This window comes from Python bivittatus, unplaced genomic scaffold, assembly GCF_059951505.1.
Source record: "Python bivittatus isolate LINGU-HERP-01145 unplaced genomic scaffold, Pbiv_v1 ctg000480_np1212, whole genome shotgun sequence".
Taxonomy (NCBI): Eukaryota; Metazoa; Chordata; class Lepidosauria; order Squamata; family Pythonidae; genus Python; species Python bivittatus.
This window is the reverse complement of record NW_028277075.1, coordinates 52,005,504-52,149,682: the sequence shown is the minus strand read 5'-3', so window position 1 is coordinate 52,149,682 and position 144,179 is coordinate 52,005,504. Positions and strand designations below refer to the sequence as shown.

Below are 144,179 nucleotides of genomic sequence, written 5' to 3'. Positions count from 1 at the left end.
TTTAGATGCTATTAGACTGCAGCTCCTGTTATCCCTGACAGTGGGCCATGCTGGAGACCCACACCTCTGCTCAGCCATTTGGTGATCATATCTGCCTTGTACGTTTGATGGTTTGTAGGGTTTTTTATACACATGTTCTAATGTTACCTCAAAGCAATGCACTCCCCTTCATTTTTATTTCAAAACTGAATGTGGGAAAGATGTAACTTAAAAGTAATGGATGGAAGTTCACTTTTGAAGTTAGTAGCAAAACAGTCTGTAGAATTTTGGGGAAAAAGAGGTTGAACACAGGAGCAGGGCAGTCCTACCTCCTATACCTCTGCAGTCCTATGCATACCTCTTGCAGGGGGAAGTGCTACTGAACTCAGAAAGATTTATTATGCGTAAACAAACCTAGGATTGGGCTTCACTAGCCTTTGTTAGAGTAGGCATTGGTAAGAAGCCATGATAACTTCAAAACGATGACATGTGCATTATGGTCATCATGCAAATGACACAATTATGTATTCACATGATAATATCTGATGCAATATCTGATGATGATTATGTGCCATCATGTTGTCTTCAACTCCTAGCAACTACATAGATTTTCTCCATGATGATCTATCCCTAACCTGGTCTTTTAGGTCTTCCAACAGTGCACTCATCACCATTGTAACTGAGTGCATCCACCTTGCTGCTGATTGTCCTCTTCTTCTTTTTCCTTCCACCTTTCCCAGCATTACAGCCTTCTCCAGAAAGCTAGGTCTTCACATTATGTGTCCGAAGTAGGATAATTTGAGCCTAGTCATTTGTGCCTCAAGTGAGAACTCTGGGTTGATTTTTTGATGATCCATTTGTTTGTTTTCTTGACTGTTCACAGTATTCTCAGGAGTCTTCTCCAACACCAAAGTTCAAAAGCATCAATACTCTTCCTATCCTGCTTCTTCTAAGTCCAACTTTCACTTCCACAATGTGTCATAGGGAATACATGGCTTGCACAATTCTGATCTTTGCAGGTATAGGCACATCATGGCATTTGAATATCTCAGAAGGCCTTCATGACTGGTCTACCAAGTGCTAGTCTGCGGCATATTTCTTTACTGCTTGCAGGACTGAGGGTGGGGGGTGGGGGAGGATTCAATATGTATTTGCATGAGGATGTCATGATGCAAGTGTCATCACTTGCCCCTCCCTTTTTAATGGACTTCTAATTAGTAGAAAATATGGTTTTTCAGTAGATGAGTGAGAGAAGAACTTTTCATTTTATTGCAGTTGGAAGAATCCAATAATAGCTGGTGGTTTGACTGATTCATAATATAATCTTGCTTGATTCCATGTAGAGATTTTGCTATTATCAGACCATTAGACCTGTAGCCAAGCACAAAACAGAAAGAAGCTATTAGAATTTAGTTTTTGCAGTTTTTAACAGGGGAAAGAGCACAGAGCTAATGCCAGAAGTTTCAGAAAGCACATATCATCATGACCTGTGAAATACTAGTAATTTTGTAAACACTCATATATTGTTCCCTTGAAATGTTCTGCTTCCATAATCATTATGTTATGTTATCCTAGATACATGTCCTAGAGGAGTAAGCTCCACTGAACACAGTAGGATTTACTTCCAATATGTATCAGATAGCACCATTTTAATGAAACAATCATTGCTAATAATAAGATAAAGTAAGATTTGTTGTTCCAGCAGATGAACACAGTGTTCTTATATAACGTTGTGTGTTCATTTTTATATATAATGTTGTTGGCTCTTTTAGCCTGGTGAAGCTGCTCGGAGTCATTTTGACAAATAAATAAATAGAAGTACAGAATATACACTGAAATATTCCCTTTTCTTTCTTCTGAATGCCATCAAACAGTTCTGATCCTTGCTTCCTTTTCTTTCATTCTTATAGGTCTTTTATTGGGACCATTAATCAAGTTATGTTATTGTTCTTGATATACTTTCCATTCAGAATTGATAACACCTTGGGAATTTTGCCCTGATGAGTGGTCTACAAATAGTAACAATAATTATGTTCTTAGATAATGCCCTGTCCTACATATAGTAGGGGGAAAAATCAAGGGAGAGAACTGCTGAATTATTCATGGTGGCAAATCTAGATGTCAAATATAGATCTAGATTTTACACTCCTCCCTTCCTCCAGGGACTGAAGGCACCTTGCATACAGTTCCCTCTTCTAATTTCCCTATTACAACCCTATAAGAATTACTGTCCCGTCATCAATCAATGAGTTTTTATGGCTGAAGGTTGATTTGTCTAAGACTTGCCTAAGAGTTGCCTATATCTCCCCCTCTCCTAATCCAACCATTAACCACAATTCCATACTGGTTCACTTGTTGACAGATAATGTGAGAAACATTCAAGTTACATGTCCAGCATGTAAAGAAAATGTATACTTCACTCTAACAGTTACAAATTACATTTTTGGGGTCATTTTTAGTGACACAAATGCATAATAATATTGTATAAAATAAACAATAAATGATTAAGAAACTGATATCTTGTGCCCAGTGGGATATTTAGTTTTGAGCAGACACATGAAAAGCAACATAAGAATGAGTGATCTGGGAGATATTCAACTCACTGCAGTAATACTGTGAGCACAACTTTGTGTTAATTTCACTGCAGATCTTCCTTCTCCTAAACACAAGATTCATTATGGAACACAATCCAAAGCTCCCAGTCTTATTTATAATATACTTAGTTGCCATCAGTGTTTGCAGTATGTCCCTCAAATTAGTAGGGCCTCTCCAATAGCATGGTTTTCTACGGGTTAAGGTTAATGTAGATTTTAAAAACCATCATATTAGAAATGCCATATTGAGAATATGGAACAGATATAAACCCACACTATGCCCCAAAATGCCTTCATGGGTCTCAGCACAAGAAGCATTTTACAGGAAAGAAACAGTAGGTGAAGAAAAATGGTTAACTTATCAGGAGTTGTTAGAACAGGAACATGGAGAATATAAGATGAAGTCAAAACAGCAATTGGCTGCAGAGGGATTTAGTTTTCAATGGTTTTCGTATGCAGAGTTAAGAGAAAAATTTAAGGTAGACAATAGGACATTTGGAATTGAGCAGCAGAAGACTGAATTTGAAGTTGAACTATGTACAAATGATGAACATGTAATTGCTAAAATGTATAAACTTTTATTGAAATTTGAAATGGAAGAAGAACAAGTGAAAGACTGTATGATGAAATGGGTTAAGAACTTTGGACATAATATACTGATGGAACTGTGGGAAAATATGAGGTTAAAAAGGATTGAAAATTACATTATGTTATAATCTAAAAGAGATTTTTTTTAAATAAAATGATGTACCATTGGTATATAACTCCAGAAAAATTGTCTAGAATGTATAAAGTACGTCAAATTTATATTAGAAATGTGGACAACATAAAGGGTCATTTTACCATGCCTGGTGGACTTGTAAAAAAGCCAGAAATTTCTGTGTTCAAATACATATAATAATACAAAGAATTTTAAAGATCAACATTCAGCTAAAATCAGAACTTTTCTTGCTGGGATTAATGGACAGTCAATTAGAAAATAGCCATAGAAGATTATTTCTATATATGATTACTACTGCAAGACTATTATATGCGCAAAAATGGAAAGACTGAAATATCCACAATGGAGGAAAGGTTGGTGAAGGTGACAGAACTAGCAAGGAGGGCAAAATTCACTTGTTTGATTAGAGAAAAATCAATAACTACATTTACCAGTGACTGGAAACTCCTTATGGACTTCTTGCTGAAAAAAGAGAAAAATGAATTTGTGATTTATGGATTTGAAGATTAGATGGGGTAGCTTACAGAAAGAAAGAAATTATGATGTAACCTTAGAGAGAGAGGGAAAATTAAAAATACATTTATAACCGCTGTCAAAAATATCGGAAGCTACTTCTTTATAATTTCTTTTCCTTTTCCTTTTCCTTTTCCTTTTCCTTTTCCTTTTCCTTTTCCTTTTCCTTTTCCTTTTCCTTTTCCTTTTCCTTTCTTACTTACTTATCCACTATTTGTTTCTTTTCTAGTATTTGTATTGTTTTTATCTTGTTAAAAATTTCTTCAATAAAATTATATTAAAAAAATTAGCAGAACGTCAAGGTGGATCATTGAAATACATCAATAAATGTTAAAAGCAAACAGCTGTATAAGTCTGATTATTAGTGCCACAAAGTGAATTTATAAAATGAGCTCCTTAGAGTAATTTGCAGCACGTATAATACCTCTGTTGCATGAGCTGCATTGGTTGCCAGTTTGTTTCCGGGTCCAATTCAAGGTGTTGGTCATCACCTTTAAAGCCCTTCATGGCATGGGACCAGGTTATCTGAGGAACCACCTCGCCCCGGTCATCTCAGCCCGCCCCACTCGGTCCAGCAGAAGGGGCAGGTTGCAGACCCCACCCGTCAAGGAATTTCGATTGGTGGGATCTAGGCAGAGAGCCTTTTCTGCTGTAGCGCCCACCCTATGGAACATCTTATCGTCTGAGGTGCGGTGTGCCCCCTCCCTCATGGCCTTCAGGAAAGAGATCAAATCCTGGCTCTGCCAGAAGGCTTGGGGGCCAGAGGGGGGCCCGCACCTATGGAGATGGCTGGTGGAGTGAGGGGTTGTCCGCCCCCCAGCATCTTACAGGTTTTTTAGGGCCAAATTATAGGAGGTTTTAGGCCATTTTTATATATGTTTTTAACTATTTATAGATTATGTCTATGTTTGGAGAGTTCTGTGTTTTTTCTTTTTTATTATTGTGAGCCACCCAGAGTCACCCATTGGGGGAGATAGGCGGCATACAAATTTGAAAATAAATAAATAAGTAAATAAATAAATAAATAAATAAATAAATGTTGTTGTGTCTTGTTTTGTGTTTGCTCATTATATAATTAAACAATATGCAGAAAGTCACACAGATGCAGTTAGGTACAGAATCTCTGAGTCTGGAAAACAGTGATAGTACACACCACATACTGTATCTCGCTAGATAACTGCCAATTTCTAAATATGTAGGGAACAGATCCGCAATCTTGCATGCTTCTCATTTAACTGAAGGGTTGTGTAGTTATTGTGCAAGAGAGTATGTCAGAATGCAAGCTATGAAAACAATGTCCTGTGAAACGATATAACTTTTGTTAATGGGACTGTGCTTTTAAGTAGAATTGTTCTGTCTTTTAATAAGGTCAGAGGCTCTGTGAAATTTAATTGTTGTGTCCATTTCCCAACATGGACAGGAGCGAATAGGAAAAGCATTGCCTGTTGATTTTCTGCCATGCACAATCCTGTTAAAGTCACAGAGTCCATAAAACAATCCATCACTTTCCTAATAAAGGCCAAAGATTATATATGAGAATTAGGAAATCACATAGTTAAATTTTGGAATTTACTTTATTTGACCTCTAGTTGTAGAATAGCACAAGGATTATTTAAGAAGTGATAGAGTTGGCAGGTCTGTTCTCTCCAAAAGATACCCCTGGTAGTTGTTCAGATACGCAGGAAAAAAGATAGCTAGGCAAAAGGGGCTGAAACATTTTTTAAGTCCAAAGCAATGAGATAACATTTGGAAGCAGCTCAGACAGTCAGCTCCCTAATTCACTGGAGTATAAGAAGGGGACGTATGGCCCAATCAGACTTGCAAGATTTGGTTATTAAAACCAATCTCAATAAAACTAGTCTTAGCCTCCCTGTGGAGTTGATTGCCTGATCTGGTCTGGGGTATCTTATTTCTGAATGACATAAATCTGCAGGTTTGTGAATAGCAGACTCAGATACAGGGTGAGATAACAAGACTAGGTCCACAGTAGAAGAACAACAATTCAATAGGTCAGATGTAAAACAGAGCTATATGACAGCTTTAACATGAGTTGCATGTTCATATTAAAAAGGGACAGTGTTTTAATCACATAGTAATGTCTGCCAACTTGACTTTTTTAACCCCCCCCCAACAGATACCCCTGAATTATACTTTGATAAATTAATTTAGATCTAATCTCAGAGAACTACCCTGTCTGCCAGGGTAGTGGTGGTGATAAAAGATTTATCTTGTCCAGGGGTATCTGCAGGTTCAAAAAAGCCAGCCTAGGAGCCACAACCATCTACGCACATAAAAAAATTGGGCAGGGCTTCAATTGCATGATTATGGCTGCCATCTTGACATTTTGACCCCCTCCCTGAGGACACCCCTGATCAGTCTATTGTTAAACATACTAAACCAAAACACATTTCTGTTGATTATGTTGCAGAAGTCTACAATTGTGCTCATATATTCCTAGATTCTATCTTTCTATTTGGGGAACTGGAAAAGTCTTGCCACTTACTTTTTTTATAGCCTGGATTTCTGAATTTTTAACAGCAGTATGAAATAAGCTGAAACTTTTCCTGGAATCTTGATAATACCTGCCTTATTTCTGTATGCAATTTCTGATCTTAAATATAGCCAGTAAACAAGCAAAACTACACCGTTGCTTCTCTAAATGCAAGTACAAGTGTAAGCCTTCCCAGTTTATTGATATTGATTTAAACTGAACTTATAGTTTTATGAACCTAATCAGCAATTGTTACCTCCACATATTCCTCAATGGTCATTTATTCTGCTATAGTCACACAAATTTACCTTTTATAGGAATCTCTAATTGAGCTACAGGGATCTGCTTAATCATCAAAAGTAATGCCGATGTAGCAGGTGCCAAAGCATTAACCAAATAACAATGTCTGTTCTTATAAGGTACTTGGCAGCAGAAAGCAAGAAAGATCCATTTATGCTCTTTTAAAAACACACACACGTGTGTGCATTCACATTATTTTTATTTAATTCAGGTCATATGTTTTTTAAAAATATCAATTTTTCTTTGAATTGTAACAACAGATCTATCAGCTTGGATAAAGAAACAGAATGAAAATTATTTTTGCTCATTTGGGAATTGTCACTAGGGATATTTAAGTTTTTCTGGCATAAAAAAGACTGTTACACCTCTGAATATCTCATAGCAGGGAGGAAAAATCTAGCTCAGAAATTTATTTCTGATTTCTTGTTGAGGAACACCATAATGAAAGTCAGTGTTCTCTGAGATTAGATCTAAATTAATTTATCAAAGTATAATTCAGGGGTATCTGTTGGGGGGGGTTAAAAAAAGTCAAGTTGGCAGACATTACTATGTGATTAAAACACTGTCCCTTTTTAATATGAACATGCAACTCATGTTAAAGCTGTCACATGTTTTACATCTGACCTATTGAATTGTTGTTCTTCTACTGTGGACCTAGTCTTGTTATCTCACCCTGTATGGACAATATTAGCTCTGTATGTAATGGAGTGAATCAGTGCATACAGAGTATGGGGGAACAATGCTAAAACAAAGAGCTGATAACCAACACTTGGAACATTTAATTATTTCTTATGGTCCCCTTTGCAATAAAGGCAGAATAGATGCTCAGATCACCCCTGTCTTATTCATGAGTGCTATTCTAATCTCATAGGCAGGCTCACAGTGCTTAAAGCTACACCACATGACTTTTGCTGATATAGATAGATTGGACAGGGTAAAATTCCATTGATCTGCCACCTGTGAATTATGATCCACCAGTATTAAACACTTAGAATTGAAGTGACAGATTTTTGGCAGATTTTATGAATGATGATGATGATGCCCTGGTGCCCTCGAGATTAATTTGATTTCAATTCTCACCTGACCCAGTCAACATGGCCAATTGTAAAGGACTGTAGGAATTGCATTAAAAAATCTGGGAACTACCAGGTTGTATACTCTACTCTGGAGGAAAATCTAGACCAATCTCACCTCTGGGACATACAATTTCAGATTGTTGTAGCACAGCAGGTTTACATGGTGCTATGATTATATGTTAGCCCTTCAAGATAGTCCAGACAAGAAGCTTCAACCATGAGTACTAACACTACCTTTATTGTAAAGTTACAGTAATAGAATCTTGCAAGTCTGAAAGCACTTCTCTTCTATTTTTACTTTCCAGAAAACAAGGGAGGTACTTCCCACGCCCCTTTTCCTTCTGCAGGCTGAGATACCTTTTGCATGACAGTTGTCTAGTCTGCAGCTTTTCCTCCTGCCTCTCAAAGTCATTCCCACATACCATTACATACAGCCTAGGAATCAGTGCAAACTGGAGAAAGAGTGGGGTATGGGAGTAATCAGCAGGATACATTATAGAGGTGCCAGAAAACATTAGAGGGGGCAGAGTTTAGGAAAAAGGATATTTCTTTAGACCAGAGCTTTCCTCAGAAAGAACAGAGGTCCCCCACCCTTACTGTTAATTATGCCCAACCCAAAATCCATGTGAAACTACAATCGTCAGTCCCTTAGATTTTGTAGAAGGCAGCAGATTTATAAATCCATTTGGGAAAAGAATTGGGTATGCCTTTTGAGAAGCAAGTGTTTATAGCTTCTAAATATTCCATGGTGAGATTCATGATATAAAGGAGTGATGCCATGCACAGGGACCAACACCCTAGTCAAGAGATTTTAAATTTCTCTGAGACTTTGATAACTGTTTGCTCCAATCCATACAATACAGTGACAGAGCAATAAACATAGGGCAACTTTTAGAGAGGGTGAAATAAAATGACCGTATAATTTGTTATTTGCACAGAATGACAATTTCAGTAAACTGAAAGAAGCTTGGTCCCTCATCTGGTTTGGATGTATCTTTTGGTTTCAGCTTAAGGAAAGTTTGTCCCAATGGCAAACCCTTTCAGTCCCAATTATTAATGACTTATTTTATGTGTCCTTTAGGGAATGAGACATAGAATGTATACTGGGGAGGGGGTGGAGAGAAGCATAATTAAATTAGACGTTGTGCACTGCGCATGGCATAACACTCCCTATTTCTCATTCTGACATTTTGCAGGTATACCATGATAATTTATGGTAGACAGTGCTTTAGAATTTCCATGTGAGCCTTTAAATGAGATGGTAGAATATTCTTTTTATTACAGATATTCTCTATGAATGTTTGACTTGGAAGTGTTAGTCTGCAGATATATTTATTACTTCCAAGTAAAGCTATAAGTCATTCAACTGTAATGTTACATTGTGACCACTAATAAGAGAAACCCTAACTCAGCTTAAGTGGCTTGTTTTGTCAGCTATTGTGGCTCCTATAGTAAAGATTATAGCAGACAATTTTGATTTAATGAGGAAATCTCTTCATGCTTTTGCAAATAACTTCTTTGAACAGAAGCCCAAGAAACAGACCCCAAGAAGGAAACTTGAAATTGTTCTTCAGGAAGGAATGCCACTCATATGTTGCAAATCCATATAAACAGGTCCAAAAAGGAAATCTCTGGACCCACTGGATTCAGAGATGCACTGGCATAGATAAAGGTATGGATGACCAGATCTGGATAGGACCAGGTGTGCATGGGAAGAGCTTGTACACTGAACAAAACATTCCACTGTAAAGGAATACAAAAACAAAGAAATCTGATCCCTTGGTTATGTAAACATATTGGCAACATTTCTACATTGGCCAATGAAGATGTGTGATTTACAAACTGTTAGCATTACACCCTGTAAGGTTGATGATGTGGTAAAGTGAATGGACTGTGTCCAATGTTACCAGAGCAAATTTCTGCTTGTGCAACAGACATTTCCCTGGGTCATCTCTCTCCCTGCAGTCTCTGTTGTCCTTCATGTTTCCTGTTGTATGTGCAGAAGAGAAACAAATACAGTCCACCAGTGATAGAAATGTTGTTTTGAAAGGTAGAATACATATATTTTTAAAGTACATTGAAAACATTAAAAGCGTCTATTTTTCCAGTGATTGGATGTTACCAGATACAATCCAGTATGTTGGAATATATGGAATAACATATTGAGAAGAAACTATTGCTATTTCTATGCTCCCCTTGTGGCAAGTTTTTCACTTGTAAGTTGATGGGACAACAAACTAATATGCAAAATGTTAGGGCAAAGTTTGAAACATGTTTCATCATCATCATCATCATCATCATCATTATTATTATTATTATTATTATTATTATTATTATTATTTTATCCCACTTTTTTATTTATAACTCAAGGTGGTGAACATAACTAATACTCCTTCCTCCTCCTATTTTCCCCAACAACCACCCTGTGAAGTGGGTTGGGCTGAAAGAGTGACTGGCCCAAAGTCACCCAGCGGGCTTTCATGCCTAAGGCATGACTAGAACTCACAGTCTCCTGGTTTCTAGGCCAGCACTTGAACCCCAACTCCAAATTGGCTTTAGGTATGGATTATTGTACAGCATGAAGATAGAACACAGAAGGAAAGGATCTGAAATACATTAAGGAGCAAAAACCAAAACAAAGAAAGAAATGGGTCACATTTCTGAAAATTCCTATTTATACCCTTTGAGCATTTTGAGATATCATACTAAAGTTCTCTTTCATGTGAAGCATCAAAGCTTAAACCAATTTCCTTCATGCATTAATTCATAGAATCTCAGACATTTTCCATTTCTGATACTGGCTTTAGAGAATATCATATAAAAGGTACAGAATCTGCATGTAGGAAAAGAGCTAAATTAATGATTTCAGCAAAACATTTCACCAATTTTACATCATCGTCATCATCATCATCTGCCTGCAAAAATACTGATTTGGTCATGAAAAGCATTTGAAAGCTATCCTGCAAATTAATTGTCATTCTTGAAATTCGAGAATATTGCTAATGTCTCCATAACAACCAACTAATCTTCCTGCCTGCCTGTCTGCCATTGCATCTCATTTTGGCTATTATTTTGGCACAAGTAAAACCTGGCATTATGATTTTAGGTTTAATAATCCTACTGACTTTTATCATTTCATGTAGTTTTAAGATTTGGGAATCCATGATTTTATGGATAACACATGGCCACAGGTTGAGTATTGGGCCATGAAGAAAAGGACATGTTTTCATATGGTTTAGGCACAAACTCAGTTTAAGGTGACAGCTAAGCTGATGTCACTCTCCTTAGTATTTCTTCACTCCATTCCCACATATGTGGTTAGTGATGAATATTGAGTCATAGGGATGGCACGACATGCATCTTCATTTCTTTGTTGTAGTAGTTGGCTTTAGGCACATTCTGCACTTCAGATAATAACAGGTGCCTTCTTACTAAATGGAATATATAACGTGACTATGAAAGCCTGAAACTTTAAGTCATGGATCAAAAATGGGATGCGCAAAACACTGTGTTCTGGTAAAGGAATGTTCTGATGTTCCATAAAACAATCTGTGTTTCCCCAGGTAAAGTATATGCTGATCTACCTCTTCCAAATGGTATGCCATTTACGGAAGAAAAACTTATGAAACCCCATGAGATGCTCCAGTTCCAGAAGATTAACTTAGGGGAAGTGATAAACACTCCCCAAACAGTAGGATCAGTGCATTGCAAAAAAGAAAAAAGAAAAAAGAAAAGAAAAGAAAGGGAGGGAGGGAGGGAGTGATGAAGGAAGGAAGGACAGGTGAAAAGACAAGGAACATCTTGGGGAACCCTTGAAAACTCCATGACCAAAAGACCATGTTTTTCACACAACTAGTCAACAGCTTTTTAAGATCATAGTCCTCCCGCCATCTCAGCTTCCTCAAATTGCCACAAGTTCTTATATAGGGGGTATCAATATGAACATTTTCATGTAAGATTTCAATGATTTATTATTTGGGGTGGTATGTTTGAAAGGCCAGGTACCCCATTTACACCCTGCTCTAAATAGTTTTGCTGTTCTTATAAAAGAAGTGATGAGTCCTTTATCATAAGGCACATATTTTCTCCTTACGTAGTCAAATGGGTCCCTCATCAGATAAAGTGACTGTGAAATTACAACTACCAGTTTGACTTTGCTTTTTAAAGACTTTTATTTTATTTTGCGGAGTTTTAGGAAGAAGATAAGAACTCTTGAATTGAGAAGAAAAAAGCCAGTTTGAATGTCTGTATCCTTGTAGTTACAAGATTATAATGTTTCTGCCTTAGCTGCTAAAAGTTAAGCAAGAAACAATAGTCCTAAAACCAAATAGTGATACAATTACTATTCCCCACCCCACCCCGGATTTAAAAGCTCCTGGGGAGAAAAGGATTTTTTAAAACAGTGTAAGTGCTCAAAATAGCAGAATGTCATTAGAAAAGATTATGTGCTCATGCTGGCTTAATGCATTGTGCTGAATAAGAAATGCAACATGGTTACAAAATTGCTTTATGGTAGTGACGTACATCAGCATTTATGGGGATATTGAAAACACTTAAAGTATAGAATTATTATGTAATCCAGTACAGTATTTTATTTACTGGAACACAGGTATAGAGATGCTGATGCAGACAATTCAGGGTCAAATTGCCCTTTCTGAGAAATCTGTCCAAAATATCTGTCTATCCAGGAATAATTTACAAAATATGCTTTTGTGGGCTTCTGGTATTAAATTGTCATGTACTCTTTCCCGGCTTTGGTCATCCTTCTACAATAGATGCATTTTAATTAGTTGCAATATGGCTTCAGGGATTCTTTATTGCTGGGGTACCCAGAGGAGGGGTTAAAAAAATCACAATGGCTGTGATTGTGTGGTCAAAGCCTCACCTCCTTTATATATGCCATGCATGCAACACATGTAAAAAGGGACAGAGGTACGATGCCACCTTCTTGACCCCCTCTTGATAATTTGCTATTCCCCCCCCCCAAATGTATGGCATTAGGTCAAATGCCCTTGGCTTCCAGTCACTTTGTATTTTACAAAGTGCAATTACGGAAACTGTAACAGAATCCATATCTTTTGCTTATAGGATAAAAAACTGCTGCCTATAATTGTTCAGAAACTTTCTCCTCTTACCTGACTGCCTTGCCCTTCCATCCATATTCTTTCCACTTTCCATTCTGTAAGCAGAATAAATAGTTAAGTAGGATGAGAGGCTAAATCCAGACTAAGGGCTGAATTGTTACCCCTCCTTGTGAGGCTAGATGAGGTCAGGGGACCAGGCTAAGGGAAAGAAAAGCCCCCTTCTGTGAAGGAGGATGGGCCTGATTACTCTTTTGCCCTTATGACCTTCTCCATGTTGAGGAAGATTGGAGCAGTCTTTTCCCTCCTCCATCAGGACCATTTTCTTCCACGATCATTTCCTGAAAAGGGGGGGAGGGGAAATCTCCTTTTGCAGAGCATCCCAATGAGGTATCCTCCACATATATAAATCCTAGTAGCATCTATTGGCTGTGGGATTATGAGAGTGGAACACATTTCCAGAGCAGCAGGCTGGAGAAGTCTGTGGTAGATGGGGACCATACCTTTCCTCCAGGTTATAGAGTAAACTTTATTTCTCTCTCTCTTCCCCCCTCCCCCTCACTGAAACTTGTATTTGGAGTTTACACAGTCTCTCATCTAATCAGTCAAGGTGCAGCATACCTCTCCTAATCGCAAGCAAACTGTAGTCAGGTTCATATTCAGAAGACTTTTTTTCCCTCTCTCCAAGAATTTCCTCTCCCTTCTCTCAGGCACAGCCTCCTTCTGTTCTACTTCCTCAACTCGATCCTGGGTTCCCTGTTGGTCTGCAGACTTAACATTATACTATCTTGTGAGTCACCCAGGGCTGGTTGAGAGTCGGGCGGTGCCTACATTGAATTGGATAAATACTATTTGCTTCAGGACAGACCCGATTCAATGTTTTATAAAGTAACCTGAATGAACTTGAACCAAGCAGAAGGTGTCCAAGTTGATTCAGTATCCAAGCCCCAAATGAGACTTCTAAACAGCTGCAGCTTAAAAAAAAAAAAAAAGGAAACTTTTTGCTAGAGTGGGGTGACATACGCAGAAGCTTCTGAAAGAATGAGGCCTATCTACTTACAAAGAAATTGGGCAAGTATTTTCACACTCGTGTGTGTGTGTGTTCCTAGGAAAGGGCCTGTAACCCATTGTTTGTTTTTGGAGAGAATGAGATGACATTTGCAAGAAAGCTGGTCCTCCTATGGAGATAAATCCTGCCCAGTTTTTTTTAAAAGAAACTCACATTTCACTGTTGTAAACAACAGACCACTTCTGTTCATCACTGCTGTAAAGAACTCTTAGGGATTATATTTTCTGTTTATAAGACTAATAATCATTAACGTGTATTTTTCTTCCTAATGTACTGTGACTCATAAAGCTAATTTAAAAGCTTTCCTTTCCTTTCTCTTCCATTCATCTGTTTTTACAAGTATCTCTGCTTCCTTTCCTTTCCTTTCCTTTCCTTTCCTTTCCTTTCCTTTCCTTTCCTTTCCTTTCCTTTCCTTTCCTTTCCTTTCCTTTCCTTTCCTCCTGACTTTTCATGCTTTCTGCTGCTTTATGTGACTCATTGCTTGATGTAAAGTAGCTTCCTTTTTTTTTTTTTTTTTGCTTCCTCACATGAGACTTTTTAGAATTTTATCCTAGTGCCAAAGAAGAACTAGGATAAAAGCCTTAGTTCCTTCAGACTAAGCTGTACTTTGAGCCCCTGACTGAGGCTTTTTAAGATTACTGGTAGGGCAAGTAGTAAGATCATTGATGAGTACTCCGATGTTCTTTTCAGAAAAAATGCAGTCAGTACCATGTAGATAATAGAAACAGATGGAAGGACAGGAAACAAGAAAGTATAATGCAAGCAAGGACTGTACTGATAGCATAGGAGTAGGGATGAGGACACAAAATTCAAGAACGTTGATTTAAATGTAAATTGGAACAGAACACGTCTCACTATTTGGGGAAGGCTACACCCAGGTGGTCCACGCTCATACCCATCTGCTATTCAGATTCTAAATCTTTCATGGACAATTTGAAAACTCCTTCTTACAGCTGTTTATCTTTAATCCAGACTTGAACTGAACCAATTTCTGAAAAAGGCACAATCAGATAGAGGTATGCCCTATGTAAAATTGAACTGGTAGGTCAGCAGTTGCTGTTGTCTGAATAAAGGGCTTCTCTAGAAATATATAATAAATTACCCTGTAACAGGGGGTTGAAAACATTATTAAAAACAAAACAGACTTTCACCTGGTTCCTCTATGGGCATATCATTAAAAACTACTAACAATCAGAATGAAAACTGAGCTTAACTAAACAGACAGCTTTGACTACTGGGCTATATAAAAATGTAGTTAAATGAAAAAATTAAATATATAATGAAAACATTAAAAAGGCTGCTTAATATTAAGGGAATAAAACACATATTTCCTAATATCTCATGGGAATGCTAGGAAGAGAGATTCATTCTAATAGTTATTTATTTAAAAAAAATGTATGGCCACATCTCTTAAATACAACTCTGGGTGGCTCACAACAACAATAAAACCCAGTAACTATAAACTCATAAACCATAAAACCATAAAACAAAAAGAAAAGCCTGGCACCTCAATCATCCCCTTGGGATGCCCCACAACCAGCTCCAGATATCCTCATTCTATCCCAGCACCAGGGTAAAAGTCCAGGTCTTGATGGCCGTCTGAAAGGCTAAAAGGTTGGGGGCCTGCCGAATCACCAGGGGGAAGGGTGTTCCATAAGGCAGGGGCAGCCACAGACAAGGCACACTTCCGAGGTCCCATTAGATGGCAATGTTTCAGGGAAGGGACCTGAAGCGTGCCCACACTATCTGATCTGGCAGGACAGGCGGATAGTCTCTAGGAGGGTGGTCCTGCAAATAATCCATACCAGACATACCCATTGCTTGATAGCAGTCGCTGAGTATTATGTGACTCTGCATTAACTACACACATGATTTTATGATTTCTGCTTGCTCTATGGTAGAATGGCTTTCCACAATTTGTGCCCTTCAGATGTGAAAGATTCCATTCTTATAATCCCATGCAGTTACTGCTAGCATTCATGCTGATTGGGAGTTGTAGGAAACAAACACACAATGGTGGGTCATCACATCAAGAAAGTTCAGCTGGGGATATTGTCAAACCTGCAGAGATTGTGAGAGACTGAAGAACATCTTTCTATTCTTTTCCCTATAACCTACAATTGAACTGTTCCAAAGCTGGACATTTTAGAAGGAAGGGATAAAAGAGACATACATACCTTAAGAGGAAAAAGCTGAACATTTAAAATTGGCTTTCAAATGCCCATCATTCCCTTTTACATACCATTGGGTTTTTTGCTTGATCTCATCAAAACATAGTAATGCCCATTGCTTGCTAGCCTCAGATCCTATTTCAAATTGATGGGAAAAGTTCCTTATTATTTCTTGTCTGAAGACTAAATTAGATCTTATTAAATCCCCAGGGACTGTTTCCCATAAGTCTCCCAATATGTAAAAAACCACTAATGCAATCCTGACTTCCATATTTCAGCCTGAATATGCCAATAATTCACTTCCATTCTGAAGAAATGAGATTTGTAATTGCAGGACGATAGTTCAGTAATTGCAATCCAGGTATCTTAAGTTTCCAAATTAAGCTTGCTAGAGCATGAACATGCCCTTGGGATTGTAGTCAATTAGGGTTTTTTTGTTCACTGCTGTCATATCCTACCTTGATAGGCAGAAGCAATAATGGAGTAATGTAAATGTTGAGCAATTACAAATGTGAAGCTGTAGGAAGTTCTCTTGGATTGTTCACCAGATATGTGACAGAAACAATTACTGGTTTTCCTTACCATTGCACAACCACTTTACTTATGTCCATGCGTTTCATCTGAGTTGAAGTGATATTGATGCAGAGAGAAAGAAGGTATAGAAATCAGTGAGAACAGATTTGCAATATTTATGACATATGGGGGGGGGGTTGGTTTTGTTTGTTTATTTGATAAAGAATCAGCAGAATTCAAGGATCTTTCTTCCTGAAAATTTTTGAAAATAGTTCAGCTGCTATACCACAGGCTCATAAAACTGGATGATTTGAGAAAATATCTCTGTATCACCACTGGTTCATGCTGGTTTAATAGCCATGACTTCCAAACCCTGAAGTTAAATGACCATAAGGAATGTTGACATTTCTTGGGATTACCAACACATTTCTTAAATCTATCTTCTTTCTGTTTATGTCTTGTACTTAATTACCCATTTTAACCAGTCATTAGCAGAGTAGCCGAATAAGACTGTTGCAGGAAAACAAAAAAAAAAATCTTGTTACATCTTAAGGGCTAACAAACTGATTATGGCAGAATCATATAGCAGACACTAGTTCATGGAAGCTTATGCTATAATCAATATGTCAATCTTCAAACTGCCACAAGATTCATAATGATTTCAATTAATACTTTTTCCCCTACCTGTTGATTCCCCATAATACTCAGTTTTATGGATAATATTCTACCACTGAAAATCTTTTAAAGGAAAAGCATTCACATGGTTTCAGTATTCTGAGCATTATTCTGATTTTGTTGCTTCCTTCTGCCAAGTATATACAGTATATGCAACATTTCATAGAAACAAATTCTATAAGGATTTATGAGACATTTGTTTAATGAGTATATTTTAAAAGTAAGCTAGAGATAAGTGAAGTGCAAACACATTTGCATGAGATGTGAACCCTTCCTGAATTCTAAAACAGTTTAATGAGTCACTGTGGGACTATAATGCTTTTATCTTTCATGCCATATGAAAAAAACAAGGGTTGCATCCTTCAAATTCCCTGATGTATATGACTATAGCACATATCTGACTATTTCTATATTGCATGCTGGAAGGAAAACAACAATTTGAGAAACAGTAGGGCATTCTTAGATTTCCCCCCTTCAGAAATCTAAGTGGGAGTTATATAAAAATGATGGAACCCTAGCAGGTTATTAGAAGTGCTAACTGGTGCACAACAAGGAGAGGCCTTAGCCAGCATGGCCAATGGCAAGAGATTGCAAAAGCACAGCCCAAAGTACCTGGAGCAAATTTTGTATAGTACAATGTGTTCAGAACTAGTATTTGAATTAGTATTTGGGTAACTGGAATGGCCTTCTGCTGTCTGAGACATTCAACTCATATGTGCACCCAAGAGCTGTAAAATGTTCACAAGTTCTTGAAACCAGGAAACTCTCTGATGACACATTTTGCAGGTGAAATGAAACATTACTAGGAATCTTGGGTAACCAGTGTTTAAACTTGGAACATTAGATTGAAAGAATGGAAGGGAAATGTGTAAAGTTCACTACCTCTGCAATTTGGTGATGCCCAAACCAATCTAAGTGTACTTCCAGAAGACTTTTATTATTGTGCCGTTCATAAAATTTACAAAAAGACCACTTGCAACCTGCCAGGCCTTTTCTGTTATTTTTCCTTCCAGAGAAAAATCCATCAAGAAGGAAAAGATGGATTAGCTATACAATTATCTTCTAATAAGGAAGCATTAAAAGCTTTCAACTGGAGGCACCCCCATCTAAATTCAGGATAACCCTTCTCAGGCCAAAATAGTCCTTATTTTTAGAATGTTGTGACTGGTAGAGTGACAAAATCTTCTGTTTCTGTGCTTCACTTTTAAGCAGCTGAGCCCTATTGTATTTAATCTGTATGCCACCAGGCAGAAGCCAGCTTCTTGTTGTTCCCAAAGTCCTGTCCAAAATTATGTGGTCCCATTTCTCAAAACTGGCAGTGTGCTTTCTTAACGTTTTGAGGTGGGAAAACACGTGCTTGTAATGAAAGTCCTCAAACTGGCTTGACATCATTAACCACAGAAAAATAGAGCAAGGAAAATCCTAAAATATGTATTTGTGTCATCATGATGCCCAATGCAGCCTTTCTCTTCCAAAGTATTAATTACGGCCCTAGCATTTAGACACTGGTGCTATGGAGACATAGGATAATGAAATACTGTACAATCTAGAGCAGTGTTTCTCAACCTTGGTGACTTTAAGATGTGTGGACTTCAACTCCCAGAATTCTGGGAGCATGCTGGCTGGGGAATTCTGGGAGTTGAAGTCCACACATCTTAAAGTTGCCAGGGTTGAGAAACACTGGTTTAGAGTATATTTATTAAGAATTAAATCCCATTCAGTTCAATCAGATTTACTCCCTGTTAAATCTAGTGGGAGTCTAATTTGGGTGAGGTGCATCAGCACCATTGCTTTTTACTTTCTTTCCTTAAACAAATGTCTTCTCAGCATATATTAGTAGCTCAGTGCTTAATGACAAGTGATGATTTAAAAAAAAAAAAGGAAGAAAGAACTAAAAGATTAAAATGGTCATTACAATGCAGCATATCAAACCAGCCATTTGCTTCAGGAGAGAAAAAAACCCTCATCCTACTTTGCATTTTTATAAATGCATGTAATTTATTTTAATTTGTAGACCTGAAATTTATTTTAGTGAGGATCATTGATTCAGATCACAAATCCACCATTCTTACAAAAACAAGCACATCTTCAGTTTCAAATTCAATTTCATGCAGCACAAGATTGTCTTGTCTCCAATTAGCATCCAATTGTGAAGTGTCGATCATTCTGATTTATCATTTTGGGCAGTAGTTTTCATATGTCGTCAAAACTCATCATTTAGAACAACACCCTTAATAAATGTCATCATCTGCTTTTATTATGATGGTTAAACAGATGCATCAGCTTTAGTAGAAGAGCAACTAGTTCATATAGTATCTTGCAGCATGATAGTATTTAGTATGTTTTCTTGAAAATACAGTAATGATGGGGCATGGATTTCTTGCTAAGGGTAATACATAATTGAGTGCATGCTAGTAATTGTTGGTTATTTTTAAATTATTAATGTAATATTAATTAAAGTAATATTTAATTAATGTAGCAGGAACTGTTTCATTAAAGAAAGGTCATGTCTGTTTAATGGTTTGGGGTTTTTTTTGCCTGGTGTGTGAACAATGTACAACTTTTTAATTTCAGCCTCATTTTGGGAAAACAGTCGTACTTCAAATAAACTAAAATGTGTGTGAGTAGATAAATTTGGCAAATCCAGTAAATACTGACAGTATTCCACATAGAAAATTCACAATGAGAAACATGAGTGTTCCCTCAGAGCTTCACAGAAGTAGCAGCAGTCGCTGTACATCGGTCTGCTGGAGAATCCGTTTCTGTTTGGCCTCTCTGTCCCACAGCTGAATGCAAAGGGGGAGCGGGGTCGCTTGCATATTGCTCCCACTTTTTGCCTGCCAGTGAGAGGATGGCTTCCTGTTGGCTGGGTGCAATGACCTTGTTTTTCATTGAACTCAGGAAAGTGCTTTCAAACAGTTCTGGTCCCAGATGGTCCCAGAAGTGCCAGTTTTGCTCTTGGGTAAGGATAGCTGATAATTATCATAGTTGCGGTATGGTACATCTCAATAAATGCACTGGACTGGTTCCTTGTGGCTTTTCCCCTCCCTCTCTCTCTTCTTCCATATCCTTTGTTGTTTGTGAATGGATCTAAAAACAGAACTGTGTGAAGAGTCAGAGGCAATATTTTGGGGGCAATATTCCATGTTATAGGAGCAGACTTTCACTAGGCCATTAACCTTGGCCAATGTTACATGTGCTCCAGAATTGCTGTTGCTGAAACCATCTCAGCCAAAATTCTCTGGGTGCACGATATTATAAACTTTAAAGAACAAAAATGTAAAGAAACAATAAAAATAGAACACATTTAATAAATCTCTAAATGCATACAGGTTAGAAATATGAGTACTCGGTGGTCTTCAAAAGGAGTATTCTATTCATTAATTGTAAAAATTCATCCTGTTTATTCAAAGAGACTATGATGAACATCAGAGCTACAGATGACCACCTTCATCCATCAATGCCCCATCTCCATTCATTGTTGCCAGAGCCTGTCCTAGTTCTTTGTTGAATAAATACAACAGTGTTTAATAAAAATGACCTACACTAAAATGTCTCCTTGCTTAAGGTTTCAGCCAGCCATGCATTCAGTTCTAAGGGCATTCTGCTCTACTCTATCCAGCCTATTTTCTGGTTCCAACCTGTAGTCGGTTTTTGATGGCCACAAAGCATGTCTAATCCTCATTTGTTTCTGTTAGGTGGTGAACCGCAGCTTTTTAAAAATGGGGAATTTTATTGTTATAGATCTCAGATTTTCCCAAATATGCTGACATCATCTTGGTTTGACTCCATAATTCAATAGTAACATTGCTACCCAAGGCAGTAATTCAAAAACAGAAATGTGCACTCTGAAATTTAAACTGTACATATGGAAGACTCATTGCTTCTGTTTTAAATATTCCCTATTAGCAGAAACAAGTTGCCATCTCCATCAACAATTCTCAGTCTCTGAACCCAAGTTCCCATACCTACATTGCTCCTTGATAGTAATGCTCCAATGAAATTAAAGCTTATATTGTAATTGCAAGGATACTTTGTGATGGTAGCTGTTAATACTAAACAATATGTGCACTGTATGTAGGGAAAATGAAGTCACTTTGCACCTAAGTGCTGAGCCCAAGAGTCTCATTGATGTTGACAAGTTTTCTTTGCCTCCTCTCTTGTATGTTTCTCGTTGCCTATGATGGCTGCTGAAGCTTCAATTCTAGATGTCATGTTTTCTTTTCATGTTGTTCACGTGTGCAGAAATTGACAGCTGCTTTCTACTGAAAGTTCATGGGACAGATGTTGATTTCTGGGATGAAATCCAGTGAGCCTATTATCATTTGAGTAATAAGGCATTCTAGTTATTCCACCCTTGGAGATAAATTTGAAATGGGAGGTCTGACTTTCTGACTCTACATGATATTAGTATTTGCATTATTCTTCCGAATGGTTGATCGTCAAAGAAAAGCACTTTACTTCTAATGGCTAGAATCTAGAGTAGAGTTTTTATTTTTACAAAGAAATGAGGAGGAGAATTTATTCTGCTCTGTCTACCTGACAATTATTTATATATTTAAATGCCCACCAGAAGTTCCTTTCCATATCTAGGACAGAGAAAATGCTACTGGGGAAAGATTTAAATACTTCTTTCAACTACCACCTAATATGACTGGTGAGTTTCTTTTTCAAACATATTTCCGCTTAGTAGATATTGTACTTGACAAGAGTGAAAAGGACAGTTGTTTAAAATACGATTCATCCCATCTTATGCGATTGCCATCCCTCCAATATTTTATACCTCCACAATCACTTACTGTCCCCTGTGATCATCTTTATGTCTGCCAACTTCAAAACGTAGAGGACCCACAGAGTATACCATAAACCAATCAGTGCTCACACTCTTTCTCTGACTGATAGGAGAATGCAAAGAGCATCATCCAATATATGTCCCAACCCTTTGCTACCATCAGTCATGAAATAATGAAAATTCCCTCACTCCACACCAAAAGGGAATAAAATGATTAGCCCTCACTTCATGTTTTCCCGGTCTGTATGCATCTATCAGGTAGTTTGAAGAAACAAACAAACAAAAACAACAAAAGAAATCGAAGAAGCTGCTGAATGGGGAACTATGTGGGAATGTCCAGTGTCAAACATGTAAAGGAAACGTTGAATTCTTCTACAGTCTTTCCAACTACCTTGCAACCATTACGCTGTGGCATGTAAAAGCATTCTGCTGAGATGGAAAAATGCTAGCATGGCTTGAGTGCAGGAGTTCCCACCAGTAAAAACACACAACAGTACCTACAAGATCTGTTAAGTTGCATCACTTCAGAGGAAAATACTACCTTTGCTATGGTTCCAGTAAACCATAGCTGAGTCAGAAATACACTGGCTCCCCTCCCCAATATATCAGGCAGAGAACTAATTCTGAAATGTTTATAAAACACTGATGTGGAAGTGCTGTTTTTAAGGATTGGGTTTCTTTTGCAGTGATTGCTCTCAAATACCAGAACTGCTTGCATCTTTATTTAGAAAATCGCTTGGGGCAGAGACCATTTCACCCAGTTTTCCCTAATCTAATCCAAACTAAACTAAATGTGTTCCAGTTAGAATTTTCAGAATTCTCTGCTGGTAACGCACTTCTGATAGATGTTTGCATATGTACATCACAATGTCCAAAGAACAAATGTATGACCCCTAGATGTTATAGGGGACAGAATTGGCATTTGGATATTCCACAATGCTTGATTCTTCTGTTTTACTTTTCACTATTGTGATACAATCTATTGTTCTGTGCCACTAACTAGTTTGCTTCGATTGATTAAAATGGTGACTCCTTGAAAGCTGTTGTGTTACAGATATTTTCCATCTTAACCCTTGAGTTTTGTTCACACAGAGAGAATTTCATCATATAACAACATATAACATGCTGTAATCTTGGATTTCTCCCCTGCCATCTCTGTGGTTGATACAGATCATCACCTATTTATGCTGTCTGCTGCATCCAGAGTTTGGATGTGTTTTTGAATGTGTTCCACAGAGGGAGTTGCTGTACCACTTGCCTTCTAGGGAAGACATTCTTGTTGCCATGCTCAGATGGAGATGATGCCGTGCTGGAAATTGCCTGAAATCCCACATTAGAGCTGTTTACAGAATGCTCCTCTGTAATTTCATCACCTTGTAATCTTGCACTAATGTGTATGTACATGCACGCTCTTTCTGAGCACCAAGAATATGCATTAGGCTGACTGTTCAAAGAAGCCATCAGGCTCCCCTCAGCAGGCTCAGATTTGGCTGAAGCTCCCCAGAAATTTGACATGGCACAGCTAGGAATTAATCTTGGTTGTAATACTGGAACTGAGGCCATGTTTAACAGTTGATTGCCTCTGACAAAGGCTTTACAACTGAATTGGCTTTGGCACACTGTGCTTCTTTGCTCTTCTGTGCCTTAAGAAATTTGCTCCTTAAATCCCCTATTTCCTAAGCTACATTTCATTTTCATTTTTTGGCTCTGCTTCCTTCTCCTCATATTTGGGCATGACCTCCAGTTTCTCATGGAAGACCTTGCTCTTTTTAATGGTTTGATCTAACCCAACAAACATTTTTTTTTTTAATCTGCACTCAGTCGTTACCGACTCTGCAGCGACTGCTTTTGGATGAGTCCTTTGCAGTTTTCAAGGCAATTGTTTCGGAAGTGGTTTGCCATGGCCTCCTTCCTAGGGCAGAGCCCAGCTGGTGAGCGCAGGAGACGGGGTTTCCGTTGCTTCACGCCTTTTTCGGGTGAGTGCGGCTTCTGTGCTACCGGCAACTGCTCCTGACTCCTTTTGCAAGGAGCCGCCAGCATTTTTCCTCCCACCAGAGTGAGAGTCCCCATTTATCTACTCACATAAGTTTTCAAACTGTTGGGTTGACAGGAATTGGGCGAGGAAGCAGGAGCTCACTCTGCTATGTGAAGGCTGGGCTCGAACCACTGAAGTGTCGACCATTTCTGGCCGGCAACTTTCAGCGTCATTAAGCCGCTGTGCCACCGTGTCCCCGACCCATCAAACATAGAAGTAATGAAAGCAAGGTCTTTCTGACAAAAGGCTCACTCATTCCCTAATTGCAGCCAGTGCCTTGGTAACCATTTTTATATGACACGTCCTTCAAGAACAGGTCAAGAATTGCCCTCCATAGTTATTCTGGCTGTAGTCTAGACTACAGTCAAAACATCTGCAGAGGTAGCTGTCCTTGTAATACTAAACCTGCACATTTTTCTGCCCACTCAAGGACTGGAGAATAGCAATTTTAAGTGGCCATCTGACTGTACTGTGAGCTGGGAATCATTTGTATTTACTTATATCCTTTCTGAACTGTGGGCCACATTTCATCTCTGCTTCTGTTGTAGTTGTTTTAAATATTCTCTAGGTTTCCCAAGAGATTTGAAGTAATTGACTCCCCACTTTGCTTTTAACTAATATCTTCATTTCTGAAAAAGCTCTTCCTCCTTTTCATGTTCTTTGACAGACGAAACATCAAAACAAAACCCAAATTAATTACAGAGTTAAAAATAAAAATAAATTAGCAACAAAACCAAAAACAAATGAAAAAGAAATAAAAAGGTAGAAGTGTGTGTGTGTTTACAGATATATACATATATACGTAATCTGGAGGAAAAAATACAAACATTTAAAATTCATATTCCATATTTCTATCCAGAATGACATTTGTATAGATCTATCTGCTAAGAAAAGGAGTGACCAGATTTGAACAAACTTACCATTCCATGGTAGAGTTTTCTTTGTTGTATTAATTTTTCAGTTGAAGCAATTTCTCACACTTGTCAATGCTGCTGATTAAATGCAACATATTATTTTTGCTTTCTACTGTATATTTTGCAAAACCAAACCTGGTAGCTCAATTGAATCAATTTCTTAAATTATACCAGTGCATATATTTTATGGAATAACCAACCTCAGGATTCAGTATGAAAGTTAAGTTGGGCGATGTGAATGTAAAGGCTCCAAATTCTGACATGTGCTGTTGGTCAACCTCATGTCAGACAGTCTGCATCTATGAGTGAAGTGTAGCCCTTAGCCATATACTGAGTCAGATTCTTCCAGCCCCTTCCTCTGCTTGAGGCAAAAGCATTCTGTTTTTTAAGAAGAAAGCATAGATGAGCTGGGAAAAAGCAATCTGTCCAATTAGACTCTCATATTGGGAGAGTCACTTAGACTCTTCCCATGGTGAAAGATCCACATCAGAAGGAAGAGCAATCTACATAGTTACACAGCCACAACCACGTGGATTTTTTTTCTCAGCAACCACTCCATTATTACTGAACCTAGGCCGGTAAAGTAAGAACAGTGAAGTAAGAGCTATTAGTCATGAGAAAACTGTGAGCACTCCAACTCTCATTTCCATAGCTGAAATGTATTTACCTTAATTCACTCAATAAACTCAGTAATTTCAATTAAAAACCATCTCAAAACAGACTTCTGGTAGCTTTAGGAATTACTGACTCACAGAACATTTTGTAGCCCAAGAACACATTAGAGGGTAATGATTTAATTGATAGTTGAGTATGCAGGCAAAATCTACATACACATTCTTCATTTCCTTAATTATATCTTTTCAGGGGACTTGCAAGCTCTTATTAATTGAGTTTCAGACTGTAATTGTACAACTGACGGCCTTTTTAAGCTATGTGCAAAAGCAGCCCATGCTGGTTGCCCTGGAATGTATAAAATATCAAAACAAACAAAAATTGTGTTGCTAGAGAAAAGAACTCCAAGCCATTAAGCCATAGGGCAGGGGTGGAGAACACATTGCCCATAAGCAGCCCCCAGGCACCCCAGGGTTTCCATCACCTCAGAGATCAAAAGGATGCAAATTTTTTTTCTGTCTCACCCCCCCCCCCAAATAATGAAAAAAAGTTATGAGCCTTCAGATTATCTTTAACACCTAGAGACGTTCTTTAAAAATCCTCAGCTTTGAAAACCCAGCCCTGAACATTGCGTGAAAAGATGTCATGGCTGTGTTCCACAGCCCCTGGCTGCCACCTATTATTAAAAAGGCAGGGCGGTTCAGAACCAGATTAAGAAGAGTCATGGAGCTTGCTTCTTCCAAGTGGAGCATGTGGCTGGGAAGCTGCAGGCTTCTAGATTGCCTAGTGAGATCCGAGTTTGTTCAGGGCCACAGGTGGCAGTGCTCCTGGGGTTGGGGGAAGCAGATTTGGGATGAGAATCTGAACAAGAACCCCCACTATTGAAGTTCCATTAGGAGACAGATAGAAAGCAGAGTTTTTAACTTTAATTACATGGCACATATAATTCCTCTGGCACAAATAATTGCTAGAAATTTCCAGCAAGCCTGGTTCTCTAAACGTACTAAAAGATGAAAAGTGACATACTGGTAGGAGAAAAAGAATCAGGAATTGGCAAGCTTCACCCATTGTTTTGTTAACCACAATCTGTTGACTGCACCACAGTATTAAATAAGCCATAAAGCATAATTTACAAATCCCAGTGGCTGAATTCCAACACTGAATTAAACCAAGTCCTTTAATTTGGCTTTGAGTTAACATGAGAATTCAGCGATTATGCTATCCTGCCTCAAGCTCAAAAGATGGATATCTTGACTGATGGCAAAATACAAGAACTGCAGTTCAGAGTGTTGGAGATCCAAATCCAATGGCACTTGACTCTTTAGCACCTCTGGACCTACTGACCTCAAGGGAACAGTAGGGTTTAGAGAAAGAGTTAAGGATTTACTCTGTGTCGATCACTCTGCCTGCTCTTTTTCTATGAGATTGCTAATCTGAAGTCACTTCCTTTTGCTTTCTTCCCAGGCACACATAAGAGAAGTATATGCTCTTTCACTCTTCTCCTGGTAGGATGTAGTTAGAGTAACTACTACTAGGCTATGCCTATCCCTGTAATGCATTTCCTGTAAATAAATCTCCTTTCTGTTATACAGCTAGTCCTCATTTACTGACTACCTTGTTTACCAAATATTCAAAGTTATGATGGTTGAAAAAAAAAAAGTGTTGCGACCAATCCTTGTATTTGTGGTCATTGCAGCGTCCCGTGGTCACACGATCATCATTCAGGCACTTCACAACTGGTGCACATTTATGGCCATTGCAGTGTTCTGCGGTCACATGATTGCCATTTGTGAGCTTCACAACTGGCTTCCAACAAGCAGAATTAATGGAGGATGTGGAAGTGAAATTGCAAGTTGCAGTAATGTGATGTCTTGCTTAATGACCATGGCAATTCGCTTAATGATGGAAGTGGAAGTGATATCATAAGTCTATCACAGTCATGTGATTTTTTGCTTAGTGACCACAATGCTTAGCGGTGGAATTGCCAGTCCCATGGCAGTAAGCGAGGGCTATCTGTAGTTATAAAACCTGCTTCATCAATCCTTGGGTTATATTCAAAGCTACCAAATGCCCTAGATATCCAGCATTGCCCAAGAGAAAGGTCTATTGTAAAACAGTACACTACAGGCACTGTCAGCTGACAGCGCCATAGCTGACTTCAAATGCAACCAGAAAGTCCAGGATCACTTGTGGGCCTTCATTCCCCCAATCCAGTTTCCAACATAAATCTTCTACTAAGATGACCAAAGCAATTTCAATAATATATCCTGGACAAAAGCTCTATTAAAATGGATCCAGAAATTAGTGTTATTCAGACACAATTGGAAATTTCTTAATAATCTTTTCTAGAAATTGAATACAGGTAGTCCTCGTTTAGAGAGCCAGTTTGGTGCTGCGGTGGAGGCATCAGGCTAAAATCTGGGAGACCATGAGTTCTAGTCCCACTCGGCACAAAGCCAGCTGTGTGACCCTGAGCCAGTCACTTTCTCTCAGCCCTAGGAAGGAGGCAACGGCAAACCAGTTTTGAAAAACCTTGCCAAGAAAACCGCAGAGACTTGTCCAGGCAGTCTCCAAGAATCAGTCATGATTGAATGGATTAAAAGAAAAGTCCTTGTTTGGTGATCAAAATTTGGACCGGCAACTTGGTTGTTAAGCAAAGTGGTCATTAAGTGAAACTGCAACTTTGCTTATGACCTTACCTCAGCTTTTTTTTGCTTTACAGATCTGTGAAAGTTGTAAATGTGAGGATTTCATCACCGTTGTAACTGCAGTTGCTGTCCGAGGCAGTCACTAAATGAGGACTGCCTGTATTTGATCCTGTCTAATGATTGTACAGATCTTCTGAGTCATGGGAGAGTTGCTTCAATTAACATCTGATTATTGTCTCCCATCAGGAGGGAGCAGTACATCCCTCACATGAAGAGGCACGGATAATCTTCCTGTGGGCCTTTGCAGTAATGGTTACTGGCTTCACAGTGGCAGGCGCAACCAGGTGATCAAAGCCCTGTCCCTTTTTACATTCAAGCAATGAATGCAACACATCCTAAAAAGAACTGGAGGTTTGATTGCCTGGTTATGTCTGTCATTGTGAAGCTGGTGACCATTTCCTTCTACATCCCTGTACCTTCTTAAATCAGGATGCTAGTCCTGTCTTTGCCCATTTAATCAGCCAGCAGGGGAAAGCATTGACTAAGCAGAGAGTGGCCCTCCTCTCTCTAAGCAACTTGGAGATCTACAAGCTGAATGGAATGTAATAAAAACAAACAGTAGCCAAGGTTACGTTACTTGCCACAACTCTGAGGCAAGTCAAGATAGATTTGATCAACTCTGTCTTCAAAGAATAATGCAAATTTTTCACTCTACAGCACGAATTATTCTGTCATCTTGTAGATGTCACAAAGGTCAGAGGAGCAACACCAGCCTCTTAAGTGTTGATACAGCACAGGCAGCCAGTTAAGCAGTCAAGCCTGCTTCCACTTCCATGGAGTACAAATCCAGATGTACTGCCAAATGGATGTCACTCTAAATATAATGTGATCTTGAGAGTTCTTCCATTTTCACTTCAGCTGATGTCCCTTCCATTTCATCACTCTCTAGTAGACCAAGGGACAGGTTTTATCTTGATTGTATATCTTATGTCTTGTATTGCTATAAATTGGCAAAAGTCAAGTGGTGCTTAAATTGAATTGAATTGAACTGGTACCATGAGAGAAAAAAGAGTGCTTAGGAGTTAAGAATACTTAGGTAGCTCAGGTTAGTTTCATATTCCACTACTTAGCCAGGGCATCAACATTATCACCAACATACAAGGTGCATTTAGGAAGCCATCAAGTGGGGACCAATCCAGACCATTTTAATCATTTTTCATAATTGCAAAAGTTTATTTTAGCCATAAATCTAAAACTGAATAGGGAGTCATTTCTCCATGATAAATGGAGTCATACAGGGCCTTTCAACCCTCAGTTCACCAGCTCAACCAAAACAAAAAAGGAAATCCAATATGTATCCTTCTGCATAAGCAGGGCCAGATACTAACAGGTCATTTCCCAAGTGGATTACTGCAATGTGTCCATGGTCATCATGAAGGGCATGAATTACTGAGACTTTCCTGACTGGCCAACCTCAGTTAGCTCAGTAATATAGATTATCAGGCAGCAGGGTGGATGGTTTACTAAGAATCCCTATCTTGTCTTGACCAAACAAGTAATATGTATTCAGAATTGGCTGGATGGAACATCTTATCAGGTAGATGAAATTTCTATAGACCATAGTCACTCAACCTCGCCACCTTCTAATTCTAGCCATAGTGTAGCTTGGTGGACAAAATCTAGAGATGACTCCCACCCCCACTCCATGTGAAGCACTGGACTGTGGTCACCAACTTTTATTCTCAGGAAATAAAATGTGGAGAGAAATCTGTGGGATCAACATGGGTTTAGAAGCATTCTTGAAAACAAAATTAATGGTGCAGGATTCAGCTTCTCTCTCTCTCTCTTTTTAATAAAAGAAAAGAATCTATGACATGGAGCTTGAGAAATTCTAAGGGAAACATCTGTAAGCATGTTATTTCCTATCTCTATCATCTATCATGTCTGTGTGTCTGTCTGTCTGTCTGTGTGTCTGTCCGTCCATCCATCCATCCATCCATCCATCCATCCATCCATCCATCCATCCATCCAAAATGTTTTCTGCCAGAAAGAAAAATATCCTTACTTTGGGAACACCTAAAAGCACTAAAATGCACAAAATATGCATTTAAGTTGTTCTCAACAGGTGGTACATGCATGCCTACACATGCCCCAAATCACATTTTGCTCTTCAAATCTGGGTTTCTACAGACTCCTACAACACATAACTGGCAAATCCTATCAAACCTAAAGACACAGATGCCCTGTATAGCTAGGATAGCTCTCTAAGCTGTTATATGCCCACTGGCTAGAATAAAAGCTCAGAGGCTGTATATTTAACAGCTTATGTAACGCTTCCACTGAAAGTAAAATCATCTGACCTTGATTTCAATCTTTTGGAACAACTGGAAATTTCTTAGATCTATAAACGCACTGCCACTTGCAAAATATTAGAAGTTTCCAACTTTTAGCATATAAATTAAAATCTGTGACCTTCTCAGTGACTCTTTGAATGAAACTGAGGCTTGTGGTTTAATTAAATTGAAAATGGCAAACACTTGTATATATAGCCTCTAGATTATAGATCACTGTGTTAAAAGGGCAAATCAGGAGAAAGGCAGAGACAGAAGAGATTCTAAATGGTTTCTGAAATGCACTTTTTTCCCCTTCACTAAGGTATGGACAAAGTTGTTTGACATGCATTTCCTGCATAACTTGGAGGAAGCCAAACATAGTTATAATTAATAGTTTACCAGATGCTTGACCATCTCCTTATTTTTGCATTCTTAGGAAGATGGCAAGACAAACAAATAACTTAATAGGGATTTTCAGAAGATGGACTTAGTGTATTTGGCTGGATGGAGCTACAGTATTCATATAGTTGATTAGCTGCACTCAGTTTACTGGTTCACTGGCAGCCAATGTGCTAGAGTGATTAGATGTGTGACCAAGATAGGAAAGACCTAGTTTCTTATACCTACTTTGTTTCTGAGGTCACAGGACTGTTAAACCTCTAGCTCTCTAAATGCTGGACTACAGCTCCCATATCCCTCACTACTGACCATGTTACAAGGGCAGATAGAAATTGGACTTCCATTTCTGTAGGGCCACAAGTTGCTCATCCCTGACAAGGAACAATTTTCATCGATTCACTATCTCTTAACCTCTCCTACCACAGCCTAACTTGCTGTGAAGATAAATGGAAGGAGAAAGCCCAGGGCTGTTGGCTGGGTATGGTCAAAAAAAGTCAAGATGGCAGCCATGGCAGGGTGATCAAAGCTCTGTTTCTTATGTGCAATACACGTAAAGTGGGCAAAGCTTAGATCACACCATTGTGGCCATCTTGATATTTTGACACACAACCCTCCCCAATGGACACCCCTGAGAAACCTATACTGTACATGCAATCCTCAAATTAGAAAAAGCTGTATTATTGTTCCTGAATTCTTTCAAAAACCATATCCTTATGCCATGTTAACTAGAGGAAAGGGAATTTTCACTAGGAATGCTACTGAGACCTTCTTTTAAAGACTCTCCCACTTTCTTTTCCTGTCAGTCTTAACTCAAAGCCTGTTCTTTTGCTTAAACAGGACACATATTCTTTATTTGCACATTTCTCAGTATTTTTAGTATCTCTTCCTCCAATTGGGAAGTTTAAATGGAAGAAACTCAGTAGGACATCCTGCCCTCCAGTCCTTTGTCATCTCTCTGCTCCACTCCTGAGACAGAAGTTATATTTCTTATATTTCTAAGAGGAACATCCAAAATTCCACTTTGGGTATTATTACTATTACGGTTACTAATAAGTATGATGAATGGCCCTCAATGATCGTACTAAACACTTATGAACAAGAGAATAAGCACAAACCAAATAAATATTTCAGTGTGTTGTGTCAATCTAGTCACTATGCTGAACTATAAAGGGGTTTGTTTGGTTTTGGTTTAGTATATTGTGTGATTGCTGCCTACTGGTTTATAAACCATAGTAATGGCAAAGCACAAACTCTGCCAATAATAGGTTAATACTCGCGGCTGCTGGATGTGGCATTTGGGAACTGCTCACTGCACCAAAGATTAGTTGTGCTAAATTAGAATATTAAGCTTCAGTTAGGTATGTTCAGAAATATCAATTTGAAAAAAAATAGGAGGGGAGAGAGAGAGAGAGAGAGAGAGAGAGAGAGAGAGAGAGAGAGAGAGAAGAATCACTGGACATTTTATGCAGAATGCATTAAAGAAAATGTCATTACAATTTGCAATATAAATGACAATAAAATGGCATTTAACAGTAGTTCACAACCTTTAAGCTTGTTTGGCTTTGCGGATGAGTCTGCAATCTCTTGTATCTTTTTTCTTTTCCTCTTTTAATAGAAATAAATTAGGCACTGACAAATGACTTAGGCTGGAGATAGCAGGAAGTGATTTCATGTTTATAATTAGATAGAAAAAACAAGTACATCCTTATATTTACCTCAGCATCAAATGGTTTATATTTTGTTACTATCAAGCCATAAAGTCTGAGGTGAAGATGAAGCTGCATCTGGAGGCTATTAAACTGGAAATCACAGTAAATAATGTTACAATTAAAATTTACAAACCTATGGCTATGCAAAAGAGGATTTATATAGTATCAGGTAAAAATTTTACCCAGATGTGGGAATACGTCTGTTTGTGTAATGATCCTGGGTGGAAAAAAGTGAGGTGGATTCTGCACAGTGATACTGAGGCTGACGTTCTAAGATTACTTCAAATAATATTCATTCCAGGGAAAGCAGCAGAATTAAACTGCAAAGCAGTGACTGAGATTCAACAAGGCATCATGTATGGGCACAGATGAGACTGTCCAACTATGGTCCATCCACACAGGAGGCAGTTTGTGTCATGATGGAAAGTGACACTCTTTGCCTGACGAAAGGATTCTGCATGGATATTCAGTGATCTAGCCACGTGTTGCCCAGACCCACCATATTCATTTCAGTTACACAAAATCTCAGTGCACAAGTCATATGTGTTGAAACAAACGGGGGCAGCCTCTGCACTGAGAAGCTTCTTGCTCATATCCCAATTCTCAGGATGATATCAGCTGGAGTACTTGTAGGTTCTCCATTCATCATTTTATTCCTCATAAAAGTGCCGCAAGGTTTCCATCAGAGTGGATAAACCAAAGTATGTGCAGTTTTGTAAGGCTAACATTAACTGATTTTTTCCCTCTGTTTCTATAATCTGATCTGTCCCTTATGAAATCCATAGCTCTGAAGGCTATGAACAAACACTTCTTATCTGGTGTTAGTAATTCAGACAGATAGGTAGCTTGGAGTTCTACAACTTTTTGAGATTACAAGTTTCATAAGTCATACAACTGGTCATGCTTGTTGGGGATGATGAGAACTGAAGTCCCCCAAATCTAGAGAAGCTATGCTGCCTATCCTTGCACATTAATTAGAAGAGCTTTTTGGTGACACCTGAGCAATTAAGAAAACTCCCCTGGAAGACAACTGATGTGTATCTGCCATCCATCACAGGAATTTTGCATAAGCCATCCTATACTCAGAAAAGATATCTATAGCCTTATTTGATATATGTTTACTCAGAGGTTAGTCTGAAGAATTTGGTGGGGTTTGATGCAAAAGAAAACAAAACAAAACGCTAGTTTGGTGTAGCAGTTAAGGCACCAGGCTAGAAACCAGGAGGCTGTGAATTCTACGTAGTCCTGCTTTAGCCACAAAGCCAGCTGGGTGACCTTGGGCCAGTCACTGTCTCTCAGCCCTGGGAAGGAGGCAATGGCAAACCACTTCTGAAAAATCTTATCAAGAAAACTGCAGGGACTACTCCAGGCAGTTGCCAGGAGTCAACACTGACTTGAAAGTAAAACAAAATAAAACAAAACAAAACCCTAAATAAGCATATATCAGTCTGAGTTTAATGCAATGATTCCCAATAAAAGAAATCTGCATGATTTTACTCAGAATGATCCTTAGTTATTCACAATTCCTCTCTTTCTGTACAAGACTACACTTACCCGAGCACACCTAATAATTTACCTAAATGAATGCCAAACATAAACAGAAAGTCAATCTTACTCATTTAAACAAGAAAATAATATTCTGTCATTTTGAGAAATTAAAATGAAATATGGTGGGTGAATCAAATCACAATACTGCCCTTAAACTGCTCATCGATGCTTAAAAAGATATAATTTAACTCTGCAGAAACTGCTTTTCATCTTGCAGATTTTTGTTTCACTATGCAATCATCATATATTTGTGGCATTGTCCTCTCCTAGCAGAATAAAGCACTTGCGTATTTTGCTTCCCTCATTAATTTATGCTTTTGCATTAGAGAAAATTACCCCACACATGGTAATCAAGGAGCAGGTATTGAAACATTGAATATAAGCTTTTTAAATATCCACATCAACTTTAATATATAAATACAAAATAGGCATAAATTACAATGGTACAACATCATTTTATTAAGAACGAAATTGCTCATACAGACTAGATCTATATAAATAAAATCACCACACATTTTAATTGTATTTATAAGAACATTATACTTTTTATAAAATTAAGAAACGTAGTTTTCATCCCTCAAATTGTTACTGCAAATGAATCATGCATTACTTTTACTGAACAAAGAGAAAAAAGTCCACCAAGTTGACAAAGCCCTGACAAGGATGTGAATTTATGCTCCAAAATTAGACATCAAACATAGATGTACAAGGACTACTAATTGAACAGCAAAGTTCAAAGTATAATACAATGTCTGTGTGTCATAAAAGCAAAGTCATATTAAAATAACAGAACCTCTGTTTATGTACCTTTGGGGACAGATAGTAAATAAAAATGAAGGATGGCTATCCAGCATGCAACTGAATAAAACATTTCAGTTTGATTATGAGTGTATACAGAGGACTATTTATGAGAGGTGCAGATACAGGACCATGTGCTTGCAATCATCTGATAAACTGTTTGAGTTGTCCCCCATCCAAACTCTCCAGAGAATTCTGATCATGGCTTCTTGAGCAGTACAATTATTATTATTTGGTGGGATGATAAAAGATCACCAGCTTCTCAAATGGGTACAAATACAATGGGAGCACATTTCTACTTGATAAATGGTCATCTGTAGTCACTCTGCTTTGATCAAAGAAAAACAGAAAAAGAAAAACAAGAACCCAGATGTTGTGCAGTCCATCTTCTAGAAAACCTTGACTGTAACAAGTTAGTTAGCTCATTTGGCAGTTGAGGTGATCATCTATGTTGTTATCCTTCCTGAATGTGGTCTCATCATAACTTTTGATTCTATGTAATCATTTTCCTTCAGGATGACAGAGCCCCTTTGAGAGAATTGCAGGACCCTGATGTGCTTCCAGCTACTGTTTCTCGCCCAACCCACTGCATTAGAAGTCACCTTTTAATGCAGTGCTTGAACATATCCCTAATGGAGTGCGCAGTCCCATTTATATCAGTTAGCCACAGCTTATTAACTTTTCAGAGAATAACTCTGAAGCACGCTGAGCAAAATTTATGACAGCGGGAATCAAAGTGAAATAGATGTTAGTGTCCCCCTCCCTTGTGTTAATGCTCTTTAAAAGAATAGGACAAGCTATCTTATCAAAATGGATTGCATGACATAATTATTTTTCCATTACAACGTCATTCAAATGCCATTATTTATTCATAGGTTCAATAATTTTATAGCATGTTGCTGCTGACAGAATGAAATAACATTGTGATAAATCAAGAACAATTTGGTTTGTTTTAGAGAACTTCTAATTAAATTAATTTTTTTTAAAACTTTTCTCCTTTCCCTCTCTTTGCTCTAATATCAAGAATGGGGGCACATTGTGTTGCTAAGTGGTCCTGAAAAGGAGCACAAATGGGAAAAAAAATCCCTAAAATAAGTTTTCCACTAATTTCTTCAACTGAAACCATTTCCCCAGTTTAGGATGGTTTTGTTTTCCTTTTCTACAAGTGCTATTTTACTCTGAAATATCACTTAATGGACACCTCCCTAATGGTGTAATTCTAATTTTAAAGGAGTTTATATAGTGCACTTCTATGAATATTCTTGGCACACTAAACATGAAAATACCCTCACAGTTTAAAATTGAAATTAGTGTCTCATTTTCATTTCTTTCAAAATGTTCATACCACAAAACCAGCCAATGAACAGCCTATAATAGAGAAAAATCTTTTTTTAATATTTTTTGTCATTCTAATTAATTTTTTTTTATTAATTTCAGTTCTTCACTGTCATCTTTTCAGATTTATTCTTGGGTTACCAATCCCTTCCAAAAAATAATATGGAAACAGACATATAGTTGGTATAGAGTCCCCCATTGGGGGGAGATGTGTGGGGGCATAAATAAATAAATAAATAAGTAAGTAAGTAAATAAGGTGTAACAATACTCCAAATTTCTCACCGCTAGATGTGAGAAAAAACTCAAATATTATAGGGCTGTGGCATTCATTACATCAGTGTTTCTCAACCTTAGCATCTTTAAGCATGCTGGCTGGGGAATTCTGTGAGTTGAAGTTCAGGCATCATAAAGTTGTCAAAGTTGAGAAACATTGCAATTCATCAAAATAATGAAAGTGGTCTCTTCTACCCCATGGGCAATCTTGAGTGGGGAGCAATTGATAAGACATACATAATGAGTTCACAATGTCATCATACAAGTGCTGCGACTCATGTACTTGCATCACATCATGATGGCATCACTGTGTGCACGTTGTCACGTTTGGTGCTATTGCAGTTGGCTACAGATGCCACTGCTTTGGTCTATTTTGGCTATGAGGCTACTTCTCTATGCTGTTCAAGCAAGTTGAAAGTCTGTACACTTGCCCTCTCAGTTTAACACTGGAAGTAATGTATCCCTCATTTTCATTTCTTTCAAAATGTTGCTTCATAACACCCAAGACCAATCAATAGGCCAGCTTAAAGTGGAGAAGAGTCATTCCTATCTTTTCTGTTGTTTTAATTAAAGAATCAGTTTCAGTTCTTCACTGTAATTTTTTCTGTGAGACTAGCCTTGTTGCTATGATTTTATCTGATGAAGTCATGGGCAACCCAGGGCCAAAGGCTGTGTGCACCTCCATACCTTTTTCCACATCTCCTGGCACCTTCCTCAAATACACCATTAAAATTCAGTGACAAAACCATCACACAGTGGTACAATTTGTTGTGCGTCTCTGTGTTTTTTCCACTTACATAACAAGCATTTATGTGTACTGATCCTCCACATCTATCTTATTTATGAATGAAAATAAATCCATCTCTAAATGCCAGATAAAACTTCACCAAAGAAAGGGGAGGGAGGGAGCCTTGCCCAATTACACAATGCCCCCTATGACTTTTGGAGGCAGCGTGGCTTTCCCCAATGTGCTATCATCCACGTGCATTATACTTCATTTGGCATTCTGTTTGTGGATTGTAGAAGCTGAAAGACAGTGCATCGGGATGGCATTAGTCAGGGATAGCAGGTGTAAGGTACCACTGGCAAAATCTAATTTTGCCCAGCTTAAATCCAATATGTTACCTTTTATTTTAAAAACTCAGCAGCTGATTCCATTTGAATAGAAGGCTGTTATTTATCATTCCCTTTTTCTGGGGTTGTGATGTTATTTCCATTGGGGTCTTTTTCAAGTTGCATGGATAGAATGCTGTGAGCCTGATACTCCCATTAGGAGGAGGCAGAGAGGCTGTCCAAAATATCTCCCACGAGAAGTGGGGGTTCCAGGAATCGATGCAGTGGACAAAAATCGCCTCTTCTGTCCTTAGGAATCTCCAAAGGCTCCACAGGCATCCATGAGGGAGGGGAGTAACCACACGTGTGTCACATCACCACACAAATCTCTGCTCCAATGTATCTGTGTGCAATGTTATGATGCAAGAATGAAAAGGCAGAGCTTGCATCACAATATTGCAAGGCCCATTTTGTTCTCTTAGCATCATGGGGACTATGATACCTATGAGCGGCTTTAAATCTTTAGTACAAATGAACTTGTCTCTTGCAGAAGATCAAGTCTAAATCCAGCTCCTTGTGCAGTTTGTTTCTACTGACAGCTATCTGAATTTAAGGCAATAATATTTGCTGTGGGTGACAAGGATCATGGAGGGTAACTCACTAGCTTGATAAGTATCTTCTTCTTAAATGCTTTGTACAATATGCTGTATCTTTCAAGTATTCCCAATGGCAAGAAACTCCCTACATTCCTACATCTGATGAAAACATTTATGTGGGAGCCTCACATGGAGCAACAAAGTTAATGACTGAAGTCAGGAAAGATATTAAAAACTTCAAGACTGGAATGGCTGTCTAAAGAGGAATTTGAGAGATACAACAAAGTCACATGATGCACACAAATGCATATATTTAATTTGAAGGTAGTATTAAAAGGTTCATTTTGTTTGCTTTTATATTATATGGCATTTCATTATACCTCATTCATATAATCCCCCCCCCCAAATGAACAAACTACTAAAATAAGACTAATTTCATTTGTAACAGCTAGAAAACTATTTTATTCTCTGATTCAGAAAAACAGGGCTAGAAGGAAAGCTGAATGTGGTCACTGTTTATAAGCTTTCTTGTTTCATTGTTCTTAACCACTATTATGCTGGTTTAGTGATGGATGGAAGCAAGCCCAATTCCACATTTTTCCTTTTCAACTGATTTTAGTATAACAAAGAGAATGTACAGTAAAATCCTCAGTTTAATGAACCATTTTTGGATGAAGGTGAGTACATTAAATCCAAGTATATGTTACTTTCATAAAGATACATAATCTGCATAATTGCATTAATTATTGTTTATAATTAATTGCTCGACTGATTGAAGTCCAAACTCAATTTTTTTCTGTTAACTCAGAAATCTGTTAAATCAAGACCAGTTAAACTGAGGCTTTACTATACATAGTTATATATATAGTTATGCTAACCTTGTGATATTATATTGAAAGGAAAGGAAAAAAAGGAAAGAAGGCCTGACATACATATCATAAAATATATCCCCCAAATTAAGCAAACTGCTCAAAAGTCCTGTTCTTTGCTCCCTTTGTTTCATTTTCCTATATATTCATGTGTGTCCCTCTTTCTGTGTGTATACAGATTGTATTTATAGGTTTTTCTAGGTTCAGCCTATTTTTTTTGGAATGGGGATTTAAATGGAGTAATGTGGATAATAGTTGCTGCAGAACAGCCTCAGAAGAATTGTGGTACTTCCAGTTATAAGCTGCCACTTTTAATAATAAAGTAATCAGACTAGGTCCCATGTGTTCCTACAAACCTGGCATGGAAGGTTTGGGTATTCTCAGTCTTCAAAAACTGTACCATATTTACCAGATGGCAACATAGACACACAGACACAGACACACAGAGTGCTATAGGGCAAGCAGATGGCAGCATGTGTGTGTGTGTGTGTGTGTGTGTGTGTGTAGCCATATAGCCCTACATGGCAAGGGACCAGGTTATTTGAGGGATCGCCTCTCCTTGGTCTCATCAGTCAGCAGGAGAGACATGTTATGGGTCCCGTTTATTAAGGAATGCCATCCGGTGATACCCAGGAGGAGAGCCTTTTCTATTGGGGTGCTCGCCCTTTGGAACATCATTTCCCCAGAGGGAAGCCTTCCGGAAATCTCTTAAAACATGGTTTTCCCAGCAGCCTTGGGGATCCCATGGAAACAGGGAGCCTGCGAAATGGTTACTGTATTTTTCCATCTATAAGACGCCCCCATGTAGTTCAGTTCAATCTTTATTACAGTCATACACCAGGACCAGTACAAAGACATGAGTTTATAAAACAAACATAGTCATACTTAAAATATTGACAACTTGTAGTAGCAGGCATATATATTAAAATACACTTGTTACCTATTCAACTCAGCAAATGAGGTCTAGGATGTAGCCTATATTATCTATCCTAACTATGTACGGATTAAAAGTATATTAAATGTGAAGTATAAAACTTAAAAAACTTCATTGTGACTATGCTATATGTAAAAGTATATATAGGCAAAATTATAAAAAATTTACTGTAATATACAGGCCATTACAGAGGATAGCCTTTCTTAGCTTTTGGTCTCTTGATGAGGCGGATCTTCATTGCTGCTGCGCAAAATCTCACTACCTGCTCTGTTACTGTAGGGTATTCATCTATGAGCAGCAATTGCATGTGCTCGTGATCTGTGCATCCAGGATGTTTAGCAATCCATGGCGTATAAGACGACCCCCACTTTTCCAACCCAAAATTAAGAAATCAATATTTTAAAGACAAAGCAGAACACATTTTTATTTAGTAATTAGGTAACATTTACATGATACACTCAGTAGGAGGAGGTCCAAACTGTCTCCCTGCAGCTTTATTTCCATGCTCTTTTGCATAACTGATTACATTCAATCACGAGTGAAACTGCCAATAGTTTCTCTCTGCAAACAGACTTCCTCCAATTAGTTTGTTCAGCACCAGCTGACGTCAGTTACATAAGGCTCATGACTGGAGGAAGTCTGTTTGCAGAGACAAGCTATTTCACTCGTGATTAGAGGCTAGTGATAGGAGGAAGCCTGTTTGCAGAGACAAAGTATGGGCAGTTTCGCAACCACGCAGTTCTCTCCTTGGCTTACTTCCTTGCATAAGACGCTCTTCAATTTTTAGTGTAACAATTTTAGAAAAAAGTATCGTCTTATAGACGGAAAAATATGGTATATTGTGTATAGGATGTTGGCCCATTCTCCCACGGTCTTATTTATATTTATGTTTAATTGTTTTTAATAGTTTTTTACACTTGTTTTTAATTGTTTTATTGTACACTGCTCAGAGTCATGTTTGTGAGATGGGTGGCTATGTACACTTGATTCACACACACACACACACACAGAGCCATCTGGTAAATATGGTACAGTTTTCAAAGATTGAGTACACCCAAATCTTCAGGAAGTAAAATAGCATGAAATGTGTGTGCATGTGTGTGCATGAACATGCATGGACAGGTTTGGAGATTATTCATTCTACAAATCTGATTTGTTAACTGACAACTTAACATGGAATCAGAAATGGAATATTTAGCCTACAATCTTTAGGGATGAGACTGTATCCTCAGGAGCAGAACTCTTTGAAATGTCGCATTTCTTTTGATTCTTTTCTTTGTTATGCATGTGATGGTATGCATCGGTGATATCAGACTTCCTCAACACTGGCTTTACAAATTTGATTAACCAAACCACATAACTCCAGAGTATTAAAAAATCTGTAATCAAGATGTCTTGGTCTACATCAGCTTCCCTAATCCAGGGTCCTCAATTCCCATAATGGCCATGCTGGTTGAAGAATTTTCAACGTCTCTGAAAGATATCAGATTGGGGAAGACTCATTTTCCATTAGGAGCTTGTCAGTCATTCCATTTTTTGATTGACAGTAATCTTGCATACAATGTAAAAAGTGCTTAAGCGATTTGCTGCAGGGAACAATTGCTGCTAAGGAGCAACTTTCTCTCCAAAATCTACTAGTTGGATTACTGCTAATTTGACCTTTCCCAGAGGATGAGGACCTGAAGTTCAGATTTTTCAGACCCTTTAAGGCAATGTTACAAAGAAAAATTGAAGTTCAACCAACCAACCAACCAACCAACCAACCAACCAACCAACCAACCAACCAACCAACCATGCAAGCAAACAAACAAACAAACAAACGAAAGTCAGTGAAAAATCAAACTTTTTTTTTTTTGCTTTTGTTCCAACACATATCTAATGAAAGAACAAAGTTTATAAGCTTGTTTGCAGAAGGTTTTTGAAACCTGTAAGGGTAGGTTTACTGTATGGCATAGTTTCTTCCATTATGACTCTCTAAATCATATTTGTTTTCAATTGTCATGGTTTATCTAAAAATGTAGATAAATCAGATACACATTTTAAATATGTTTCATGTAATTATTCATAGTGCCTCAATAAAAGTTGAAAGGTTTCCGAAATGTATGAAATCAGAGGAAAATACATAAGATTTTATTGGGGGGTGGAGAATGGATAAATCTTTTTATTAAAGTAACTTTTACAGATGTAAAATCAAGTTGTTACTTTGAAAACAAAACGTTATGACTTGATTTGGATTATATTTAAAAGTAATTGATCTGTAAGTTAAAAGCACATTTGGTGGGTGCTTTTACCACAAAATATCAGTTTAGTAGGAATTCAACTATAATTTATAATTTCAGTTTATAATTTACAAAAATATAGTCATATAGTTAAAATAGAATTTAATATACAGAATTCAGAACTCTTATCTTTTAGTAAAGAAGTAAACATTGCTATTTAGTTCCTCTGTGCTGCTCTGTTGTTTTGTTCATCTCATAGGGCCTGGAGAAAAAGTCCCTTCCAAGTACAAAATGTTTAGACTTGCTCTGTTCTCATCCAATCCACAGCTACCCCAGCTGTTCCAAAAATCTTGGGATGAAAGAGTTGGGAGATCAGCTTATTTGAGCTAGCCTAGATCATATAACTAGAAAAAAATAGGAGGGGCAAAAGGAATTTTAGGGAGGAGGCTATAGGCCTAGCCCTCATGATTGCTGGATAATCAGCTTGTAGCTTCTAAACCTACAAAAATAAATGATTTGCTGCTCACTCCATTGTTTACCCTATCCCTCAAGACTGGCAGAAGGAAATGGGCCAGATCCACCAGCCTCTATAAAAGTGAACAAGAAAGGCAACACATAAAGAAGGTACCCAATCCTTCCTTTTCTTTGGGAGATATTCTCTGGTAGCAGAAATGCATCCCCCCACTTCAGGGTAATAACTGTAACGACAATGTAGAAAGGCTTCCCACTGTATAGATTTTGGGCATTGGTTTGGGGAAAATCAGTGACTTCAACATTTTTGGGGGGTGCTTTTAGGATGCAGTATTAAACTTATTTATGACTATAATTTTTTTCCAAGGGGAAAAAAAATCAGGAAAAACCTAGGAAAATACTCCTTTCCCTGCCTTTATGACATTTCCAGCTGTCATATTTTTATGCTGTCTCATGGCAGTCTAGTCTGCTAGTCTACTGTCTACAAATTCTTTGCTGATCCTGAAAGATTATGTGGGGTTGAACTTGGATGAGATATCCAGGAAATATCAGGGTTGTAATCTAGATTTGGAAATAATAATAATCCTAGGTCCTTTGGAAGGACTCGATAGGTGGACAAAAACGCCAAATCCAGCCTAAACATCTGGCTGACTGTGCGACCAACCATAATAATAATAATAATAATAATAATAATAATAATAATAATAATAATAATACAAAATCCCACCCTGGAAGAACACAAAGGCAAACAACTTCCACACGGTTGCCAAGAAAGCTACAAGGACATTTCCATGAAGTCACCAGGAGTCAAGCTTGACTCAAAGGAAACTTAACTTTATTAATATAGTCCTATTTTCTGAGTTTTGTGTGTGCCTATGGGCAGGTAGTTCATCCTGATGGTTGAAAGGGGTGAGAGGTCCAGTCTGCTGAAGCTTCTAGATCATTATTGCATGATAATTCATAGACTGTAAATTAGCAAGAGCTGTTTATGAATAGTATGACAACTAAATGAATGGAAAGTAGGTTATGGCAAATCCATATTTTCTATTTATGATAATAGCCACAATAAAAATAAGACATTATTTTCATGAATCTCAAAATTTATATTAAAATGGATTATCCTCTTGACTGGGACAATGTAACTAATTATGAAATTTACTAGAAAGCTCATCAATAACAGTAGGCGGGTGTTCCTGACAGACATGGGTCATTATGTTAGAGTGAAAACAGTAGAAAGCTTCAGAAGCAAAGATACCAGAAGCAAAAGTATAAAGGTTTGCATCATATGGGTTGGGATTTACAAATCCTAGGGTTGGGGAAAAGGTGAAGGTCAAATAAGGGAATTAAGGGGATGCCTTGACCCCTTTGGACTCTTTGCAGAATGGCCCCTGAGAAAATGGCTAAGAAAGGGTTCAACAGGAATGCCAAATTTCTGCTGAATAGGTTAAAAGAGTGAAGAAGCCTCTTCGGCAGCCATCAATGCGCAGAAGGCCTGCAGAACATTTCTGCTGAATAGGGCCCTAAATAAAGACAAAAGACACAAAGGAATCTGATTGTAACTTGAGGAGAGCTTTCAACTGCATGTCCTAATCTCTAAGTTACTTTTAATGTCAAAGTAGTTTGACATTGCTCTGGACGCTGAAGTGGAATTACTTTACCTGATTTCTGTATAAATATAACAGTAAGCCTTCTGAAATTGTTTTTCCATATATGCAATCCAGTGCCTTATGTAAAGCACCATCCTTAATAGAAAAACTTAAAGTTGTATATGAGAATGTTGTCTATGCAAACATAGCAAACAGTATAGACAACCTGGTTGTCTATCCAAGTTTAAGATTTTTTTAAAAAAAATCTCATGTATATTATCTGGATTTTACCTTAACTTGGAAGAATTTTATGTTATACAAAAAAAAAAAGAGAAAATCTTTGAGGAACAGATTTTACTTGCATTGCACATCAACTTTGACATAAGCCCTTGGATTCCAATATGTCTTAATAGGATTTACAATAAGCAAGTGGATTCTTTTCTCCAGTGCTAGTGAAATCTTGCCAAGAAAACTGCAGGATCCAGGCAACCTCCAGGAGTCAACACTGACTCAAAGTCACCCAAAAAGAAAAGAGAAAAAGAAAAAGAAAGAAGTGTCATTTTAAAGAAAAAACACCCTCCTGTAAAAGCTCATTTGTCTTACCTCTGCAAGCAGATGCCAGTGTGCAATGGGTTTTCGAGGATATGAGAGCATTTCATTCCAATGGTCTCGCCCAAGACTTTCTGCTTCGTTGCCTACTTGACAGACTCCAATTACTTCATTGTGACCTACACTGTGAAAATGTTCAATAATATTTATTTCTTAAAATTATGCATTCAGGAACTATGCAGTTCAAATGATCTCGTAGCTGAAACAGATGAGCTCTGAAATATATCTTTGCAGTTCATGGTAATGTGATCGTAGTAGGGAAACAGCATGAATATATATCTTTTTCCTCTCCTGCAACAGCCCCAAAGAAAATAAGTTCTCAGAAGTGAGCATCTGTTTTACAAGTAAGCCTGTCAATGACACCAGGAGAAGATTTTCTCTCTAACAGGAGAGATTTCCTTTTTTGCCTGTTTCTATTAATGTTCACTTTGAAATTAATGTTCAGTTATAAAAACCCACACTTTAGACATAAACATGCATGTGCATTTTGCAGCCCAGCAGTTTAGTACTTACAAATAAACCATGTGTTTCTAGACTTACACTGACCAATTGGTATCAGTCATCTAGCTGATTTGAAAAGCTAATCAGGAAAAGACCTGATTAATATTTGGAAAAATGTTTATGACAAACTGAGAAGTTAAGAGAAAGCAAAGAAGAAAGCAATCACAAACTATTTAAGTTTTGTTGCCAAGAAAAATGCATGGGATGTGTCCATGAATGAATTTCTCAGGAGCCAGTCTTGACTGAGGGAGTCTTCTTTTACTTTGCTTAGATTTAATTATGCCTTCAGCCAAGAATTAGTTCCATTGATTTTCTGGCAATTTATGATTTCACCTCTGTCTAGGCTCATAGTAACAATGTAGAACTCCCAAATCTGCTTGGGATAAGTTAACACAGAAAGGAAAGAGGGGTGTTCAAAAGCCCTGCGAAGTTGTTTGCCTGTACATAAGTAAAACGGGCAGGGGAATTGGCAGGTAAGTACCAGTCCAATCATCCATATGCCACAAGCCATCTTCTAGACCTTCTGTATGAAGATCGGAAAAAATTATGCTAACATAACTGCTTTTCTTGCTGAATATCCAAAGGTCTAAAAGAAAGCAGTGTGTGGATATACATGGGAATGAAGCTTAACTGTATTGCTGTGCAGATAATATCTACAGAAGATTTTAATCTCAAGCTTTCCCACATTCTAAAAAAGCGAATGGCTCCTCAGTAATATCTCACCATTGATAATCCATAAAAGTCACAGATAAATTTGTGATTAATTAATTTGTCAGTGGTTTCTGGAGAGATATCAAAGGCCATGTCTTCTTTGTAAAGTGGATTATTACCCTCAAAATTTTGGGAGACTCCTTCTACCGTTTCAAGCCTCAGGAACAATTTTATCTCCCCTTTTCTCAACTAGATGGGGAAATTAACAGCAACCAATCCTGATACTAAAGCTATTTTTTTTTCTATTTAAAAAATTAAATCTTAGGGATCTAGCTTTATTCAGATGTAAATTCAAACCTCTGATAAATGGAAATATCCAAGGTCCCAGTGATCTAGTGCTCAAATTCTTTTAAGAGTTCCAATATAGCATATTGGAGAAAACTTAGCTTCTTCTTTACTGAGGCATCAGGAACTACTTTTACTGGATCAGAGTATGTACAAGGAACTTTTAAAAAGAAATTTTTCCAGTGGACAAGGGCCACAGTGAGTATGGTAGTGACATGACAACATAGAAATGCAAAAAAAGGGTGGGAGGTAGTGGTACAAGGGAGGGGAGGTTAGAGCTCATATTTTGATTACAGTATTTGTTTTGTTTTTCAGTTTGTTGTGAGGTCCCCAAGTCCCCCCATACAAGCAAGGGCATCTGCAGAAGGGGTCAACAACATCAAAATGGCAGCCATGATCAGGCAACTGAAACCCCACCCCTTTTTAATATGCAACATATATATTGAATGTACATTAAAAGAGCAGGGTTTTGACTGTCCAAGCATGCCTGCCATTTTGATGTCTGTAAACAAGACTTAACTTACACATTAATTTTGTTTTCAACAAAAAAACAGTTTCAGCAGGAGATTGTAACACCACCTTTGTTGCTAAACATTTGTGTCATAATCCCTAGAGAATCTGAAGTTTGTACAAGAGGACCTGGGAATATGTGCAAATTGGAGAAAGCATGGCTTGACCACCCTAATTTAGAGTATTCACTCATCATTCTTCATAGCTGTCCAGATATCTCACCGGTCATAATCCATAACAGCTATAGACAAGTGAATTTGATCAATGTTTTCTGGAGGGACATCAAAGACTATGGCTTCATTGTAAACAGGATTAAGGGTGTTCCGCTTGATAGAAGTCTTCCTTTTCTTCAATCGTCTCCCTTCACACATTAGTGACACCTTCACATACGGATCTGTGTAACAGATATAACAACCACAGTATTTTATTTTGCTTTATTTTAAAGTATGATCAGTATATCCATTCAGCTTTGCTCATCTTCCCTCTCTTTATAATCTTCTCACTGTACTATAAACAAAAGTCATGATTTAATTCATGACCTTGCACATTCTTTTAGTATTTATTTCTTGGGGTAAAATTTATAGTTTAATAGCATTTTTACATTAAACTGAGGACAAACCTGCATCCTTAAATCACAATTTCTGACAATATTTCTGACAATATAATACAGGAAAAGGAATTTGCAGTGAGGTCTGCTGTGAACAAACATCCAGCAAAGATATGCCAGAATTCAAAATGCTTGGTTGTTCTGTTTTTAGCTATGTATTTTTAGTAGGTGGCCTGGGCTATCTATCTCACTTTCAGAAGTACCGTAATCCAGGAGGATAATTGACTTTTTCTGCTCTCCCTTGTCATCATGCTGCCTGGTGATAGTACTACACAGCTTGGACCATCCTTCTGTTCACGAGATCCAAATGAATAGTGACTCTGCTATAGAATTGGTTGGATCTCCAGCCTTATTGTGCTTACATATATACACAGTCCAGCCCCTCTTTAGCAGAACTATTACAAAATGTCTAAACTAAATTCCTGCTCTCTTAATAGAAGGGTTAACCCATTCCAAACACATGAACAGTCTATGCAGATAGTTCTGTATATTCAGTAGCATTATCACCAGAAATCATTTAGGGCTCCTGCTACTATTAGGGCAAGATTCATTTTTTAATATCTTTCCCCCAAAATAATTGCAATTTAGTAACAAAGGCAAATGTGATACACCTAATCAAATTTGGGGATAGGATCAGGGAGACTACCGTTTCCTGTTTGGATGTCTTTAGTCAATAACTATTTTATCAGTCTAACCTATCACAGAGGAGGACTCAAAGAATAGTAACACAAGACAGAAATGCAGCAGATCCAGGTGGTGTGATGGTCAACATGTAGGAAGTGGCATTTTTCAGACCCATTTAGTTTTCAAGGACTAAAGATAAGCTGCAGTTGTTTTGTGTCCCAATTGAAGAAAAACTGAATCTACCTCATTTTATTTATTAGACTTTATATACAACTAACTACCAAGATCTCTCAGCAATTTAAGATTGAGTGGGATACAAATTTATCCCCCCCCCCACAAATGGCAATAATTTTTTGTTATTTATTTATTTATTTAATTTATATAGCTGCCCATCTCACAAACATGACTCTAGGCAGCTTACAATAAAATAGATAAAACAGATAAAATACATAATAAGAAAAAGACAATATATTCCTGACTGATTGTGTATTTGTATTTACAGAAAGTAAATGGTAGTTGGCTATATTTGCAGAGAAATATGGAAGTCATTGCCATAAAAAGGCAAAGTTGCAAGCATCTACAAGAATGCTCCAAGCAATATTTCTCTTCAGTTTCCATCGCTGCAATACAGAAAGTATGAATAAAAAGTGGATAAAAGATATGCATATTATTTTCTGTCATAAATTGCTAGGCTTATAGTTCTCAAATATATGAAACAGATCAGTAAAAAGCCAAGATGGTCATTTAGCTCACTGAACTTTTCCTTGCGCAATATGATTTTCTCCTCTCCACCTATGCGCCTACCCTCTTCTACCCTGGTGTCTTTTTTTTAATAGTAATTTTATTAAAAATTACAATTAAAAAGATAAAAACTAATACAAACTAAAAAGAAAAGAAAAAAAAGAAAAAATAGAAAGTGCAGAAAAGAAAAAATAGAAAAAGAAAAAATAAGAACATAGTAAAAGAAAAAGAAAAGAAATATATAAAGAAATGACTTCCCCTTCATCACAAGTATAAACAATTTTAGTAACATCACCTTCTCTTAAAATACAACAAATAATCTCTTCTTCTTCATATCCCATCTCTTTTCTGTAAACAAATTCTTAAAGCCTCACCATTTCAGTCCTGATGTCAGCAAAAGTCTATAAAGGATTACGAGAGATAACAACATATCCATTTTAACCTTGATCAGATAAACCAACTTTATATTCCTTCCTTTTACTTGATCGTTACTTCCTTCAAATAATGTCTTAGAACTTGATTTCTTTTCATTTTTTCTTTGTCCCTTCTCACAAAATTCTTCAAAGCTTTAACAAGCCTCTTTTGTAAATCCAATATAGGAAAGTTATCCAGGGCACTCTCTTGGTTTGTTATTTGTATATCCCTTTTAATTATTAAGACATCAGCCAGTTTCATTTGTATGTCCAATGTAGCATCTTTTTTCATATCATTCCTGTAGCCTGTCATTTTTAAATCCACTTTCAGATCAGTCTGAGTCTTGTCTGGTAAAACTTCCATAACATCTTTTAAACACAGTCTATCTATAGAGGCAAACGCTCTTAAAATTAACTTCTGGATCCATTGTAAATACCTTTCAGTATGTCCAATGTTAAAATGTTTTGCTCCATTCTGCATTAGTAAGTCATATTTAAGTGTTCTTCTCCTTTAATTGTAATCTTTAGTTTTTTCTGGTTCCTTCTGGTGTCCAACCTTCAAAGTCTCATCCTATCTTTTTTTTTTTAAAGTTAATTCAATACAAAAGCATTTCTTACAGGAAGGATTCCTATAATTAATTCCAAAATCTCATTTCATATCCATGTGGATCCTTAGTCCACTTGTAACTTTCCAAAATCAAATTTCTTATCACCCTTTTGCTGTTTATTCCAAAAGAATTTTTTTACAACTTTTTAAAACTTCTTTCACTAAGGATTGAAGGAAACTCACCCAGTACTATAAAACACACTGATTCAAAGGTTCCTAATAGCTGAAAAGCAGTTAATAAGCAATATCCAAAAGTGATTAGAAAAGGAAGTATGCAAACCCAGTGTCTTTTTTTAAGGCACCAAACATAGTTTGAGTGAAAAGATGGTTATTCCCTCATCTCCCAGAGCTCTAAATCCACTGGAGACTGCTGTCTTGTAGTTTCCTCATGAGGAGCAACTATATGGAGCACTTGTGGGCGATCTCACGTCGTCTCCTTGTCCAGAGAGGATTACGAAGAGCTGATCTACCCACTAGCTCTTCATTCTGCCATGTCTTCAGTTCGCCATTTCTTCCCTGGAAGTCTCCCCTTCTCTCCAGCCTCTGAAGCAGAATTTGGAGAGACAGGAGAGGAGAAAGGGTCTCCCATTCTGCCAGTAGAATATGCTCCAACAGTGGAACTAACTGGATACTACCCGGTTCTCTTAAAAGCTGAGATGTATGATCACTTCATAAACAATTCTGTTATATGAACAAAGATAATATTAGATCAACATGAAAGATATTCCTACCTGATGCTCCTGTTATGTCCATTGCTTTTAAATTTCTTGCTTTTATTATAGTTATAGTTAGTCTGCCAGCTGTTGGAAGATAGCAAAGCGAAAACATCAACTCGCCAAGATCCACTTTGTCCTACAGAGTAATAAAATGCATATGGAACAATATTAAAAATGTCTTTCCACATCTGTTGAAGTATCACTAATGAGACTGATACATCACTTTTTCCTAGCAGTCTCGTTTTTCAGGCTTTCAACTTGTTTGCTGTTTCCAGAACAAAAGGGAAATTCTGAGTGAAGTTTTCTGAGTAAAATTCTGGGTAAATGCAAGGCATATGGAGAAGGTGCATCTGTGATCATGAGCTGTTTAAAACAAGAATGGAGTCCTCCCCTTCCCCAGACCTACAAAGTCACTTTTTCCTATGTTCTTCTTGTAGCTTCTTTTATCATCTAGCTTCTATCCTCTTGCCCACAGAGTAAAAAACCAAGAATAGTAACTAATGAATCCCCAAGCAGATTTTCCCTCATTGGAACTAATTATGGCTCTTAAGAAGGAAAAGCCAGAATCTTCAGTTGGACTATGGACACCCACAGCACTCTAAGTCAATTTATGTAAGAGTTTAGAGACCACCTAACTCCTAACAACTTTGGGCATCTTACACTTAAAAATGCAAGAAAATACCATTAAAAAAGAGAAACATTCATAACGGGTCCAAGGACAGATGTATACACACACACACACACACACAATATCTGTCATAGGCTCCACCATCAACCTACCCCAAGACCTGGGACAATAGGTCTCCCTAGAACATCATCAGGGTGGGAGCCATCTGGATCTCTGTCAATTTTCTAGATATTCAAATATCTGTCTTATGTCAAGAAAAGTTTTCCTCCTCAAATATGCAACCTTTCCTATTATAAAAGTTTTGCATCACAATCATCATAACATTCCTGGAAGCAATGTGTTTTGGTGTATGGATTAAGCAAATTAAGTTACTTAAACATGCAGACTGAACATAGTTTTGTCCCTGTTGATTTGAGAGCTCACTATAGAAGTTAGAAGGATGTTCCTTCTCCAAATCATGCAAGTCAGATAGTATTGATCTTGAGCTTGACAAACTCAGAAAGGGTTGATCTTAGATGTGAATCAATCCCCAGTGAACCAATAAGCACTAATGAAATTTATATTTAAAGCATTTCACATTCATTTTCTGAATAATTAGAGGGTAGACATTTCCTAAGAGCTTTATATGCAGGAGAAAAAGCTTCCTTTTAAAACTATTTGATTTTAATTTGGAAATAACTAGGAAGATGTTTATAGAATTGACTTCTACCAGATTTTTGCAGTCATCATATGATCTAAAGATATTTCTATGGTACTTCATATTAAATAAAATAATCAGTTATAGTAAATTTGAGATATTTTAAAACTGGAATCCCAAACTCAAACTGTAACAGCTGCCACATGAGGAATAACTTGAGGGCCACAACAGTGATGAAGTCCCCCGCCCAGTAAAAAAGCTTCCAGTGAGTAAAAAATGAAGAAAATTATAGAATTCCCTCAAGCAGGGAAAGAATTCCTGAACAGGAAATAGCAAGGCAGGTTTTTGCTGAATTCCCCAGAAATTCAGTTAGCCTGCCTAGTAATTGTGAACAAGTACAGGAACTGGTTTGGCAACATCCTTATGTTTAGGTTTACAATCCCTGCCTCTATTTGCATATCTTGGTACCCTTAAGAAAATATGAAGCCCAAGGAAGGCTTCATTACATATGGAGGGATTCAGAATTAAACACACACATCTACTTCTAGATAAGTGCATTAAAAGAGAGTGAAACCCAGGAGCTAAACTCAATATTTGCATCTTCAGTTAAAAACCTTTCAAGTGTATGGAATTTGGTGTAACAGTAGTCTTACAGAGGCTCAGTTCAAATTCTGATGTACAATTTAAAACTTGCCACAAGTAATATGTTGTCAGCTCAGAAAAGACGTGGTTCAGTAACAGTCAAAAGTCAGACTGACAAAACAAATCTCTTTATAAAAGAATCCTTAGCATATTCTACTGGCTGGTCAGCACTTCTGGCATCTATTACTGTGAATGGCAAACTTGACCAGAACAAAAACAAAAACAAAAACAAGATTACTTTCATGACAAATACCAGTGAATTAGATAAAGTAAATACATTTACTGAATAAATTTTATATTACTGAAAGCTACTTTATTGCACAGAATTGGCCAGAACTCATCACTGGAGTTTGAAAAAAAAATCTAAACAATAATTGAACTATGTTACAATTCATGATTGATATAATAAAATGTTATTATTTTGCCCCTCCCCCCATTATCAATTAGACTTCATTAGGATGTTTCTGATGCCCAAATTCCTACAAATAATTGAATTACGATAAACTCCTAGCTTGCATGCCCTGTGTTAAAAAAAAAGCCCTATTTTATCCCCTCTTTCTATCATCACCAAAAATTGATAGAGTAAGGAGCAGACAAAACTGGGTACTAAGGAACATAGTAAGGACACTGTCACACCTTAAGGATCATGGAGTATACTGTAGGAATAGGGAAGGAGGAAGAAAATGTAACACTTTGGCCTGAGCACAAGGAATAGAATACAAAAGCAGCAGCACGGGAGCAAAAAAAGAATTGTTGAGGATCCAAGTGCCTTGTCTATCTGACCAGAAAGTCTGAAAATGACGCCCACCATTATATCAGGGAGGATGAATGAGTTCAGAGCAACTCTTGATTTAGGCTACTTTGGTGATTGCTTGCATGATCATATGCAAGAACACAGAGCTACATTAGTTAAAATTGCCAACCAGCTGTCCTAAATGTAACTCTAAAATGTCTGGTTGCTTTAAAATCTTCCAGTAGTTCAGCCACTTTGGCAGTGCCTTTTGTTCTGAGGGGATAAATATTTAAGTTCTTATAGTGCACCAGACAGCAAATTGCTTTTGAACTCTTCATACATTAATGATCTTTCCAACCAGCATATTCCTATCAGCTGCATTTGTAAAATTTTAAGTTTGGTTAACAATGAAGATGGACACATCCCGAAGTTTTCACACTAGTTTGAAGCTGTATGTGAATACACTCTTAAACTACATACCTATAACTCCCTGCAATGCTGTAGCTGTTCATGACATTCAAAAATAGATGAGCTTAGAAATAGAATGATCCTGTAACAGTTTTTGAATTAAATTAGGAACTACAGTGCCATAGTAGATAATGGGTATATATATTCATATTCACATATAGTTTCAATCTGTCATAATAGTATCTTAATACAGTTCTCCAGTTGTAACATCTAGAAGCTCAGCAGCTGGCAGCCCCCAAGTGATTTGGTTGATCTTAGGCAGGAGACCTCTAGGAAATCCCATGGTTATATGCTAGACAGGCAAGTCAATAAAAATATGGAGAAGACTATGACAAGTGACTTCCACACTGTTGCTAAGAACATGACATGAATGTGTCCATATAGTCACCAGGAGTCGAACTCCACACAACTGAGTATTCAAAGAAGTCAAAGAATAGTCCACGTTGATGCAAAAGCAAAGGGAAAGAAAATACTATTCTGATTCAAAGGTGTTATCATACCTGGATGAAGCAGAAGCTGTAGATTTTGCTCTGTCTGCCATTAACCTTTGGTTTGAACTAAATAGCATGTTCTGTGCTATTTTAGCTGCCTATTCATTGCATCAACTGTGAGGACCAATTTCTAATCATATCAAAAGGGACAGAAGTGAAAATACTGTGATAGCATGATGATGACAAAGATGGTAGCAGCAACAGGTCTTCCCATGCAGTACCATGCAAAATTTTTAATGCAGAATGATGTATCATTAGGCTTACATAAGGAGTGCTCCAATGACTGGTATTCAAATCTCATCAAAGGGACAGCTCTAAAGAGCTCAGGAAGTAAGACATCTTTAAAAATATTGCAATGACAGGTCAATTTGGCTAAAGGACAGAATGACTGGGATTGTTTTGTTTTGAAAGGATGGCCCGATCAAATGTCACGCCATAGACTTGCAAATTTCTAGAATCCCTGATTACTGCAGTAAAATGCCGGGCTCTTTCAGGAGTTATATGGATTGACTACCATTCTAATTTAAAGCCATTTGTTGATAGGTACCACCATTAAAATAAATGGGGTTCTCATCAGTATAGGGCTTTGCAATTGTCCTCCTGCATAACCAATTGAAATTTAAATGTGGAAAAAGGCAAAGTACTACCATTAAAACCAAATGTATCCATTATCTTTTGGGATAAAGCTGTCTTGAGACATTCATGAACTTAATTTGTTTCATCCCCAGTGTTTGTCTTTTTTTAAAAAAACATACTTTTAATCACAGTCAATGGATGGTTTGGATTAATGAGGCTTAATGACGCTGAAAGTTGCTGGCCAGAAATGGTCGATGCGTCAGCGGTTCGAGTCCAGCCTTCGCGTTAAACAGGGTGAGCTCCTGTTTCCTCCCCAGTTCCTGTCAACCCAACAGGTCGAAAACTCACGTGAGTAGATAAATGGGTACTCTCACTCTGGTGGGAGGAAAAATGCTGGCGGCGCCTTGCAAAAAGGAGTTGGGAGCAGTTGCTGGTAAGTGCGAAAAACCGCGCGCGCCTGAAAAGGGCGCGAAGCAACGGAAACCCCGGCTCCTGCGCTTGCCAGCTGGGCTCTGCTTTAGGAAGAAGGCTCTGGCAAACCACTTCCGAAAAACAATTGCCTTGAAAACTGCAAGGACTCGTCCAAGCAGTCACTGCAGGGTCGGCAATGACTGAGCGCCGACAAAAAAAAAAAAAAATTGTATTTCTTGGTGAATTTATTGTGAATTGTAACACGGAAAAGTAAATAACATACCAACATAAAGAAGGAAAACTAAAATCCTAACAGAAGCACGAAATAAACCAATACTTTATTTATTAAACTGCCTATCTGAAAATATACATACTGCAGAGAAACTGAAGTGTGGTCTTACTGCCTTGCCATTACTGGAGCCTGGCATGTGAACCAGTTTGATTGCATGAGACAGGGTTTCTATTGATGTGGTTTTAGAAAGTCCACATACAACAGTCCACGGTTTAAAAACAGAGCAATCAACTGCAGCAGGCTTTATATTACTGAAAAATAAAAAGCTTCTGATTCCGATTAATCAGTTTAGTGTGTTGTTTGAATGCTTAAACCGGGATTAACCTTACCTATTGTTTACTCAAGAGGCACAGCTTTAAGACTGATGGGTTAAAATGGCTTGTTTCAAATTTGTTATGGTTAGCTACCCCTGGATTTGAATGATACAACCTACTGTTAATCAAGAGAAATGTGCACTTCTAAACTCCTATTATTGCAGCCATGTTGTAGGAGAAATAAGTTCACCATTCTACCTCATCTTTGTATTGCTAAACTGTAGTACTGCATTCCATATAAGCCAATTTAGGAAATTAATCTAGGAAATCTGTAGAAACCCCAGATTTCCTAGATTAAGAAGAAGGAAAGTCAGAGTTCATTCACAATAAGGAAGAACTATTCTTTTTCTGGTCTCAGCAGGTGGTAGAACCCGAGTGACCTCATTTGGCTTCAAAGCTAAACTGGTTAGTATTTGGTTGAGAGACTGCCACAGACTCTAAAATCTACAGACTAATCTGGACAACTGAAAAAAAAGTACCAAAAGAAGACAACAGCAAACATTTTCAGTATTGTTGTTGAAAAACTAGAATGACATGTCCAATGTAGTCCCCAGGAATCAAGCTTGACTCTAAAGAGATTTTAGTTTATTCTTTTCTAGTCTGATTTTTAAGTCTTTTACAACAGACAAAACAGGAGGATCAAAGTTTAGCTCATATGGAGTATAACTACTGTATAGCATAACTTTCACTTGTAAAGTTTCTACCTGTCTTGCAACTACTTTAAGAGAAAAATTATCATCCTAAAGAGACTCCATGGGCAAGGGTTATCACAGACAACTGAGGTTCTGAGATGAAGCCAATGGCTAATCCCAGAATGAATGGACTGCTGGAGATCCTAAGCCTTCTGGCTAGAGGTCCTTGCTGTTTCATCTAAACTCTCTTACTTAGAATATTTCACCTAAATTGAATCCCCTTGGGACTGAGATCAGTCTCCAAAGTAAAAACAAGACCTTGTAGATTTAAAAGCAACAATCTGAAAATTATGAGTATCCTATAATGTGGCATTACAAGGAGCACTTCCAGTCTACCAGTCAGGTGGTTCTACATTTCATCAATTCTTCCTTAAAAAAGGCACACATAATGTACTTTTAAAGTGATGATTATTCAAACATTTTAAAAACATCACGCTAAGCACATGTTACAAAGGGCTAATTTCCTCTGAATTAAATCCCTAAGTATAAGGCACCTCATAGACAGACCACCTACAAATATGCTTTTGCAGTTTACTAACCTGTTTGCAATTCCCAAAAGGAAAGCCATAAAGCAGCATCCTTGTCTGTGGCTTAGCTTGTTGGGTGCACTTGGTCTCTGCGCTCTTTAACTATGTTCTTAGCGTACTGCAAGTTAATTGTAGCCAATTATGGGTTATTTAGAAGTCCGGGCTTCACAACACTGTGGCTTGGGATAATGTGAGAGCCAGACAAACACCTTCTTGATTCCATTCTTCTCAATCAGCATTCCTATTTTCGGTCAAGTGTGGTAATGTTTCAAATCTAATTTGTCTAGAGCTGCAGTTAAGAATGGGCACGGACAAAGCCAGCGTCCACAGCAGACGGCTCACTGTTTTTTCCTATCTCCTTTCTTTGTCTTCCTTCCTGTTCAGTTGAGTATCAAGGCAGGAACAGTCACTCTTACAAAGATCTGCAGCAGCAACTACTTGTGGTGAGGTTTTGTAGTTAACTCAAAGGGTGCATGTTCAGAGTTCCCATCTCTACATTATCCAGTAAATAATGTTTTAGGCCTCTTTACTTGCTCCTCTCTTACGTGCAGCATTGTGAAAAAAAAAAAAGGGAGAACAAGTATTTTGGATAGAAAATGTGACATAACTGAAGCTTATCCAGCAGCATCTGCAGTAGGGTCAAAATGGCAGATAGTATATCACCATTGCAAGCTCTGCCCCTTTGTATGTGCATCAATGTTACACACGCATTAAAAAGTGGCAGGGATTGCATCTTGATGCTCTGTCTGCCATCTTGCTGATTGTGACACCCTCCTGACCCACCAGGATGCTGCTGAGTTTACTCCATTACCACCATTCTCAAAGTATCCCATTATCATTTGAACTGAAGAAAAACCACACATAAAAACTAGGGAGGAAGGCCAGACATAAACAACTAACAATTAAGAGAGGAGATTGTCAGTAGCTTATCTAATAGACAACAGCTCCTGGCTGCAAAAAGCCTGAGAGTAAGTGATTCAAAATATTCAAAGAGATTCTACCTTAATGAACTCACAAATAATGAGGGCTGGAGTTCCTACTGAAGTTCCAAGGTTCTGTACTATATCCCTAATCCATGCATTAAAGTGTCTGATTGGAATCTGTGTAATTCTGGCTTCCTTGATCCTGCCCTGCTCTATGATGCCAGACTGATTCCCATAATACCCTAGGGATAATTTCCTCAGGCAAGGTAGCTTTGATTCACCTTGAGAAATACCATCATACCGTGGAGGCAATGCGATTTGATTCAGGTCTCCCTGCACTGGCAATACCCACAGACTGGTATAATAGTCTTTTCCAGGTATTAAGGAGACTGCAGAGGAAGTAAGTGAAGCAGGTGAAGTGAAATGACATGGCCGCTTTGCTCTTAGGTCATCAATCTACTAGAGACAGCATCTTGAAAGTATCACCCAGCCAATATTGACATGATATAAATCCTGTCCTCATTACAGTTATTTTGGCACAAAGATGGTTAGATATCTGTAGAAGATACTAGTGGGGAAATCACCTTAGAAACAAGGGGAGCTCATTGTTTTATGGACCAGCTTTGAGAGGGGTTCTTGCTCAAATCTTCATTGAAGTTATGTATTGCCTCACCCTAGCATGTAATCTTTTGGCATCTATGATCAGCACTTTCTGTGTTATCTTCATGATTGTGATGGTTTTTCCCCCTAACTTTGTTATTGTTCAATGAAAAAAAGTATATTAGTCCTAGAAAATGCAGTTTTTAGAAGGTTTATATTTTATTCTGAAAGGTGTTCAATAAAATGCTGAGAATGTTTGTATAATGAGATTCTGGCAAATAGTTACAGGGCTTAATTACTCATATCCTTCACACCAAAGTTTTATATTGTCTCCTAAGTCCATTATTACTCAATAGTGTCTCATTTCTACTCAATAGATTAACCCACCAATTAGGGAATATTCACTATACCAATGTTAAACTTTATTTTTGGATGTGTGCAGTAAAATGCTGGCCAGGCAGTGTGCTAATCTATATGATACTCGTGACTAGCAATCTTTAGCTGTAGTTTATAGATTAATACTTGAACTGGGATGGGATGCAGGCTGCTTTTTTCTTGCCAAATCTGTGTTTCACAGACATAATTGAATCTGGCCTAATTTGAAATAAAATCATCAAATCTCTTGTTTCCCTCTTATTTTGAGAATGGGTACGTTATAGATTCTTATATTATACGATTGATTCCATACTTAGATGCTAGCTATCTTAAACTTTGTGGCCAAAAAGCTGTAGGCTGTTATTACAAAAATAGCATAGGCTGATAGTTCAATAAATGCTGTATGTAACTTTATAGGGTCTTAACCTAAGAATAAATCTCATAATATGGATCAATTCATTGCTACTTCTGGTAGATGCAATGTAAACTCCTTAGGAAAATCAGATCACTTAATTTTTAAAATATATTTTAAATAATTCCTATCATTCTTTAGGGAAAAAAAGTGAGCCATTATGTTAACCTAGGTCACTTTTATAGTCCTTGGTAATATTTCTTAGCATAAAGCAGAGGCAATGAAAATGTACTCTTCTTACCAATAAGAGTATTTTTCTTTCAATCCTTTTGTTTGGTTTTGTATATGACAGTCATTTATGTTTTCTCCACTCTCCTTTGTAGTTCTCAAGCAGACTATTCTCTCTGTCTTCAGATATGTCATGAGGTGACATTCTTGTCCCTCTTGTCGATTTGGAAAACCAAAGGTCGAGTAATATATATTGTGATTATAACTTCCTATAATCTCCTACGTGGCTGCTTTGCACACCAGAAAAATGTTCTTTCTCCCCATGCTATTTCCTGATTTAAATATCTCCTCCAAGAAGTTGCCATTTGTTCAGCTGGGAAAATCTATAAGTATTTGTAAATACAGAATAGTCATGGCACCATCCTACATGAAATTGCTTTTGGAGTTGAAATTCTAATTATATACAATTTCAATTTAACTGAACAATTCTCTGTTTTGCCAATGAATTTCACAATGTGCAGCGCAGCACAGCACAGCAAAAGCCATACATTAGTCTTCAAAATTATTATGCCTCTGTTTGAAAAAAACAAACCAAAAACATATATGAACTGGAGCAGAATGGGAACAATCCCATTATATCTCATTATCTATCACAATATGACAGACAACAAGCTGTTCTTTTCTAGACGGATGTCATTTTCTCTTGGATAAAAAAGATATTTGCCAATCAGATAAACCAACAAAGAATTTCTAATAAATAAGTATATGTCAAAGAATATTGAGGAATATGGCCCATTTATTTATTATTTATTAAATTTGTATGCCACCAAATAATTCCATCTCTTAGCAGCTTACAACAAATAAAATACAAACATCCACAATAATAAAATCATAAATACAATAAAACATCACTGTAATAAAAAAAAAAAGGTAAGTAAATAAATAATCTACTTCATAGCCCTTGTAATCCCAGAACAAAATCCACAGGAATAGTTGAGAATGAAAAAGAAAAAAAATATAAAACAAAAATAATGGTGAAGGATCACATTCCAAATGCAGTGTGGACAGGTCAACAGTGATTGGATTATGAAGCTGCTTTTGCCAATGATGATATTGTTGTTGTCGTTATTATTATTAATTACAAAAAAGGAAAACAAAGGACTACAGAATACAATCTCTCTCCAAAAAAAGAGAAAGAAGAAAAAGAAAAGAAACACACCAACAATTATATAAATATATTAAAGCAACTCAGTTTTAAAACATGTTAAACCTTGACCACATGGACTCACAGCAGTCAGTCTTTCTATTATGTTGCTATATAGACAGTTCAAAGGCAGAAATTGAACACTTATCTTCAACCCAGGATTTTAAGTCTGGAATAGCAGTATAAGGAAATATTGTAAGAAGGTTCTTCAAAAAATAGATACTCTTAGAAAGAAGAGATATTATAAAGCTCTCCCTTCAGGTTGAAAATTGTTCATAGAATTAATTTGTTTCATACTACTTCCCAGAAAAATAGCAAGAGACCCCCTTACTTGAAGGCAACTGGACCTGCAGTCACCAAGGGCTAGCTGAACCAGAGAGATCCCATGTTTGAAAAGAATGTAACCACTTTGCAGGCTTGCCCGGCAAGTGATCTTTTCTAGAGATCATGATGGATAATGAGTTTAATTAGCTATATGATGAATACTCAGTCTCATGAAATACATACAGTCCATTTGGACACACCGGTGCACTGAAATACAACAGCATGCTAGGTGAACTAAAGCAATAATGTGCTAAAGACTAGAAGTTCAAAGTATGACTGATGGATAAATGTACCAAGAGTCAATTGCCCAAGAAGAGCTAAACCTCTGCCTAAATTGTCTTCTCAGTTGTAACAATATTCTGACAACGTTGATGAAAATGAGCTTGACAGAGTCCAACACTTTTAGTTATAAAATAGGAGACAAAAAGTTCTGTGAGTAAGCTGGGTGAAGTTTACGTATGTAGCATGAGTGTAGTGTAAGAGCATCTCTGTTCTATAGTAAGCTGGTTTGTTGTTGTTTTTATCGTTATTGTTGGTTTTTGCCTACTACTGCTCTTACTATCTTTTCCACATTGGGAAATCTTTCTGGAATCAAGGAGCTACAAGACAACTTTTGGAAACCATCTGATTCTTAATTTAGATAATCTTGCTGATCACATTAGCTAGGACATTTGTGTTGATCAGCAATGTGTATCTCTAATTAGTTGTGGTGGAACTGACACATGTACAAAATGGACAGCTATATTCAAGCTTTGATTCAATAAACCTGTGCAATTATTGTACTGTATATTGTTACCTTCTATGGTGATTATACCCACTGAGGAGAAAGATCCTGAGAGGAAAGGAAATAAGTTCTCTGTATTTTCCCTCTCTCCAAGTCCCCCTTCCATATATCCAATAGTTGCTGGAAGGGACATAAGGAATCTGCATGGAATATTTTATTACATGTTAGTGGGCCCAAGAACGATTTATGATGACAAATTGTTTTTAGTGACATGATTGCTACAATACGTGGTACAGTTCCATAAAGGAAATTCATCTAAAAAGATAATATATTTAACTAAAAGGAAATATCATCTCCCTTAAGATGAGCTCAACTCCTGATAACTACATGGATTTGTCCATGAAACTCTACAGAATTCTCTACAGCCTACCATCCAAGTACAGCACTAAAGAGGTTGGACTTGCTCAACTTTTTTCAAAATCAATCAAGGTTATCTAGGGGTTGCCACTTGCTATAAGAAAGGAAAACAACCCATGATAAAAGAAAGATTACACACACAAAATAGAGGAACCAAGACAAAAGTCCCATATACTGCCCGGCTTCCCTACTTTGTTTACTAGGCTTGCCAACTCCCACTGTCCAAAGCATGTGTCCATTTGATTCATTTGGATATTATTTGCATGTATGTGTGCATGAGAACAAAAAATAGTAGGGTCTGGACAAAAAGTTAATATTAATTGAATGAATATTATACTGTATCATATTAGAACAGCAAAGCATACAGCCAATGAAGATTTATTTTGAGGAAACTGAATACCCAAGTTGAAATGAAAAGAAAAAAATGAAAATCAAAGATGTAATAGATTATAATCCAGTTTCCTTGTTTCTAACTTAAATATATAACTCATGCTTGAATTGGGCTTTCGAAAACTTCCAAATTAAAACAGAACATCAAATCTATCTCCCCTAACTCAAAAGGATATGATGACACATAAAAGTTCTATGATAGCACATAACATCAACCAGAGTCCTTCCTTGTGGGGCAGTTGGGCGGTGATATAAATTTGATATATAAATAAATAAAAATAAATAAAAAACATCAACACTTTGCTTCCAAATGTTATTGCTGCAATATACATTAAACTAATTTGAAAGGAGAGAATAATATCCTTCAGGTAAATTTGATGGTCAAGTATCTTTCCTTTCTCTTGACTCAGAATGATGGTTAGGGAACCAAGTTTATTTATTATTTTTTCTTCAGCACTGTCCAACTCCAGACCAACTGGGCAGTGCCAAGAGTTGTTGCTAGTATCTCTTGAACCCAGTGTATTAATATATAATCTTATATTATCTGTTTCTTAAAAAAGAACAAGATCTCAAGACCGGAAGCTACCATAAGACAGACAATAGCATTATAAACAAAAAGCAGAAACTACAAGGCTGGACTATACACAAGACTTGTTAAATCTGTAAAGCTAAAGGAGGAGGAGGAGGAGGAGGAGGAGGAGGAGATGAAAAAAAAAGAATTGGTCAATATAATAGAATAGCTGATGGCTATGATATCTTGTGAGGATTAAAGGCTAAGAACAGCTTAAGGCACTTAAAGCAGCACAGAATATGCAGTTCAGGAGGACAAATAAAATCAAATTAAGCTTCATGAATTAAACCAGCATCAACATCACCAATCTTTTTGAAATGAATTCACAGGGTTAGCAAACTTTTTTCTGTAGTTTGTCTGGAAAGAGGCAGATGGGAAAATTTGTTAAACAGTTCAAAAACAACAACAAACAAAGAGAGAGTAAAGGGAAATCCCCATACCACCACCCAAATTAAAGGTAAATCAGATCATAATCAAGTACATCAAACTGCTTGGAGTGAAATTTTGGCTCAAGAATTCATCTGAATGTTCACAGATGAACAATGAATATTTAAGTAATCTCAGTCCAGGGAGCTGCAATGAAAACTAAGAATGCCGCAGCTGTGCTTAAAGATCTGTTTCTAATCAACTATAATGTTATGAATATCACAGAAATGCACAACACCCACAAAATTGTTCCACAAAAGAGCACAGAACTAGGATCTATATAACACAGACTGAGACTGAGCAGATCTAGGAATAGATCAAACAGGAAATTAGTTAAATTAGAATTTCCTGATATCACTGAATAGGTGTCTTCCTTACTGGAAAAAAAGCTGGAACCTGCTGTTTCTCAGCCTCATTACGGAGGTTGAAAGTGCAAAGAAAGAAGGTGGTAATCACAGAAATGAGTGTCAGTGTATTAACACTGGAAAGAGAGTTTTAAAGTTCATATGGATGAGGAACTAGCTCAGAAGCATCTTGAGAAAAAGGAAAATAGGAGCCTGAATTTGAGAAAGAAAGCATTTACCAGGTATGAATTATTTCGAGGGTGAGGTGAAGACCATGTAAAAATGGAAAGTTTTAGGCAAAGGTTCACTCTTCAAAGTCAGAACCCCCTAATATAGAGCTAGGATCAGTTCTCAGCAAAGACTTTACAAAATTACAGATGAAAAAATTTGGTGCTGGGCTGGAAAAAGGAACATATGCACTGCAAATGTACTGATCACAGACATTTGTGGGAGGGGCAGGTGATGACGCATGGATTGTGGTGTCAGCACACAAATCACACGACTTACCTACCTTAGTCAGACATCACCATACTATTTCCACAATGTTGTGATGTATGGCATTTTGATGTCATCATGGCTTGTTACAGATGCCACCACCACCTCTAATTTATTTATTTATTAATCTATCCAATGAAACTCTGAGTGGCAAACAAAATAAAAACATCCAATCCATGAAACTGAGGGGGGGGGGGGAAACCCCCACGGTTAGGCCCAATAAAAATCTCACTTCCCACATACCACATACCCCATTGCCAGAGCTTCAATAACTCAACATCATGGCATTCCAAAAGGGCAGCAGAATCAGGGGCTGTTTGTATCTCTGGGGGGAGGCTGTTCCATAGAGCAGGTGCCATGACAGAGGGGTATGTCATGTCACATGAAAGCTGTAGTAGTCCTGTAGGTTATCTATATCATGTGCCGGTGTATGTAGATACATACCCACCCACACACATACAGAGCAGATACTGAATATCAAAACTGATTAAGTTGCACTCTTTCCTGATTTATTTCAAAATCCAAGAGCCCTCAAATTTTATAGCTATTTTACCGTGTTGTCAGAATAATTTAGGGACTGACTCTTCCCTAACAACGAATTGTGAGTTGTTTCTCTCCCTGCTATAGCAGAGGCATGTTTGCTGGGGACAAGAGAAAGAGCCTCCTCAATGGCTGCACCAAAACACAGAAATCACTAGCTTGGGTGACCAGATTGCCATCCTTTTTGCTGGTGTTTCCCCAACAAATCACAATCTTTCTTTTCGGAAAGGCATTCTTTCTTCAAGGAACATAAGCAGCAGTGCTGCCCCTGTCTGCTTTATAATTTTTATTAGATATTTTTATAATTTATTTTTGCTTTGTCTTTGTGAGCGAATGTATGTTTGTATATGTGATGGGTTGGAATAAGAACTCAGGTTGAATCAATTTTTATATTTACTGATATTAGGGGATGACTGCTATATGTTTAAGTCCATGTGCCCATTGTGACTAATTGCAGGAAGGTAGGACTCAAGATATATGCTGCCACATTTCCTAATCTCTTTCTCCTGTAAATTCAGCTTGTTAGATTAACAATTAGGGCCTTGGCTCAATTTATATATCAAAGCTGCTGTGTTGCATTTCTAAGAAGGGGTCTGTAATGTTTTCACACCATGAAGGAAATCCTGTTCTTGTGGTTAACTTGTTTCCTTATCAGTTGCAAAGCCTTTCTTTCTTTGTTAGGGATCTTCTGTTACTGTGTGCACATACTCAAACCGTCTTGATCAGCTTAGCGTATACGATCTATGTAACCTCGTGACTCTTGCCTCTTGGCATGTCTAAGTGCAAAAGACTATACAAAGTACAGCTTGACTCTAAAGAGTGTCCCAGAAGAATTTGTATTTGAAATAATACAATCTGGGGCTCGAGGAAGCATATTTTAATTATTTTATTTTATTTTCTTGCATTATGTAAAGGTGTACATTCTGCAGTTCACATTATCTTTCAAACTAGGAGAGAAAAAGATTGCAACGATCAGGCTACCACAGGCCTTATTCAAACCACAAGCTAGCATAGGAGTCTTCTGGAAGGGAGTGTTTAATAGCTCTTTTTAGGCAGTCACTTAAAGATTAGTAAGTGTCGGAACTGGTGATGATGATGACGATGATGCAAGTTTACCATACAGGAATAATTTCCCTCTATCAATTTTTGTCAAGTATATTTGCAAAGGTTACACAAACTATACTACAAATCCTATTGTTGGCTTTGTTCAAAGGCAGAATGTATGTGCCCCAGGCACAATGCCTATTTTATATCACCTTCAGCTTTGAAAAAGCTACACCTTTCCCTAGTCTTAAAATTATTTAATTCTAGGTTAACAGGAACTCTCATAACATATTTTTAAAAGTTGTAAATTTCTAAAAATTAAAAGGAACCAACTCTCAGTACTGAAAAGGTGGCTTAGAAATTAAAATGATCACACAATATAAAACAAGTTTTTTCAAAAAAATGTTGACAGTGAACCAACAGAGGTGTTACAAAAAGTGATTCTTCCATGTCAAGTGTGAAGAACAATTATTTTTTCCCTCTCAGTGGTGAGGTTTCTTTCTTATTTACATCACTTAGTATTCAACACTTTTAGTTGCACAATTATAACAAACCCAAGACCTTGTCTAACCTTCCAGATGCATTTGACTGAACAAGGCTAGACGAAAGCAGATTTCTCCTTCTCCCTATCCTATAGATGTTGTAGGAGGAGAGCCATGTTAATCTATGGTGGCAAAAAAATTAAATTCTCCCTACTCTTGTAAAGCATTTTTACCTATTTTTCAGGTTGTTATGCAATTTCCCCAACGCTGTATTCTCCAAATATACTAAATGTCAGTAGCCATAATCCCAAACTAGCATGTTTAAAACCGTATGAGCTGCAAACTTCAGACCAACACATCTGGATGCACCAAATTGGAGAATGCTGTCCATTATATAGAGCGGAGGGATAATATTGCTTAAACTAATAATAAAAGTAAAGCCTTTTTCCAGTTGACTCCTGTTGATAGAAATACTGGACTGAGTACTAATGAAGCCCAATTCTGCTTAATGTCTGACCCTAGACAAGCTCAATTAGGTGCTGCCATTTGCTGAGGCTAACCTTTGCACATTTTACTGACATATATAACTTGCTTATTGATAATGGGCAAACAATGATTCTGGAATGAACAGCTATTGAAAGACAGAATGTCTATCTCATCCCCTGCTTCTGACATATTCTCTTCAATTGCTGCCCTCAACACTACATGCCTGGCAGGACTCTTCATATAATTGTGCAGCCTCAGAAATAAACAAACTCCTTCTTCCTGATGTTGCTGTCACTTGGCACCACTATATCTATCACCACCAATGTCTTCTGGTCCTTGTCTACTACTACGATGTCTACTTGACTGGCCAGTACCTGCCTGTCCATCTGGATCTGGAAGTCCCACAGGCTCTCTGCTATTCTCCATGTCCTGTGGAATCTCTCATCTAGCCCATACACAGTACAGATGTTCCTGTACACAATGCCAGCTACTTGGTTGTACCGTTCAGTGTATGCTGTTTCTGCCTGCATCTTACATGTGTTGGACTGTCTCTGAGGTCCCTCTGCACAGTCTGCACCTTAGGTCCTGTCTAGTGTGGTAGACCACTGCTTCTATGGATCTGGTGCTTAGTGCCTGTTCTTGTGCTTCTATGCTCAGTGCCTCAGTGCTGTCTTTTAGTCCAGCCCTTTCCAGCCACTGGTAGGATTTCCCATGGTCAGCCACCTCAGCTATCTGTTGAAGTGGTACATCCCATGCAGGAGTTTGTCTTGCCATGGCACTTCCTCCACTTGAACTTCCTCCCATGTCTGCTGCTGCCTCAGGCATTCTCTCAGCAACTCATCTTTGGGTGCCATCTTACTGATGTACTTCTGCATACTCTGGGTTTCATCCAGGACAGTGGCTTTGACACTCACCAGACCCCACCCACCTTCTTTCCAGCTGGTGTACAGTCTCTGGGTGTTGGACTTGGGGTGGAAACCTCTGTAGATTGTGAAGAGCTTCTGGGTCTTCACATCGGCAGCCTCCATGTCCTCCTTTGGCCAGCTCACTATACCAGCAGGGTATCTGAGGACTGGCAGAGCATATGTGTTGATGGCATGGATCTTGTTCTTCCCACTGAGCTGGCTCTTCAGGACCTGTCTTATCCTTTGGTGGTACTTGGATGTAGCTGTCTTCCTTGCCTCCTCATTGGGGTTCTTATGTGACTGTGAGATACCAAGGTACTTGTAGCTGGTCTGTATGTCTGCTATGTGGCCTGCTGGTAGTTCCACCCCATCAGTCTCAACTACTTTCCCTCTCTTTACTACCATCCAGCTGCACTTCTCCAATCTGAATGACATCCCAATATCCTCACTGTAGATCCATGTCAGGTGGATCAGCGAGTCGATGTCTTATTCACTCTTAGCATACAGCTTGATGTCATCCATGTAAAGGAGGTGGCTGATGGTAGTTCCACTCTTGAACTTGTATCTGTACTCAGTCCTTATATATTTATATATACTGATTTCAATTTCTTGATGATTCAAGCTAGGCATATCTATAACTAGTCCATAACTGATCCATTAATTCATCAAATTGAACTTCAGGGTCCTCTTAGATCTGGGGGAAGTAGTCTGCTGCTCTGAAGCCTTGTCTTATGCCTACCTTTGATCACAGCTGGCAGAAATTGGTGGCATGTTTTTTTTGCTATTTTGAGGTGGGGCAAGCTCAAAAATAAATTTAATATAATTTATAAAACAAAGTAAACCTCCAGGCTCCCTCCCCCAAGGTTTTTTTAAAAATCCTGGTTCTACTTTGCATCATTTTACAGTAAACTGCCCAGAGTCACTCCACAGTGAGATGGGCAGTGACAAATTTGAAATATAAATAAATATAAATCATCCTTCCATCCATGGTGGCCTTGAGGTACCCACAAAATGTCAAGAGTGGCTCCCACCATCAAAAGCTCCCCATTCTGACATATGGCACTTTTATGCATCCTTTGCCACTCATTGAACTCCTTCTTGCATAGTTTCACTGGATTGCACCTCCCTACAGTTCAGGGGTAGCTTGTCCAATAGCAGCTACTTCAGGATGCTCAAAAATCTCTCTGCATAACCATTGCTTGCTGTTCAACCCACTGGAACAAGCCAATATACGTTTTCAGTTTACAGTGATAGCTAAATCTGCACAAGGCTTTATCACATGCATTTTCTGAAACCAAAAAGAAAACAGTTTTCAGAAGCTGAACACCCAGAACTGAAATGGATTTTCTTTCTTTTAAAACAGAAAGAAAGAGAAAATGATTGGACTCTATTCTTATGATCAGGAGGAAATCACAGATTCTTGCTTGAGATACAATCTTTTGCAATCAGCAACAACATGATGGTGTCATCTTGAATTACATCCATTTTTGGAAATGATATACTAAATTGCAGCACCGGAAGTAAAAGCATATTACACTGATCAGAAAGCAGCATAAGCATAGCACAATAGATTGAACAGCTATTAATACCTGTGAAATCTCCTTGTTGCTGCTGTCGTACCTGAGCTAGGTAGACTGATTTAAACCAAGCAGACTCAAAACTAGCAGGCAAAGTAATGGATTTGCATTATGGATTTAAATACCATCCCAATATGGATTTCAGATATTTCTTACACTATGTGTATTTTAACTTGCTAATGTGATCACAAAAGAAACATTGATTTTCAGCCCCCAGCAAGGTGATTTTTTTTTTTTTTGCTCAAATAGCTTTTATGTTTATTTTTTTATTCAGAGGCAACAATTGTTAATTTAGTAGATTTCTCTTTGCCATTTTTTCTTCTTAGCAACCCAATGGAATGTTGGAAAGAAATGATTTAAATTGACTTGGGACTGTCTATCCATCAGCAGGTTAACTCTCCAAAACCTAACAGAATGGGACCAAATTTGGAATGTGGGGAGAAGCCATCAAAAGAAAGATTGGGCTGGATCCAGCTTGGGGCTGTGAATTAAAAATTCCCCAAATGCATCCTTATGGGAGAGGCAGCTGGGTAGTAACTCAGAATACAGTGGTACCTCGGGATACGAACTTAATCCGTTCCGTGACTCTGGTTGCAACTCGAGTTGGTCTCAAGTCGAGGTAAAGTTTCCCATAGGGTTCAATGTAAATCCGGTTAATCCGTTCCGCCCTCCGAATTTGGTCGCAACCCGAGGCAAATTTCCCCATAGGGTTCAATGTAAATCCGGTTAATCCGTTCCGCCCTCCACCCAAATTTGGTCGCAACCCGAGGCAATTTTCTCTTCAGAGCCTTACTCCCGCCAAGCCTGCTCTGCATTTTCTTTGGAGCCATGCTAACACGCACAGCAAAAACCTTCGCAAAACACCGCAAAACACACCACAAGCCTCACCAAACGTCTCCTTGCTACCGCGACCTCGCCCACAGGAAGCCGCGACCGCGTGGCAGCAGGGAAAATGGCCGCAGATCCGGTTCGTAACTAGAGGCGAGTTCATAACCCGAGGTAAATTTTTCCTGCCGAAGCTGGTCGTAACCCGAAACGTCCGTTAGTAGAGGCGTTCGTATCCCGAGGTACCACTGTATATGAAGCCTCTCCTACTCTCTTTAGGTCACATGATCCCAAGCAGAGGTATTATAAAGGGTATGGAAGAAATTCCAGGAGCCACACTCAACATGCTTCCTGTACATTTTATGTATCTGTGTACGTGCATATGCACATATGCACTCACTTACCCTCATGTGACCTTTCCGAGTCTGCAATATTACCTGGGTTAAAAATAGTCAGAGAAAGTGATGTCCATAGTGGACTATAGAAAATTTTCCTCTTGGCATTTCTGTTGTTAATAAGTAACTTATCCCAAGGATTATTTTAGAGTAACAAATAGGATATAAATAAGATGTTAAATGTCTGAGTTCATAGAACAGGCTCAGCCATAATGTGGTATATTTGAGAATGGATTCATCTTTTAGCAAATTCAGTCACTACTGATTGTAAACCACAGTTTGTCAGTTAGCTTATTGTGAAAACTCAGCCACCCACAGTTTATTCAATCAATCATGGTTAAAACTGACCATGACTTAGTACAGCATGACTGAATTCACACAGCTACAAACTGGATACAAACTTGCTAACCACATTTAACATAAAGGATTGTGTAAGCCTAGGCTGAGAATTTATCTTCACATTCTCCTAACGGTGGCATGACAAATGTCCTGGTAACTGTTTTCATGCCGTATTTCATGATGTTCCCTTCATCTCAACCCCTGGCCAAAGCTGAGACTATGTAATGCCATCCTTAGCTATTCCAATGTTAAAATATGTTTTTCCTCTTCTCTGCGCACCATTTGGCTGTGGATATGACCCACCACACTTCATTGACAATATGGTTGCTGATGTGTTGAGGAGTGAGACCTGCCCAACTCCTACTGCTGTTTCAAGCTACTCTGGACATGTTCCCTGCCCTCAGGTCACTGGACACTGCCCTCCATAGCTACTTTGGCTCGAGCCACAGGACAGACAGGACATTCTGCAAAAGCATCTGCCTGTATAATATCTGACCAGCACATCCTGAAGCACTGGTCAGATATCATGGGGGCTTCTTATAGACATGGATTTTAAACTCCATGATCTCTTTCCTTTCCTGTAACAATGTCCACTCTGCTCAGGATCTGTTTTCTCCCTGCTATGGGATCTGTAAGGGGGGGTATTTTCCCAACCTCCTTGTGGGAACAATATTGTCTGGGCATCTGCAGTAGCTTGTGCTGTGGCATTCAGCAGAGATATTAAAGAGTGCTAGGCATATGCAGCTTGGCACTGTTCCAAGCACCCATCTACACTTCCCCAGTCTCTCTCCACTCCACATTAGGGAGTGTTTTCTCATAGGTATGGGAAACTAGGTGAGAGGGGAAATACAGCTGGAGTCATTTTCCTTAACTTGGATATTAAAACAGTAAGGAAGTACCAGTCATTGGCCTTGTTACTGTGGCAGAATAATGCTCAGCAATCAGGGGTAGCAAATTTTATGTAGGCTTACTTTTCTACTGGCTCAAGGCCATCTCGTTGTATCTTGTGTGTCTAGCCTATAGTTAAATGTGTTGTATGCATTTTAAAACATGGATTAATTTAAAACATGGATTAATTCATCAATGTTTATTCAAATCAGTATGGTAGAGATATTATATGAATTCAGCCTGTGTATCCAACAAATGTCATGATTATAATGATTTTGCAATATACTTTTGGTTTATTTATTATATTTGTATTCCAATGCTTTTTTAAAATGCTCAGCACATTGTATGTATAGTTTCTACAAAAAATGCTACTTAGGAAACATACAAAGCTAAAAGTAATTAGCCTGAGCGAGAGAAGTGCATCAGTTCTCTGTACTACCAATTGGGAATATATTTTTATATCGCTTTTGGAAGGCTCTATTCATTCTTTTCCCTGTGGAATTTGCAAGAATCCAGATCTGCAGGAATCCGTATTTGCAAGAATCTGATTTGAGACCTTCCTTCCCACGCAGTTTGCTCAATTTTTTAAGCTACTGTTACCTCTTGGGGTTGACTGCTCACCATTTAAGTGCAGGTAAAGGAGAATCCCTTGGAAGATGGTGAACTAAACAGAGACAAAACAATTCCTAAATATATTTATTCAGAAATAAGTGCAGTGGTTTCAGAAGCAAGTATGTTTAAAACTGATGAATAAATTAAAGAGATTGGAACAGCTAAGATTTAGAGCTGACCATGGTCAAAACACATCCATGTGTTTTCTGTTCTGCACAGTAAATCAGTTCTCTTTTTCTTATCGCTCAGCTCAGGCAAAAGGTTCATGAAATGTGGCAAAAATCCAAGTATTTGACACAATGCTTACCACACAAGGATTTGAGATTAAATTTACCATGTGTGAGAACCATCGCTGCCCCCTGCCTCCATAAAGGGAAGCTGTAGGTAAATATGAAGAAATCTTAAATCACCCTGTTAATTATGAATGCTTAAATCAACAGAAAGCTAGAAAATGTTAATTTGCAAACAGAATTCATGGGTTTCTTGTTTAGAAAGCATAACTTTTTCTGAGTTTTGCCTCCTTTTGAGTACCATTTGACAGGTTACCAAGATTTTATTACTGTATCTTATAACAAGTCCTTGCGTTGTCTGTTTCCTGACTTGGTCTATCTTGAAGATCTGACAAAGAAGGACATGAGATTAGCCTGGTATGATTTGTTTGATCAAGCCCATGCTCTTGTTATTTGTAGCATGTCTTTCCAAGTGCTCACAGACATGCTGTTTGATAATCTGTTCGAAAACCTTGTCCAGTGTAGACATCAAGCTGACAGACTTAAGATTTCCCAGATCTTCTTTTTTCTTTTTTTCTAAGTTGATGATAACATTTGCTCTCCTCCAGTCTTCTTGGTTCTCAAAATCCTCTTCCTATTTTTTTCCTCCTTGCTTTTGTGAAATCAACTTCTTGAGAGCACTGCAATATACTGTATATCACTAAAAGAATGGGGGAAAGCTTCACAAATGCCTTATATTAGCTGAACCACATACGTGTCAGCCCTTCGACGTAGGCCAGGTCAGGAAACAGCCTCCACAAATCTGACTGGAACTATAGTTTACTGATATAAGCTGTAATAGCAGAATCTTGAAAGCCTGACTGAATTCTCCCCTCTATACTTCTTACAATGAATTAGGAAGGAGTCAATCTGAGTTTCTTTCTCACACTTGCATTGTTGCCTGGGCTTAAGTATAATTTTGTTTTTGTAACTGTGACTCCCTCTGCCTAGCTTCCCCAAGATCATTTTTGTGTCTGTCTACAATACATGGCAAATAAATGCATGGTTTTCCTCTCTTAACAACTGAAAAGGGAAAAAACCAACAGATTTTATCCCTGTCTTGATGATGTCAGTTGTGGAGTACACGAGTAAAGGGCCTTCAGAGCTTCCAAGATATTAGAGAAACACAGCTGGGGAACTTAAGATATAAACTCAAGATGGATTCTAGAAAGTTTGGGGAAGTGAATGTTCAGAAACAAAGTTTGCAGAGTCTACTAATGTTTAAAAAGTCACAATCACTTATAAAGTAGCATCTATTGTCAGAAAATCCAAGATAGCAGGGGATTTATAGGGATTTGCACTGAATTTTTATTTATTTTATTACTTATATTTCTATGGGTCCGAAACCCCATTACAAGAAAAAGCAGAATAATTTGAAAGAGATTTTCAGGACAGCAGAACTGTGTTCGTCTGGCTCCTTTGTTCCAATCCCGAGATTTTATATAAAATTAATAGAGTATTGGATTCAATGGCCATCAAGTCAGAGTGAACCTTGCAATCAAACTAACTTTTGCCTCACCAATCATAGCATAAACAGGGGTTGAGAGAGAACCATAGTTTAACCATGTACTGTACCTTACTCTTGCACTGTCTACTTTCCTGAGAAGTTGCGTGATTATGCTTTGTCAGCCATTAGCCAGCTGACCTGCCCTAGTGTATGATTTGTCGTATGGGGAAGGACCAATGAGTTAATTCCTTCTAGTTCCACCTCCCTTTCCAACAATCATCTTTATAACATTCAGAAAGCAGCATCAATATTCTTTGCATACATGCTTGCCCATTGCACAAAACCTCCTTCATCTATCTGTGTAGAATTTGTAAGCAATGCTCCTCAGCACAGAGGCTACTGTTATTGTAAAGTGAGCTATATAATCCCCCAAACAACAAAGTTTTTTTAATGGTATTTCAAAAGAGTGCAGAGGTATGACCTCTGCGCCACTTGCTATGAAATTCGGCAGGCTTTGTTTCTGTATACAATTCCAGCTTAATGTAAATCTATTCTTTGACAAAAAGAATACAGCTATACTATATTACAGGAGATGAGTACAACATTATTCACAATCTTACTCTCCATCCAACACTGAGCTATGGCTAATATTAGTACTGCTGAGACATTGAGTCAGACTTGATTACCTTCAGAAGTATCAGGATCAAGTTGGGCCTTTCTCAGATTTCTGGATCAGGCCCTGAGAAGGATCAAGTGATCTCTGCATACTTCTAATATTTAGGAAGGGAATTCAGAAATAAGGGACAAATATCTTTGTAACAAGAAGGTAATTCCTCTATAAACAAAACACTTACTACTGATGATGTCTGCACTAGGTTGATACATCCTGGGTCTTTTTCCATGAATTTTTCATTTTGTTTGCAGATAAACAGGCTGACAGCGTAACAAAATAGTGAATTTCAGAATTAAAAAGGATATACTTACATTGGTGACATATTCAATATCCTTCCAAATATTACATTCCCTGGGAAAGTCGGATAACTCTAAAAAATTATCCACTATCACTTGGCCAATCAAGTCATGCCTGGAGAAGCGGTCAAAGTCATACACAGAGAAGTGAAGTTTCCTTGAACTCAAATCTTTGTAAGGAACAGGAAATAAAAAAACTTCATCAAACACTGGGTTAAGAGTTTTTCTATGCACTTTAGTCTGATGTTTTGTTTTCCTATCTGGAAGTAAGTAGATCTTAACATAAGGGTCTGAAGTCCCAGAAAAATCCTTTGCTGGCAGGCTGACAGCTTTGTGAATCTTCACTATAAGTTGTTCTAAGTCACAATCATATTTTATAATAAAATTGATTTTCCCACAAGACTTGCTATTATTTCTCCGACCATCATCTGTGTCTACTGATCTTTGCTTATACAGCTCCGGCTTGATGCGTCCAATCCCTGTCAGCTGCTCCTGCTTTTGGATCTGCTGGATGTTGAAGTCAGGGTTGGAGAGATTGAGCTGTCGTCGGATTGAATTGTGCCTTAAATTAAAGCAAAATATATTGATTGGTTGGTTGATTGCATTTACTTTTTGCTCTACAATTAAAAAAATGTTCTTAAGAGTAGACAAATAAAAAAATGAAAATATACAGCTACTATAAAGAGAGAAGGAGAGAGGGAAATGTGATTCAATGTATATTAAATAAATAGGGACATGAAATCTTTTTTTTTAAAAAAGGTGGTTCAGTGTTAAAATAGAGACTTTGGATTATAAAGAACTGATGTTACAAACACACACATACACAGTCTCTCACTCACAAAAAATGTAGAAATTGTTTTGGAAGGGGGTTGAATTGGAGCATTTAAATCATTTCCAAACAGTCCAGATGGCTCCTGTTTTGACTACCATAGTAACTAGTGCTTTGGAGTTTCCTAGGGGAATCCTCCCCCACGCCCCAAGCGTTTAAAAAGGATTGCTGGGCTTCGGGGTAGCTCTCAGCGCTTGGTCACTTCTACCAATCAGGCTGTTACAGAAGGGTTTGAGTTGTGTTTATTTCTCCAGCTACAACTCATCCAATCAGGCTAACCTCAGTTATTTTTTACTTTTCCTGCTGCTTGTACCATTTTTAAGGCACCATTTTAAAAAAGACATGATTATGCTGCCAAATGTAGACTGTACATATCTACAAAAAAAACCACACGTGCCATACTGTACAACAACCATATAATATTTTATTAAAGCCAATACACAGTCAAGTAAAAAGGAGAAGTGCCAATTAATGTCCTGACATTTAGGAGTTCTGAATACACATCTCCGAGGCATGGGAACATTCAGAGATTCAGTGGGCATGGAACTGGAGAGGGAATCGCAGGACTTGCAGGGCTGAATCCAGGAATAATATTTCCTGTTCTGCTGGCATGGACTTGACCCTCCCCGCTGAATTATTCTTATATTTGAGTTGGTCTAGTGGTGAAGGCACCAGGCTAGAAAGCAGGAGACTGTGAGTTCTAGTCCCGCCTTAGGCATGAAAGCCAGCTGGGTGACTTTGGGCCAGTCATTTGCTCTCAGCCCAACTCACCTCACAGGGTTGTTGTTGTGGAAAAAATAGGAGGAGGAAGGAGTGTTAGGTATGCTCACCCCCTTGAGTTATTTATAAAAAAAATAATAAAGGCGGGATTAAAAAATCTAAAAAAAAAAGATTGCATTATTTGAGATGAGGGTCTCCATTTCTAAGCAGAATTAGAATCAAGTTGGAGAACATTTTCCCTGTGATTCACACAAGTGAAAAATCTCTGGCTAAAATCTATAGTATGTAAAACAATCAGTTGGAGCAATAGCCAGTATACCTGGGTGGCCTTAAATCAGTGGTGTACAGAGTGGGCGGGCATTCCCCCCCCCCCCCGGTGCAGGGAAAAAGGGGGTGTGGTGCCGAGGACAAGGAGGCTGGCGATGGGTGTGGAGTTGGGTTGCTACTGTCTATGTGGTGGAGGTGTAACAGCAATGGAGGAAAAAAAGTGCCTTCAAGTTAGTTTTGACTCTTGATGACTGTCCCCTGCAGCTTTCTTGACAGCATTTTTCATTTTGACAGTTTGCCATTGCCGTCTTCTTCTAGGGCTGAGAGATAGTGACTGGCTGAGGGTCACCCAGATGGCTTTGTGGCTAAGGCAGGACTAGAATTCACAGACTCCTGGTTTCTAGCCTGGTGCCTTCACCACCACACCAAACTGGCTATCACCAATGAAGTGGGGGAGGGGGGTTAAAAATTATCTGCTCCAAGTATCAAATATGCTAGGAATGCCACTGCCCCCTACCTTTAGCCCACTCTCAGTAATGTAAGAAATGAGAACACAAACGTATCTTATAAAGTTAAAACTTTATAAGAAGGAAAACAGTCATTTGAATGTGTGAAAAATGGCTCCAGTTTATCCTTGTTCCACATTGTTACTGGCAGTGGGGACAATCCTGGTATATCTGAATGTGACTCACGCTATGCCAAACTGAAGAGTTAAAATTATGCAAAGGCACATTTGCAGTAAATTCATGTACAAATTGCACCTTGAATGCCTGGAGTTCAGATCCCAGCATGCACCATATTAATTTACTGACCAACCTTATAAAGCACAGAGTATCTTGTAATTATGGCCTTGCCTTCTAACTGAAATTTCAGAATATCCACCAATCTTCTGTCAAAGAATCTCAGGGTAGGAGACCATAAATAAAAACAGTAAATCCAGTAAAACGCTGAAGAATAGTGAAGTACCCCACTGTTCTTTTGTTTAGTTCTTCCTGTTCCAGTCAACTATCTAGCACGTGGGGAGAGACCATCCAGCTGTAAAACTTGCTAGAGCTCAAAGCAACAAGATAAACAAAAGAAAGCATTTTTCACACTGGTCATAAATAACTCATACCTGCCAACATTTCAGAAGAAGAAACAGGGAAATGAATATTTCAGTGTGCCTTACATAGCACAATGCACACAAAACTGCTTTTCTCCCTCCCTCCGTTCCCCCCCACGTCAATATATATCCTCTCAAGCCTAAAGGAATAATCTTCATATACAGTCAGGTCCAGAAATATTGGGACATCGACACAATTCTAACATCTTTGGCTCTGTACACCACCACAATGGATTTGGAATGAAACAAACACAATGTGCCTTAACTGCAGACTGTCAGCTTTAATTTGAGGGTATGTACATCCAACTCAGGTGAACGGTGTAGGAATTACAACAGTTTGCATATGTGCCTCCCACTTGTTAAGGGACCAAAAGTAATGGGACAATTGGCTTCTCAGCTGTTCCATGGCCAGGTGTGTGATATCCCCTCAGTACCCCAATTACAATGTGCAGATAAAAGGCCCAGAGTTCATTTCAAGTGTGCTATTTGCATTTGGAATCTGTTGCTGTCAACTCTCAAGATGAGATCCAAAGAGCTGTCACTATCAGTGAAGCAAGCCATCATTAGGCTGAAGAAACAAAACAAACCCATCAGAGAGATAGCAAGAACATTAGGCGTGGCCAAAACAACTGTTTGGAACATTCTCAAAAAGAAGGAATGCACCGGTGAGCTCAGCAACACCAAAAGACCCGGGAGACAACGGAAAACAACTGTGGTGGATGACCGAAGAATCCTTTCCCTGGTGAAGAAAACACCCTTCACAACAGTTGGCCAGATCAAGAACACTCTCCAGGAGGTAGGTGTATGTGTGTCAAAGTCAACAATCAAAAGAAGACTTCACCAGAGTGAATACAGAGGGTTCACCACAAGATGTAAACCACTGGTGAGCCTCAAAAACAGGAAGGCCAGATTAGAGTTTGCCAAACGACATCTAAAAAAGCCTTCACAGTTCTGGAACAACATCCTATGGGCAGATGAGACCAAGATCAACTTGTACCAGAGTGATGGGAAGAGAAGAGTATGGAGAAGGAAAGGAACTGCTCATGATCCTAAGCATACCACCTCATCAGTGAAGCATGGTGGTGGTAGTGTCAAGGCGTGGGCATGTATGGCTGCCAATGGAACTGGTTCTCTTGTATTTATTGATGATGTGACTGCTGACAAAAGCAGCAGGATGAATTCTGCAGTGTTTCGGGCAATATTATCTGCTCACATTCAGCCAAATGCTGCAGAACTCATTGGACGGCGCTTCACAGTACAGATGGACAATGACCCAAAGCATACTGCAAAAGCAACCAAAGAGTTTTTGAAGGGACAGAAGTGGAATGTTATGCAATGGCCAAGTCAGTCACCTGACCTGAATCCCATTGAGCATGCATTTCACTTGCTGAAGACAAAACTGAAGGGAAAATGCCCCAAGAACAAGCAGGAACTGAAGACAGTTGCAGTAGAGGCCTGGCAGAGCATCACCAGGGAGGAAACCCAGCGTCTGGTGATGTCTATGTGTTCCAGGCTTCAGGCTGTGATTGACTGCAATGGATTTGCAACCAAGTATTAAAAAGGGAAAGTTTGATGTATGATTATTATTCTGTCCCATTACTTTTGGTCCCTTAACAAGTGGGAGGCACATATGCAAACTGTTGTAATTCCTACACCGTTCACCTGAGTTGGATGTACATACCCTCAAATTAAAGCTGACAGTCTGCAGTTAACGCACATTGTGTTTGTTTCATTCCAAATCCATTGTGGTGGTGTATAGAGCCAAAGATGTTAGAATTGTGTCGATGTCCCAATATTTCTGGACCTGACTGTAGGTTCAAAGACGACATCTCATTAACAATTTCTTAAAGTTTACTCCATTATGTTTATACCAGAGATAAAGAACTTTTTATGTCTATCTCAGTTCTTGGAAAGATTTCCAAAGCTACATTCCAACGTTGGAGGGACCGAAGTTAAACTGGACGGAGCCCCTCAACCCAAAATACACTTCCAAAACAGGCAAAGGACATCTTTCGCCTGAATGCCTTCTTAGAAACAAACACAAGCGCTAGTTGAAAAAGCTGCTTTCAGTAGATTCAGGGCAACTTATTTCCAGTAAGTATTATCAAACTGCACCCTCCCTAAAGAGAATTAAACAATAAAATCATACACACACAAAAATGTCACAAAATTGGGTCACTGCAACATCCCTTTTTTCTAGCTGATGCAAACACCCCTGTAGAAATATTCTTTTCTCCTTTTGAATGTTTGAATACATTGCTATTTGCACAGTGAAATCCTAAACATGACTGTGAAGATGAGAGTCCAATTGAGCTTAGTGAGGCTTATTTTGAGAAATTAATGCAGTAGGATTGCAGCCCTCTTATGTAAAATTAAACAACACAAGTAAAATCAAAGAGCACTAATGGGATTTTCAACTTCGGGGAAGCTTCTGAAAAACATACAGCAAATGTTCCTTTTTCTCTATCTCTCCCCTTCAAACAACTGCCTTATAATATCTAAACAAAATATAATCAGGAAAACACATATATAACTTGTTCCTCATTTGGCCTGCCTCAATGCTGCCAAAAATAGCTAGGTTCACATTCAAATCTCTCTATTCTACACATAGTCCTTGTTCGAGTATAACGAATTTTGGATGCAAAAGAAACCACCCAGCACTAAAATGTAGACAGGAGGTAACTAGCTAAGGTTAATGTAGCATTTTTACTACTATCAAACCACCTTTGCTCTTAACTGGCTGCAAAAAGATCATGCTTCCCCTTTGATCAATGGGCATCAAATTAACAAGCCCAGAAGCAGAGCCCTAGCTGCAAAAGAAGAAAACAAAGGGAATCTGGCATTATAGCTGGAAAAAAAATGTAGTGGTTTCAGGACATTTATGACAACTAGCATCTGTCATAATTTACAGGATTTCATTGCCACAAGATGTAGTCTAAGCACTAGATTAATGCATATTAAAGGTTGAGATAAATTTATGATAGATTAAGTCACAATGGATTGTTATCCATCATTATGGTATTAATGCTACTACTTCAGAGAGTTTATAAAAATACACTGTGTTTGGAGAGGCAGCTGGTGCACCTTTTATTACTGGAAGAGGAGACAAACAGCTTTTATCGTTGTCAACTGGGCGGTGCAAAGCCCTTGAAAGGGGCACTGCATAAAGTGTATTAGTGTGAACAATGCCCCCCTCCTTGAAAGTTAAACAGCTGCCTGAACCCTCTGGAAGACCCAGTGCAAGTACTTCAAAGGCCTGTGGGTGCATGGACAGCTGCTTCACTGGTGGTCCCTGGCACATGTTCATGCAGCTGGGACAGCCATCAAAGCTGTTACAAGCCTTCCAGTGGATATCGTGAATGTAACGCTTCAAGAAAAGGGGAACTGCGCAAGTCAATGTGCTTTATGAAGCACCCTTTCTGAATGGCTGGCATAATCCCATTTGCCATGTCTCGTTAGAGTTGGGATTGGTTATTTTCAGCAATATAGCAACTCAGCCACATGTTTTATATAGCCTGGATAATTGTTATATTGGTTTCGCCCACTGTCATTCATGCTCCCACCTTTCTGTTATGTTCTCCTTGATATAACTTTATTCAGTCAGTCTCCCTTGGTGACTTCACATACCTCCCACTCAATCAAAGCTGTGGCTAAAACCTAACACTTCTTATTTTCACAAGTGTTTTATTAACCTGTTCTATTTTTGCTGACATCTTTGCAGAGATACATCAGCACTCACAGCAGCAAAGATAAGTGCAAATGAACATGCTTTGCAAGATTAAATCAGGGCTCCTTTCACATACTATATTTGGCAATTTTGCCTAGTTTAGAAAATAACTTGTGCTATACATTGCCTGTAAATGAAAAATTGTTCCTGCAACATGCACACTTTTGATTTGTTCATCATGTTTGCTCCCAGTGTCACTAATTTCCTGCAGCAAGGTGACTTTTAATGTGTGAGGTACCAAAGAATGTTGTATTCCTTTCCTACATCATAAGTAAAAAGGAAGCCATATAAGTCTGATTCCTTTTCCATCTTTGAAGCTCTTTAGTACTGCATTTATGCTAACAGAGTAGAAGATCTCCCTTCCAAATAATTACAAGTGAGTTAGGAGGAAAGGAATCCTCTAATATTTACTAGGAATACAGTCATATTGAAATTAACTTCTGGAGGCGCTGAATTGGGTAAGAAGTGCAATGAAATCAAGTGACTGCAAAGGAGAAGGACAGAGGGAGAAAGCAAGGGAGACTTGCTTACATCCTACTGCCCTCCATTTGTAGAAAATGACTGTCTGCAATGGAGAACCTCCTCCCATCCATGGAGGCTTTCCATGCTAATGAAGAAAATCAGGATCTTCGAACTGGTGGAGAACCTCTATAGAATCCTCCTCTACATGTGGAGGAGAAAGAGGCTACTAAGCTGACTGAACAGGATCAGAAGTCCTAAACATACTTGCCTGGGAGTATGAGTCACTGAATTCTATATGATTTACTATAAAATAAGCCTTTAGTATGTTTCCTTCTGCTTGGAGACTAGTATTAAGGCTTCTATTAACCCATTTTCTTGTTGTGAACAAAGGATAAAAATATTTCTTTTCTGTTTCTACACCAGCTCATTGAACTGAGCTAAACAGATCTGTCTCTTGCACAGCAGTAGTCTACACATAGTTATGAGAGTCCACAAGGGGTTCAAAACAGGCAAGATGGTGGTGGTTGCAGTTTAATTGGTCTTGCCCCTTTATACATGTGTCCAATATCGTTGCATGTGCAATGGGGTGGGGCTTCAATTATGCTGATGTGATTGCCATCTTGCCTGCTATCACTCCCCTTGCAGATGCCACTTTCTGGGATTAAAAGCCACCGAGCACAATGAGACTTACTATGCATTAATAGAGTGAACAGGCATAGGTTTATGCTTGTTAAGCCTAGATTCTTCTCTTTTTCTGTATAAATGTGTATGTGCATTTCTATGTGTGTGTGCGAGAGAGTAGTTCATATATAACAGATGGTTTACGTGAATGTATACAGATGCAGCCTCAATTAATTTTATAAATGGGTTGATTTACTTCATAAGCAATCTTGTGGAAGGGTAAGTCATTAATCCAAAATATTTATTTAATTTGCCCATTTAATTTGATCTGCCCATTTTGGGGAGTACAGTCACTGCCCATAGACACACACACACACACACACACACACACACACACAGATACAGGTAGGTCACATTGCACATACTTTTGAGGGAAAAAAATATTGAGGATTGATTTTGGTGATAACTTTCAACCCCATCTGAAAAGGTAGGGGAAGATTTTTGCTCATGTTTTTCTAACCTTCTTTCTGCCTTTCCTTTTCTATGGATCTAATTTTCAATTCAAGCTCTTCTTCCTTTCAAAGAAACATGGCTGTGTCTATAACATTGAATGCAGCTATAGTACATAGAGAAAGAGAAAGAAGGAGAGCCTGTACGAGAAGCTTCTTTTATCCTCTTCTAACCACAGACTCAATAAAAAATTAATCCTTCCCAAATGTGAAATACCTTGGATAAACCATTATTCAGAACTCCCCACTTTCAACTACCTTGTGATTCCCCTTGAACAAGATTTGTAAAATGACAAAGAATCTTAACATCAATAGGCCAGGCGTCTGCAGGGTGGGGCAAGCAGGGTCAAGCTGATCTCAGGAGCATTGTGATACAAACACCATCCTTTTCTCCATGGGTTGCAATATTACAATGCTGCTTACGACAAAGATGAAAGCAGCAAATTCCTGTGGATGCCACTGACCCGACTGAAGAGATTTTGGTAACATCTTTTTGGATTAAGTTTTAATCTATATATAAAACAGACTGAACAATTTATTGACAAGTTTCATTAGATCTTTTCAATGCCCAATTCTGTATGGAAAAATGGATTTTCCTATTATAAAAACACCTGGTCTTTTTTTCTTCCAATTTTCCAAGTTTGTCTCTGACTAATACAGTAAAAGCTATACGTTTTTCTTCCTTGGCCTTTCTTTCTCTGTCTTTTACAAGTGGCTTTCTATTTGCTAGATCCCTTTTCCTCTTAGGAATAGGATCTTGCTCAAGCTCAGGGAAAAGCAGATGGTAATTGCTTATCACTTCCACAGCTAATTTCTCTTTGCTCAGATGTCTATTTCTTTACTTCATCTCCCATTATAGACTCAGCTCCTGCATTTGATAAAACAAGGCATCCTCTTCTAATCTGTACCTTAACATCATCCATAGAAGCCTTAACTTTGGTGCCTCCCATGGTAGGTCTACCATATCTGGGATACAAACATCTGGACAATCACCAAGTGGCAGCAAAGTTAGATTTTTCTGTATTTCCTTCTTGCTATCTAGTGGTCCTCCAGAGGTCAGCAGTCCAGACATAGTATCCCAAATCTATACTGAATATTTTCATTTTTTAAAAAATGTGACTTTATGCACATGTTGTACGTTTCCCTGCAAAATTTGGTTTTGAAGGACGGCATACAATTTAAAGAAATAAAATAAATGTAAGACAAGAGGGAAGGGAATGCCACCCTACCCACTTATATATTTCTTCTTGGGATTAAGGAGATTGAAGGGTAAGAATTAACCTTTTTGCTCTCCTCCGTTATTATTCTAACACAGATATTAGAGCTACTGACCGAGCAGAAGGAGTTGGCTCTGTGATTTGTCGATGCATCCGAACATTGTGCATGCAGTTCTCCTTGGTCCCTGCCTTAGCATCCAATGGAATATCTGGAGAAGTGTGGCTAATCTTCATGGAAGAGTCAGGGTAGGAAGTAGGCTGCCCCAGGAATTCCTCACTATATTCTTGGTCATTGGTCTCTGTGTCTGTGTAGTTCAAGGATTCCTGCTTCTCTTTGTTTCCTGGCAGGCCACGCTCTCGCCATGGAACCCAACAAAGCTTCCAGGATACAAACAGAGATACCCCAAACAAAGCAAGTCCACATGCGGTGACCACTAAGGACAGCAAACTTACTGTGATATCTGAAAAGAAGACAAAGAAATACATGTCAATGTTCAAATAAGAGCTGCGGTTCTAAAGCCTAATGTTGACCAGGACTAAGCTTTCTTTGTGCATAGCAAGTCCAAGAAAAATATTGCTTCCAACCCTTTTTCCTTCTAAATGCTCCATTAAAGATTTTTTCCATCAAAGAATTCTACTGAAGTATGTTTAACTAATGCTATCTTGCCTCATAAGTATATGAAGGGCTCTAATGGATCAATTTAAAAGCCTACCAAGTTCAGCGTTCAGTGATTGCATTCAACTAGCATCTCTCTAGTTGCTAGAGAGAAAGCCAAGCAACAATCAAAGACTGGATTTTTACAATAAAAATAATTATATATTTATGTATTTGAATTTATTAGCCGCCCAACTCCAACAGATTCTGATGTCTAAGTTATTTAAATTTAAATTATGTAAAATCGCTGATGTGATCATTACCACCAGGACCAGAAAAAGGAGAATTAAGATGCTTAATAATTGATTGCAATAACAATGAAAAGAATATTGGCTTGCAACCATATAGAAGTCTTTATAAACCCTAACATCACCATGAAAAATTTCAAATGTTCACATGCCTTTGCATACAAATTATCAAACTGGGCACTATCTAATACCCTACTTTGTATTCCATCCAAATCAGGAAACTATTGCTAACAAAATTAGCATATTAAAGGATGGCTACAACTTCGTGTAATATCCTGCTCTGTTTTGCAACTAGTACTCATAGTTGCAAGGTTTTGATAAAATGGGACACTCTAATTAAGGAAAGACTTCCAGCTTTGTATATTCACTTGTAGAAAGAGAGACTGTATGTGTAAGAGGAAAGAACTGTTCATATCTTGGTATGTTCAACTGACAGGTGATTTTACTGTTTAGCTTATTTGCAGCTCAGAATATTGACTTAAGAAAAGGTGATTAATTATGAAACAAATGGATTTTTGTTTGGCTTTCTCTGTACATATGCAAGAACATTTGACAAGATCCCTTATTTGATGCCTAAATATAGAACTTTGCAGAAACAGGGACTGATAAGCTTGTTCTTTTAATCAGACCAGTGTTTGCCTTTCATGAGGTTATAAAACTTTGTCCACATGATACAAATTACGAAGTGCTGACACTGTTAACAGCAAAGAAATCTTTTGCATAGAAACATTGACGCCAGGAAGAATGCCAAGCATCAAATCTTCTTCTAATTAACTAGCTTTCTGTGTGCATAGGTATTTTTGTCAGTCATGTGAGCCATGATACACAGTCCTTAGGCAGTTCAATCCAGGTAAGAACTATCTCAGTAAAGACTCTCTCGAGTTGAACTCAATAGAATAGAAAGGAGTTTCTGAGATGCCCTGACAACATCACAGTCTAGGTTACAGCCTGGGCTTTCCTGGCATCTCCATGACTCCATGAACTTAATATATCTTAAAATCCTTGTTCACCCACCCCAATTGCTGTAGAAATGTAACACATACTGTAGAGTTAGGGCATGACTGCAGTACGAAAGCCAAGCAAATATAAACTGCAGGTTATTATTTTTTTTCACAAAAGTGTTTAAGTGTATTCAGCTGTCTTATCTGACACCTTCTGAAACTTAATTGAAATTGTATGTAAGCAGATAAAGCCTGTTTCCTTTTTTACTAGATGTTTGGGCAAACATGGACGAGTACATGAAAGAAATGCCACGTACTTGACAATACAAAACAAATGCAACTGAGAGAGAAGAAAATGGCCTTGAAATATCGACTGATTATTATATAGGAAGCAGAAACTGCGATCAGTTACTGGTTTCTTTTTCATGGGTTACACCTTCAGATTTATTTGCACCCTTATCCACAAGGCCTTCAAAGAGACAACAAAACAATCCTCCAGACCTGGTTTTTCTGTGATGGAACTGCAAGGGGTAAATCCTTTCATTTCTTTAAAAACTTGGAGAATGGGAAAAGTCCAGCATTCTTAATTTTAGGCCACAATCATCCCCTTGTCCCAAAAGTGTTTTAACTTGAAAACGATCAAACAATAAACATCCTCCTCCTCTCCCTCTTTTTCCTTTTTAATTTTTTCTTTCGCTATTTTTAAAGCTTTCTCGACTTCCTAGGGTTTTTTTTAGTCATAGAGAGTGGATAAATGAGGTTATTTGTTTCCTTTTCACTAAATCCTAGTATTATCTTAACTTGTAACTATGCTGAGACATCAAGCTAACTATTGAGATTATAAAGAGTCTTCATCGTACAGCAGTCTGGAATTTTCGAGAATGTTCTTAAACATTATGTGGCTCTAAACAGAAATTAAACGTATTGGACACTGTGAAACACATCTAGGGAAGATGCAAGAATCATTGATATTTGCTACTTTTCTTATTTTTAAAGGGCCACATAACAAAAAATTAATATTCATAAAACTGGTAGGGGACATTACACCCTTCATGAGCCACCAGCATCATGTGCCCTCAAGAACAACTTGTGGAAGTCACATATAGCACAAAGCACTGAGATGACTAAGCATTCACTTTGAACATAGTGCAGGAGAGACGCAGACGGAATCCTCAGGGGAGGGGCCAGATGCTCCATCCATACATTGCCCCAGTATATGGATGATATCATTGACCAAGGGCAGTTCTTGCAGCTGAATCTGAAGTGAAGTGAGAAGGGGAAGGATACATTTTCTCAGTGACTGACAGAAAATGAAATGTAAAGTCCCAGCAACAGAACTGTGAAGAAGTAAAGGTGGATCATAATTAGTTTGCTAAAGTACAGGCCTTTATTTATTTAGAAATTGTCTATAATGAATATACTCTATACTCCAAGGAAGTTTCATATTTGTTGAGTTAATGTGCTTGGCAAAAACTAGCCTGTTTGTGCTTTCTACACATTCCTTATTTTGCTTGTATTTCTAGTATCCTTTATAGGTACGGGTCACCTACTTGTGCGTGTACACAATTTAAAGTGGCCAAACACAAACAAAATAACAGTTTGCAAATAATCCCTTTGAGTACGATCAGGCAAGCCCTATTCCTTTAACTGTTCACAAAGTCTCTTATTGCCCTGTGAATAACTTAGAGCAGTGTTTCTCAACCTCGGCAACTTTAAGATATGTGGACTTCAACTCCCAGAATTCCCTAGCCAGCCAGTAAGTGAAGCTCAGATAACACATATACTAAGTACACCTCACTGCCCTATTAGCAGCCTGGGCTCCAATAGACCTGCTCTTGTAGGTCTGCAGTTGTGATTCCACAATTATTTTCATTTCTCTCTCTTTCTATAGCTTCTCTCTTTTCAATCTACATAACTAGCTATTGTGCAAGCCATTCTGTAATATAACACACACACACACACACAGTTTTATTTAACTTATATATGGGATGTATTTTTATATAACAAATAGCTTTAGTACTTGTGTTTTTGAAAATTATTAACCTCAATATAGTAATCAACCAGAAATAGTTTACCCTTTAAATAAAGGGTTTCCTGTAACTAGCTGAACAAGCTTCTGGACATGTGCATGCATGAACCTCTCAATTCACTATAAAATTTTCAATGAAGGGTAGCTAGCTCGTCAGTTGGAAATTGTTTGATCTGGTTTCAAGGAATGTGTATGCATGACTGGATAAGCATGCATGCCTCTTACATGACCGACTAGAATGTGTGTCTAATGTCATAATAAGGGGCAGAACACCAAGCTGCTTAAATTTATTGAGTTGTCTTTCAATCCTCCTTGTTTTAAGAGGTTGATTATGATCCTTGGAACCAAGTAAAATATGCTGCAGAACTGATTCTCTTTATCTTACTGATTCTCAACCTAACAGAATCAGTATTCATGTATGTTGTTATTTTTGGAGCAAGCAACTTGTACTTGCAATAGATCCTCACTGCTTAAATAAACAGAAAATCCAACCAGCCTAGCTCACATATCAGACCTTTGGCAACTGTCAGGGTATCTTTTAACAAGGTCTCCTTTCAACAGTATCAATGCGGTATGCCAACTCTAAGAGCTGTAAAGGCCATGGCTTACTTTTATGGAGAGAGAATATTTGAAACAATATTTGCGCCATTCATCTTGCAGGTACTAGAATGCAGGGGCCCACCTGAATTAGAATGTCCAGAATTAGAATGATTCTATTGTTACAGTACTGGAACACTCTATTTGTTTAAAATAAAGACACTGGTCCTTCTAACAATGTAAGTTTAGTAAGTTCTTTTTAGGTCTCCTTGATGGCCTTGTGGATGAGCTTGCAAAGAAACCTGCATGTTATAACCAATGAAAAAATAAACAATACTGTTCACAGTTTCTGCTTCCTATATTATAATAGCTCCCTAAGTCAAGGCCATTTTCTTCTCTTTCAGTTATAGTGTGTGTGTTTTTTAAATTATTGTAAGATATGTGGCATTCTTCTCATATACTTGGCACACTTGCCTTGACATGAAATTAAAAAAAGGGAATGGGGCTTATTATTATTTTTATACAGATACGAAATACAGATAACCTGCCTTACAATCAAGTCAGATTCAGAAGGTAGTGGAATGGCAATATGCAATAGGTACACTATACTGAAACAATTTTCTTTAAATCCTCAGCATATACAGTGGTACCTCTACTTACGAACGCCCCTACTTACGAAATTTTCGAGATACGACCAGCTCCGGCCCCAAAAAATTACCTCTACTTACGAACTCTGCCTCTACTTACGAACCGGATCCGCGGCCTCTACTTACGAACCGGTCGCGGCTTCCTGTGGGCGAGATCGCGGTAGCAAGGAGATGTTCGGTGAGGCTTGTGGTGTGTTTTGTGGCGTTTGGAAGGTTTTTGTGGCGTTTGGAAGGTTTTTGAGGTTTAAAAATAAAATGCATATGTTTCAGAACTGTTTAGCCGTATTTACATTGAACCTTATGGGGAAATTTGCCTCATGGTGCGACCAAATTCGGAGGGCGGAACAGATTAACCGTATTTACATTGAACCTTATGGGAAACTTTACCTCGACTTGAGACCAACTCGAGTTGCAACCAGAGTCATGGAACGGATTAAGTTCGTAACTAGAAGTACCACTGTATTCCATTGGTTTTCCTCCTGCAGTCATATCTATCCCTTATGTATTATTGCTGTAAAGCAATTAGGGGTGGATGAATCACTTGTTCCTGGTTTTGTCCCTCTGCACTGTTCACCTGCATACCCCTTATTTACTTACTTACTTATTGATTGATTGATTGATTGATTTTAAAAATCAAAATTTTATTTCAATATCTTTGTATTTAAAATGGTTTTGTTAAAACAGATATAGCTACCAGGAAGGGATTCCGCAGAATGGTATAGAGCTGGAGAGACACAAAGAGTGAATTGCTGGAAGTAATCTAGTTTCAATTAAAGATATAAATGCTTTATAGAAGAGGTGTTACAGCTTTATTAGGTTACTTCACTTCAATGAAGTTTTGATTGCATGCATCGAAGCTCTGGGGCATCTGGCCTTGATTTTTCACAAAGTGGAACTCATTACTGCTTCTGCATGAAGCAAATTTTTGAGGTGGCATATATCTACTTTACACTTGCTATCTTAAAGAAATCCTGCTTGAATAATAGAATTGTTACAAATGCTATTTAAAATCATCCCACAGTTTAGTAAATGAGCCTGCCCTACTTGGGGCTTTCTCTTTGGTCCTCCAGCATGGCTACAAGGAGATTTAAAACAACTATTGCCTGAGTTTGATTAAACCATAGTATGCCATTACATCTGAACTACCTCAAAGGATGGTGTATTGATATAATCCATCATCAGAAAACTTTAAATTTGCCTCTGTTTATATGAGCAACAAATAGAGATAGACTGTTTATGAACACAGATTAGACAGGCATAATGCCTCCATTCATCACTTGCTGTGTTTCAGAATTGCCTACACCCTGCGTGCAAATAAAAACAGAAAGGAGGGTGGGAAAAAAACCCCAAAAACTGAACCTTCACTGTGGACGGTATTTTTTTATTTTGGTTTTTTTTCTTTTCTTTTTTGGTTGCATGTTGGGAGAGAAGGCAAGATTTTGAAATTACTTGGATGAAAGGAAGTTTTAAATTTCCTCAGTCCATGTACGCATGTAGGTTCTAATCTGGATTGGGACTTTCACACGATTTATACAAATAAAAATGAATGGGATTGCCGCATACTAGACGGTAACATAATGCATTTTTGTCCCTAAAATGGGCATTACTTGTACCTAATGATCTTTAGTACAGAACTGGCTTGCTACCATGAAATGTTGGGAGTTTATGCATACACTATATTTTTCCAGAACTTTTCACTTCTTTTCCTTATATGAAGGCAAGAGTGGCTAGAGGATTATTGTGGGGATAAAATGGTGGCGGGGGAATAGGTGTGGGGGAAGAGATGATCAAAACTGTCTTGAGCTCCATGGAGGAAAGGTAGCATAAAAATGTAATTAAAAAAAAAAATCTTTGTGCAATTACCTGCACTGATGCCATGGCTTTATTTCCTGCATACAGTAACTATACAAGCTTAGATGAATCTGGATCCCTTTATATGTGGACTGATGCAACTGTGCATTTAACAGCATTCTCCCCTTTCTCTTCAAGATGGGATATGATGACGTCTTTTAGTTAGGCATTGCACAGACCCTCTTACTTTCTCATGGTGCCATAAAATAAAATGGAAGCATCACAATCTCCAAATGTGCAACCTTTGTAGATATGAATGTCATTCAGCATGGTGTATTGCCTGCTGTTCACAATTACTTCCTTCCCAGATTTCTATAGCAGTGCATCAGGGTTCATAGAATTGGCTCATACATGGCTGCCTCAAACCAATGACCTTACTCTTGACAAACTGCCTTCTATTCAGTATGTTTGAGGAGCTTTCAGGAGTGCTGTATCATGCAACCATTACAGGAAGAAAACATATTTCTGCCGGCTGAAATTCTTTGTTTACAAAACAAAAACAAAACTTATTTGAAATCTGACATTCAGAGCTCTGAAAGTCTAGGGACCCCAAAGGTGAATGTATAGCAAACGTGTTTTCTCCACAGATTGAAAGCAATTGTTTAAAGCTGTCTTTCTCAACATTAGCGATTAAGATGTCTGGACTTCAACTCCCAGAATTCCCCAGGCAGCATGAGTGAGCAAATATGAACTGCAACAGTTTTTTTGCCCCAGACTTCCCCAACTCTCTAGATGTATAGCATCTTGGCTTGGGATGATACACCTTGCAATGACCTTCCATGAAGGGAACACCAGAGAAGGGAAAGTAGTGCCATTCAGCAGTGGTATTCCAAACACTCTATGGGGTGTTTTGTGTTGCTTTGCTAGAGAAGATGTAACTTTCCGAGTTTGATTTAATTACTTAGACACCGTTGTTTGCACATTTAAAAAATGGGTAGGGTTAATGCTGTGGGTTTCCAGGGAGTTAGGACAGAATTATTATGGAGCTGAGCATCTTAACCAAAACAAGGAAGGCAGTGGGAGAGGGCAAAGGTGACTCCTGATGAAGAAAAAATAATCAGAACTCCCTTTGTCTAAGGCAACTCAAAGACACTCATCCCAAATACTCTTGAGAACTTCTATTTCTCTCTGGTATGAGGGATGTTTTATCTATCTATCTATCTATCTATCTATCTATCTATCTATCTATCTATCTATCTATCTATCTATCATCCATCCCTCTCTCTCTCTCTCTCTCTCTCACCACATGGAATGCCAAACAAATTGGATTTAGCATATTGGAGTAACATACTGGACTTTATGCTTTTTTATACCTACAAAGAAGAATGTCTGCTTGCCACATATTTGCTGCTCACACCCATCATATGCCTGAAAAAGAATTCAATGCACTGACTCGACTTTCCTTTTTATTATATATGAAGGAATAAGGATGTTATTAGAGTACCTATGTGCACTCTAAATATCTTCTCAGATCAAAATTCTGGCTTGTTCTGCTGGTATATGCTGCTTAAACATTCCTACTTGATTCTTCCTGCCAGGTTAATAATCACTGAAAGCTGCTTCCATAGTTTATTTAGAGTGATGTGTGAACCATGAATGCTGGCTTGCTTGAGAAAACCTGAAAAAGTCTCTAATGCACATAAGTTAACTCATTCCACTTACTGGTAGCAAGCTCTATCTGTGCAGCATGGAGATGGAGACCACTGTAGCTGGTACTACCGTCCAACTCCATTATGGTGTGAGTTGGCTGGAAAGTTTCTTAATCTTTGCCAGGGTTTTACTAAGACATTCTTGATTGTGAAAGACTGCTTTGTTTCATTCATGGGAATAAAACAACAACATTCTGGAAGAATGCAATTACAAACCACTAAGAACTACATGGTTATAGTCACCTAAGGTCAACCTTGACTTATGGCAGTCTCTGCCATTACCTTTTATTCATATGACACCAGAGAAGATTATTACTTTTACTGTGTGGTGACTTTTTACAGGATTGCAGCAAGCATCTGCTTGCAGTCAGGCTAGTGAACCATAATCTTCTGTAGAGACGAAAAGTAAGCGTTTATATATCACACCTCCAGCTCTTAAAAATAATTGGAAGCAAGTATTCCATATATTTTCCAACCATAGCAGCTCCTTTCCTCACAGTCATATGGAATTAAACAATGAGAAAGACAATTTTCACACCTATGTAATTGCGTTATAAGTACAATGGTGTTTTTCAGATAAATATCACTGAATCAGAGGCTCAGGTCAGAACAGCATGTTATAAAGAAAACAGTCCTTGCAGGAAATTGTGCTGCATAAATGGTGGGGTTGGTAGAGAAATACAGCTAAATGAAGTGTATTTTGGGATTGCCACATGCAGCAGTTGATATTTAGAAAGTAATTCATTATACCAAGGAAAACTGTGAAGCCGTACTTAGCAAAGCAACCTGATGAGCAACATACAATATTTCTCAGGGCCAAGTGCTGAAGCTGAAGTTTTATGAACAGCTGTTCCCGTATCTCCTATTTCCTGGCCAGGGTTAGGGTTGACTGATCTTCTTGTTCTTACGGTCTTTACTTCAAAGAATGACTACTATTAAGTATCACATTAACAGAGATCTTGGGAAACTGAAGGAACAACCCATAACAAGCAACACATATTCTGCATAACTTGTCCAATTTGCAGCATTTCATTCGACAGGTTACAGACTCAGAACGTTATGCTACTGTATAGTTTGTGACCCATTCAGCATCATATTAAAATAAACCAACCAACCTACAATACAGTTTAGCTCAGAATGAAGAGTCCTTCCTTCCTTCTATATAACATGGATAGGGTTGGAAAAAAGGTTGCAAGTAGGTCAATTATTATTGAGTTTATATTTAGAAGAAAACTGCTTGTTGAGAAAATCCATATATGCTGGACATTTCTTCTCACCTGCAGCTCACTTTTCATCCTGCTTGATTCCAAATGTTATTGAATATACTACAGAAATGTTAAGCATCTTTTAAGAAAAAGACACCAAGTGCAAACCTCTGCAGGGATTTCTGTATGAAGAGACCTTTATCCTTGCAGTGTAAAAGATGCAAATGTCAGAAGATATAAAATGAGCTTACTGTGCCAACCCATCGAAAAGAGAAAGGGCAATCTGAAATCTATCCCCTTTCACATGAAAAAGCACAGAAGAAGCCTTTAATCTTCACTAGAATATAAAAAATTGATAGGCTGCCATGAACCGGGGCAAGGGAATACTCAATATTACTTATTCATGGCATTTCTATTCATGCAGCTGTCTTTATTCCAGCTGTTCTATGAAAGGGTGAATTGACCACCAGATGGGATTAATAGCTGGCAGTATACTGAACATCAGTACAGTACATCTTCACTTCCTCTCATCTTGCAACAAACAAAACGAATTATACCTTTGAAAATAAATAAATAAATCCATAAGCATTTCTGTGGTGTTCTTCGAATGAAATTTCGGCGTTGTCTCTTGGTAAAACCATATTTCTTACTCTTACTCTCAGCTAGAGGATTGCAGGCACTCTGCTCTGCTCTGATGAATCTTGTTGAACACAACAGGTTTCATGAGATATGCACTGGATTACTCTGTCAAGCATTTTGTATTTAGAGGATTATTCCTAATTAGACTGGACAAAATAACTAATATACAATAACCAAATTCTTCTTTCTCTAGGACTATGGGCTTTAAGTAAGTAGATTCTGGTTTTGCCCCTGAAATGTATACCATTAAGTCCTCAGTTTGCACATTATCAAAAGTGGGCCAATAGCTAAATGTTTCATTACTTCTCCAAGGAAAACTAAGGTAAAGAATAAGATTGGTTTAAACTAAAATTTTGCACTGCCTTGGGTCAGACAGAATAGCATTCTACAAATGAACACTAACCAGTTTCTCACTTGATAGCCACTATTGCCATCACAAATTGTACAAATCTATGTTAATTATAACTAAAAAAAATAGGCTTATCCATTACCACGTAAATGACTAAAACTGAAATGAATTGGGAGATAACAAAGATGTTATGGAAATCAGATTTTACATAGAAAAAATAAAGAAAATGTCTGTGTCCACCTTTCAGATCCTGTTGGACTATAAACTGCAGCTCTCCTCATAATTGGCCATATAGATTGGGTTATGAGAATTTTAATTTGGCTTTTCCAAATCAGCATACTCTGAGAATTCTGAGCACTGAGATCCATATATGTATCTGGAGGGTTCATAGGTTAGGGAAGACTACTGTTATTTAAATCTGTCCAACCATCCTGCATCATTCATGAAACTGTATGGGAAGGAGAGAACAGTTGCCTTCTTCCATTTGTAACAACCCACTTCTGTTTTCCTGTCATTTATTCTGTCTTCTTTTCCTACCAAAAGCAATTCTGTTAATGAAGGGGAAAATGGGATAAGTCCCTTTTGACTAGAGGTGCAAGGACCCCCAAAATGGACAATGCAGAAGCTAGGAGTACTCTTGAGTGTGAATCATCAAGTAATATAAAACAGCTTGCCAGCTATCAGGAATGCCAAACCGCTAGGGTTAGAATGGGCAAGGTTGAGAGCAGAGAGCCTGGGACTATTCTGTTCTGATACCTGGACACAGATGTCAACTGCTCCTCCCACGAAGAAATGGTCTTAACATGCATAGATGGGGAAAAGAGACATAGGATCTGAAACTCTGGACTGTAATATCTATGGCCTCAATCTTATGGTTGTCAGTTGCTGGTTTTCTACACCAATTACAGCTTTTCTATTATCTGTAATAAAATTAGTTTATCAAGAGCTGGGTCTTGGAACCTGTGCCTAAAAGCCTTATTGTTTAGGTATTATCTGGCTGCAGCCTGATGTGAACAGTTGATCTATTTGGGTACAGTTTAAGTACAAAAAAATGTGGTTCTAAAAATTGAGCAGGTTTGAAGATTGGCCTTAGCAAAAGGTAGTAACAACCTTTTTGATACATGTTAGTGTCTTTCTATAACTATAAAATGAAAAAACTCGTATGCATGATTCTTAAGGAGAATGTCTTTTTTTTGAAAGGGGGGGGGAAATAAATCCAAGAACATGAATGGAAAGAAATGAAGAGTATTTTATATAAAATGTAGTGCATTTGCATTAAAGTTATAGTGGGATGCTATTTAAATCAACAACATAGTCAATTGTTTAAAAAGTCAGCTCTCCAGACATTTCAGGCTGCAGCAGCCTTGACAACCGTGGAACCAATTTTCTACCTCAGAGGCCCCTGTGACTGGACCAAGTGGCCCAGACCGTGATCTGGAAGTTGGACCACAAAGCCCTCCGGAAAGATGCAGACTCAGAGAACAAGGTCAGAAGGCTGCACAGCACATTAGTGCCAGGCTGGCTCCTGGCAGAAGACCAGATGAGTTGCTGTAGGAGGACTGATGACTCTCCACTCTGTGCTGGGAACAGGCTCGGCAAGGAACATTTAAGCCGTTCCTTATCCATGGCAGCCTGCTGAAAACAGGTCTTTTGCTCTGGCTGCTGCTTGCTTTGCTACCAATTTCCATGTCTTTGCTAGACTCCTGGCCTGTTACTTGACTACACTTCCAAATTTTCTGTCTAGCCGGATCCTTTTCTCAACTTGCTGTGGCTTCTGCTGCAGCATAGGACTGCCTAAGGTATCTGAAAACAAGCCTGATTGGCTTCCTATTTCTTGTTGCTTTTTCTCATCTCAGTACCTCTCTGCTCTTTATGGAGGACAGAAGGGTTTTACAGCCTGTCTCAGCTTAGAAATTTATAGCTGGGTAATTACCCTTAGCAGCCAGGCTGCAGGAAAGCCAGGAAAGCAAAGACCATCCGCTTTCGTCAGGCTTTCAAGCGGTAGATCAAGAGTGATGTTGACAGCTAGATAGTCCCTGATGGCCGTGATTGGAAGCCTATTGGGTTTAAAAAAAAAATAATAATAATGATTAATTATGTTATTAAGATTTTATGTTACGGTGGTTGTTTATGATGTTTCATAATGGTGAGCCATCCAGTCCCACAAAGTAGGCTGTGTACAAATATTGTAAAATAAACAAATAAAACGATGTAGCTATATTTAGATAAATGAAAAATAATTCCCCATTCTCAAGAAATGGGATATGCAGAAAAAAATCTAATTGTCCACCATGACCATATTCTCAGATACTTTAAGATTATCTTCCATTTTAAAATTAAATTATTTAGGGAAAATAACTTGCTTTCATGTAAAGGCTGAATTGTACTAGCTCTTACATTTCTTAGTATATAGTACTAAATCTCTGCAAGATATAATTTCAAAACTTTAAAATGCCCAAGAAAAGAGGGCTTAATTGATCTTGGGATTCAAATTCTATTGGGCCAAGAAGAAAGATCGCAATCCCTTCTATGACATCAGAACTCAAATGTCAATATATTCCGAATGTCACAGTCCTCCGCGAACTTTAGCTCACTGCAATCTTGGAAGATACCTGCTAATCATAATGAGAGATCTAATGCAAGCACAGACCAAAACAGAAAGCAAAAGGGAGGAGGGATGACTGGTGAAATATATGTTGTTAAGCCAAAGTCATCAAATGAGAAAGAGAAGAATACAAGACCAGTGGGTGGGCTACTGCAGATATACATAACTAGTTTTCAGATTAAAAACTGTTGAAGATTACAGAAACTTGTGGTTAGTGGATACAGAAAAGTAGTTCAACCATGTTCAATTCTTCTCTTATCCTAGTATAGACATTTCAGTGTCAGCATTTAGTGTATTGCTTGGGCCCTAGAAAATCTGCTTGCTAAGACACAGGGGTGACATTCAGTGCCACATTAAAAAATAAACACACATTCCTTTGATTTAAGAGAGACAAGGAGGATGTTTGCATTTCTGAACTTTCAGGAAATAGAAGGATTTCAATGAGATCAATTTCTGCCTCTGGGGCATGTTATTAAAGATATTTTCCCCCAGTGTCTCTGGTCAGCTGCAGATTACAAATTATGGCCTGGTTAAGAAACCAAGCATTTAAAAAAAGATTCTACAGCATACTAGAACAATAACCTGTATAAACAGGACTCAAATTTCTCCTAATTGTTCTTTAGCTATATTAGAGATGCAATTGGGGGAGCTTGCAAAACAAAGCATTGCATGAATATTAGCTTATCTTGCCAACTGCCCTGACTGAACCCTTCTGAGCAAGGTCAGTATGGAAAGAGCCTTGCTCCCAGTCTGCTTGAAGCAGGGCTGTGTTCACCTTGAATCTGCAATACACTTCCAGTGGCTCCCTCTTGTTCCTAGTCTAAAATCCTTTGGGTAAGGCAAGATGTTGGCCATCCCAAAGGCTGAAACTTGGCAGCATCACTCTAGATGGCACAGAAGAAAAAAAAACACTATGCACCGAATTTCTTGCAGTGGGAAAAAGGTCTTCATATTTCACAAGCCTTTTGCTGTTAGGTAGAAATTATAATCAATTACCTGTTAAGGAATTCTGGGGATAAAAGTTCTAAGTTCATCACAGTGGTAGAAAAAAGATGTTTTGGCAGAGCATTGCCACCGTTTTTCTATTCCTGAAAAGGATCGGGAATGGGGGAAGAGGCAGACAACAGTGAACACTTTTTTCAAGAGTTTTTGACTGTTTTGCAAGTGTTCAAAATAAACAGATCATTCACGGTGAGTACCTGATTGTTCCTGCATCCCTCAACCTTAATATTCTGGAAATTCTTTAGCAAAAAAGCAATGTCTCTCATATCTGACAATAACATTATAAAGCATTTGATTCATAAATAGCTCACAGAATTAGTAAGATTTAGTTTTATTGGATTACAATATTCACAATATTTTATTTTCCCAAGGTTTTAAACAATAATAATCCTCACCTAGAGGCATATGTAATCTCTGAAATGATAATGGCATGTTCGATGAAGGACGGCACTGTCCATGTCAGTCATCAACATGTTTCAACACAAACACAAAAGCATCTGTCTGTCTGTCTGTCTATCTACCTACCTACCTACCTACTGTACATCTTTTGGTGTATTTATATTTCTTTATCTTTTCACCTACCATTTACATTAACAGCTTAATAAACAAATTACATTTCTATTTCTTAATGCAGTTGAACAATTATTGGTTATTTGCAGCTGAGCTATGCAAATAACAAGCTTTTGAAAACAGACTTTAAATGCAGCGGCCAAGTAATTACAATGGAGATCTTGGTAAAAAGAGGAAAAGTTAATTGTAACTGATGGAACACTACTGTGCCTTTTCAAGTGACTGATATCAGGCATTGATTTGTATTCAGTTTCAACAGGAATGGAAAGAGAGTATTTAGATCTTTTGTTTGTACTAATTAAAGGATCCTGCTAGAAGCAACACTACACAATTGGATAAATTCTAGCACAATGAAACCACAACCTTTGTCTTAAGAGTTATAGCAGTACAATGCCAATATATCCACATTGATATGGGGAATTATAATATTTTTTTTTTAATGGTGCCTTTCTTTTTAACATATGCTATTTAACTATTCAGTTTAATTGTATGACCACGCAGGTGGTAAATTTCTTCTCATTAAACCAACAATGTTGTTATTGATGATGATATTAGTAATAATTTAATACTTTTGCCAACAGTGTGTCCATAATGATTTTCAAGACTTAAAATTTAAATCTGAAACTATAAAGGTAGCATAGATTCAAATATATACATATACTTTGCTTAATTTGCCATTCAAATGTAGTGAAAATAAAGAATTAATATCTCCTAGAAACAAAGGAATAGTTGTAAACCAATATATTGAAACCTAACCTACTTAATTTTGAATGGCACTGAACTTCTAGATACAACCATATACAGATGTGTCTTGATGTGATGGAATGGTGTTATGAAGGCCACGCTCAGGGAGATAAGCGTTTCCTTAGCCCTCAACAGGAGCGTGGGAAGTTTAAGAAGTAAAGTAAGTAGCTTGGCTGGATGAAGTGATTCCTTTATTGTTGCAATAAAACAGACTATAGGTTAATTTCTATACCAGATTTAAACTGCTACTTATTAAGGCTTGAGAACAAGATAACAGAAAGACCATCTTGCTTCATTTGAACCTGCTGTCCTGTAAAAGTAGCCCTCGAGATATTTACTAAAACTCCCAACATTCCCTGATATTAGGAACTCTGCTCAAGATCATTGGAGACAGTTCACAATTTCTTGAATAAGTGCTTCATTCCTATTCAGGAGCTTTCTTTGAATGTCCCATCATGTATAGAGAGACATTTAGAGGGAAGATAGGACAGACACTTCTCAGTGACAGCACCCACGTTTTGGAGCATGTAGACTCAAAGGTTCCAGCTGGTAGTCTTCTCAAGATTCCTAATGCCTTTTAAAGGGTCTTTATTTGTTGTTTAGTCGTTAAGTCGTGTCCGACTCTTCGTGACCCCATGAACCATATTGCGCCAGGCCTTCCTGTCCTTCACTGCCTCCCTGAGTTTGCTCAGTTTCATGCTCATTGCTTCAGTGATGCTATCTAACCATCTCATCCTCTGCCGTCCTCTTCTCCTTTTGCCTTCAATCTTTCCCAGCATCAGGGTCTTCTCCAAAGAGATCTCTCTTCGCATTAGGTGACCAAAATATCTGAGCTTGAGCTTCATTATCGATCCTTCCAATGAGCAATCAGGGTTGATTTCCTTTAAGATTGACTGGTTTGACCTCCTAGCAGTCCAGGGGACTCTCAAGAGTCTTCTCCAGCACCACAGTTCAAAGGCATCAATTCTTCGGCGCTCGGCCTTTTTATGGTCCAGCTCTCACAGCCATACATTACTACTGGAAAAACCATAGCTTTGACTATGCGGATCTTTGTCGGCAAGGTGACGTCTCTGCTTTTTAATATGCTATCTAGGCTTGCCATAGCTTTCCTCCCAAGGGGCAAGCGTCTTTTAATTTCATGGCTGCAGTCTCCGTCTGCGATGATCTTGGAGCCCAAATAAATGAAGTCTGTTACTGCTTCCATTTCTACCCCTTCTATTTGCCAGGAATTGATGGGTCCAGATGCCATGATCTTAGTTTTTTTAATGTTAAGTTTCAAGCCAGCTTTTGCACTCTCCTCTTTCACCCTCATCAAGAGGCTCTTTAGTTCTTCTTCACTTTCTGCCATTAGGGTGGTATCGTCCGCATATCTGAGGTTGTTGATGATTCTCCCTGCAATCTTAATTCCGGCTTGTGATTCTTCCAGCCTGGCATTTCTCATGATGTACTCTGCATATAGGTTAAATAAGCAGGGTGACAGTATACAGCCTTGTCGTACACCTTTCCCTATTTTGAACCAATCGGTTGTTCCATGACCGGTTCTGACCGTTGCTTCTTGGCCCGCATACAGATTTCTCAGGAGACAGGTAAGGTGGTCTGGTACTCCCATCTCTTTAAGAATTTGCCACAGTTTGTTGTGATCCACACAATCAAAGGCTTTTGCATAGTCAATGAAGCAGAAGTAGATATTTTTCTGGAACTCTCGTGCTTTCTCCATGATCCAGCGAATGTTGGCGATTTGATCTCTAGTTCCTCTGCCTCTTCGAAACCCAGCTTGTACATCCGGTAGTTCTCGGTTCATGTATTGCTGAAGCCTAGCTTGTAGGATTTTGAGCATAACCTTGCTAGCATGTGAAATGAGTGCAATTGTGCGATAGTTTGAGCATTCTTTGGCGTTGCCCTTCTTTGGAATTGGAACATAAACTGACCTTTTCCAATCCCGTGGCCACTGTTGCATTTTCCAAACTTGCTGGCATATTGAGTGCAGCACTTTAACACCATCATCTTTTAGTATTTTAAATAACTCAGCTGGAATACTGTCATCTCCACTAGCTTTGTTGTTAGCAATGCTTCCTAAGGCCCACTTGACTTCACTCTCTAGGATGTCTGGCTCAAGGTCAGTGATCACACCAGCGTGGACATCAGGGACATTAAGATCTTTCTTGTATAGTTCTTCTGTGTATTCTTGCCACCTCTTCTTAATCTCTTCTGCTTCTGTTAGGTCCCTGCCTTTTTTGTCCTTTATCATGCCCATCTTTGCACTAAACGTTCCTTTCATATCTCCAATTTTCTTGTAGAGATCTCTAGTCTTCCCCATTCTATTGTTTTCCTCAATTTCTTTGCATTGTTCATTTAAGAAGGCCTTCTTCTCTCCTTGCTATTCTCTGGAAATCTGCATTCAGTTGCTTATATCTTTCCCTTTCACCCTTGCTTTTCGCATTCCTTCTTTCCACAGCTATTTGTAAAGCCTCATCAGACAGCCATTTTGCTTTCTTGCATTTCTTTTTCTTTGGGATGGTTTTAGTTGCTGCCTCCTGTACAATGTTACGGACCTCCGTCCATAGTTCTTCAGGCACTCTGTCTACCAAATCTAATCCTCTAAATCTATTCATCACCTTCACTGTGTACTCACAAGGAATATGATCTAAGTCATACCTGAGTGGTCTAGTGGTTTTCCCTACATTCTTCAATTTAAGCTTAAACTTTGCAGTAAGAAGCTCATGATCTGAGCCACAGTCAGCTCCTGGTCTTGTTTTTGCTGTCTGTATAGAGCTTCTCCATCTTTGGCTGCAAAGTATATAATCAATCTGGTTTCGGTATTGACCATCTGGTGATGTCCATGTGTAGAGTCGTCTCTTGTGTTGTTGGAAAAGAGTGTTTGCTATGACTAGCTTGTTCTCTTGACAGAACTCTATTAGCCTTTGCCCTGCTTCATTTTGTACTCCAAGGCCAAACTTGCCTGTTATTCCGATTACTCCTTGACTTCCTACTTTAGCATTCCAATCCCCTATGATGAAAAGGACAACTTTTTTGGTGCTAGTTCTAGAAGGTGTTGTAGGTCTTCATAGAAGCGGTCAACTTCAGCTTCTTCAGCATCAGTGGTTGGGGCATAGACTTGGATGACTGTGATATTGAATGGTTTGCCTTGGATACGCACTGAGATCATTCTGTCGTTTTTGAGGTTGTACCCCATTACTGCCTTTCCCACTCTCTTATTGACTATGAGTGCAACTCCATTTCTTCTAAGGGTTTCTTGCCCACAGTAGTAGATATAATGGTCACCCGAATTAAATTCACCCATTCCCGTCCATTTCAGTTCGCTGATTCCCAAGATGTCGATGTTCAATCTTGTCATCCCATGTTTGACCACATCCAGCTTGCCTTGGTTCATAGATCTTACATTCCAGGTACCTATACAATATTGTTCTTTACAGCATCGGACCTTCTTTTCGCTTCCAGATACATCCACAGCTGAACGTCCTTTCGGCTTTGGCCCAGCCGCTTCACTCTTTCTGGAGCTACTTGGAATTGCCCTCTGCTCTTCCCCAGTAGCATATTGGACACCTTCCGACCTGAGGGGCTCATCTTCCGGCGTCATATCTTTTAGCCTTTTAACATTGTCCATGGGGTTTTCTTGGCAAGGATACTGGAGTGGGTTGCCATTTCCTTCTCCAGTGGACCACATTTTGTCAGAACTCTCTGTCATGACCTGTCCGTCTTGGGTGGCCCTGCACGGTATAGCTCATGGCTTCACTGAGTTACGCAAGCCCCTTCGCCACGACAAGGCAGTGATCCATGAAGGGGGTCTTTATTTAATGTCCATTTAAAATCTCTGGGTGATTTCTGGTATTTTATCTGCTGCTCAGTGTACACTGACATGTAGTTATATATAAATCTAATGTAAATGAACACATTTATATACTACCTTGCAAGACACAACTTAATTTTAAAATCTCTTTAGAAACAGATTCCTTTTTGCATTGGTACTCTTAGCCATTTCAGGCATCTTTAGATAGAAAAGTGAGGTACACATTTTCCAAAAAGAAATACCTATATAAGAATTCCATTGGAGTGGCCAGGGCTGAGCCTGTAGAGTTAAAAGTACTCCCCTCTTCCAGAAAACCTCTGCTTTTTACACACCCTGACCTGCCTAACTGCTTGACACAGTGGGACAATTAGAGAACTGTACTGGCAAATCACAGAAATACAAGAATGATAAAAGTGAACTAAAATCTATAGTCCCCTCCTATAAATGTAGTATGAGCTTGAGGTGCAGCCTAGGGGAAAAGCTGACCCCATCCCTTGGGAGTCAAAACAATATAGCAAGCTTTAATTGTAAATTAAGCTTTATTGAAAATAAGAAAAGAAGTTGTAAACATTTCTCTTCTAATGGTCCAGTTTAAAAGTAAGCATTCTAGGTTTTCTTAGTCAAGACCTTGATTTTTATGTTTAAATCATGTTTCCTGTGCCAGCAGAAAATTGCACAGAATTAAGACAATTGTTGGGATTCAGGACACCCTTTGATACTGTAACTTAGTTCAAAGTGACCTGGAGGCAGGGAGCAGAACCAGATAACAAGGCATAAAAATGCTGGGCAAAGGGTAGTGTAAAAGGAGTGAATGCAAGGCTATGGCACCAGCCTCAAGGTCTGGATTTGGGTGATTACACTATTGCGGAGAGAGTGTTGGGGGCTTTTCCTGCCTACACAAAGGTAATTCATTATCCATGACCACTGATGCACCTTTTCTATCTCTCTATAATCCTCTGTCAAACTATTGTTGGAGCTCTCAGTTTGGCTGGGAAACCAGTGATCACTGTTTCAAGGTCCTTCAGCTTTCTTTTGGATCTCCATTGCTTTGGTTCATATTATAGCAGCTGGCTTTTTTTCTACGACACAATTTAAACAGCCTCTTCGGATAACAAAGATTCTTATGCTGTAGTGCTGCTAAAATCACAGGCAGTGTATTAACAATAACCTCCCATTGAAAGATGAAAAGGAGAAGTAAGATTGCGGAGCAGCCTATCTGATGGGCTCCTGGTTTGCTCTTCTTTGGAAACACTCAGAGGTATCTATTCCAAGACATGCAAAATGAAAAGAACTACGCAAACTATGCAGAGGACGTGAAATGACAGGCAATAAGTACAAACACTAAAATCTTAGAGACGTTAAAGCAATTCACTAGCAACACACATTAAAATAAAACATGAGTGACTGACAAGAGTTCTAGATGAATTTGGTTACCTCTGAATTTGGTTAATTTGGCATTAAAAAAACAACCAATTTCTGGAATCAGATATTTCTTCCTAATTCAATTTTCTTTTGATTTGCTTTTAGCTTTTCTGGGATGTCCAAGCTTATGTTCTGAGGTTCAAGGGAGATGATAAAGCCCATTTCTGGTACCTTCTTCCTAATCTTGATTCTAGAGTTCTCACCCTTTGAGGTCTAGGGGTTTTAAATTGCCCATTTTCCCCCTCAAGTCCCATTTGTCTTGCCCAAGCAAGGCTGGACTTATCTTTTGTGCCTGCCTGTTCACCGCATGTGCGCTTGAATGATGATTGTCAATCTTGAAATTATTGAAGTGAGCAAAGTTAGTGAATCAGGTGGTGGTGGTGGAGAGCAACGCTTGCCCCATAAGCAATCTCTTGCCAAAAAATAGTGAAGATCTACTTTCTGGTTACCAAGGTGTTATGAGAGGCTAATTCTTCCATCCATCAGTAGAGAGGACTGTATGTGCATTTTGCTCATTCTTTTGTACTAAATGTTGCTCCAAACCTGAGCCTAGGGGTTTCCAAGGGACCGTGCAACCTGTGTGAATTGGCATTTGACAGTCAGGAAAAGAAGTATGGTAAACTACTTAAGTTTACAGTTACTATAATCCATTCCTACACAGCACAAGAGGTGAATTATTCTCTTGCTGCTCCAAGCTTGTCTTTCACTCTGGAAATAGCCTTGCCTTCTGAATGTAAAAGGGATGGATCTTTGTACCCACTGGAGTTTCTACTGGAATTCAGGAAAAACTAATTTTATATTACAAATGTTTTACATACGTATGTTTTGATATCTGTTTCTACCAACCTATTTCAAATGCATACATGTGAAACAGGTAATAATTAGAAATAATCCCTTTATGTTCTGAAGCTTGGAATGCTTTTGATGTAATAGTTAATTGATTTACAGTGGAGCAATAAATAAAAATGCCGCAATGAATTAATTTATATAATTTTGCACACATTAAATATATTATACAATTTGTGTAGAATTATTCTAAAATCCAAATTCACATGTTTTGGGTTCAGAAATTTATGGAGGTTGCATCCTATTACAGCCTAAAAAGTGGCAGGAATTGGAATTTTATCCACAATGTACAATGAAGAAAAAACAATATTTATGAATACTTGATTAAGCTGTGCATCTGAGAATGCTGTAGAAAGCCACAGCAATCAATGCTAAGTACCATTCAGTATGAGAAAGAAATGGAAACTGAAAGAGAGATAATACGCAAGGGAGTTTCTGGGAAGCAGGGCAGTTTCTGAAAACTGCTAAGAAGCCTAGTTAGTGTTTCCAGGAGAAATATAGTATAAGGAGCCTAAAATCAAATAAAGCATTTTATTTTTAAAAGAAACAAGTTCAAAAAATTCTTCACATCTGAAATAACATTCAGTACTTTCTTGCACTATGATGAGAATTGACCATTGTTGTCTGCTTTGGTAACAGCTGATTATGAGAACGACAATAGCATAAAACAATTGACAAAAGCAGGGCAACTAAACGGAGAAACTTCAGTAAAAAATACCTTTGCCTTTATCTCTTATGACCATTTAACCTTCACTAGTGTGGTTTCTGAAACATGCATCCAATTAAACTGAAAAGGCTTTTAAACCCCCCAAAAATAGATCAGCAAATTCACAGGAAATGTACATAACAGAATGAGATTGTAGCCTAAAGAAAGAATGGAGATTATAATTTTTACAGCAATCAGAAAAACAGCAATGTCTTTGACTATTCTACGTGATATCACTGTTGATTCCTTCTGAGCCTTCAAATTAAAAAAAAAGATGGACAAGACATTCTCCAGGAAGGGAAGGGCAACGTTGGAACAGCCATCGGGGAGGTGGGAAGGCTCAGTAGTTCGCAGCCATAATTGTGACTTTAGGAAGCAGAACAATAGCTTAAACCATGTCTTGTTAATTGGGACATTATATACCATGCTAGATTTTCATAAACCCAATGCAAGCTGGTTTCTCATGACCAGACATATGAAAGCAAGAGACACTGTCCTCTTCTGTTTATGTTAACCTGGGAAACAAACGGTCATGGAAGCCATCTGAAATATTACAGCAGGATGAAATATGCTACATAAATACCACTTTTGCCTGTGTGAGGTATACTGGATGGTAAATGGTGTTAGGAATAAGGTGTATATTATACTTTTAAGTCATACTGTCATTTTTATGTAAGTGACAGATGTTTGCAGGGAGAGGAGGATGGACTTGTATTTGTGTTGGGCTATCCCTTGAATCTGAGGGAAGGTAAACAAAACCTTCAACAATTGTAGCATGATTCAGTTTGGTCTAAATCTGCTTCCCTAACCTGGCACACTCTAGGTTTGGCTGGCAAGTCTGGGAGTCATCATGTGTGCCTGGAGATCATCAGCTTTAGGAAAGGCTGCTGTAAATAAGGCATGTGGCAATTGAATAAAAAAAAATACAGACTGTGTTCAATCCAGAGCTGGTAAACCAGGCAGAACAACTACAGGAAATAGCACTATTAACCACCAGGCTAATACAATTTAAAAGAGCAAAAAATGCCTACTAAAATTGAAGCACTATAATTATTTTTGACTTGTGAACAACCCTTTAACACAGTTACGTAGCTTTGGGTCACTGTGCAAGGAGCCCTAAAAAACGTGCACTCTCAGTTTTCACAAACATGCTTTTAAAAATCTAAAAATCTAAACATCCACTCAGTCACATATGAATAATGCTACCATTTACCTCAGGGGACATTTACAGATAAAACTTAGTGCCATTTAAGATCATCTACCTGAAAGTTAACCTTATGCATTTACCTACATGTTTGAACTTTTTGGTACAGCTTCGTGACTTTTTATTTGCCTTGATTCATAGGCACCTAAAATAAATGCAGCTGGCTCTGAGGAATGGTTTAAGAACATTACTGATAACTACATTTTTATCATTTATAGGAAGGCATATCAGAATGTTTCTCTCAAGCTACTTTCACAAATGACATCCTCGCCAGATGGTCTTGCCTTGCTCTACCGTCTTGCACTGAAAATATAGACCACAGCCCATCCCTCAGACACAGCCTCAACTCCATTTGCACCCCAGCCTTTTAATGATTCCTCTAAGCTACATGCATGTGCACCTCCACAGTGGCTGTCGCACGCCCACATGAGACAGTCTCCTGCTCACTGTCAAAGAAGATGCCCTAACAATGTGTGATTTTGGAAAGGAAGGAGAAAGACAGAGAGAAGAGAGCTGGGCCAAAGCCTGTGGATCTTCTGCTGGGCTCCAGACTGGAAGAGGGGTTTGAAGGGCAGTGGAAATAAAAGATGAAGCAGAGGAAAGCAGGGGTGGGGGGCTTCTCACCCACCAGCTAGACCAAAGCGTGGGCACCTTCTGTCAGGCTCCAGGCCAAAGGGGGAATGGAGCAGTGGGAAAGAAAAAGCAAAGCGAAGGGGCAGCTCGGAAGACATCATGACTTGCATATCTGCTTTCCTGGTTTATCTATCCAGGGAATTCGTATATTCCAGTGCTATAGAAGTACTCCAAACGCAAAATCCAGTTGCTGACCAGGCAGGAGATGTTTCTCCAGGTTTGTGGTGGTGTTTCCTTGGCTATCCATGGAGTAATACTGCTAGAATAGGTTTACAGAAGGGCAGCGATGGTAGGAATTTTAGTACAAAGATGAGAAAATTCGTTTGGAAGAGTGGACTAAAGCATGCTACAGAAGGCAACTTGGTACCACTGAGATGTTTGGGACTAGAGTTACTATTTAAGCATTTTTATCCTACTTTTCTGTTAAAATGCAATCAAAGTGACAACACTATCAGACCCCCTTGCCGTTGTTCATGGCAACAGGAACTGATGAGATTTCAAAACACCTGGAGAACATTAGATTGTGGAACCCCATTCATGAAATATGGGAACATACAGTAAATCCAGTTAATTCTGTTCATGAACAGAAATGAACCAAATCTTACAGCTGGCTAGCATATACATGGCTTTTCATAGCCATAACAATGTCATAGACAATTATCACAGGCAGCTACAGTGGTGTAATTACTCTGGCACAGGATAAACTAGAACATTTCTAATCTGACTTTATAGGATAGTAGCCCATGAAATAGATTGTCCATCTTGTATGATAGATTGCTGTTTCCTTCCCACTTGGAACTAACACCAGGTTGAAAGATTTCAGGATCCATGTAGAGCAACTATTTCTGTTTTCTCCTACTTTAAAGCTGCTGAGATGGCTTCCCAATTTGACTGAGTTAGTAATGCTATGGGAAGAGGTATAATTTGGTCTGACCTGTGAGCTCTCAAGGGTTAGAAACAACAGGAACCTTCATGTTCAACATTATCTGATATGCTTATAGAAAGAAGAAGATTGCTCGAAATGAAAACAAAGAAGTATCATTCAATATTTTGCAAGATATTTTTATTTATGAATCTAAAAGGCAACTTTTCCAGACACATTCATGATGCCATGAGATAAGTAAGCAGATTCAATGTCCTTCCATCTGTTCAGACTCCTCACAGCCTTGATTTTGTCAGGTACCTCATGTTGTTCTAGGCATATAATTCATTTCCAAGCTCACCAAATATGCACTGTCATTATAACAAGTCACAAGGCTTCTTAATAACTTTAGTGCAGTTAGGAGTGCCTGTTTCATCCTTCAGAAGTTATTTTCTCATACTTAATCAAAACATGATTTTTACAGCATGCATTAGCGAATTCATTTCAGAAATTTTCTGCAGTGGATAAGTGACTGTATTGAATTAAAAAAAAAATAGTTTTTAAAAATCTACCACAGGAATCCTAAAAAGTAGAAGTCTTAAAAAGTCAGCCTGTTTCCAAAAACTGCTGTATTTGTCTAAAAGGAAAGACTTATTATTTTGAGTTCTATGAGAATTTAAGGACGCAAAAGGCATCAATTATATAACATTACTTTTCATTTTTGGTGTTTTCTCCTCTAGGAGGTGAATCTACTTTTGTCTTTCTGTATTTCTATTAAATTACTCTAGGAAAATATTATAACAATATAACATTTGGTTTAGAGACATCCCCTACAACTTTAAAAGTGCTGCTTTTAACTGTATCAAAACAGGTGTTAAAATGTCAACAGCAGTTCAACAAAAACCAACATAGATGCAATGGATGTTCTCTATGTGAGCAGGAAGTCATACAGAAAGTCTCAGTCTGTTAGCCCTTTGAGGTAGTCCAGACAAGAAGCACAACCATGAGTACTAGCTCTATCTTTATTGTATGGTTACATTAACAGAATCTTGCAAGACTGAAAGTATTTCTCTCCTCCTTTCCTTTTACTCTCCAGAAAACTAGGGAGGGTCCCTTCTGAAATGTTTCCCATGCCCTCCCTCCTTCTGTGGGCTGAGATATCTTTTACATGCTGGTTGTCCAGTCTGCAGCTCTCCTTCCTGTCTCCCAAGGTCATTAACACAGTGTTTCTCAACCTCAGCAACTTTAAGATATGTGGACTTCAAATCCCAGAATTCCCCAGCCAGCATGAATTGAAGATCACACATCTTAATGCTTCTGAGGTTGAGAAACACTGTCCTAACATAATTTTTAGCCAATTGTTAAGATAGCCATGTTAATGGGAAAGAGGTAACGTAATTAAAGCCTCCACCTACAATCCAGGGAAAAAAAGCCATTAGGAATACGCTAGAATCTGCTTTACAAGGCCCTTTATCTGGTGTAGGAGTGTATCTTTCTTTGATGAAACTCACCACTGCACTTCACTGAAACTGAGATGAAATTAGTATGTCACATCCTAATGCTAGCTTCCCTTCTAGCAGCTCAGATGCATAACAAAATTGCCTAGGAATGCAGCTGTTTCATTGGCTAGAAGTATATTGCTGCTTTGTGGCATTGCTTGTAAAGGATACTCAGTTCATATACCTGATGAAGCAAAGTAAAATCTGGATATTCCTAAGAATTATAAATACCATGTCAGTACCTGATGTCATATTTACTGTTTAAATTTTGCTCTACTTTGAAAACAATTGGCATGCTCTATCCAGAATGTTATAACTTTTCAGTGGGTGTTTCGAAGAGGAAGAGCACACAGAACAGCAGCAGAAACAATTTCTTTTATATGAAGACAATGGCAACAACAAAAGAACCAACTGAAGGTTCAGTTGGGAAATATAAGAGTTGAATGAAAAATAATGCCTCTAACATTATAAGTTGCCAATAGATGACTTATTTGCTAGAAGCTCTAACATGTTCTTTCACCTCAGCTGGTGGGAAGTTACTGAGAGAAAAGGTTGAGTTGCTATTGTATCTGAAATGGAAGTCTGCAGTGAGTACTGAGTGTACTTTAAGTAATGTGCTGTGATTGAAAGACTTCCTCCAATTGAAATTCACTGCTGAATGCAGGTTGTTTATGGCAATGGCTATGCTGAAGTGAGTACTGTGTGTTGCTGGGCCAGAAAACTGTAAAGTTAGTAAATTGGGGAGAGCTCATTTGTGTGATCAAGAACAAAGTGAATGACCTGTTACAGCAACCAATGAGTTTCACATGAGAAAAGTTGATGGTATGATTAACAATAGCTGGCAGAATACTCAAAAGGAAATTGCTGTCAAGCTTGGCATTTCACAGAAACATGTGGTTTATATTACTGATATTCTTCAGGATTGTAATGTTTATGCAAGATGGGTTTCTCTCATGCTGCCAACAGAGATTAAAACTTCATGAGCCAAAATTTGCCTGTAGTTGTTATGCTACAAAAATGAAGGTGAGGAATTGCTCACCAGATGGGCTTAACATTATAGCCCAGAAATGAAGAATCAGTCCATAGAATATTATCAGGAAACTTCACCTGTGGGGAAAAAAAAAAAATCAAAAAATTCCTTGGGCAGGAAAACCCAGCTTTTTGGGACACAGATGGTGTTATTTATATGGATTTCCTTGAGCCTGGCACTACTTTCAACTAAGAGCACTACACTGCAACTCTCAAAACTCTGAAACAATGATTAGCAGAGGTCAGAACACAAGAAGGAAATTTTGCTACAACATGACAACCTGAGGTCTAACACCTTATGAGCCATCCAAGATCAATTGCAAAGTTGAATTTGCCTCATCCCATTCACCACACAGTCCCAACCTGATACTGTACAACTTTCACCTTTTCCCAAAATTGAAGGAATACTCTTTTGGCCTTCTGTTTGACCAAAATGAAGAGGTTGAAAGACTTGTCAGGACCTAGTTGAAGAGACAATATGTGGAATACTTTTGTGATGGCTTTAAGAACTTGTCCATCATTGGAAGAAGTGTGTAATGAACAGCGACGATTATGTGGAGAAGTAAATACAGGTAACAAAAGGGCTAATGTCAAGGATTATTTTTCTGTTTTATTTTTTAAAGTAACCCACTTTAAACTAACGTTATGGAGGTAGAAGTGTTACTTTTCATTCAGTCCCCATAATAATGCACAGATAGAGCAGTATTTTTTGATGAAACCTAATTCTGTTTAAAATAGTTGTAGTCAATCCAAAAATTAGTTCTTCAAAAAGCTCTTTTTTCTGCTCACACGACCTGTCACCAACCAATCCTATATGAACAAATGGCTAATTGTAGGAAATTGCAAAAGGATACATTCAAGAACCTTGATTACTGTATCCTACTGAAGCTAATTTAAGCAAAAATGATAGACAGACAGACATATAAGGTGTTGATAACTGTCCTTAATGGGCACATTTGGAAATCTGGTATCATGTTAGAGCTCTCATATAATAGCTGCCAATGAAGATCTTGTCTGTCCACAAATGGCTGCCTTGTCTTCTCAGAAGACAAAGTGAGTGAGACTGTTCCCCATTACATTTTCTAGCCCCTCAAAATACACTCTATAACTCATCTTTTTCCCCCAGATGTGTGACCACAGAAAAAGTGTGGCCATACCTTCAAAACACTGGACTGTTGCAGTAATCTCCTTCTGAAGCCACACAGTCTGTTACCCATCCACCTTTCTACCAGACTGTGGAAGAGGAAAGTAGGATTGCTCATTTGATTCTGCCGTGAATTAGCTATTTTGGGCTGCCTCAGTCTGCCTAATATTAGAACAAGGCCCGTGTTGTTGCTGTTCATCTTCTCCCTGCCTTTCTCAAATCTTCTTTTGGTCTGGACAATTTTTCTTGCACTGAGTGGCTCCCAGTACACTGTGGAAACACTTCTAGATAAACCAAAATTGTAATATTATGTAGGAGAAGGGCGAAAAAAGAAAAAAGAAAAGATGCAATGGAAATAAGAAAGGGAAAATGAGGAGCAGAATTAGTGAAATGTCTCATTTCCACTCTTTTATCTTTGAAGTGATATAAAAAGAAAACAACTTAATATCAAATGAACAAATCAAAACCCCCGACAAGGGCGTAATATAGCATGTATTAAGACAAGAGCTTTGAAGAGGGGACTGCTTGTTACTTTGGTACAAGGTTTAATCAGCAGTTATAAACCAGAACAGACAAAGCATTTCTGTCTTTTGAAATCTTAATTAAAAGATCTACAGGAAAAAAATAGCATTAATTTAACAAGTATACATATTCTTATAGGAGAAAAACAAAAGGGTTAGTAAAATGGAGATAAAATTGATGAACTTTTTGTTAGAGAGGAGCACTGTTGTCCCTTTTGGAGGATTTCCCTATTCCTTTCATTATGGGAAACATCTATTCTCTATAAAACTTTCTTGTTTGGACTTCTTGATGCTCTCTGAGCTTCGTTGTTTGCTTATGAACTCACACTGATAATGTTACCTAGCTGGGTAATGACACATCTGCAAGCAAACAATCAAGCTCAGAGAGCACCAAGAACTCTACAGTTCAACCCTAAGCTACATATATTCTCTTCTGTTGGTACCACGTATGGGCATCAAACACTTCAGAAAGCATGCAAATGGGAGAAATGGAGCAAACCCCACACTCACTAGCACTGATGATGTTACCTAGTTGGGTAATGAAACATTGCAAGTGAACAACCAAGCTCAGAGAGCACCAAGGCCTCCACAGTTCAACCCTGAGCTACAGATATTCTCTTCTATTGGAACTGTCTTGTGTGCAAAGCAATCCCATCCTCTCTCCTGAAAAATCTGACATGGAAAATCCACACAGTAGGAGCCCCAAGGAGCACACATGGCAATCTGAATGGGGCATATATAGATCAAAGGCAGAAAGAAAAGGGACCCAGCAGTGAACTAGAGCTGGATAAAACCACATTTAAGATATCCTGCAATGTTAAGTAACTGGCAAAATGGATAGATTAAAAGCAACTGCTTTTTAATAAAAAAAGATGCCCATTTGAGTTAAAGCAGGGGAATATAATCTAATGCTCCAAATCTGATGGGGTCCCAGACCAACCTGATTGTTGCCTCTCCAAACATTGTATTAAAACATTGTAATTTTTAATCTGACAGAAAAGGGAAATGGTTAAATACAAGTGAAGTAATTAAATTAATGTTAATTAAACTTTAAATCAAGTCAAGTTTAGGTTTGTATTCACTCTACCTACGTTGCTGTTAAGTAACAGCTACTATTTCATTATTATTGTACTTTATTGTCAGGAAGAGCTATTTATGTGGGGGTTTGTCCTAAGCACCAGTATAACCTGGCTGGCCTCAGCTACTATGCATCTTTCTTTTAAAAACAACAACAAAACTAATATTTATTTAATAAAGCAATATTTAACAGAAGAAATGAGAATACATAAGGATCTTATGTATGTGTGTGTGTGTATTTACTAAAAGTTTCAATAAAGGATGCTTGTATTTCATTATAATCATCCATATCTAGTATGTATCTGTAAACAAATTGTTCATAAATCGTAAGTAACATTCACTTAATAATTGGAGCCCTACATTTTTCTTTCCAGTGATGAAGAACAAGTCTCTTAGCAGTAAGAATGGCACAACAAATCCATTTTATTGCCAGCCATCAATTTCCATGTAGTAGGTGTGTGGTTCAAAAAAATATGGATATCTGAAATATTAAGATCTCTCTCAAAGTCAATTTAATGTATCAGTGACTTCTTCCCAGAATATAATGATTTTAAAACATTGCAAGTACATCTATTTGAATGAAGCATTGCTTTCATTGCACTTCCAGGAATGGGATTAACATGCATTTAAATACATAGCTCTGCAATGTTTTTGACCACCTCATGACACAGACCAAATGTTTGGGAAACACAGATGCTTACCTCTATTTCTTCCTAGCTTGCTCATTCTAACTACTGAAAACTGGTTATAAAAGTTTGTCAGCAACATATGTATGGAATGTCACATAATGTAAGGGATGCCTTTCCCCAATTAAATCAAGCTGACTATCTCGTGAGATTTTAGCTATTTTTTTTAAACCCTAATAATAAAAATGTTAAAAGCATTCTTGGAATTAAGTCCTTGACCATCATTTAGTGGTGGTGCAGACCTTGATGATGATGATGGTACCCATTCATTTGTGTCCTATTCTTGGCGATTCTGTGGAGCAGCTCTCTCTACATTTTCCAATCTTGTATGGCTTCTTTTAGTTGTTTTATGCTCTGGCTGGTATTGGTTTTGATGGTATCTAGCCACCATGTTTTTTGGCGGCCTCGTTTCCTTTTACCGCTGACCATTCTGATGTGACCTTACCACATAGCTAATCCCCACGTTGCAGATTCATGGAAAAATGACCCTACTATATGATGGATGGCACCAACTCTATTCATCAGGGAAGGCTGCACTCTTATAAAAAAAGTTTTGGGATGCCAAAAATTTCAGGGGATGTATTCAGTGATGCACTGATATTACCAGATGGGCAGTACTGAAATGTTTTGGCACATTTTCAAATTTTGGGGGGCATGTTGGGAGAAGAATGAATATGTGTGCCTCAAGAGTTAACACATCAATCTTATTAAAAACAAACAAAAAATATGGAAAGAAAATCACCTCCGAATATTGGGGGTTTAACTAATGAAAACTATGGCGGTGCAAATGGGTTGTTCTGGGAGTTGAAAAATGGGGATTGTGAAGCCACATGTACCCTGCCAGATGCCCATTTCTATATGCATGCTTACAAGTTCTCAGTAGCATGATTTCTATAGAGATATGCTCAGCGTATACTATAATTGTTCTTACTATGTTAGATTGCTAGAGCACATGAATAACCCAATAATGCTGAGGCTTAAGTGTGATCACAACAATAAAGTACCAGCTGCTGTGCATGAAGAGTATATATTTCATTCACTGAAGACAGTACCAAAAGAAGAAATTAAAAATAATTTACTGAGACTTAAAATAAATCTAAATGTCAACACTTCATAAATTGTAATGACTCTTTTATTAAGAAACAAGAAAACAGAAAAGCAAACATAGTTATGAATAATCTTGCCAAATTTGTTATTACCTTGAAAGCAAATATATCACAAGATTCCATCAACAAAGTATAGGTTTAAAACTAAAATAATCTCCTTCTGTCTCTTCATGCTAAGCAAAGCTCCCAAACAGCTTAAGTTAATGCCATAAATACAGCTAAAATCCAGAATGATTTGGAAAGTTTCAAAGTGCAGGATAGGTTTGTCCTAAACAAACAAAATAAATGCAATAGCTTTGAGATGGAAGGTGGAACAGGGACATATTGAATTGAAGCAAGAGACACAGATTATATGGAAATGTTTTGCACTTAATAACAGAGACACACAAATTTCATCTTAGAAAATATTACAGCCTTTATAGAAGATTCAACAAGCTTTCCAATTCCAAAGCTAGCAGGAAATGAGAAATGAAATACATGAATGTTTGGAAATACATGAATGTTTGCAGAATGAATGTGGGTACCAGAGACTTCTGGACAGCCCCTATTTACCCAAATCTGATTGTACAAACAGTTGTTTGAACACTGTTTTAAAATGCCAGATCCTGGAACCAGACTGTTGCAAGTAAATATAGCCTCCAAAAGGTTATAAAAGGTTTGATTTCTATGGGTGCAATCCAATACCGACATTCTTAGTTTCCTTGAACTCAGCGGGGCCTCATTTTTGAGCAGAATAAAACAGTCTCTAAATTTTCTCTATCCAATGGAATCAGTTTATAATCTTTAGATATGTTTAGTCCATTCTGTTTCTAAAATCTCAGCATAAAGAAAAGAAGAGATAAAAAAACAGAAGCAACCTTTGGAGAAGTCTGACAGCCATGTCTATGATACAAGTTATGCTCAACTTTAAATATCTAATACTACTGGGTACAAATTAGAATTACTCTGTGGAGTCCTTGGTGCTCTCTGAACTTGGTTGTTTGCTTGCAGGAAGTTTCATTAACTGATTAGGTAACATCATCAGTGCTAGTGAGTGTGGGGTTTGCTCCCTGTTTATATACAATAGCTTGTCCTGTCAGTGTTGGTGGGGCTGTGGTTTTCTCCTTGATAGTTCCTTAATTACGGTATTATTTTCTGCTTGTTTGTCTGGCATCAATCCCTGCTTATCTGGGTATAGGCTGCTGGAGAGGACGTGTTCTGGGCTATTTGTTTCCTTCTTAGTTTTTTTTATTGTCTTTTTTGAATGGTATGTAAATATAGTTTATCTCTATGTGTCTATTGATGGCTGATTTGTCTGAATGTCAAGCTTCCAGGAACTCCCTAGCATTTTTGGATTTAGCTTGGTCTAGGATGTTCACAGTTTCCCTGTGAAACTATGGTTGAGTCTGCTCATGTGTTGTGAGATTAAGGAGTTTTCATCATGTCTTCTGACTGCTACTTGGTGTTCATGGATGCGTTCTGCTAGTCTTCTGCTTGTCTGTCCTACATAGTGGCTGTTACAGTCCTTACATTGTACGTTGTAGATGTTTTTTCTTCTTGGGCTGCTAGGTCTTTTGGTTTACTTAAGATGTTTTGGAAGGCTTCAGTTGGTTTGTGTGGTTGTATGTTGGTTTGTATAGTTGGTTTGTGTGGTTGTATCTATGGTGATGCTGTGTGGTTGTAATAATCTGTTGGTTGTTTCTTAGATGTTTTTGATGTATGGTGGTGTAATCCTTTTCATAGCTTTTGTTGATTGTACTGTAGTGGGTTGAGTGGTCAGGCATATTTTGATAAAGTTGTATGGCATCCATTTCATTGCATAGGTGGTCTGTTTCCTTTTTCTGATGTTCTGGGTTGCTGCAGTGCATTTGTACTCGCCCGAATAATGTTCTTACCCAGCTCCTCTTGTGGGAGGTTGGGTTGTTGTTTTGGTAATGGAGCAACAGACCCCACCCCCAATTAGAATCACCTCAAATTACCCCAAAAATTACCCCATCCCCAAATAAAATTACCCCAACCCCCCCCAAATAGATTTACTCCATTATGCAGAATTATGGATAACATCCCAGACAAAACCTCTTAATGAGAAAATATTTGTGGTATTTAATATTACTAACAGTAATTTTATACAGCTTCCTCGTTAAAATATCCCAGATGTTTACAAATACTGTATCTGCACAAATAAGTGAAAGCTTCTTCCTCACCTTGGTTGATCTTAAAAACATTAGTAGGGCTGGACCTGGTTGGTAAGCCTATGCAAAATGAGAAAGATTTGCTTTGCAAAAGCAATTTGGACAGTGGAGACTATGTGATTTGCTTCACAAAGGCAAAGAGGCCACTTGATTTGTCTTGATGAAGCAATTTGGGTGGTTTTGAATTGCTTCAGGCCACTGCTGTGGGAGAAGACTCTTCTTAGCCTTCTCCCACAGCCCCAATAAAATGTTTCCAGACTATGTAGCTTCAGATTTGATTGCAGCCTTCTCAGAAGCTGTCTAGCCTAGACCTTCAGGATGTATCAAGGGGTTCTAGGCCAGACACTTCTGGAAGTGCTTTAGCTTCCCTCATCCTTCTCCTGCAATGCTCCCCAAATAAGACATTTTGGTCTTTTCTCACTGTTGGCACCTCTCAACTGCTCGACATCTGGGGAACAATTGAGAGACCTCACCAATGTAAAAAGGGCTTTTCCATGCTACTGGCTTTTCTCAATTGGTTGAGCAATGCATTGGAGGATCCCTTAGTGCATATCAAGGCACCTCTGGGTTGACCTTACTTGACCTGTAAGTTGGCCTCTGAAACTTGTACTGGGAGTGCCAACCATAGTAAGTGAGGGAAAAGCTCCTTTCATCCTTCTCCCAAAGTTCAAACTCTGCAGATGGAGAGGGGCTCTGCAGCAAAGTAACATGGATGCACTTCACTTTAGTCTTATTTGTTTGTTTGCCAGCTTGCATGCCTCCTCAATTACTGGAGTAATTCTAGGTGGCTTACACATTAGGTTTTAAAAACAAGAAAAAAAAAAACCAAGAAAACAATACTATATGTAACACATCTGGAACAGAATAAAACAAACTCCATCTATCATAAAAGCACTATCAGGAAATGGATTACCACGCTCTACCCCAGAGAGCCAAGTTTTTATACCTTTACAAAAACACAGCAGGGTGGACCTGGGGCAAACTCTGTTCCATGGGGTAGGTGCACCTACACAGAAGGCACATCTGCTAGGTCCCACACGATGACAGTGTTTTACAGCAGGGACCTGAGCACATCAATTCTACCAGATTTTACTGATCAGGCAGAAATGACAGGAGAAAGGTGGTCCTGTAGGTAACCAGATCCTAAGCTGCTGTTTTTTTTTTTTTTTTAATATCAAGGGGACCCCTGTGGCTTTGTTTTTATTTTATTTTTTTTAACTTCCCAATATAATTTACTGCCATGGAATTTCCTGATAGTCCCCCACCCTAGTACTAAATGGTAACAGAAAGCAAAATACTCTTTTGAAGCTTTCTACTACCAATTAGTACTAGGGTAGGAGACTATCAGGAAACCCCATGCCTGTAGATTACATTGGGGAGTAAAACAAACGAAAACAAGGCAAGGGCAAACTACTTCTGTGTTGTTACCAAGAAAACTAGATGGTTATGTCCACGAAGTCACAAGGAACTGAACTGGACTCCAGGGAGTCTTTACTATTTTATGTGAATAGGAGAGCCCTGCATCTGAGAGATAATAAAAACAACCCATAATGGCACAGCAGACCTGACATACGATGTAGTTGAAAAAAGAACAGAGACTAAGAAAAAGGATAAGCTTCCCAGAAAGCTAAAATCTCAGTTTCCGTCATTTCTCAGTTAAAGAGCATTATTCAAAAGTGACGGAAGATTTTGTTTTATATCCAGTAACAGTAGACGTAACGTAACCCTTTAAGATCTCCATTATCACTACCATACAAAAGAGCCCAACCTTGCTTGAAGAAAGGCTGTAGATCCTATTAAGGAATATGTCTTAGCCTTCATCTCCAAAGTTACTTAGCAGTTATTGCTCTAGAGCAGCTTTTCCTGCCTTGTAATGCAAGTACTTAAACATTATCTGCTGACACTAATAAGGCTAAGAGCCTACCCCGTACAGCTAATGTTCACTAAAGCCAATTAATTCAAGTCTAACATCTTAGCAGATACTTCTTTTAGATGCCTCAACATTTCCCTTGTTTTCAATAGAGCAGAAGTCATATTACAGAAATGTCCTTTAAAATAAATTCACCATGAATTTCATTTCTGTATTAATTCTACATTGCATGGATTTATACATAGTTCTAAGATAATGATTGACTCTAGCTCAGTGAATTTGTGATCTCAACCATGATTTGCAGCTTCCTGTTTGTGGCATATGGTTTTTAGTGGCCTGGCTGCTGTTGTGCTGGCATGGGTCAGCAAATGGAGTGAGGAAAGGGGAGAAGAAGCTGAATTTTGGCCTTGAAGGGCAGTTATGCTGTTGTGAGGGCTGATGAGCTGATCCAGCTGCTAGCCATGGCTGTGGTGGGGAGATGTAGAGACACCAGTCCCATTGGTCCAGCCTGTTACATATGTGTTGGGGATGAGAGGCCTTGGGGAATGGCCACTTCCTCAGTTGCTGGGTGACATGCTGCCGGTCTGACCCAAAAGGAAAGAAGAAGAGGAAAGAAAAGGACTGCGCAAAACAGAGTGGCTGGAGAGAAAAGTTGGAGAGCGAAGTTACATGAGTGTGCAAGAGCAGTTGTCACTTCCTGGTTGGAGAGGGAGAAGAAAGATCCCTGGGTGGCTTTCCTGGAGGAAGAGAAGTGCCAGAGAGACAACATCTTCACTCAAGACCCAAGATGGGAAGGAGGGACTCTGCTAGCTGCAGATGGCATATTCACACAAGACCCAAGATGGATCAGCTGGTGTTAGCAAAGCCCTGGTCCCTGGGGAAGGACTGGGCAGAAGACCCTGAGAGAGGTTCTTCCCCCAACAGAGAAGCAGAACATGTTCAGCTGAGCACATCCAGGAGAAGGTCAAGCCACGCTGAGCACACTGCAGTAAATCCAGCACATCCCTTTCTTTTCACTCTCTTGATAAGCCCAGAAACCTGGGAGGGAGGCTGAGCGAAAGGGGGAGGAAGCGAAGCAGTTACCAGGAGAACTAGAGGGGAATAGTCTCTGGGAGAGAGACTTAGGAGTAAACCTGACACCAGGATTGTGTTTTATATATCTGTTGCAAATACTTGTTGTAAATAGCTTCATTGTATATACAGTGGTACCTCGGGATACGAACTTAATGCGTTCCGTGACTCTGGGAGTATCCCGAGTTGGGCATAACCCGACGCAAATTTCCCCATAGGGTTCAATGTAAATCCGGTTAATCCGTTCCGCCCTCTGAATTTGGTTGCACCCCGAAGCAAATTTTCCCATAAGGTTCAATGTAATTACCGTTAATCTGTTCTGGTGTCCGCGGACCACGTGTCAGGGGCAGGAGAACGGCCGGGCGCGGCACGGCGGGAAAACGGCCGGGCGCGGCGCGGTGGGAGAACGGCTGGGCGCAGCATGAGAACGGCCAGGCGCGGCGTGAGATCGGCCAGGCGCCACGCATGGCGCAGCATGGTGGGAGAACGGCCAGGCGTGGCGCGGTGCGAGAACGGCCGGGCACGGCGTGGCGGGAGAATGGCCAGGCGCGGCGCGGCAGAAGAACGGCCGGGCGCCGCGTGGCACGGCAGGAGAACGGCCGCGGACCACATGTCAGGGGCAGAAAAATGGCCAGGGACCACATATCAGGGCGGAAAAATGACCGTACCCCGAGGCAGAGTTCACATATCGAGGTAAATTTTTGCAGCCGGAGCTGGTCGTAACCCGAAAAGTTCGTTAGTAGAGGCGTTCGTATCCCGAGGTACCACTGTAGTAAAAAAAAAAAAAAAAAAAGCATAAAAGCCTCCACTGTCTTGTTTATCTGTGTTAAGTGCCATCCTTGCAAACCAAAATATACTTCCAGTTTTAAAAGAACCCCATCACACTGTATCACTGTTACACAATTTTAGCAGCTATGGCTTATTCAGCAATTGTGACTTCAAAAAACCACAGCCTAGCACAATATTTGGAATCAGCCTTTCTAGTAAAATGAACCCCCAATTTATTCAACCAATGAGCCAGGTTTAACAAATGACATTTTGAAAAACAAAACTAAAGGACAAGTTTGGTATCATGAATATTTCATGATTAGTTAGAACAAGGTTTTCAAAACTCATGGCTCATGAGCCACATGTAGCCATCCTAGCCATTTTCTATAGTTTGCAACAGTAATCCATGAGATCTGAGTAAGTTGCCCAGCAAATCAGGGCACTGAGTACTGTGTAGATGTGCAGGCTAAGCCACAGAAGCACTATAGGAAAAGGAATAGCAGGACTGTAATGGCCAGTATGCAATGGGTTTCCCAACAACAGTGGGGCCTGGTCAACCATGCCATACAGTTAAAGACCCAAGGCCCCTTGCACTGAGCACCCCCACTTTTGGAGATATCTGGCCTGCTCTCATGCTCCATCATGGGTACTGCTTCTGAGGCAGCATGAGTGTCTCGGGGTAGGGACAGCATGAAGGTGAAGCTTGGCCAGGGAAGATGGGGGAGGAGGCTGGAGAGGAAAGGAGGAGGCAGCTGAAGAGGAACTGGATCTGGCTGCCCTGAATCAAGGTCTCTCTGCTGGGCAAAGAATGATAAAGGCAGCAAGCAAGTGAGATCTCTCTGCTAGGCAAAGGAAGGAAGAGCTTAGACAGGCAAGGAGACAGAACAGCGAGAAAGCAAATGAAAACAACAGAGAGAAAGATAAGATGTCTGCAAGGATGGGAAGAAAAAGAAAAACAGGATTTGGATAGTTTAGTACAATGGGTTTCTAGATTCATCAATGTGATCTTGAAATATATTACATATCAACCCAGTAATAAAACCTAATATTAATGAAATATTAAGTTAATGAAAAATGCTGCCAACTAAATGGCCAAAGTGAAAAGGCTGTGCTTTGCAGTTCTGTGTCACAAGTAGCTGTTTCACAGAGTCTTTTTTATTTATTTAATAAATGTGTTTAACAGTGTACTTTGATACTCTTTCATTTTCTTCATTTTTGACTCACTAAAGATTTTTCTGTTAACGTATGAAATGGCTTCAGTTATGGCAGCCTTTGAGCTGATGAACTAGTGTTCGTGTGGCACTTGTGGCAACCTGGATTTGAGTCCCCTTTGTTAGAGGTAGAAGAGTTTGCACAATCTGTATTGCCTTTTAGGGGTGGCTATTATACACTTACTCTCCAAATAAACTAGCCTTCCTTATATGTCAACATCTCTTGTATGCCTCTTCAGGAAAGCTGGTTGGCACCATAAGGCTAAGTTTTCCTGAATGCTCATGCTTCTGCCATCTTGCACATGCTTGGAATCTTCTGCAAACTAGATGGACAAAAGTCTATCAAACTGGAAAGGCTGCATCATTTAATTTATTTTCACCTTGATGCAAATATAAGAAATGCTGATAAGTATGACTCAAGTCATAGCTAACTCACTGAGAAATGTACTTTAACTTGAAAGAGTTTTTCTGCCTATAAATCCAAAGTTTCATTTGATTTTGACTTCATAAACGGTTTCCCCTTTTGGCTGAAATTTGTCACGCTTCAATAAACCTTTAAGAGCTTGTATGGTTATGAAAATGACCAAAATCACTTGAGTAACTTTTCAAGCGTAAAATATATATATGCCTCCTTCTTTAAAAAAAATTTGAACTGTCTTCAAAAAGAAAAGACTCTTCCTTTTAGTTTCTTTATTTTCATATTTATGGTGAATCTAACCCTTGTTAAAAATTCCTTAAAATTAAATAAAAGCCAATGGAAAATAGTAAGATAAAGGTCTGCACCAAATGTTTGTATGTGAATCTTTTCAGGTGTTGGGTTTTTGAACAGTCCTTTTTGTTCCCATCCCAAGATTACTCAATTGCTGCATTCTGGCAACTTTCTTTTCTCTGTTTCCTCAAGCAATCTCAACACCCCAGGAATCACACAGGAAATGAAATTATTCTCTTGAGATTATGTTGAGAGCAATGCTTTCTAGTATGTAAGATCTAATATACAAGCCTGATTTAACATAATACAGACCATGGGTTTTTACATTTTTTCAGGCCATGGAATATGTTTTGTTTGTTTTAAAAAAATGTTCCCACAATCTCTGATCAAGAGGCAAAGTTCTAGTACAGAAAAATTGCTGTGTTCAAGAAAGTTTTTTTGTTTGCCTCTAGTCTCTCAAGCAACCCCATCAAGTTCTCACAGAACCCTAGAATTCCATTGGACATAATCTGAAAAACCCTGATATTAGACCATAAGATTTTATTGGGTCTTATTGTTAAATAAGCTAAGACTGTCCACATCCCCAACAGTGTGCATGCTATGCCAGATCTATAGAGATGCATATTTCATACATTTACAGAATTACAAAGACTCAGCTACAATCCAGCATCCACCTCCAGCCTCCCAAAGGCTAAAGTATGAAAATACAGAATGCCATAACTACTGTAGGAGAAATGCTGTAGATAATATTGCCAAACACTTATTATGTTGATACCTTAGCAGGTGGTAGCACCTAGCTGACCTTGGCCAATATTGGAAGCTAAGCAGGTGGGCTCTAGTTAGTACTTAGAGGCGGGACCATCGGGGACTTGCAAGTCTAGCCAACAGCTCTGAAAATTGGAAAAAAAAAAAAAAAACTTCCTGAAGATGCCAATGGCCAACCATTTACATACTTTTATCAAGAAAACTGCATGGATGCTGCTCCCACGAGTTGAGCTTGACTAAGGACATCTCTACCAGTGCCTAACAGAACCAGGCACTATTTATTTATTTAGTCATTACATTTATATCCTACCTTTCTGTTTGTACAACATTCAAGGTAGCTTAATAACAATTAAAAATACAAATTATAAAACCTAAAAATAAAACAATGTGAAAGAGGCGGGTGTTTGCCATTTTCCTAAATATTGGGGAATATAGTAAAATTGTGTCCTGGTCTGTATCTGGCTCTAAGAATCCACATAAAGCATAATTGCATTCAGTATTATCATTACCCACCTAAAAGAAGTACAGTAGTTACAGTCAGGAGGGTATTTGACATAAAAATCATTTTGCATGTTTTTCTATGCTCATAATTTAAGGAGCTATGTTAGGGGCATTTTTCCAGCATGGTGACATTAAAGTATAATACATTCACAAACAAAATACTAATGAGGAGACTACCAATTCCATTGGCATGAAAATGTATCCCAAAACCCAAGTGACATTCTGAACATTAAAAAAAAAAGGTTTTCTAGATGTAAGGATCTGCTCTCAACTTTAATAAAGGATCAGATGTGACTTTTTAGTGTTTTTGATTCATAACCTCCAGGAATTTAATTTCTGCTGCTATAACAATAATATTTACCCACACTGCAATGTGTCAGAAGCTGTTTTTAATATGAACAAAGAGCCCATTAGTTTATTTTGGGGGCTTCAACAATATACACCCAGTAGGGCAATAAAAAACAGAGAGCTTTACTTAATATTAGCTATGTCATTCTTCCGCTCACCATGATATTAATGAAATTCAACATGATTAATGATCTGGTCTCTCTCTTCATCATCTTTATCTACATAAGTATTTCCTGATCTCTTTTTTCATCCTATTCTGGAGCTTCACAGCAGTCTATGACCTTTATGAATTTTGTATAGAAGTTTCTTAGGCAAAAATCCTGATGCATTTCTCAGAAAAGAATCCCACTGATGGGACTGTTTGAATGGCATACCAGTTTCTGAAAATCATCCTTAAGAGTTACAATCCAGAGATCCTGACCCCATAGTGATCTACAGATACTGATATACAGTGTAATAGTGACTGTAATGATTTATAGTGATATAGACACAAACATTAATTAGTGATATACACACACAAACATTAATCTGTATAAATATCTTGCTACTCTGTCTCCAAAGGAGCCATATTGTTAGAGAAAATGCTCACAGTTGAGCAAACCTACTCCAAGATGCCATGCACTCGAACAGAGGTGCTATATAAAGAAATGGACTACATATTTCACTTTCTGCGGGGATCCCACTGAAAATAATATCCTCACTTAAGTTGTCCAAGCTATTAAAAGTAAAGCTATAATCTTCCTAGAAGCTAGTAAGAACATGGAGCAACCCAAGGTACCTTAATAAATGAACGCTACTTTCAGTGTAATAATAATGGTTTTTAAAGGTTATACATGGACATGTCATTTTTGGCAGCATCCATATGGCAGGAATATTATATGCGCTGACTCTTAATAGTAAACATCAATAGGAAAATTCACATACAAATTTACATGATTGGAACAAAAGTAAGTAATAGTAGTTTAATCCCTGAATTCTGGCCCCAGATAGTGAATGGGCAGGCTATTATCTGGATTCCCAGCAGCCTGCATGCCAACCCTTCAGGAAAGACACCAGGCTCAAATATATCCAGTAGCATCTTCTCTAGGCTGAGACATGGCTGGGAACACTTATGCAGTATGATAACCCAGTCCCCTCCTTTCTGCTGGAAAGGAAGTTTTTTGTTTTTAATTTAAATCGAAGCCAGAATTGAGGTAGGGAAAAGAAGAAAAGGAATATTTCTCTCCCTCAGCCTCTCTTTTAACCTTGTCATATTTCCCTGGGAGAATCCAGGAGAAACAAGGAAGAATTGTTTTCTGTTGTAATCCTTGTCATGAAGGAACAGGTAAACATTTCAACCAGGAATTAAATTGTCGCTGGCAATTTAATGTCTCTGGCATATCTATGCAAACGCAGTACTTGGAATTTAAACAGTTTCCTCTAAATTAGAAGTAAATCTATATCATCTTGTGATCTACCCAGAAGCTTACATGTTTTTTTCTTTTTTCTATTCAAGATAATTTTTAAACCACTTTCTGTGTTTTGAACACCTCTGTTTCATGCCAGGATAATCTTCTGCCAGCTCAAGGATGGGTGGGTTGCACTTCAACTCAGTAGTGAGGAAACCTCCTATATATGCTATATGTGATTACTTTAGCAGTTTTGGCCACTGAAAAGGAACATGATCCATCTGGGAATTTTAAAAAATGCACATTTATCTGTATGACAAACACTCTCCCTATGAGTTTGGTGTATACCTCTATAAGCTAACATGCATCTAATGGGCCATATTATTGTTATTAAAACAAGAGAACTGGTTGATAGGGAACACATAAACTTCCATTAGATTTTTATGGAGACATATCTGGATTCTACTCAGTGGCTGTTCCTAGAGGTGCAGGGACACTGTGTACCTTAGGATGTGTGCCCAACCTACAGTCTTTGCATGATCCCTTCCTTTGCAATTACTTGTCTACCCTCCTAGCTGAGGTCTACAGAACGGAGTTCACTAGTCCAAGAAATATTCCATTGTGTTTACTAAAAAATATGCAGACCTCAGAAGGATAAGCAGCCTGCAGGGGTGAAGGAGCTAAAAAAGCCAAGCAATTTCCTTGGCAACTAATGCCACCAATTATGATTTTAACTTAATATTGATAGAATACATCATATAATTACAAAAAAGAGAACAGGAAATATCATTAACTCAATCTGTGCACAAAAAGAAGGGAACACTGGCAAGGGAGCAGCCCACCGCTCATATAACAGGTCAACTGAAAGTATCAGCATACTATATGCCTGATCTAAGGAAAATACCCCCCCCCAAAAAACAGAGTGGCATGTGGATCAGGAATCAAGTATTTTAAGCTGAGCCCAGAGACAGACCTGGAGGAATGGGCTGTCTGCTGCCACACTGATGGAGCTATTAGATGTGAATGTACATTTTTTAACATGCCAAAATCCTGGGTAGTGGTACAAAAGCAGAACAGGGGTGTCGAAAGCATTCTTGATGTGGGGCAATTGCTCTAACTTTACATGAACGATTCCTTTAATTGTGTCCCTATTTTTTGAAATTTGGTAAAAGGGGAAAACTATCTTCTTTTTTCTTATATACTTCCAGTGACAAAATCCTCTAACATAATCACTTGTATATGAAATTAATTAAAATATGAATAAAATTGGAGTCATAGTAGAGTCCCAATTAAGGTTCCCCCCCCCAACTTAGTTGACCCCCCACTGCAATTGTCATTTGACCAATCCTTGGAAATTTGAAGAGACATTCCTCAGAGCCCATTAATTGTTTTCTACTAACTCAGCAAGACAGCTTGTCTGAATAGATCAAGATGTCTTGGGCCTGTCTACTACTGATGGGTTTCTGTGGAGCCACAGTAAATGCTACCTTAGGGCCTTTTCCCCCTTTAGTAAACTCAATATATTGTTTTCCAACTAGGATAAGAAATTTAACTTCATGGCTGGAAAAAGCAGACAGCAAGGGGATTGCCTTTAATCTTCACATGATACTGTTTCAATCGCTGAAATGTGAGCTAAGTGCACAGCCTTCCAAAACAAAGGGCTCTGTCTTTAGCTCCCTGTTCAATGGTCAAACAAGAAATAACAAAGCACATTAAAAGCAAAACAAGATTACTGAGCCTCATTTGGAAAACGCACAGCATTAGTTAGAAAAGTACTGTGTTGAAAAGCAGACTTTTTCATCCAATGACTTTATTAAGTCTCAGTGCTCACTGGAATAGAGATCTGCGTGTAGAAGCAGGCTTCTGGACACAAAAACTGAACTCCATGGATGGACCAGCTGAACACTTCTACTCCACACCCACTCATCAGAACCCCAATTACAGTGTCCAGTAATGCAATGGCAGCTGTAACTGAAAGACCGAAAACAATAAAAAACAGAATTATCAAAAACATTCACTTATTCCAGTTGCCCATTCTGCCTAGCCATGAAGAAAAATGGTAGGACTTCATGATGCAGTGAGACAAAGGCTGGCCCCTCTTTCATCAAATTAATAGTGTAGCAGAGAGGTTATTATCTGAACCATATAAACACAGGCCCAAAATCTGTCTAAAAGTTCAAGGGACCCACAAAAGTTGGGGTAAATTTGTCTAGTAATTTAAAGCCAATTTAAAATTTATAGGGAGGCACAGGGAAAATTAATGGGGCTGCTCCCCAACTCACCCTGGAAACAGTACTAAATAAATGCAGATGGTATTGCACCTTCTTATCCATTTTCTTTTGGAGGTTAGGCTATGGATTTCAACCTGTTATGTAACGACAAAAAAGTAGCACCAAAATGATACAGCAACCTTTCTGGAAACTTAAACCTGTGATTTGTTTTTTCCCTCTTACTTTATTTTTTATTCGTTGTAAGGTTGGTATACAATTACAGTACCAGCAGGGTTTTTTCTGCTAGTCTAATATACCCCCTTCCAAAATAAACAAATAAAATAAAAATGCCAGGATAAAATAATAGCAAAGATGTATTTTAAACATCAACTTAAGATGAATTTATATTCTACAATATAATGCAAGAGTGACAGTTGTGTTGCAGAAAAGCTTTCTTATTAGTGAAAAACCAACATTCATAATTATTTCAGGGAACACTAAGTAGGAGAAGATGTTCTACCTGCCAGGCATGCTATTCTGTTCATGGTGTTAGATCAGAAAATGGATTTTGTACCCATTGTGCTTCTTTTTTTCCCCAAATGGTATCTCTACAGAAGTCAGACAGCTTTGGCAAGAAATCCCCAAAGGTGTTGATGACATCAATGGTTTAAAAATTCAACTAACCTACTTTGCAGCTGAACCAAACACCTTTGGCAGAACCAGAAGAACACAGAGAAAATGCAGTTCAACTCAGAATCATTTTGGGTGGTGTCTCATAAATATTTAGTAGGACAAAAACTGAGCACAATCATTATTTTATGAATCCTTCTGACAGACAGCCATCAGTCACTCAAAATATAATAGGTAAAGTTTACCATACATAAATACACACATACCCACTGTTGACTTATTTAACCTATTTACTTGAAGTGCTTAACATGATTTAAGACAATGTGTGATAGACTGGAATGGTGGGAGGGGAGTAAAGAATGTGCTCTCATCTCCAGAGGAGCGAGGAAGAGATAAGCGGAGGAGACTGGCACCTCCCTAAGAAATTCCATCGATCTGAACTGGCTGAGCCTGGGAACTGGTTTCATTCTGGGAAGATTCTTGTTAAGGGGTTGTAGCTAATAAACCTTGCTGGATTGATTCTGCATGATCTCCTGGAGTTCCTTGGGCTAGGCCCGACATAATGCACTATAGGTGCTCCCCAAATAGGGCATATTTGCATATATCTGTGTAACTGGATAACTGTGGCATCCAGATGCTGAGGCAGGGAAGCTATTTGAAAATGGGGATACAGCTGTTTCTTTGTATTGCAGCTATTACCCCTCAAATAACAAATACAGGTGAGATGCATGGACAGGTAAACATAACAGATCGCTGTCAGCTAATATCTTTGGGGGATTTATTTGCAGGGTTGTACTGGCTAATCTTCCAGTAGTAATGTATGGCTGTGAGAGCTGGACCATAAAAAAGGCCGAGCGCCGAAGAATTGATGCCTTTGAACTGTGGTGCTGGAGAAGACTCTTAAGAGTTCCCTGGACTGCTAGGAGGTCAAACCAGTCAATCTTAAAGGAAATCAACCCTGATTGCTCATTGGAAGGATCGATAATGAAGCTCAAGCTCAGATATTTTGGCCACCTAATGCGAAGAGAGATCTCTTTGGAGAAGACCCTGATGCTGGGAAAGATTGAAGGCAAAAGGAGAAGAGGACGGCAGAGGATGAGATGGTTAGATAGCATCACTGAAGCAATGAGCATGAAACTGACCAAACTCAGGGAGGCAGTGAAGGACAGGAAGGCCTGGCGCAATATGGTTCATGGGGTCACGAAGAGTCGGACACGACTTAACGACTAAACAACAACAACAACTGGCTAATCAGTCACACAGAGTATGCTTTCGTCATGTTTCCTTTCATTTAAGCACTATCAATATACACTAAATCACAATGTGTATAATGTAACTAAAGACCCAAAACAATATGGAGCTTTGCCTGTTCTGGTGGAAGCTTGCATGTAATTCAAAAGGACCACTCTGTATTCTAATGCAGATTCTGTTATCCAAGTGACTACAGTTAAGTAGCCCAAACAGCAGAAGTTATGAAAAGTATCTCTGAAGATTCTCCCATTCATGCAATAATTTGTTCCCACTTTTTGCTTCTATTCCGAAACTTCAGGGCCCATTGATGGTTGATGCATAACCAAAATGAAAGTCACCAATTAACTAGAAAGAAACATCAACACACTTGAGAAAGTCTTTACGCTGACAGAAATACATTTGTTTTTCAGAAGTTAATAGAAAGTATTGAGAGAAAAGATTGAGCATGCTCAGCAGTCACACAATGCTGAGTCAGCTGGACAAGAAAACAGGACTGCCTGAAAGGGATGAATGAAGACAATGACCAGGGCAGGCCAAGGTAGAGAGGCTACCTGAGAGAAGGAAAAGATCACAGAGGGGAGAATGGCAGAAGGAGTCTAGTAGCACCTTTCTAGAGTAACAAACTTTGTAAAATAACACAAACTTTATGAGTTGAGTTTACTTCATCAGATGCAAATAAAGAAGAGAGCAGAAGATGATTTGAGTTTCCCATCACATACATATCCTGCCGCCATCTTCCAAACTGTAAACCTCATCATTCTTCACTTGCACCCCTCAGATTTCCACCAGGCTAAACCACATACAGATATGCATGTAGCAATCCATGTAGTAGTAGAAGTAGTAGTAATTATAGCCATGCACTACAGACTTGCAAGCAAACTGTTTATATTTTTTACAGGCCCTTCTTTAAAAATGCAATAATATTCAAATTATAGGAGGGATTCCTGTTTTTGATGTTAACTTTGATTTATTCTTGCTCTCTGGAACATAGGCTCAAGCAATCAAAGATACTTAAAAGGTTGGAACCTCCATTAAGCTGAAAGGTATATGTTTCGTAGTAAATATTCCAGTTATACCAAAATTAAGAACGTAAATGGCAAGATTTCTGGGAAGAAATGGCAAACTGAAGGTGGCTTCGCTAAAAGCAGAGCTGACAACCACAGTGGAATGAACAGCTGGTGAGTAGACCAGCAAGTCAGCGGTCTCCAGCGGATTTAGCGTTCTGGGAGACAACAGAATGGTCAGTACCATTAAGAGCACCGAGTTCACATACTTCCTTTTCTAATCACTTTTAGAAATTGCTTGTTAACTGCTTTTTAGCTATTAAGAAACTTTGGATTGACAAGTTTTACAACACCAAGTGAGTTTCCTTTAATCCTTAGTGAAAGAAGTTGTAAATGCAAGTTTATTGGGAAAAAAAATTAAATCCTTAAACAGCAAAAGGGTGATTAGAACTTTGATTTTGGAAAGTTACAAGCAGACTAAGGGTCCAGATGGATTTGAAATAAGATTTTGGAATTAAGTATAAGAATCCTTCCTGTGGGAAAATGCTTTTTTTGAATCCTTAAAAAAAAAAAATGGTAGGATGAGACTTTAGGTTGGACAGTATAGGGAACCAGAAGGAGCTAAAGATTACAATTAAAGGAGAAGAACACTTAAATTTGACTTACTAATACAGAATAAAGGGAAATATTTTAACACGGGACATATTGAAGGATATTTTTGAATGACAGACCCAGAAGTTAATTTTAGGAGTGTCTGCCTCTATAGACAGACTGTGTTTAAAAGATGTTATAGGAGAGGAACAAGTTCGACCTGACAAGATTGAGAGTGATCTGGATTTAAAAATGATAGACTACAAGAATGATACAGAAAAAAATGCTACACTGGACACACAAAAGAAACTGACTGATATCTTAATAATTAAGATGGCTATACAAATAACAAACCAAGAAAGTGACCTGGGTAATTTTCCTGTACTGGATATACAAAAGAGACTTGTTAAAGCTTTGAAGAATTTTGTGAGAAGGGACCAAGAAACAATGAAAAGAAATAAAGTGCTAGGACATTATTTGAAGAGATTAGTGATCAAGATAGTTAAAAGTAAAAGGAAGGAATATAAAGTTGGTTTATTTGATCAAGGTTAAAATAGGTATGTTGTTATCTCTGGTAACCCTTAATGGACTTTTGCTGATTGGTATTGAAATGACGAGGCTTTAAGAATTTGCTTATAGATCAGAGATGAGATATGGGAAGAAAAGATCATTTGTTGTATTTGAAGAGAAGGTGGTAAGTTACTAAAATTGTTTATACTTGCAATGAAAAGTTAAGTCATTTCTTTATATATTTCTTTTATTTTTCTTTACTATATTCTTATTTTTTCTTTTTCTATTTTCCTTTCTATTTTTTCTTTTCTATTTTCCTTTCTATTTTTTCTTTTCTGCACTTTCTATTTTTTCTTTTTATTCTTTGATTGATTGATTGACTGATTGATTGGGTTTGCATTAGTTTTTATCTTTGCAATTGTAATTTTTCATAAAATTGCTATTAAAAAAAAGAATGTAAATGGCATTAGGCCTGAGAGAGATGGATCAAGGAAAGCTTGGCATGCAGAAATGGGAGAAACTTGTGGATTCTCTAAGAACCTTAGATGCACATCAGGCCATTGGTTAGTTACCTGGAAAATATTCCCTTGATAAAACACAGCTGTAACTGTACTAGCGAAACTTTGATTTTTTAATAATTAGAGAATGTCCTAATGCTTAGGGAATAGTTCTGGGACTTCAGGGTAAAAAAATAATTAACATCCTTTTAGAAAGTAGAACAGCAACAATGCAGCCCAAAGTAGTTATTAAAGAAAAAAAATGTCTAAGAGTACATTATCAGAAAGAAAAGAATCAAAATCTGTTATGCTAAAACCATAATCCAGTATAAATCCCATAATCATCCACAAAGGCTGGTATGGTTATTTGATCTGTTGGAATTAAAGACAGTGCAAACAAACTTACTTGGAGAGCAAAAATAACACAATAGATCAAATATGGATTTTACTAAAACAAAATAATTTAAACGCACTCCTTTCTTCACTCAATACCTTTACATTTATTTTAAAACAAGTTTCTTTAATCAGATTTGCTTCCAAAGAAATATCACAGCTAAGAGTCATTTTATGGAGCAAAATAAACATTTACCATTCTAACAACTTGGTATGTATACTTTCCATCTCCTGACTCCTGCCAACCGAGTTTACCAAAGTTGGCTGCCTAGCTTCAAATATGTTCAAAGTCTAGCTACTACTTATTACTACTATTAATGAATTAGCATTATTAAGCTGGGGCAGCACCTACTTGCCCAAGCACTAGTCCAATCCAGTTAGTAACAGGTTTGCTTCCAGTTATTGTCATGACCAGTTTGATCTTAAAGGAAACAAGAGGAGATCTCTACCATTTAGCAAACTGCTTAAATGCTAGTAGGAGACTTAATGCTTCTATCCCATTTGATTCTTTTCATTACTGTGACTTTCACTGGTATGTATGGTATGGGTGGATGTATAAGAGACAAATATTACAGGAAGTTTTGAATTGCTCGGAGGTTTGTACTCTGTGTAAGTTTCACAAAGAACCATGTGCAGAGTTAATGCCTTTAGACACAAGAACACACCATCAGCCTGATCTCCAGTTGTTGGAGAAGTGTTGATTCACGTCTTCCTATATACCTATATATAAGTACCGCAGTAGCAATGGGAAACCCGACGGGATCTAAAAACAGCTCAGACGGCTCCTTACACTGATTGAAATGCATCTGGGAGTGTCTTCCACTGAACTCTGTAGGACTTCAGCTCGGAGTAAAAACACCTGGGATTAAAAAGCAAGACTGTACCCCGAGACTGAGAAAAAACGACAGGATCCCTTTCTCTTTCAGCTCGGACCCCCACCTCCAGGCGCCAGCAGAAAGGGAGATCCACCAAAGTCACCGGGGAAGGGGGTGGGGAGTCGCGTTGGCCGGACACGCGCTTTCTCGTTGCCCCGAGTTTCCGCGCTGCTCGCCTGGATCCAATTAGGATGGACGCGCCCCTCCGCCCAGCCCAGCCGGCACGGGTGCCTGTTTATTTGAAACGAGGTCCTCTTGAAGCGGGCTGGTTGGCGCCTAGGAAGTTCTTCTCGAGAGCCACCCCTTCCCTTCCCGCCCAGAGTCCCGGCGCTCCATCCCGCTTACCTGCGTCGGCGGGCCGGGGTCTGCCACTGTCCCGCAGGTAGTAGTTGAACTCCAGGCACCTGTCGTTCTCGACCGTCCCCTCGGAACAGAGCTCGACCAGCAGTTTCAGCGCTTTCTGGCAAATCTCGTCCTCCCTGCCACCAGGCATCGTCCCCCAGCATCCTTGTGAGAGGAGAGGAGCTCCCCGCTCGCTCACACGCGCTGCTTCGGCTGCTGCCCGCCTCTCGTCTGGCGCCGACAGCGAGGCAACGGGGGAGACGCCCGCATGTTTAGCAGCAGCAGCAGCGGTAACGCCGCTGCCCCCCGAGGTCTGCCGCTCCCAACTTCGTCCTCTCGGCCTTGGCGCTCGGAGGGAAGAGCTGCTGCTGCTGCTGCTGCTGCTGCTGCTGCTGCCGGCGCCGGGCATGCGAGACGGGAAGGACCCCTCCCGGAGGAGGAGGAGGATCCCGCCACCAGTTGCGCGTTAGTCTAGGCTCATCCGTCGACGCGCCGCGGCTCCTAAGCAGCCTTACCTTGGGTCCAAACGGCGCCCTAACAGCGCTACCTACCGGCAGGAACTCTTTCTTACGAGCAGGCCTCGCGAGCCTTGACTTCGCTTACTTAGCGGTCTTGGGCGCTCCAGGACTTTCAGTAATCGCGTGCGTCGCGTGTGGTCCTTGGAATAAAGTGGTGACGTCCCCTGCCAGTCGATCGGCTGACTTCGTGGATATATGCCGATAGCTTCCTGGACACAGAAATAGGTCGGCGCAGTCTTTTTCCGCGATGTTTTTCGCTTCCTCAGTCCTGTTTTTTCCTAGTGATCTCCCATCCAGGTGCCCCGCCCTGCTTAGCTTCTGGATGCAGATGAAGTCAGATAGGTGCTACCACTCGCTGAGGTTTTATTAAGAATTGCCTAGAACATCCCCCCCCCCCACACACACACACACAATTGGAAAATGAATGCTGTATATCACTGTTTCTCAACCTTGGGAACTTTAAGATGCTGGCTGGGGAAATCAGGGAGTTGAAGTCCACCCATCTTAAAGTTCCCAAGGTTGAGAAACACTGCTGTATGGGGGCCGGGGGGGGGGGAGGGAGAGCACAAGTGCACTAAGTGAGTGTATGGGGGGTGGTGGAATTCTTTAGTTAGCATGTACTTTGGGACAAGTGCGAAATGCTGTTGTCACAGTGTGGCTGGGTCACACTAAATCCTATCGAGGTGATCAATTGGTGGTTCTGATCCCTACAGCCCTCCTTGGCCAGCAGGATGAGCATCCCGCAGTCAGGACAGGGCAGCACTGAATGGGGCCTTTCTGACTTCAGGACATTGCCTGAACTTTTCAGGGTGGTTTGTGTGTGCATCCTCCCATGCTCCCTTTGGGCATCTCTCAAGTTAAAATAATGTGAAATAAGGAAAGATATGTGAAATAAGGAAAAATAGAGAGAAGGGAGAGGAAGCAGACTGTCTCACAACAGTAGAACTAGGATCTAGGGAGGAGAATCTTACCTCCAATGTAAAGGTTGGCTAGCTGCTGGCTGTCATCACTGTTCCTTTATGGGAGAAGGAAGTGACTGAAATACAGGGAAAACTGAAAATGAGAAACAGAAGTTCAGTTCAGATCCACTTATTATCTTCTGGACCCTGCAGTGAAGAAAAGATGGAACGCTACATCTAAAGGTAAAGATTTTCGTGCTATTTCAGAATATTTTTATTTGTGCTAATCCATCTCCTTCTCTTCCCCATGTAAAATATTGGTGCTTTGGTCATTTTAGAGAATTATTTAGTTAATCTGGGATTGTGCTAATACAATCCTCCTTCTTCCCCAGATAAAGTAATGAGGTCTGCTCTCTGCTCCTCTACCTTGCTGGAAGAGTGAAGGAAGTTAGTTTCAAAACCTGGGCGGGACAAAAGAAAGCAATTCAGAAAGCAAAGTGCTAATGGAGAGGCCAGACAAACCAAGATAGATGGTTGCAGTGGAAGCTGGTTAGCGGCCAGAGTGAGTGTTCGGGTACCTGTTCTCCCAACACTATAACAGACCTCTGGTTGTATCCACAAGTACCTGACCTCACCTCCAAGAAAAAGGAATGCAAAATGGTATGTACCCCAATGTTATGGTGGGATAATGCTGAAGAGGGGAGGGGAATGACTACTTCTATACACTTAATTATGGCTTAAGTCTGAATGGGGGATGAATGAAATCACTGTGTTGTGTAATTAGGGGGAAGATTGGGCTAAAATTCAACTTTGCATGTACCAGCTTTCTGAACCTACAAACCTTTTGATAATGAAGGGTAACAGCTGCAGAGATAGTAGAAAAACTCTGCAGTTCTATCTTCTTTCCTTGTGTCAAGGGCTTCCTTTGCATGTCTGCATGCAACATGTCTCCTATTGGTTAGACTGATATTCTCAGATTTTTTATCACTTCCTTAGTTCATTCTTTTTCTTCTGTCTCTGACTTGTGTGGTTCAGGTGCTTATGAGCGCACTACAGGTTCTTAGCTGTAGACTGACTTAAGTAACCCCAGCTTTCCTATCCCCATGTTTTTTGAAATATAGCTTGTTTTTACTTTTCTTTCACCCAAGCAACAACCTTAAGAATACTGTACTTCTTATGAAAGTTATATTCCTAACTCTAGTTTTTCTCTATCCAGGCATTCTTTCCACTGTATAGAGCTGCTTGTTATTCAACAGCCAGGGCATGATGGTGTAATAGCAAACCGAATTGGGCCTATGTTTGGCTGCTTGATTTTGTTTACTATGTGTGAATGCACAGTGGAAAAATGGAGCCAGAATTTGCAACCAGCTACATTACTGTTTCTTTAATGAAAATAAGCCAAGGGTAGATTGCAGAGACTCTTTCTAAAACTCCTATGAGTACTTCTGTAGCCAACCCAATAATTTGCTGCTTGAGACTGATTGACAAATGGCATCTTCCCCAGGTGCCCACAGGTAGCCACAATTTTAGGAAGCTAAAAAAATTTTTGTATTACCATTTGCTCCTGGTAGAAGGATGGAATTCAAATAAAATAATAATTGAAACAAAAAAGTTTCCCTAGCCTGATTTATGAATGTCTCAAAGCAAGTCTTCCTAGGATGTGAAATGGTCAGTTATGCATAGCACAACATCATTTATGGGTTACATATGAAATAGAGATGAGACATATTTGCTGTGCTGATTAAAATTAGGGTCCCTGGAGAGGAAGGTAAATTCTGAAGACTGACACTAACGCATACTAAAAATTCAGACATTATCTGGCCTTTCCCATGTATCTTCATCTTTTATATTATTACCCGGTTAAAAGAAACTTTATTCTTAAATCTCTACCCATTCCTTCAAGTGGTTATAACACAAAAGGACGTAGTGGATAAGGAAAGAGAGCTTGCAGCCTTTAGTTCCTTACTGAGAAGATTGTGATTTGCTGCTGTTTACCTTCATCATTGGGTGAAAGCTGCGGAAGGCAGATGGGTAGGGAGACACCCCTGCAATTGCTGATAGTTCAGCCATCTAAAACTAGGGCTGAAAGCATGCAGTTAGATGAGTGAGTGAGGGCATGAATGTGAGCATGGAAGTAAGTGAACATATATGAAGAAAAGCAAAACGTATATAGACGAACAAGAAAAAGTGAGAATAGGTAGATAAGAAAAAGCAAAAGACTAGGCAAACTCATGAATAAATAGGATCCTTTTCTTGGATCCCAACAGTTAAACCAGTTAAGGGTTGGCTCCTTGGCTGGTATCTTCATGTGGCCCCTATCTTTTCCTGTGTTTTTACTTACATGATATACTATCTACCTACATGGCAGGAGGAGTGTTGGGGAGTCCATCCTCTAGGAAAATCTTTGTATTTCTCAGTAATCCTGGATCTAATTGATTGAGCCTGGAGAGATAGCCTTTTAGAGGGTGGCTCTGGATTCCAGTTCCAAGAGTTGCTTGTCTTCCATATCTACTATTCATTTTCTGAAATTGGTGAAAACCTTCCTATTCAGGAATAGGAATGTGTACTCTATCTTGCAGTTTTAATATAAATACATACTAAATTGTTTTTTTCTTTAAATGCTGGGATACAAATATTATAAATGAATAAATTTGTTGGAATAAATTTAAATTACATCTTGGCAATAAATTGTTTGGGAATAATAATCAGAATGTTTATTTGTTCTGAAAAGCTATTATAGGAACTGCTTCCTAAAACAGGTCTATAACTTTGCTGCAGTGATCCTTAACCTTGCTGTAAAGATGCTTCTGTCAGCTGTGATTTTTTTTTTTTTTAGCCAATTAGCCAATTTAGGCCAATTACTGTAGTTACTGATAGAATTATCATGCATTTGGCTTTTCCCAAACAGTCCTTTTTTTAGTCCCAGTTGTATTCCTTTAGCAGGGCAAGAAAAGATTATCCCAAAATATCTGGCATGGATGTCTCCAGTCTCAGACATGTAGGGGAAAGTGGGCAGCAACAGCAGCAGATGGCAGCAAGCAGTGGTAATCAGTGATGCTCAAGAATAAATATCCATGGGAACAAATGTTGCTCCTGCCTCCTACTTGGTGAGAATGAGAGGGAAGTAGCCAGGAAGCATATAAGTACAGGTAGAGATGGCATGAGACTCCAGAAAGCATAATCTGAAAGTTGGTTTTCTCTGCCTCCTCCTCCTGCTTGCCTGAGACAGGTATTGATTTTAACACTAATTGATCTAAGTGACAGAGGGTTTTGATTTCATAACACAAATACTGATTTAAGTGGCAGGGAGTTTTGACTGCATACAGCAAATAATTGACTTATTGGCAGAGACTTCTGATTTCATACAGCAAATACTGGCTTGGGGGCAGAGAGTTTTGATTTTGAAACACTGCTGCACGCCCAGTTAATTCCGCTGGGAGTGACTAAAAGAACCATAACTGATTTAGAGACACATTTGCAGTTTCTTGTGATAGAAGAGCAAAGCAAACAAAGCAAATAAAGAATTTTTCACGCTGTGCTATATCTAGCACATTACATAAACAACCCCTTCTCCAGAATATCCTTTAAAAAGCTGAAATATGATGACTCTGCCCATTGATAATATTGTTCTATCTCTTAAATCCTTAGTCCACTCAGATTCATTTATGCCAGGGTATATAATCTTGATCAGGCAAGGAAGGGCCACATGAACCTTTCAACGGAGTGCTGGAGAATATACTCCAAAAATGAATGGGTTAAAGACAAAATAACTTAAGTAAATTAATATTAATTTATGGGTATTTATTGATCATGCTGACAGCCTGTGAAACGCTCTGTCTGTAAACATCATTGATTCTCCCGTATGTATGCATACTTTATCTTCTATAGGCATACACGCACATATCACATTATTTTCCTTAATGCACAGATATATACTAGGGCTATCATACTTGGGCAGCAACAACCTGGATGACCAGTAGATGGCAGTAAAGATATACAGACTCAAATGCTTTGCTGCCATCTAGTAGGTATCAAAAGTTTTGCAGGGCAGTTCAGTTCTGTGGCTTCTAACTCTGTGTGATCTGAAGGATATCATTTTGCCAAGATTGTCTGATGGTAACTGCTTCTTTGTAAATTCTTGCTTGGATCAAGTTTGCTTTAGTTCATGGTTCTTATATTTCATATGCCAGTGGTATATATATATCTTTGCCAATTTGAATTTTTCTTTTGCCTCTAGGAACATCGGCAGCTGGATCTCATTTTGGCTTTAATCTAGTCACACCAGAAGCACCAGTGCAACTGTACTTACCCTCTGCTCTTCTCCAGTAGCTGCTTGGATACCTTCCATCCTGGGGGCACTCATACTCCAATATCATGTTGAGATTGTCCTGGTTGTGAATGTCCATCTAGTTTTCCTGTCAGAATTTTGGACTGGATTGCCAGTTGCTTCTCCAGTGGATCAGATTTAGTCTGATCACTCTTGTGTGACCTATCTATCATCGGTTACCCTTCTGGGAGCATATATTCCCAAGAATATAGGTCATAGCTTCCTTGGGATGTGTGAGCCTCTCTACCAATATTAAGTCACAAACCATGAAGGGACAACTCAGTTATGATTGCTAAAATATACACACTCTCTCACCTCTCTTTCCTTCCAGTTTCCTTGGTATGGTTTGCTGAAGAGAAAAAAGGAACAAGACAACCTATGTGTCTTTAAGGAAAAAACAAAACAAAACAAAACAATGGGATGGCTATTGGGGGGGGGCGGAAATGAGGGTCTGAAATGGAAAGAAGGCTGGGAGAACAGACAAATGGGATAGAAGTGTCTAATCTAATAGGTCCTGCCTTCCCGTGGCAGGGGCTAGCGCCAGAGAATCTTATGGCCACCAGGGCATGATCTAACCATGAAAGGAGAGATACTGAAAGTTGCTCCAATTCCAGATCATGTTGCCACTGCTCCAACAAGAAAACCAGATCAGGAGCATGACCACCGTCCCATGTTGGACCCTGGATGACCATGGCTGTCATGGTGGCCATGAACTCCTGAGCCACCTCAGACCACACCCCCAGGGAAGGCAGACTGAAGTCCTCCAGGACCATAAACCTGGGGAACTCCACTGCCAACCCCGAGACTGAGGTTGCTATACCGCAGGGAGGCTGGTACAGTAGCACAACACAACAGATTCCTAGAGCCCAACTTCAGGAACAGGGTCTCACATCCAGCAGCCTGTGGATGTTGCTCAACTCCCAGTGACTCTGGGCAGTATCTAGCTCCTGTTCAGGTATCAGTGGTGGTGGCACACATTTCCCAAGTGATTTTCTGAGAACCTTAAATAAGTAAGTTATTTCAAGAAGATAGCTTACCGCAAGTAGAAATCTTCTTCAGGGATTATAATGAGAAAGTATAGGAATATATGTGGGAAAAAAGCAAAGGATGAAAAGGCCAGGATGATGAAGATGATTACTCGTGAGATCATCTTCATAATCAGCCATTTACAAAGATATTTTAGTTATTTTCTTTGATTCTGATAGAAAGCTGCTCTTCTGTACTATTCTGTGACAATATTTATAAACAGTTGGGACAATACCATATGTTTTCTGTATTGTGCTACGGACTCTTATTCAAAAAATTGTTTCAGCCACTCCACTAATTGTCTTGCTGTTACTTTCCATAAATAGTACATGTGCATTCAGAAGCATCTGACTATTGGAGGGAAAAGCCTTATATTTTACAGCATTAAAAAAGTTTAGAAAGGGGACTATAAGCAGCTTTTTATGCAAATGAAAAATGGTTCTGTGTTTAAGTCAGGAATAGGCGTAATCATATGCCACATCTAGCTGACCTATTTTGAAGCATATCGCTCCTTGCAGCAAGCCGCTTAGCAGAGAATGGAGGCAGAACCAGAAAGATTTTGTAGCTTGCTTTAGAGAGAGAGAGAGCGGGAAAAGCTTCAATAAGCTTTTGTGGTTGACAGTTGTTGACTTATGGTATGCTACAAATCATAACAATACACCTTTAAAATCTTTATTATACCATAGGGGTTCTAATAATCTAAGATGTGTTTGCAGATTCATATACAATCACACACTCTGCATAAGCACACTGTTTATTTGGAGATTTTTGATTACGCTGAAGCTTTCACTCCTTGCCACTTCTGGAAGTAAAAAGCAATTACTATCCTACTCAACCATGATAGTTTGCTCCCTGTATTTGAGGGGAGCTTTTTTTGTTGATTCAAGTGATTTTTAAATCCCATTATTTGGAAGAGAAAGTGGCCGACAACAGATATTCTGCCATGATTTGCCACGCATTTTTGCCCCAGATCCATCACAGTTCAAAATCTTGGACCTCTTGTTTTGTTTGGGGGGGATTGAGGGAGTCTAATGGGCAAAACTCAAACATGTATAAAACTTGCTAGATGTTGTCACCTTGGAGGGAGCCCAGGTGAATGAGGTGACTTCAGAAGGGACAATAAAAGGAGGAGTGGAGTTGGGAATATAGGAAATGTCGTGCCAGCATATTTTTCTCCCATTTCAGGGATGTGTGTAGTGGATTTCAACTCAACAGTGGGGAAAGGCCCAGAGAGAGACTATGAACCAGACTTCCCCAACCTGGCATCCTCCAGATGTGTTGGGCCACAGCCCCCCAAATTCTTAATCTGCAGAGCTGTTGTCATAAGCCAAGAATAGGTGGTTACACATTCCATTTGGCCAAGATTTATTTTAACCAGGATTTGACACATTCCATTTGGCCAAGATTTATTTTAACCAGGATTTGTTGAAGCCTCAGTGGCC

The 144,179-nt window shown here is 38.6% G+C and overlaps 1 protein-coding gene across 2 annotated transcripts; it reads right to left on the bottom strand.

Moving 5' to 3' along the window:
- Positions 1 to 34,573: 34,573 nt before the first annotated feature.
- SYT9 (synaptotagmin 9) lies at positions 34,574 to 136,685 on the bottom strand. Of its 2 annotated transcripts, none has more exons than XM_088145878.1 (7): positions 135,971 to 136,685; positions 84,764 to 85,109; positions 75,210 to 75,756; positions 50,648 to 50,768; positions 47,147 to 47,318; positions 44,912 to 45,041; positions 34,574 to 41,505 (listed from the first exon to the last, which is right to left on the bottom strand). In XM_088145878.1, the coding sequence occupies exons 1-7, from the start codon at positions 136,374 to 136,376 to the stop codon at positions 41,497 to 41,499; spliced, it is 1,731 nt and encodes a 576-aa protein (XP_088002004.1). In that variant the 5' UTR covers positions 136,377 to 136,685; the 3' UTR covers positions 34,574 to 41,496. The 2 variants fall into 2 exon arrangements, with proteins under 2 accessions (XP_088002004.1, XP_088002003.1); XM_088145877.1 differs by lacking the exon at positions 34,574 to 41,505 and adding an exon at positions 41,851 to 44,242.
- Positions 136,686 to 144,179: the final 7,494 nt, after the last annotated feature.

Excerpts from the sequence above, each read along its gene's own strand:
- SYT9 (XM_088145877.1), bottom strand. The coding sequence starts at position 136,376 with ATGCCCGGCGCCGGCAGCAGCAGCAGCAGCAGCAGCAGCAGCAGCAGC. Across the intron at positions 85,110-135,970 it reads ACCCCGGCCCGCCGACGCAG|ATATCACAGTAAGTTTGCTG; the intron begins GTAAGCGGGATG and ends TCTTCTTTTCAG. Across the intron at positions 45,042-47,146 it reads GCTGTTATGGATTATGACCG|TGTAGGTCACAATGAAGTAA; the intron begins GTGAGATATCTG and ends ACATTTTCACAG.